Source organism: Phaethon aethereus, assembly GCF_964289735.1.
Source record: "Phaethon aethereus genome assembly, chromosome: 13".
Classification (NCBI taxonomy): Eukaryota; Metazoa; Chordata; class Aves; order Phaethontiformes; family Phaethontidae; genus Phaethon; species Phaethon aethereus.
The window spans coordinates 11,404,396-11,548,574 of record NC_138589.1 but is presented as its reverse complement, the minus strand read 5'-3'; the positions used below and the strand labels follow the sequence as shown (position 1 = coordinate 11,548,574).

Below are 144,179 nucleotides of genomic sequence, written 5' to 3'. Positions count from 1 at the left end.
CGTCTATTTATATGGTTAAAATATGAGAGAGAAGTATACTTAATTTGCCTGGGGTGCCATGCAGCTTAAAAATATTAATTAGAACTGTGATCCTCATTTGCCCATAAGCTCATGGGCGTTAATTTTAAACACAGAGCTCAGTTAAACAAATACTTTCAAACGTGTCTACAATAAAACCATTCCACAGAGCTACTCTCATGGCACCGTATCTTGTTTAAAATTAATCCACTCAGCAGAAAGTTTCAGAGTCAGATTTGGCCAACGAAATCGAGAAAAAGACCAAATTATAACACGGGGAGGGAAACACCAGACAAGAAAAAAAAGGCAGAAAAAGGATGAGAAAATGCAAGGCCAGGCTGAAACTATTTTAGGGCAACGGTGATGACAGATGCTGTCTGGAGCGTCTACGGGAAGCAGATCGCGTTGGATGTAGAAAGCACATTAAAGTCAAAGCACAGACTCAGATTCCCTCTTGCTGATTCTTATTTGATAGTGAAAAACTCTGGCAGAGTGGTGAAACAGAGGCTAAAGGCTTTAGTGCCTGGAAACACTACAGTTCACCAAAGGACATCTCTCAGCACACTGAGATACTGCTTTAGGCCTTTTTATTTCAACAATATGAAGTGTGGCTACAGTAACATCTTGGGGGTTCAGGTGATCCTTATCCTCGCTGAGCTGCAGACTTGTGCCTTATCTTAGCAGCCCTTTGATGGAATTATAATAATTGTAATTCACATTTGTCTATCACTCTGGATCTTAATGGACCCCTAATGGATGGTTGGCCTGAGGATCAATAGTATCATGTCTTGTCTACTTGGGATGAGAGAACTGGATGTTAAAATAAATACTTCTACCCTGCTAAAGATGCAGAAATAATAAGCGGGTCAATACAAAGTTCACCCGCAGGTGAGAAGGCCCCGCACGCAGCACAGAGGGGACCTGGCTGTTCTGCAGATGCAGCCTGCTTTAAAAGTACACGTGTGTGTGCGCTTTTTAAGTAGCATAATAAATCACACAACATTTTCCACAACTAAATTCTTCCTAATCTAACCAGACAATTCTTAAACCTTTAATGGGCCCATGACTGTAAAATCATTTCGTCTGGGTTTTTGAGCAGTAATCTTCAAATTACGGGTCTGTAACAGCAATAATGGAATGTGTCATAAAAGAATTTTTCCTCAGTGAGTCTACTGTAATAAAATAACCTAGTCATCTCTACATTCTGCATTAACCCTTTTTATGATAATTATGAGTCAAGTGCATCTCTCATTTCCATTAAATAATATCCTTACATCTCACTGAAACAGTAGACCATATAGAACTGAAAGCAAAGCGACAGATGCACATACTTTTTTAGCAGATTCTATCCATGCCACTAACTTGTTAAGATAAAACCCACTCGGTTTAGAATTGTTCTTATACTTTGGTGTTCATGTAAGACTAACCTAAAATTCTGAGTCCTGATCTTCTGTCACACACTTTTGTGTTCGCAGAAATATATGTACAAATTAGAAAATTGTACATGAAATTGCATATACATACACTCCAGCATCCACTGGCATAGCGGAATTCATGATCATATTACAACAGCCATACAAACACCTTGAAAACATAACCAGCAGAATCCATTCTAGGTGCTCTACTAGAGGATGATTTGCAGATCATTTTAAAATTTAAAAGAGTTGCACCAAGCTAAACCATTGTTGCAAGCTAAGTGTCAAGCCTTCATACGTCGTTTCAGAACAGGTGATATGAGATGGCTCTAGAAAATGTTATTAGTAGAAGTTATACATTCTGTATGCTGGAGCTATAGACACACTCATTCATGTTAATGCTTTTGACAGAACTGGATCACAAAAAAAGTCATGTAACACCACCAAAATAAAGTTCTGATAAAGTTTTACTGAGTGTAAGCAAAGGATATTACAAGTTATTTTTTAAAATATGCAGTAAAAAGATGAAGACATTGTAAAATGATACAGCAATGTTGACAAAGAGATTACGGATTTCATCAATGTTAGTACTAAAAATGTTAAAATAATTGGAACCTTATCCTGTCCATGTGAGTAATCTGTCTGACTACATAAAATTTTATTACATTTTCCGTATCGGTTCCCTCTGTATTTAATTTTTGTAACTCATAAAAGCTTACGCTTCTTTTACAAGCATCTCTTTCGTTGGATTAATTTGGTTGAGATTTCTTTAAACTATTATTTTACCTGTTCCACAAGTTCTTTCTACGCACTTCTCTCTTTTTCACCATAAATTGGTTTCAATGCACGTAGAGAGTTGTGTAGATAAGCAAGCCTGCAATCCCATATATTTTAATAACCACTGTTCTCTTGAAACCTGGAATTAAAGAAAAGTTGGTTAGAAAACATTAGGTGTGGTAACATGCATTATTTGTCTCAATCTCACATAGTTTACCGCTAGTTTTATTTTTACAAGGGTTCATATTGCTCCACCATACACCACTATCTGGCTGGATTTAATAAGGTTCACATTTAGTGAAAACTGCACTCTCCCTGAAAGGGAAGAAAATTCTCAAGGGTACTTTGCTGCACTGACTTTAACGCTATTCCTATCTTGATCCATTATAGATCATTACTAAACTCCACAGTGAACTATTTTCCTTACTCTTCTTTAGGAATTTGTTATTCATGTATTGTATGAAGAGCTGAAAAAAAACCCTTTGTAGTTCACATTCATTTTGTGAAATGTGATGGGAATAAATATAAGCAACTTGATATTACAGGAAAGCGAATCCAAATTGTTTGATGGAGAAATACTCTAATAAGATCACCAATGTATAGGCATTTCTCCAAAGAGAGTGCAAAGCTGTGATATTCCTCCATGACACTGAATGTTCAATGAAATCCTGAATTTGTATCAAGCAGACCAGATTATGAGTAGCAATTACATTAGGATAATTGCTTGAAAAATAAAATAAAATCATTCTCTCTTGAAAGCTTTCAGTTGACTTTGTAACTACTATGAGGGCAGCATTAATTGCATCTTAATTTTTTTTATACTTATAACTTAGCTCTCTTAACAAAATTGAAGGTCTACATAACCTGCTCCACTAAGTAAATTAGGTCTTGTTTTTATTTAACAGTGGGTTGTGGTTTAATCCCAGCCATCAACTAAGCACCACACAGCCACTCGCTCACTCCCCCACAGCAGGATGGGGGAGAAAATTGGAAGAGTAAAAGCGAGAAAACTCGTGGTTGAGATAAAGACAGTTTAATAGGCAAAGCAAAAGCCGCACACGCAAGCTAAGCAAAACAAGGAATTCATTCACCACTTCCCATGGGCAGGCCCGGGTTCAGCCATCTCCAGGACAGCAGGGCTCCATCACATAACAGTTACTTGGGAAGACAAACGCCATCACCCCGAACATCCCCCGCTTCCTTCTTCTTCCCCCAGCTTCATATGCTGAGCATGACGTATGGTATGGAATATCCCTTTGGTCAGTTGGGCTCAGCTGTCCCAGCCGTGTCCCCTCCCAGCTTCTTGTGCAGCCCCAGCCTACTCGCTGGTGGTGTGAGAAGCAGAAAAGGCCTTGACTCAGTGTCAGCACTGCTCAGCAATAACAGAAACATGCCTGTGTTATCAACACTGTTTTCAGCACAAATCCAAAACATAGCCCCATACCAGCTACTATGAATAAAATTAACTCTACCCCAGCCAAAACCAGCACACAGTGTTATTGAGATCAGAGTTTTGAAGCATGCAGCATAGTTACAGAAGAGATTTAGAATTGTCTTCATTTCCAATCCTTGCAGAAATAATTTGAGGAAGTTTATCAGGGTTCCTTACCAAAATCATTAAGCTGCACTGGCCAGCAAGTCATTCTGGACACCTGAAAGAGAAAAAGCCAGGCCAAGACCAGCACCTTTTCATTTCTCTCTTATTTTGGCCTTTAAATATTTTCAGCGTGATTCAGTTTTAAAAGTATAACCTCATGGCACTGTTTTATGCCAGCAGTTATGTCAATTGTTTCAGGAGGCTCTCGTCTATCACCTGCCAATATACACACCTCGCTGCCTGCAGCACGCTCCCCGGGATCCTTTGAGCACCTTCCCAGTCCTGCTACATTGCACAGTTTCTGCGGCTCACACAAGCACAATGAGTTCCTACAAATTTATTTCACTTGTGACTCCACAGTAGAAGGCTATTTCCACACCACACCTCCTACCTCCCCAGTGACTTTATCATTTAATAACTGTATTTGGATTGATCTAAACTGTAGTGATGCTAGTTTTTATTATCTGCGTACTGAAAAAGCACTGCAAGACAACAGCAAGTCCCCCGATCTACTAAGATGTTAAATTGATTTCTCTCTTCTGCCTATTGCTTCGTATCTATTGATGGGCTGAGGTTGAGGATTTAATTTCGTTTATGATAAATCCTTTTATGCTTTAGTTATGTTAGGGGCTTACTCTCTCTGGTAGCTGGAGTCATTAAAGGATTTACTATTCTCCCTGACATACAAAAATCTTTGGCAAATGAGGGCTAAAGTAACTCAGAAGTAAGTCTCTTCTGCTTGTAAATGATAGAAAAGCAATGCCAAAATAAGGCTGAATCACATTTCAGGTATATGAATGTGTTTTCAGATTCCCCTTCACATACAGAAATTCAGGGAAATAATGGGCTCAGTAAGCCCTGAATTTGTCTTTATTACTTCTTTTCTACACAAGAAAATGAAACAAACTATCAATACATTCTTAGCCAAATATACACTAGCTGCATGAATTACTATAGACTTATTTTAGAATTTAAGTAGGAGATCATACAGATTGGAATTGGAAACATGAAAGCCCCTCTAAGGATGAACACAGTGAATGTGCATTACAACTATCTCCTAGGGAGAGAACAAATACTTCTTTGCTTAGTATGCATATTGTTATCAGAGCAGATGAAAACAGCCACGAGGTTGCTCAGCAATGTGCTTCCAGTCTCCAAGTCTGTTTTAAATAAAAAAAAAGAATAGAAATTAAATAAGGTGTTGCATGCAATCAAGCGTATCTAAAATTGAGTGTGCATGGAAAAGCAAAACGTATAATTAGGACTCAACAAAATGAGTTCAGTGACTGGCTTTTGTACTGTGTGGAGAAGGGCTGGACACAACTGCAACACGCTACCCTGTAGTGCTCCGACTGCCAGCCTAGAAAATGCTCTCTGGTGTAACGTTACCCATTGCTTGGGAACACTAACAAATTTTAAAGCTGTCTTCCATCCATTCTTATGACTAGGAAACTTGTGCAAAGACTTAAGACTTATACAAATCAGCCAGAGCACGACGTTCAGCAAGCGTCGGAATGTCTGCGGAACGGTGCAGCAAGTAACTCGGAGCTGGTGCTCTGCCAGTGCCACCTGCAAGCGCTGGGGTAAAAATCGCTGCAATACCCACAGTACAGTTCTGAACTGGACTCAGCACTGCAGCAATTCCACTGTAACCCAAATACAGTCTATACTATCCAGTATACTTATTCTAGACTGCCATTTTACTTGCATCCAATTACCAGTTCAGCATGAAAAGCACAACAGAGGGTAAGGATAACCAGGCTTCTCATGTTTCCTTGACAAATAATTTTGCTCTTTTTTTCTACTACTCATTGTATTACCAATACCTAAAATGTAGCTGCTATGGTTACTCTTTTTCATTAAAATTTGGCCCAGACACTTCCTTAGAGGCTTTATTTGGTCCTAGAGAATGGTTGTGTTCCACCTATCCCAGGGGTTGTTGCTGACACTGATTTATGTCTTTATTTCCCTTATTTATCTACTACAGTTATATTTTTAAAGTTCCAGTGGCATGTTTTTGAGTATAAATTTCTGTTAAACCCATTCTGCACAAAGCATTGCACTACTTATTCACTGCAATACCTCACATAGTTTTAAAAGTCCTAATGATTTTATGGTCTGAGGGTGTCCTTGGAATCAGCTAAAATCATTATTACTAACAATTCTTCCACTTTTTTTTTCTCTTACGTTCGCAATACATATTCATAACAGTGATCTTTGGGTTCATAAAAGAGCAAATTACAGCTTATTTCCCAAATGATTCCAAAGCTCTTCTTAACATGCATAGGCAGAAAACACAGTAAAAATTTGGAACTATGCATCAGTGGGGCTGTTGCACAGAAAGAATGAGAAAGGATGTGAAGGAACACATGAGCTCACCTACAGAATTCTTTCTACTTTGCACAGGGTAATACAGCCAGACTTACAGTATGGTATGAACAAGAACATAAGGATTACAATGTATTGGCTCATCAGGACAATAATGTTTTCAGCTGATTTCACTAAAAGCCAAAGGAAGTTTAAAGCACCAGGAAACAGAAACACCAACGTGCTAACATGCGAATGTCAGATCGTTATGTAGATACAGGATGTGTCGAGTCCATCACCACTAAGTCATGAGGTATGTTTCCATGATACAAAAAGCTCTGCTCTCTTTGCTGTGTCACACTGGATAGACAAACACTGTCTATCTGGCACCTCAGTGATTCTACCAACTGTTAGCAGCAACAGCAATAATATGTATTTATTGTATAAACACTCAATGTCCCAAACTAAAAATGGAAGCATATAATCAGGGATGGTGGGCTAGTAGCAACAGATAGGAAATCATAGCTGCCCTGAAGGTGTAATGATTTCACCTCTGTTCCTTGCTGCTTAGGCTATTTTTGAGTATTGAACAGGGTACAAAATGTCTAAAAGGTAGAAGTTGTCTGAAGCATGCAAGAGAACTCCATCTGATTAACATAAAACTGAGTAATATTTTGTCAAATGAGCATGCTAATTCAGACCACATTACTGAAAGAGATAAAGAAAACAAAAAAAGAGGATAAGCATAAACCATGGAACAAAACTAATGTGAAGAGATTTGCAGAAGCAAAGCTGCTTCAACCTTCAGTGTAGCTTAAAACCACGAAAAGTCAGATTTTCTTTTGCATAAAGAAAACCCCATAATCCAATATACCCTTTAACTATGATTTAGTCTGTGCAGCAGAGCTACAGATGCCCTGACTAAAGCACGTAATGAAAGAACAGCCTGTGGTAAATGGGCTGAAGAATGTGAAGGAAAAATCATTACAACAATTGTGTAAGAACCACATCAGAATAAAGCAGCTGAATGAACAAGACAGCAGCCCCGTGAATTCATACACACATTATCTATACGTGTGCCTGCAGAGGAAAAAAAAAAAAAAAAAAAGAAAAATAGAGAAAGAGTATGAAGATACTTAGTGATTTAGAGGATCGAAACTGTTTTAAAAGAGCATAGATGCCTATTTTCACAAAGCTTTCTTGAAAGTTCTGAGAAATCCTTCACACGATTTAAGACCTGGACTATGTAACTGTACATGTTGTTATAATACAACATCATATGTAAATACAATGCCAAACAGAGGCAGTAAAATATTTGTCAAAAATTGAAAGACAAAGCCAATGAAAATATGAGAAAATTCCTGCCCTTGCACTTCCCTTTTTCTGAAGGTAGAGTCATCCGAGATCCTCTTTCATATGCATCAACCTCTCAAACAGGATCAATGGTACTCCCCTGACCTGACATATGTTTATTTATCCTTGCAGGCAACAATAGCATGGTCACATGCACTACTGCCCCAAGATGTCATCCCTTCCCAGAATATTTACATGGCTGTCAAAACATTCCAGTTATTCCCTTAACTGAGTGGGACATGAAGGTGCCAGATAGAGAAGCCAACTAAATTAAGAAGGGAGGAAAGGAAAAAAATTGCAATAGAACAACTTAAGATATTGTCCAGTCCACCAGTATCTGGAGTGGTAGGCAGATGAATGTGCATGTTACAAAATGGTACATACTTAAAATCACAATTATGTGAACATAATTTTACCTTTTCTAAATAAACATATAATTTCAGTACACAGTTCTCAGTTCTGGGAAATCTCAGAAATAAACAGATGTTCCAAACTGGCTGGGGCAGGGGGAGAGGGAGGAAGGAGAATACTGCAACAGGCAACAATAATAAAACCCAATTTATACATGGGGTTCTTTCTATTTATACATTACATGTTTATGAATTCTCTTAAACAGAAAGCAGTCAAGCTGGTAGACAGAACCAGCAGGGTCACAAATTCTAAATTAGAAGTAGCTAACAGAAAAGTACTTTGATCTTGTACAGATTTGAGAGGAGTTCAGACTAATGCAATATACATACCACAGAAATTCTCATGATGCCCAAATTGGCATATGCATTTACAGCTATCAATGTTCAAGTATCCTTCATTATAGCACTTTTTCCCATGGCAGCATATTCTTTCATTTGCCCATGTCTAGGGAGGTGCTGTGAAGATTAAACCAGTTTTAAAACCTATTTGAATAAAAGAATAAGTATTTATTTATACTTAAATTTGTATTCACTTTGTCAGAATCATTTATAGACAGGTTGTGTTGATTTTTCAGTTACTAACTCCACCAACCAGTTGCTTTGGGGGTTCACTGTCATTAGCTTTTATGAACCTGTCATTATTCACAGACCATCTTGAAACAAATGAACAAAAATATTTTTATGCATTCATGTTGTTGAGTACTAAAAATATGTCAGCTCACGTATAATTTTCATGGAACTTAGGAAAACCTATACAGTTTAAAATATTTTGCTACTATAACTTGTCAACTTTCATAAGTAAAAGTAATTATGCTAATTGTTATTTTTTTAATCTTACTTATGCAATGCTCTTCTGCTCTAACTACAGAAAAACAGTGGTAGTTAGGTCCATAAAAAAGGCATTATACTAGCTTGGAAAAAAACAGTGATCCAAACAGATAATATTTAATACCATTGATTCATTAGCCAACATGACATCGATCCATTTCCACAGCCACAGGTGTAGCAATCACAGATTCTTGTCTCTCCTATTGGAAAGAACATTTGTACTCTGATTAGTTCATTTGTTCTCAGTCCTACATTCACTGAACTTAATGGCAAAGCAGGGCCCATTGATTGCAATGATACAGAGGTATGAATCACAAAGGCTTCCTATTTCTCAAAAGCGAGGCACACTAGCAAATATTTAACTGCCAAGCAATTTTAAATATTTTATCCCATGTCTATAGATTTACTGAAAGGACAGTAATCCCAGCTGGAAACAATTACAATTACTCACTGCAGTGCCCACATTTAGCTCAGCACGAGTCTAGCTGTATTTGCAGGCAATTTAGTTGATGCATTCCAGCACAGAAGGGCTCGTTAGAACTTCTGCAAAGGTCTGTAACGTCCAGAGGACAAAATGCAAAAAACATTAGCAATACATAAATCTTGATGTGCAAGCATTCACAAGTTTAATATTACCAAAATATAACTTTGTTTCAGAAATATTTTTATTTACTGAATAAAGTATGCTCTCTTCCTTACGGGTAATTTTCAGTGGTTGTTACTGAATATTCCTCCTGAAGTTCTTCACAGGGAAAAACAGACACACAGCAAAGATCTGGATCAATTTCAGATTGTACAGTACCAACCAAGAGCTTTGCAGCCAAATTAGCTATGATCAGGGTCAGACAGGCCTAAAGCCAGTGGTGCCAAGACAGCCCCAAATCTATTTTTATGCTCTCCTGAGGGCCCCGCATTCAGAGTTGCTGAAATATGGAAACCAGCAGCAGCTGCATAATCAATTTATGTGAAATCATTATTACTTCAGAGATTCAACAAGACAGTATCAAAAGAAATTACTAAATCCTTCCTTAATTCCTAGTTGTGTATCACTGAATTTGGACCATTGCATCTGAATTAGTGTTATGGTCTAGCACCTTTTTAAGAGATGTGCTAACTCATAGCATCCTTGGGCTCTAATCATTCCAAATTTCTGTTTGCAATGACTAATTCATTAAATGTCCCCTAATCTTACAGGTTCTGTTTCCACAGACCGTAGCCAGAGAGACTGCCGGGAGAAATGGCAATTGATCTCATGGGAAACAATATTAAAGGAGGACGTGAAGTTCACTCTGTTCTGGCCGTCTTACAACAGGGGCAGAGTTTGGCCATGGCAACCAAGGCAGTATACTCATTTTGACCAAGTGCCCCAAGTTATCTATTCACCAAATGGTTTATTTCTCTGGGTAGTCAAAGAACTGCAGGAGAGAGACACCTGTGTATCTTTTCAGCTGGTTACAGTAGAGAAGTAAAAATCTTGAGCATTTTTTTTTTTCATTCAATAGGCAAACCTTACATACTCTAGTTTCATTTAAGGAATTTGCTAGAAATACCTTGGATACATTTTCTCAGGCAAAAGAAAAGGATGTCATGTGATAATGGTACCTGAACAGTCTGCATCAATACACATGTGTGCAGTCATAGTGATTAAGGACACACAGCTCTCACACTTTAAAGGACATTCCATTAGAAAACAAAAGAACAAACTTTACAACTCAGATAATATAGGTAATACTGTACAAGGATTGGGTTTGGGTTGCTTTAAAGGTAGGGAAATAATAGGATATTGGTACCCTGTTCAATTAAGATAATGCATCAATGTACCTTTATTATATAAAGATAACACAAATGACCATGAGAAGCACTGAATAGAAGAGCATAACCCGTAACAGATTAAAAACTGAGTGATCCTTTTTTGCCTGAAAATGACATGCAAATTAAAATGTTAATAATAAAAAAGGAAAGTCAGTCTAGTACTGAAAATGATAGCCACTTAGGGCTGGCCAAACAGAACTGATTTAACATGTTAGTTGATAATTTCTGTTACTGACAGTGAATATTTATTCTAACAGAAAAGTACTATATATAATATCATTCATCAGAAATAAACACACACAGTTAATCGAATCATTTATATCAGACATTTTTCCAAATATTAACCCAAATCCATAGTAACTAGGGACACTATAATTTATTATTTCTGTGCTATGACATTCTAGTATGTTCATTCAGCAAGGTATGTCAAATGACATTATAGGTATAAATGGTCATATTGTTTGCTCTTATGATAGTTTCAACTATTACATTTTGCTATTACGGGAGAAAAAGAGAGAAAATTTTTTTAATGTATTTAGTATACATACTAAAAAGCACATTTATTTAAAAAAAATCATCCAGCAACAATACCTCCTAATCAACCTTTATGTCATAAAAAAGCTGTAATTCAGGTAACAATTTCAAATTCTTGTGTTAAAATATTAACAAGAGATTTTCAGAAAAACCTCAGCATTCAGTTTCCATTGACAACAAGCAGAGCCCAACACATGCTTTAGCAGAAATAATGTGAGGGCTAATTGTCTTTAGTTGTATACAGGTAAAGAATAACCGTAAATACTACAGCAGCTAAGGACAGTTGTTGTTTTGATGGCACTGCACAGTTAATAACACAGGAAAAATTCTACCCACACAGCTTGGGTTGATTCATCTTTTCCTCCCTTCATTATGAATCAGATTCTTTATTATCTTTTTATTGAATGAAAACCTGACTACAGCACAGTCAGTGGGAGTTTTGCCATTGACGTCAGTGAGGTCAATTCTTGATTACCTCACCAACTAATATTAAAAATAATCTTGTATATATATTTAAACCTTAATCATAGCTTAACTACAGTTTTTTGAAGGAAAGAATAAGACCTGTTGCAAAAAGGAAAGACAGATACCTCTCCGTTTCATATACCTCAGGCGGCATCTTTCAAATGACTTAAAACAGAGATCTAAGCTGCTGGCTTTTGTGTTGTTGCTGCATGTATCGTAACTTTTACGCTGGCCCTTCCTACGCGTGAAACAGAAGTTTCCACAACCACGTTAGTAGCACGCGTGTGCTTATGCGATCTGTGCAATCTTACATCTCCGGGATTGGAAAGGCAGCATCCTGGAACAAGGTTAGTGCAGATGAACCCAGAGCAAAGCACTCACCGGCAGGGATTGTGCTGCAGGTTCCACAGGTCTGTCTGCAACGTCTGCACCTCGCTACTTCAATCATAATGAAAGAGATGTAGAAAGACTGAGCAGAGACCTCAGCCATTAATAAATGCCTTCAAAATATGCTACATTTGAACTCACTGACAACTGAAAGGCTCATCGATCAAAAAAGAGCGTTACGTGTAGGAGGCCTTAACGTTGTAGATTGTATTTCATAGGTGTTAACAACACTTGCCCTTTGCTCAAGGCAGTTGTTTTTAAAAGAGTTCTCGAAATGAACTATAAGGCTATATACATGTAGTAAGAGTTTTAGGCAACATTTTTACAGGCGCGTTATTTCTTACTGCAAAGTCCATCTTCGCATCACCTGGATCACACTTAGGACATGGGTCTCCTCTGACATCAGGCTGCATAGCTTTCAAATCTACACTACTCCTGCACAAAAACAAGATATGAAAATTAATTTTTATGTATACACATTCGTTAATCCATTTATATCCTATTGGAACAGAAATAGAAGGTTAAACTGAAAATAAACTGAATTGAAATGGCTTCACTATCTAATAGAACATGTTGCCAAGACAAGCAATGTACATTTAAAACATGAGAAGTGAAAACACCTTCAAGAAAGTAAACTTCTGAACATGAGCCAAGAGTAGCTATCAAAATAACATTTTTCAGAGCGGTCAAAGAACATTTCCAAAATTGCCTCACTTCTCCCCACTGGTCCCACAGAACCCCTGAATGAAAAACTCTGTTTTGCTGCAGGAAGGCACACAACTTGCAATTTTCTAGCTAACCTGTCTCCCTATTTGAAGAATCTTGGTTTTCATTCTGAACTGAAACACAGTCAAGCTTTCAAAAATTTTTTTCTGTTCAGGTGTACTTAAGAGCTAGGCTGACTAAAGGATGGAGCAACACACGTCCTAAATGGGAAGAAACTAAATTGCTCAGTGCCTGCCTCTTACTGTCTCTGCTGCTGCCCTCTGTTGTGTTTTCTGTCTTTTAAATGACACTCTACAGGATATCTGTCTCCAAGTTCACAGGCCAATTTTACCTCCATAAATGTCTGGACTGTAAGTATCAATAGCAAAATACACGAGGGACTGATCTGCTGGGTGATGGGGGCAAGTCACTTTCTTCTCCATAAGACACTTTAATGTCATTGCTTATTTTGTAAGAACAGACAATGAAAATCTTACAAGTAACAGGTATAATTTCTACAAGTTACTTACAAATTAAACCATCCATCCCAATATTTTCTACAAGCAGCAAAGCAGTAACTCCGTATTTTCTAATATGCAGACTACAGTATCGCGAACAGTTCCCCCCTCCGCCTGCAAAGTTCAGAGCTGACACACTACACTGGCAAATCCTTTCATGACACATACATCACATCACATTATACAGGCATGACACCGTGTAACTGGACATGCCTGTTGAAGCACGACACATCACAGAACAGTGTGTCAGGAAATACAAAAGGGCAGCCTTACAAACTGAGTTTAACAGGCAATGTGGCTTCTCTCAATGTTTTCATCAAATGCTTTCACCCAAATCTTTGTGAATAATGTGCAGGCAGCAATGCCAGCTCACAGGCAAACTGGAAAATATCTTCCCCTAAGCCTACAGTCACTGCTGCAATAAACAGCCACTAAACATTTGACTGCCTCTAATGTTTTCCTTCTTTAGGCAACTGTCCTCATGATAAAGATGTCTCCAATATGCACATCTGCCTGCAGGAGTCACTTCTTCCTATTCACAGACATGGAGAAATGAAAAATTAAATTTGATCACATCTATATGTGAGAGTTCAAGACCCTGAGCTAGAGATCACCAGAGGCTGGTAGCGTATTCTGGCAAAATATCACTCTGTGTTTGCCCTATGCTTATGTTCGGCCCCAGACATGTGCTACCGGCCACAGTTATAGAGAGGACACTGGGCTAGATGCACCTTTGGTCTGATTAAATTCGAGTATAGCTATTTTCTTATGTTTAGTGATACTTACCATACTCAACTTCACTGAGTCAGTAGCACAGAGTCACCATGATGGTGATAGGTTCTGGATACAAATTCACAGATAGGTTCTGGATTCACAAATTCATAAGCTTGTTATGAAACTCCTAGGAAAACCGTTAGTTATAATAGCACAGGAGTTAACGATCTTCTGGAGCAATTCCTGACACTTTGAGAATTCTTTAAAATGCCAGGCACTGACTCTTTATTTCACCATTTCACATTATTTTTACATAAATGTTAAGCTGTTGAGATATTACTTCACATGTTATTCTTATATAGCACCTTGATAGAATCTCAGCAGCTGATTCTCAATAACAGGTTAGTTTTGTGCTCCTAATTCAGTCCTAAGTTAATACCAGGTACAAATGATGGGAGTTTTTGCCAATTGTGTAGGTAAAAGCTTATTAAAAATATACTTACCTGGATAACGTATATCCTGGTTTCAGCTGGGATAGAGTTACCCATGTCACTTAAATTTTATTACCCTACAGCTCCTTAGAGGTACTGTATATGCTGTGGTTAAGTCAAAGTATGCCACTATATCATCTTCTTCCACCACTGGTGTACACCTTATACATGCAAGTCAAATATTAAGTGTTCAGATTAGGTCTGTTACACAGAATCTAAGCTGACACGTCTCAAAATGTAGTTCCTGGGCTTTAAAAGGCACTTGGCCCAATCCAGAGCTCTATAAAGCAGTGTTATTTCAATAGTTTAGCTTCCTATTTAAAAAAATAAATATCCTCTTTAGAACACATTTTCCAGTGATGTAGCTGCTGTTAGAAAACAAAAGGAAACATACTTTATTTGTAAATTTACAAGCAGTCAGATTCCTTGTTTCTCTCTTTCTCACCTCAGTGAGTTCACCACCACTGGGAGAAAGCATGAAAAGCTGCTAGAACACAAAGTTCATTTCCAATTACATACATACAAATATATTTTATTTATTCATCCAAAGTTAATTTTTAAGGCTTTCATAAAAGCCTGGAACTATGGTCTTTTCTATTCCAGATGGCAAATGTTTTATTAGATTAATTCAAGACAAGGCTTTACTTTCAACTCGTAACATACGAGAATGTCATGTGAAAACTATTAAGCAGGTTCAGGCCAGAGCACTAGTGTACCTGGTTCATGCTGGAGTCACCTGACAAAGTTCTTTTGGCATGTATTTTGCGTGTTTTGCATTTAAACCGCACAAGAGCAAGTCAAAGGCAGGTGTCACATAAACAGCCACTGAATATACAAAGGCAACATATTTAATTATAAAAACTCTGCATTTCTGAACTGAAAATGTTTTTGCCAAGATTGAGACTGCACTGTACTACTTACATGGGGCTTTGGTTACAGACTGCGCATGAACAATCCAGAGCCTCCTGACCTGTTCGTTGAATCCACATCCCACGCAGTTTGTTCTTGTCCACAGAAGCTAGAAAATTAAGGTAAAGATGCGTAATGATTAAAGAAACAGAGTGCATTTTAGGAACCATGAGAGAGAACCGTGGTTAAATTACCTATGTGTAATATCCACAGAGGGGACCCAAACAGTTACTGCTCAAGAACTTATACCATTTACTTCATCCCAAATTTTAAAAGGCAGGTGGATTTGCTCTCCCAGCTTAAATAATAAAACAGTATACTTACTATTGGCAATTAAATTATTTTTTGGTTCCACCTTAATAAGATTTCAGAGATTCATTACAGCTCTAAAAATGTTGAACACTGTATGCTTTGTGGCTAAGAGACCACAGCACAATTAATGATTCTAGGAATTAGTGTCTATTGCATTAATTGGTCAGAGTCATATGTGAGCTCCTATAATATGCTTTTACAAAAAGTTATAGTTTATCATACTTAACTTGCAAGGATTCCCTGTCTTTACCAAGTGTTAATTTGTTCCATTTGAAGGAGGCAGTCATGGTGGGAACATGCCGTAAAAAATATAGTATGCATCCTTCTTTCTTACAGATTGTGGCCATTTGGTTTGGGCTTGGCATCAAAAAATAGCCTTTTTTTACAATTAGAAAGATTTTGAAGTATTTTGTAAACACTTATCATAAGCCTCTTCTCCGGCCACGTCAATCATATATTGCTGTAATAATCACACGCCTTCATGTAAAATGTTGCAATATTTTAAGAGATTAAAAAAGGAAAAGTATCTTGACAGAAAAGTACTTGCCTGTAAAAACATGTATTACATGTATTTCTGTAGGTAAGCATAAAATAACCTGAATAGCTAATAAGCACCTTCAGCAAGAACACTAAAACAGTCCTACACACTAAATTTCCAAAGAATATCTTTATTTAAAGTTTTATTTTCAAGTTGATTTTCTACCCCATCGATGAGATGAAGTCAGTCAGGCCCCTTTTCCCAGAAACAGTCCAAATGCATCTGTGAATGTTGTCAGCACTATTGAAAAGGCTTAGTACCAGCATGACCTAACTGCAGAAAGACTGAGCTTACTGAGAAGAAAAATAAAAACTTGGCTTTAATAATATTGATATTATCCAAAAGCTCAGAGTGCTTCATACAACATTAATTAACTCTCCCAGCCATTCTGTGAGATCAGTGTTGCTACAATTTTGCAGATGGCAAAGAGATCAAAAGTTAACAGCAGTGTGTCCAGAGCCAAACAGCAGCTGAAGAGCAAAGAGCAGATCTCTCAATGCGCAAGGTCAGTCTGACCAGGCTCCCTCCGCTTGCTGGGAATTAAACAGATCACGCTTGATTGTATGTGTATTTTCAAATACAAAATTGCAAACACCAGTAGCGTAGGTGCCAGGGGGTCTATGAACACCACTTGCTGTGCTTTAGAGCAGTTGATGACATGATCATATACAAATTACAACTGCTTTACTTCACTAGTTATTGATGTGATGGGTGTGACATTTGGGTGGGGAGTGGGAGAATGAAGCTTATTCAGATCACATTAAAAATAAAAATCCAAATATTTATGCAAAGACAGCTGTTACTACCTGTTACCTGGCAAACCACATATAAGCTTTAGTGCCATTTTAACACTAGTGACAAATCTGTAACTACAATCTTATTTTAGATTTAAGTGGCCTTCATCTGGCCTGTTCCCACATTTAAATATAAAAGAAAAAAGCAAAACCAAAAACCATACACACTCAACATGCACATTTAGCTGAAGTGTTAGTGGTTTGTTTAGTAGTTCTAAACTACCTTGGAAACCTATCTTTCTAGAATTTCACATGATAAATAATATAGGATCTTTTTGGCATGACTAGTATTCTGACATTTTAAGGGAGGTTTGTTTTTTTATCACATCCATTACAATACTTTACATAACCCCACTGATGAGTACATTTCTTGGGTTTCTCACTCTAGCTCTCAGCTTAGGAATTAAATATTATCTGTAACAGAAGAACAGCTAAAGGCCTTAATCTTGCAAAAACTTTTGTATGGGAATAGTTTCACTGAAGTTAGCTGGACTGACTGAACAGTCCAGCTGACTACTCATGCAAGGAAAATCAGTGAGGTGATGTAGTGCTCAGCCAAAACTGAGACCAATTTCAACAGGCATTGGCACCGCTTCCATTTGTGAGCTGGAATCTACCCATTATTTCCTGTTTTGGAACACTCAAAAAACTCAACCTTTCTGGAGACAGTTGAATTTTGCATGCTCTGTAGACAGCACTTACTCCTCCTCCTTGCGATTGTACACAAAAGACAAATCATTGGAAAAAGTGAATGAGGAAAACAGATGGACTTACACCTTTTTAGGCTGATGTATTACAGTCTGAAAGTATCCAACACCCCTCTGCAAGGAGAAGGCTGGTGGCAAATCTTGGAAATAACTAAGACTGAGATATTGTTACTGTCAGCAGAATAGGCACATCAAGTGAATTTCACCTTGTTGAAATTAATGTTGTTACCTAAGTAAGAAGTATGGCAAATTGTCCAGCACAGCAGGCCCTTCACCCATACCCTCTGGGCAGTCAGCGGAAGCTCACTGCTCAGATGAAGGGATTTCCTGAATACATATTTAAAACACGCAAGTATAAGCAACCTATATGATGCATTTATTTTTCATTAAATCTATGCAAAAAAAGGCCACAATTCACTCAATTTTCTTAAATATTGGTTTAAAATATTGCTTCCCATGTAAGTATGAAGATCATCCTAGAAATCTGTTACAGAAGCTGGGGCTCCAGGTTTGTGACTAATATATAAAAATACAGAGCCACTCTTAGAGAATCCAGATGAATTGGGTCTGTGCTTGTGAAGAGATTCAGATTCCGATTTTGTCCTCCCTCCTCAAACATTTTGAGGCTTTTATTAGGGTGCCCATGTTGACCAGGCCACTCTGGTGCCATCTGGGCTGGCTCATCACGCCATTCCTGCTGGTGCATCAAAAAAAAAAAAAAAAAGTTCACAATTTTGATACAAACACCTAGATACTCATTAACATTGGTGGGTCTCATCTACAAGCTAAAGAACAGAAACAAGCTGGAATCTACCAGAGTAACCAGCACGTACACATATAAACATATATATACACACCACAATAAAGAACCCCTAAGTAATCTCTCTCTACCACACCAGGGCTAAGAACAAGTCTGTTTGGCTACAAACAGCCTGTGCAAAAACTACCAGAGTAATTGTTTTTCTTTGTTCTTCATTTCAGGCACTACTCTCCTAATGCACAAAAAAGCTGCAAGTGGAGGAAGCTGAGCCCTAACAGGAAAAGAAAGAGGTGCCCAGCAAGCACTATCCTAACAGCCAAATCCAGACGAGAGGCTGTGGGTCCACGTGTGGGGAGGCAGGGAGGATGTGGACATGCCTCTCCCGCGCACAGCACCCAGCGTAGTGCCAGGCACGCCAGCCAACACCTTCCTCCAGAGTGACGTTTGTTCCTGCGGTGTCACTGTTCACAGCTGCAGAATTTATTTGACACCAAACTGCGGGTTTTCTTGATACTAAAATTTCACAGGTCCATGGACTCTGCGCCTCATCTGCGGCTCAAAAGCAGTGCTAGAAGGTTATGTGATTTTCTACCAGCGGCAAAGGTCAGAGGAACAGAAACATCCTCCCGAGATTTTTATCTTCAAAATCCTTATCTCCTGCAGGATCCAAACTGCCGCTGGTTGAGGAGTAGCAGGGGACCTGGCTGACATTCACTGCAGCTTCTTTTTCCCACATCTTCCTTAATTTGCACTTTCCAATATTCTCAAGCTCTAGTTTTTGTTTCCTTTTAGATAACGCCGATCTTCGTGAGATTAATCCCCAAATACTCCTAATTTTTAAAAATCATATTGCAACTTGCAATTATGGTTTACTTTTTGATATTTATCACATATCAAATACTATCTATGTTGCATTTTTACAGAAAACACTACTTGAAGAAAGATTCCTGAAGGTAAATGTCCTTTACAAATAACCTAAGATGCTGATCCTAGACATTACACTTATACATTCCTGTTGGGGCTACTGACAGCTCCACCCCACCCACTGTGATTTGGCTGCAGAGCCAAGTCCTGAAAACCTGGCCCTCCAAACGTGCCTGTGAATCCATTGACTCCTGTCACTGCTGTGTGAACCCCAGAAAAATGCCCGAGGGTATGGCTGCTAGGCTGGGACTTGAATGAATGGATTTTAAGCCTTTTATCTTTAGATCTGAGGACAGATTCTGCATTTGTTTACAATAACACGAATTTGGAGTAATTTCACTGCAGCTAGTTCACTAGCCTAACGGGGCAGGATTTGGCCTTTGATTTTTACAGATGTCTAGAAAAACCTTCTGTCTCTCTGCTGTGTCTCTAATTACTGGGAGAACAGCACTGAGCTCTTACTACAACTTTAATTTGGAGAAGTCAGACTTTATGTAACACAAGCAAGTAAGACGAGGTGAAAGGCAGGTCTCGGCACTGATGAGTGCAAAAGCCCCAGCATCGGGCACCTAGCCAACGGGCACGCCAACCGTGAGAGGGAAAAGTTGGGAAAGAGTAGCTTCGCTTACCCAGCTGAGAGGCTATTGGAGATCCGGAGGCAAGAAAAAAAGCCATTTAGGGGGCACTTTCTCGAGGGCGGTGGGGGTGCGTTACCTCCGCGGTAACACCGCGCAGGGGGCTGCCCAGCCCGCGGCGGGCAGTAGGGGTGGCGCCCGCGCGCTGCCTGGATTTTCAGCTGTATAATGGGGTTTTTTCCTCCCAATTGCAGGGGACCCGCGGCCCGCCGTCCCCTCCCCCCGCGGCCACACGGGCTGCCCCGTCCCGCCGGCAAAAGGGCAAGTGCCGCCCTACGCAGGCACCGCTGGGATTCGAACCCAGGATCTCCTGTTTACTAGACAGGCGCTTTAACCAACTAAGCCACGGCGCCGGGCGATACGCGAGGGCTCCGCGCGGCCCCAATACACCGGCCAGCAGCGGCCCGGCTCCCCGCGCAGCGCCTGGTGCCCTGACGGTACCGCCGGGGCACCGCGGCCCGCACCGGCCCCGCGCCGCCCGGAGGGATCCAGCAGCGGGCTGGGTCCCGCCGCCAGCTCAGCGCCTGCCAAGGTGCCGACAGGCGAACGGCGCCGCGGGCTGCAGCTGGGAACAGCGGGGGAAGGACGGCTGCGGCCGCTGCTCTGCGAGACACACTTCTCTCTGCGTGACTGTAAACTGCACACACACGTGAGCGTGTGATTCGGCATAACGCGTGTGAAGACTGAAAGAAAATACATATATGTCAGCATTTAAAAAAAAAATATTTAGGGAAGACTGCTTACGGTTAGGCTCCAGTCCTGCCCTATCTTGGATTGCCCGAGGCTCACAGCAGAAGATACCAAGGGAAGATAAGGCCTCAATTGACATGCTGCAATCATCTATGGTGAGGCAAAAATTAAACTACATTATGCATACGCACACACTGCTTATGTGCTTTATGATCTGTGCACACACACAGCACTACAGTGCCCGACCGAACACGCACATGTTCATACAAGCTAAGTAATGAGAAAAAGTGATCCGGGTAGTTTTCTACAGAGCTAATTAGAATTCTTCACACAGAATTGGTGCTGCCACCAAAGGGCCTTCCCTCAGGGCCCAGGCCCCTAGCCCGTCCCCTGTGCAGGGCAGCAAACGAGGATGCACCACGCCAAGAAACGGATGGCCTTAGCAGATAGGAACGAGCCGTGCACGGACACGGAGCCTGGCCCTCAACCCAAGCTACTGGGAAAGGATCATCTTCATGAACAGATCCGATCACAGGCCTGGAGTGTCACCGGAATCTGCAAAGCGCAGAGATTGCTTTGGCATATTGACAGCCAAATTCTAAACGTCGTTCTTCAAATAACTCCTACAGAAGGGCAGCCACACTGACTTGGTCTAAAACAGTCTTACACCTTCCTCATCAGGTAAGAACAGGAACCAAGTGAATAGGCAAGCTAGAGGGGTACAAGAGCCAGCAAAAATGCAGACAAATCTCCAGCTTATGCATTGTCCATAATTACCACATTCTCTGCAAAACCTGTGCTGCATGCAAATACAAGCCCACTGTTGCAGGTGAGATCAGTTCAGGGCTGAAGACGAGCTGACTCACGTGGCACTCAAGCACTAAACAGGTGATGGTAACGGACAGAAAACAGTGGTAAGTAATAAAACTTACTGATTTTATTAAAGCCAGAATGTAAGAATGCATTTTTCAATGTTTTTCTCAACTTGGGAAATAGAGAATTCATTCAAAAGAAAATTTCCAACTTATTCACATTACTAATGCAAAATGAGCCAAGCCTCTATGAAGCAACTGCCTTTTTTTCCTATTTTGGCAGAAAAAATTGGAGCTTTGATTTTTCCAGCTGAAAAGGGTAAAGAAAGAAACAAAGAACACTTTCAATTCTAATAAAACATTAATTATTCTAGGACTGATCTTTTCTAACATACAGAAATTAGTTCAGTATTACTAACTACATTAAAACCAAATTAATTCAGCTACAAAACACGCATATTTTGTGATCTGTTTTCAAAAAAAAACATCAGGAGCACAGACAGCATTTTATTTTAGCCTCTGTAAAAAAACAGTAATATTTAATTAAGAAGTAAAAAGGCGAAAAGAGTGCTGGAAAATACTACAATCTATCACCTAATACTTATTCAAAGCCATAAATCTGTACAAAACATACTATTGCCTAGAAGTATTTTTCATTTAACATTGGATTCAACTGTAATTGTTGCTACACAATTCACATAATTTAAATGAGGGAGGGGGGAAAATCTACCTACTTAGATTTCTTTGTATTCCACAGCTTAACTGCGTTCCAGGCTGTCACATGCCCAGTTTCAAATATTTCCCCCACTTTAAGTTCCTTTTAGTAAGTAATGTTGAAAAGGTTGAAAACGCTGTTTTTAGGCATAAAGCTTCCAAACATTTTGAAACACTTAAATCTTTTATTAATTGACATTCTCACATATACTGAATAGATATAATCCTCTCAGGGCTGCTCCTAAGAAAGGGTAGAAAAAACACCATGCTGCTTGTTGGAGGGAGCCTTTATTACACAGAACTAATTTCTGCTGCACCATGTCAGACATGAGCCACAACTTACTCCCTGAATGCCTGAAAGCTCCTTTACAAAATTTCTGTAAGGGGCAAGGCAACAAGCAAGAAAAAAATTCATGGTCTTATTCATGGTTTTACTCACAAAACTCTTTCTGACATCCACTGACAGCAAAGATTCTTTGTTTGCCATAGCAAAGAAGAATGGTTTATCTAAAGAATGGAAGGAAACCTGTCAATAATTTACATAGCCACATATTTTCTTTAGTAATTTTAGTAATTTAGTAAGTTTATTCTCTAGTACCATGCAGCATAAATAAGACTTCTACTCCTAGGGATGTTATTCGTTACCTGATATGTCACAGCTATTTAATGGATTAGTACAATCCATTTTATTATCCTTCATACAGAATACTACAGTAGAGCAAGGTTAGAGGCAAGTCTTAGTTTTATATGTGCATTACATAAAGATGTAAAGACACACCACTTATACTTACATGTGTTAACACCTCAAGATGGCTAGATGAACTTAAAGATCAGGAGAAACAAAAGGTGGCAATGGCAAAATTTTTCTCACTGGAGAAGACAGACGACATAATACACACTTGGACACCATTTCAGAGTCATTACGTTGCAGGCATAAGAAAGGTTTTTCACATTCTTCACACTGGTGTAAATATAACAAAAAATGTCATGTAAATATAACAAAAAATGTCATTTTCAGTTAATCATCTGTGTCAGATGTGCATTATTTCACTCATGAAGGTACATACATATATGCTCTATATACACACACATATCTAGGCCTAATTTTTGAGACGCACTGAGTGCATACAGCTGTCATAAACTTGACCCATAGTGCTGCTCAAAATTCATTCCTGTGATGAAAGATTTGGAGGTTTTTTCCCTGAATAAAACTACATTTTGTGTGAACTCTGATTTTGTTTTTTCCAACTAATACAGTATCATACTTTACTTTTTGGGTGATTTGATGGGTATCCTGTTTTTAGCTGTTCTGTCTTGGTGATAGTCACTAGGTGGTTTGGGGCCTTTTTTGTTGACTTTTTTTACTTGACCATTATCTGACATGTAGGAAAAAAAAAAAGAAGAAAACTGATACTTAACAATAATTTTAGATGAAATATTAACCCACTGTAGTCAGTACAAAGAAGTTTTTCTGCTGACTACACACAGTCATGAAGTTTAATCCACTTCTATCAGAGTCAACATAACATTGATTCCCAATTCACTACTCCTGAAATTATTTACAAAACATTTGAGACATTTTTCTAATTGTTTGGTATGCTTTAAGTATTTGCTAAAATACACCAAAAAAATCCTTTCCTGTACCAATTTTAGCCATATTCTCAAATTTCTGTTAATTAATAAGTTTAGGAATGTACACATTTCCACTGCTGCCACATTTATAAAACTTACTTAAAAGCTTAAAAAGCTATACAATGCTTTTGAATACCTGCTATTCCACATGGAATTCTGATAAAAATATTACAGAAAACATAAAAAAAGTTATTCTTCATGCAGTCTTAATGGTTATTGTCAAGGAGAAAAACATACACAAGATCTTACAAATCCACTACCAAGACCAATTGAGGGATTGTAATAAACAGCATGTTTCAATAGCATTAATCTTGCTAATGTTCTTCTTTCCTAACGTCTATTTATAATTTTTTAACGTTTTACAAGTCAGAATACATACAGTCTCAGCTTTAAAAAGACACTCCTCAGAATTCGCATAAGCTGATTTATGTCCAAGAGCACATGAATATTACCTGCCCTGGTTTAGATAAGCCATCGATTACTCTGCAGAAGCATCAGGTGTAGAAAACCAAAATATGTTTATTTTTAAAAGTACACATATGTGGCTGTGGTTTTAGAAAACAAAAATGCACCTGTGTATGAAAACCAGTGTCCTTACAAAAATAATTTTTAAAAGGAACTGTTATTACTACATCCCACTCCCAAAAAAGGATTTGACAATCTTTGCAAATAGAGAACAAACACAATCAATTTGTGTTTTCAGCATAGAAATCTGACAGCTTTCCTTTAACATTCAAATTTTCTCTCAAATTTATTCAAAGTACGAGGTGTGGTTAAAAACCAAAGCAATAGAACCTGAGCAATTTTTGAGCCTCTTGCTTTTCTGCTTTCTATCACTGAAGGAATATGATCCATCTTTTCAATATTCCACAATCTCAAAGTAGAATCCTGAAAAAAAGATGCAGTTGTTTGGATGTATTTGCATATTACCAAAAGAGTGATTTACAGCATTTCCGTAAGGATGAAATCTCATCTCATCAGATGAACCCTCTCAATATAAGAGCTAAAATCTCTCACATTTAAATACTATGTTGTTGGAAACAATCTTTCGCAATCTTAAAATTGCCTGTACATTTTAAAATAACCAAAAATAAATGTACTTATCAAATTCTTTTAAAGATTTGCTGTAATTACTTGAGGTAAATACTGATTACAACTTAGCACTTTTAGGAATAACTTTATCATTGTTAAATTTCATCCCCAAAAAAGCTGAAAACAACATCCATTTATAAGTTAGCTCCTGAAACCACATCAGGAATTAGTGATTACCTTTGAGGCTGAAAGAATCCATTTCTTGGTTTTGCTAATTGCAACATCTGTCACCCAGTCCCAATGACCCTATAGTAAAGCAAAATTTAATTATAACACAAGGCAAAAAGCTTTATTATTTTCACTATAATAAAAACAACTATTTGTACCATAAATCCATTTTGAAATGCAGCGAGAAAATTCTTAATTAGACGGCCTCATGTCCAGTCAGGAAAAAATGCTGATATGAAGTTCATGCTTTTCTACACATAGCTGAAAACAGTGGCTGTTACCATCTCTGGTGACCAGACCACCAGTTGTAGCAGTCAGAAAAATTAGTTACCATGGATTTAAGCTCCACTGAAGCACAGGTCTTTTCTGTTTTTTAAACAGTTTAATAAAAAATTGTAAAGAGAGAGCTGACTTCTAATACTTATTACCTAAAAAAATCTTGAGGCTGTTTATCAGGGGGAAGAACTGTGGGAACAAACACCAGCTTCCCCCATTTTGCGGGAAGGAAACCAGTTCTGAAAGCAGGCCAAGCCAGGCAGCTGTTATCGGATATCCTCGTTCTGACAACAGCAGCACAGCTGATTTGAGGTTAACAGCATTGAGTTGGCATAAGAACAGAAACAGGTTAAAATCTAAAATTAATTATTTACTCCAGCTAGGGAGGTTATTCAAACATGAATGATGATAACAGATAAAATTCCTTGAGTTTTAGGAAGGCATGGTGTCATTTTGATAGACAAATGCCACACCTCAGAAATACAATAAAATATATTTTTTTTCCAGCACAGAGTAGTCAAACATGCATACGTAAAACGTGGTTTTCATAGCAGAATCTTTAATACATGTTTTTAAATTTAGTTATGAGCCCAGAATATAATTATATAATTATACCAAGGCACAGATACTAAACTGGAATTCTCCATAGTTACAAAGATATTAGCATTTAAACAGATGCCTTCTTTTTTTATGGGAAACTGAGCTACTTACAGTGATTGCTGTGAACTGGGAAATTTGCAGTAGCTGTATTACATAAAGCACCGACGCTGGTGGAGAACATGTACTGTTACTGCTCAAAAGGTTTTATCAGTACAGTTCCAATTCCAGAGGGCAGGTAAGCGCTTACATTTAAGGTAATGGGTGTGAGGCACAGGTTTATGAGCTCTCCTGTTTTAAGATGCTATCTTGAATGCTGACAGCAGTGGCAAGCTTTTTTTAAGGCCAAGGCTTTGAAGGAAAGTGGTCTTTTCTGAGGTGGCTTTGTTCATGAGTGTTTTAACTAAGGCTTGAATAGTGTATGCAGTAAGTACAAAAAAGTCCACTAAAATCATATTTTCATAAGATAGGGAAGAGCCAAGGTTGCACATCTGAACTTTGACATTGCTTGACTTTTGTGAAATTGGTATTTGCAAAATGCATGCACATAAATTTACGAATATTGTTAATCCTTTTCTTTGACCCACATCTGATCATTAGTTGAAGTCTTGTGGATTGCTTCCACTAAAATAAGAAACAAATAAAAGGTATCATAATACAATATGGTATGTTTGCAAAAAATAAAGTCATGACGGCACAAAGAACCCCTAATGAGAGTTTAGCTTTTTAAAATTTTATGCAGGTATTACTTACTGCCTCAAGTTTTGGGTAGACTTACCATGGATATGGAAGAAAAGAGCAGGCCTAGCTCTAAGCAGGGATAGCTAAATACTGAATAGCTACCTCATTTACAGAATTGTCCATGCTAAAAAGTACTGGAGCATGGTGGACCACATCCGCGTCACTATAAGCAGTAATGTAAACTATGTAACCAGGGGATTGAGTTAAGCTTGACAACCTCAACACCAATATTTATGGGGTTTTTTTAAACGCTTCTCTTTAAATGTAGTATTTTCTGTGGGCATAAGCAACGTCCATGTAAACATACAGATATCCAGAGTGTGGCATTTCAAAATTAATATATGTACTATCCAGGCTCTTGTTACTTGCTGGAAGAAACTCTCTCCTAGAACATAGGTACAACTACATTCAATATAATCCTTAAATGAGCTTGCTCATAAAAAGAGAAATGTAATAGCTTATTAACAACTAACTCGACAAAAGTAGTATCTTTGTAGCTAACTTTATAATAATATACTGTTCTAAGAAATTAAATCACACAAATCCAGGATATATTCCTGCCTGTATCTAAAAAGGACAGGCAAAGGTATTTATCAGATAATTAAACATACAATGCTTTTAAACCAGCAATACATTTTATACTTTCTCATCAAACTAGTAGTCAAGTAAGAGCTCGGTACCTTTAAGCTTAGCTTTTTATAGCCTGCATCTGTATCCCATACAGCTATAGTTTTGTCATATCCACCAGACACAACAAGTGATGCTGAAACATAAAATCACAAAACTCTTATTTTATCTTTGCTTTGTCATACAGACTAACAAAAGACACTTCTTCTAACAGCGAATCAGACTTTATCAAAGAATTTAAATAATGAGCTATTAGACATGCCTTAACAAGATACTAGAAGTTCCTTTCTGCTACTTGTTAATGTTCTTAATTTCGTAAATATTAATACATAAATTCAGCAAACATAACTGGATGGAAAAAAAATACATGAAAATTTTGTTGACTTAGAAAATTAAGGAGATACCTTGTTTAAAAATTAAAATACAGAGAATACTTTCAGAATTGTTCGGTCAACTGTGAATAAAAACAAAAAAGTAGAGTTTAGTGTGGAAAGCATGCTTTCAGATTTCAATATTCACAGGCCTATCTGCATTTTCATGTCTTCCAGTCACAGGTACATTTTTCCCCCCAGAGTTGCTCTTTACTTATCTGAGTTGCCTAACTCGGAAGGCACTGATTGGGTTTAACTCGCTGTCAGCAGTTCGAGTCCTCTTTACTGGAGTATTTAGATGTAAAGTTGCAAAAGAAAAGCCAATTGGATCACAATGTACAGAAATTCATCCATCCCAGTGAAAAGAAGCTGTTTCAGCACAGCAGCAGTTTGCAGTAACACTAATTTCATGTTGTGGAAGGACTAGGAATTGTATATGATCTAGTGAAAGTAATGGAACTAGGGCAGGAAGACAGCTCCCCACTACCTCCATTCAGATAAAGGGAAACTGGGGAGTCTGTTTCTTCCTCCTGTTTTCTTTCTATCCATCCAAGCATCAAGGAGATATCAAGTTCCAGGTGCCAAATTGTCTTTCTATAACTCATAAACATCACCTACTTTGAACAAGGTAGTTTACGTGCTCCATCAGCGTAGCTGAGAACCTACCATGAAGTTTTTCAGAATACAACACTAGCATATGTTGTTTGCGCTATGCAACATTACTAGCTCTAAGCAGGGATAGCTCAATACTGAATAGCTACCTCATTTACAGAATTGTCCATCCTAAAAAGTACTGGAGCATGGTGGACCACATGCGTGGTGGACCACATGTAATATTACTATTACATGTTTGGGCTAAGCAACATTACTTTTGAGGGTACTGACAGAGACATACACATTCTCCTAATTGTTACAGATCAGGACAGTATTTACTGAACATATTTTTTCAACTAACTAATGTTAGGAGAATATCCACAAATGCTAAGTTAGTCTTCTAAAATTGTATCGTTCTTTTACTCCACTATGATCTTTTTATTATACTTCTTGATGGGTATATCAATTTAAGCAAGTGTTCCAGCTGCCTGGTTAAGACAGAACACAGACCATCAACTTCAATTTACTTATTTACATGGACATAATTTTCTCCTAAGTAAACATGTTATCTTGGAAATGATGAATTAACTACCTACATGATTAGAGTGGTCACTTGTGGTTCATCTGAGATGTCCTATATGTAGGTATTGAGATACATCATGCACTAGTACTAAGATAACTCACCATCTTGGCTAAAAAGGCAGGAACTAACAGAACCTTCATGTCCTTGGTTCAAAGAAACAGGTTCATGACACTGAAATTCTCCTGTCTTTACATCCCATATTTTTAAGCTTTTGTCCCAGGATGCTGTGCACAAGTAATGACCATCGGAGGTAAAGCAGCAATCTGAGATAGCATTGCTGTGTCCCCTGAAACACAGATGAAAAATACAGGATGAGTGAGCTTCTGTAACCGTTAAAAATCTCTCAAAGGGCCTCCTGCAACACTGAGCACCCTGTCTCCATCCAGTAAAGTACCATGAGCTTATTCTGGACTTTAACCATATGAATAGTTCTGTAAGGTCTCTGAGCTGCTTACAACCTCACAGTCTGCAGGAGCTTAAATCCTTTATTGGATTAGGTCATTCTGCAGGATTGAACCCTACCTGTCAAGTGACAAGTGACCAGCTTTTTTTTCTTGTTGAACTCAGCTTAAGAAGAAATTGCTTAGCAGCTACAACACAATCACATTTTACTAAAAGCAAGTTATCAAGAAAGCCACCTGCTTTTTATTAGAGAAATAGCATGCACCTATCTCTACATTCTGTCTTGTTCAGAGGAAAAAGATTAATCAGTTCTAGATTAAAGTCTCATTTTGGAAGCAATGATGCCCATCAGAAAAGAAATCTGGGCGTTCCAGAACTGGGTGAGGACTGTAGTGCTTCCTGAAATCTACAGTGGAGAAAGGATTATGAGCATCTCTTATAGGAAACAATGCTGTACTCACTGCAATTTAAAAGAAACATTACAGTTTTCCAGATTGAATTTCTCATCCTAAGCAATTCCTAATCCTGCAAAGACAATTTTATTACGGTGTTTAAAGGCAGACTGTCTCTCTGATTATTAAGAATTCAAAGCTAAATTGGTTGAGTTTATTTAAAGCCATCGATATTTTTAACGGTTGATTTGACATCTCTGCTGTTGCATACTTCCTTCTTAAAATGATAACAATATCCTAAATTGACATGTTTTTACTGTATTACTGACTTCAGTGAGAGATGCAACTGTTTAGCTTGTGAAGGCTGAGGAGATCATACCGAGCAAGGCTTCTGGCACTGGGCATGACCTTCCCCAAAAGCACAGAGAAAAATGATCTGGAAAAATGATCCCTGTCCTCAGAGATCATGTACCAGATCTCTGTACTGGTTCACTGTGAAAATGAAAGTACATATTGAGCTGGGGTCCACAGCATCTGTCCTGAATCCAGTCCTATTTCATAATTCCATTAACAATGTAGATAATGAGATATAGAGTACAGATAAGAAATGAAGCCAAAGAGGGTCTGCAGTTATACAAGGGAGAATTCAAAATTATGTTCACATTGCAGAAATTATCAGGAAAAAAGAAGGGTAACAGTCTCCATAGGAAACAATGTTGTCGTCACTGCAATTTGTAGGACTGTTACAGTGTTTCATCAATTACCTAATACACATGCTGCCTAATCAGGTCATTTTTGTCAAGTGTGACATTCTGTAGTAACATACAAATAATCAACTACACAGATAAGGGGTGGGAACAATGGACTACATCACAGTTCTGCAAAAAAGGATGCAACAAATATTGACTCCTATTCACCATAATGCTGTCAAAAAAAGAGTAAATCTCATCCCAGGAAGTATGAACAGAGGCACATCCACAGAAAAGCATGTAATAATAATTAATTTCTATTTTTCTTCCAGTTAGAGGGAATACTGTTTACATTATGGGGCCATATAATCCAAGAAAAATGTGGGCCAACTGGAAAGATCTCACAGATCAACAACAAGAACGATTAGTAAAATAGGAAGTAATAATTACATATTAAATGAATAAGGATGGTTTAATCTACTGAAAAGATGACTCGGCACATGTAATAGAAGTTCTTGGATACAAATAAAAATGCAGAAGAAAACAAGGGAATAATCTGATCTCCATGTCTGAAGTGGATCTAAACACAAACATGTGAGCTTAAGCTGCAGCCAAAATAGTCCACCTTTGGAAAACCTTTCTAACAGTCACCAGAGTGAAGCAATGCAACAGATTGTTTGGCAGTCTGTGAGGCCTTCACTGGAGCTCATTAGGAGAAGGTTACTCATTAGGTTACTCTGAGGCCCATGAATTTTATGAAGGGCTAAACTGATCTGGTTGGAGTGCAAAACCTAATCATCACAAAATATTCTGTAAGAATTCATGATTAATTATCAATTCCCAACATCTAGCTATATTGTCCCCTTTTCCTCTCTATTATTTTTGCTTCACTCCCTAATGTTTTTAAAGACTTCACTGTTCTAAGTAATATTTTATCTCCTCATTCATCAATGATTATACGTTTTTTCTAATTAGTAGAAAATGGAACAAGAAGTTTACACTGCAGTACCATATTGCATATACTATATTCTGCCTCTATATATACCTGAGAACCTAGAAGCTCTAAAATAATAGCACTAGAAACGCTTAGTCATCTAAACACAATTTCAATTACTTACAGCAGGAAGCTTGAGTGGACCATTTTATTCACACTTTCTAGATATGTAATTTGCTTGTGTATTACTTTATTTACTTCAACAGTTATTGTTTATTTTCTCTGGTACAAATCTTAGCATAAATCTCACTAATAACTGTAAAAGATGCAAATAATGACATGCATAATTAACTACTGTATTGTTTCTTACTCATTAATTGTAATTGAGGTGGATCGTGTTACCATATCCCATAGCTTTATGGTCTTATCGTATGATACTGAAGCCACTCTTTGGTTATCAGGATCAAAACAACATCTCGTGATTGTACTTTTGTGATGACCTATACAAAAAACATCAAGTGAGACTATTAGTTATTTTGAATAATTACATCTGATCACAGAACACAGGTCTGAAAGTCAGAACTAGCTAGAAAGTCAGAAAGAAAGTCAGAATTGTCAGAAGACAGAACTTCTATGCATCAGTCTGTTTCCAACATACTGTAATTTCAAAATTGCTATTTCACTGGCTAGGACACCTCCTCACCTACCTCTCAATGAAAGAGAGGCCTCACAGTTACTGCAGATAGTATGAAATATGAACCTGTGCCCAGGCACTCAACATACACACACAGTTAGAATTCACATGCTGCCCTGTAGTAACTTACTTCTCTGCTCCATTCCTGAAAATAAGTCCTGAAGTGTGGCCCCATAATGCCAATGACAGTTAACTGGTCAGACTCTTACGGAGCACTTAAGCAGGTAATTCTACTTTAAGAATGCATACAGCTCCGTTATTATACTTTAAGAATGTGCATACACCTCCATTAAAATAATGTAAACAAAGTATGTCCTGATAGTGTCACCTAACAGAGACAGTTCTAATAAAGCTATTATGATCCATTTGCTGCACTTTTATTTTTAAACCCAATGATTTTACCCTCAGGCTTTGATTCACAGGAGCATGGTAACCATATGCTAATTTAACATTTGTAAGACTGCTCATATATTTAGAAGCTGATTCTGCAGGAATGGCAAACTCCCTGACCTGCAGTCCTGAGTAGAAGCCTCATCGGACTGAGGTCTCTACTAGTGAAATTACCTTCAAAGGAAAAATGATGCTTCAAAAAAGATTCACTGTTGGTCTAATTTTGGCCCATTATCTCATATATCATTATATAAGCCTATTCTGAAAAATACTGAGTTTAATGTCTTACAAATAAGTTTCTTTTGCCTTTCTCAAGTAAAGATATTTGAACTGAACTAATTAATTTTCTCATTTTTTTGTAAGAGATTAAAAAAAAAAAATCAAGAGCCGCATAACCAAGATGTAAAAGTCGTAAGTCTTACCTTGGACATGTGCCACTACTGTTGCACTTATTGCATCAAAAACGTAAATGGTATTTTCTTGGTCTGAACCAGATACCACACATCTACCATCACAAGAAATATTACATGAAGTTACAATGCCTTCATGTTTTACTGTCCACTAAAGAGAAAATAGAAGGTTTTAGAAACATCCTTGAGGGTTAGAGAGAGTTTTACAGTAGACTTTCTATAATCTGTAAGCTGGTTCAGAAAGAAGGCTTTTGATACTACTTTGTTTTGGTGAAGACTGATAGGTGTCTTTATAGCCATTTTTCTATTTTTACTTTAGCAATAAACTTAAAATTAGACAGTGCCACCCTGTTCAAATCCTAAACTGTTAATTTAATCCATTTTAAATGTATCTTCTGAGACAGGTTATTATTATCATACCCATTTGTATCTGAAATAACTGAGACGTTCATCAAGAGGCTTACCCGAGATCAGGCAATTATCAGTATAAAAACTAGGACTAAAAATCAAGCCTACCTACCCTAACTATACTGTATAGTACTAGCAGAGAATGTTTTGTTTATTTATCAGTAACAAAGCAATAAATCTGAACTTTACAGTTGTACCTTCTGCAAGATGCATTTGAAAGGATACATACAAGCATTTTTCCTGTTTCCATATCCCAAGCCTTGACAGTGTTATCATATGATGATGATACCACTCTAAAAATAATGTTAATGAAAACAGCAATCAACGTTTTCACTTAAAAGAAGGTATTTAAAAAATAAATGACAATATTTAATTCTGACAACAATTTGACATCCTCATATCCACTGATTTAAAACACATTTATAAAGGCTATGGTAAAAACTATTGCATCACTTAGGTGAAAAAAGGATTATTTCTATTTCAGATCTAAACTATTAATAAAAATGTCATGTATGTAATCTTCGGTGCAAGTAGTCAATTTAATTTTCTCTATTACAAGATACTTAATTATTTCTAACATTAGAATAATTTTAAAGCCATTGTGATGTCTTTTCTCTAATGAATGTGAAGTGTTCTTGTCAGGAGGGGTTTTTTTTGATTTTCAGTGGTTATGTTGCTGGGTAACCCTCTACCACAAACGCTCCTCTGCACAAACACAAAGCCACATTAGACAACAAAGCTATTCAATAAAGTTTACTAAAACTGGCAGGTTTCCATGAAATGGGGGGTCAAAATTTTTTCCCTCACATAGTTTTATTAAAATATTCAGAAATATCGGAATAATATTTATATTGAATGTCACTAGGCATGACAAATATTTTTAGTACCATTGTGGCTTTTTATTCTCATAAAGTTCATAAACTGTCACTTTTATATATTTTGCCCAAGAAAATCAAAGCATTAACATCCTAACAACTAAAAAGAAAAGTATTTTAATAATTGTATTTTCTCCATATGTGTATACTTCCTGCAACCAACACAATATCTACTCCTAAACAGAAACACATTGACACAAAAGACCACATGAAGTTTATAAACTGACAACTTTTCTGACTGTAAAGTGGTTTCCAGTGCCATACACAATGGCACTTTATTTGCTGTTTAGCAATTTTCAAAAATATACACAATTGCAATAGGCAGCATAGCATGTGTACTATTCAGTGATCAAAAAACTAATCAGTCAACCCTACAATCTGATAAAAATTGATTTACTATGACTTAATGATAAAACATGCCAGAAATAGTACCCCTGGAGGTACGGCATGACCTGCTTCACTGAATGTTAATATATGCTGCAGTTGTCTTAATTATTATGTCCACAGATTGACACTGGATTAAGATGCATTTCTTCTTTAATTGACAAGACAGGCTTAATGGAAAGGCTATAGAATATTAATAAGCAATACAGACAGAAGAGAACTTTTATGAAGGTATAAATCTCACTGACAGATGAACCCCTGAACCTTGGCTAACTCAATGTTCTTCTTTTATACAAGTGATATATATTTGCATACCCCTTTCAGATCATATTGCAAAGATAAGACTTCTAGCCCTGTGTAACTCAAAAACAAAATTAGACAAATCCTTCATCCTAAAGGAGGCCATAATCTATCAGACTATGCAAACACGCACTTACGACAATAAAAAGATTCCTGTTTAATTCAGCAGACCTCATATGCAAAACAGAAAAGATTTAAGATCTCCGGTACAAACTGTAGGCAAGAACAAGGTGAGATTTGTGGTAGTTCATGTGAACGAAGCAGTCTGGCAGTAAACAGTCTGCTAGCAGAGCATGGACAGCATAAATGGAAGTGCAAGGATGGAAAAAAGTAGGAGTGTATGGAGGAATGGAGGTGTAAGACAAAATTATAACAGAATGACATCATGGAGCTAAGCAAAAGAAGTTTGATGTAGTACAAGTTAGAAAACCATAGGATGGATTGAAAAAGTAACTTAAGTGTTCTACATTTTGTACTAAGTGTTTACACATGCACTGAACCTGAACCTTGAAATCGCAAACCCCATCTTTTTTTTTAATAAATTAATTAGAAAGTGGTCACCTTCTGTCATCAGGAGTCAAGCTGCACTCAGAAATTGGGGCAGTATGTTCTTCTTCAAAAATTTGAATAGGAAAACTTTTCTCAACATCCTTGAATAAATCCAAATGAGTTTGATTAGGAAGTGCTTTGCTAAATTGTAAAAAAATACAAAGCATCACAAAATAAGGGAAAACAAAAACTTGTGAAATCAGTAAAGTTAGTCTTACTTTAGTTATTCTTACAATCTCAGACTCTCTATTCCTTCTTTTCAAGACTGACTGAAACAAAGTTCATCATCACAACAGTTTTCACCAGAAATTTCTTGAAAAGATTTCTCCTTAGACTCTTACATCCATGTCCATACCTAAATCCTGGCAAGTCTTTCTTCATAAACTAATAAATGGCTTTCCATTTTCAGTCACATAGTTAAAACTCACACCCTCAAGGCCTGCCATCCCTGTATCAATTATTGCAACAACATTTTCTTCACCTTCACAAATGCAGTCTCCACTGCTTGTATCCATGTGCAATGCTCTTGCTGTCTGTATTATGTCATTCCCTGTCTGTGCTCCTTCGATTCTGTGTCCCCAGTCACAAATACAAGCCTCCTGTCTTCAAATACAAATCTTTGTGATTTATCCCCAGACATCATCTCCCTTCTGCCCTACCTTTGATGCCAGCCTTTGTCACCCACGTTAGATTTTCAAAATTTATGAGTTCCCTTTCGCTGTCCTTCATGTTTTGAAGAAGTCACCTATAAATAACTGGAAATCTCTCTTATAGTACAAAAACTGTCTTAAATTTCTGTCTTGTGATTCCCACAATAGCAATCAACAGATTGCTGAAGTGCTAAGACAATGACCCATTCTGCATTACTGGTTTATTTCTATTTCTCCATCATCTTCTATCTACTTAAGTCTGTTACACAGAGAGTTTTAAGGGATTTCAGGAAGGGACCATCTTTTTGTCATATATGTATAATATTCAAAGCATAGTGCAGTCCTAACCCATGAGTAAAGCCTTGAGGTTCTTTAGTAATACAAATAAAAATACGAATCAAGTTTTACAAATGGATCATGGTGCCTGACTGTAAACATCAACACAGAAAAACCAGGAGGACCACTGACATGCAGAGTAACTCGCAGACCCAAGTATCACAGGATCAGTCATCATACCTTCATCTAGGTAAATAATTTTCTATTTCTATGATTAACCCAATTATTTCCATTAGATTTTTGTTCGTGTTAAGTACCAAGAGGTTTCAGAATCAGTCTGGAAGCAAGCAACAAACTCCCTTCGTGGTGTACGTGTTCTTTCATTTATCTTCAATATGAGAGTAAGATCTTACACCCCTGACTACTCCTCCTTTTTAACATCAACTGTCAAGTCTCAGATCTACAGCTGCTTCGTGACAAGGACTTTCACTTGAAGGAGCTATCCTGCTAACTTGGCAGTGCTTGACAACAGACAAAACAGGAGTGAAACTAAATTTATTTTTCACTTTTTCCACTTATTTTCTGAATGTGTGTCAATGCACTATAGGCCCAACAACTGGCACTAGAATCATTAGGAATGTCTCTAAGATGAAAAAAAAAATAGATCAAAGTTAACATGTGTTCTTGTTCTATTTTTCTGAGTCAAAAAAGCCTTGCAGTCACAACTGCCCTTCTAGACTTATCTAGTCTGTCTGCTGTGCGCCCTATTAATCTTTGTTTTCCAAAAGATGTGTGGACTGTCCGTGAGATACTGTCTGTTCTCAAGAGGAACTTCAAATACTTTCTCAGTACACTCAATCATTTGTTATCTACCCTTTCAAAGGGGGAAAAAAAAAAAAATAGAGACAATTCCAAAGTGAAACTGTCACGGCTGGGCTAGTGCCCTGCAACCAAGTCCTCCATACTCTCCTGAATTCTAATTGCTTCAACTGTTCCTGCAGAGGGGGAAATTAGGATTGTCCAGACAAAATTAAGATTATCAAAATAAATGAACATAATCTTGCCTATACATTGCTATCAGAAAGTTCCTAATACTCAGGCAATTACTTTTAGATAGATTCTAAAAAGTAAGTATTGCTCAACAAGCATTCAATGAATCTTTCTCAGATAAAAATTATAAAGATAACATTTCTTATCGACAGATTAATCCTTCCACACTTCAGGCAAGTGGCACATTATAGCCTCGCCAGAAAAAAGAACATTCATGGATCTGCTGTGCTTAAAAAAAAAACCAACATATTGTCTTATTTTTGAGTCTTGATTTCAGTTTACTTACATGTAACACAGCAAAAAATACAAGTTCCAGTTCTGAGTTCAGACAATGCAGGCAAGTTTGGAACTATCAATCTGACAGCTATTAAACTGTAAATGTAATGACTAACATGCTGAGATATACTTGTTTTTATTTATCCTATCAACAGTATTTGCTTAAGATCTCCACGTTTACTTACTTTTGCAACTGATCATTAAAAGATGGAACTTTTTTAATTTTTAGACTTCCTGATTTCTTGGATCTAGCCATCCGCAACTCTTGGATAACACAATGGTGCTGACCTGAAAATTGCCTAGACTTTCTACACTTTTGGGGTTCTTGGGGGTTTTTCCATACATTTGAAAAAAAGGTTTGGATTATGGTAGAAACCTAGTAGTGCACTGGTAAGACATCGACACTTCAGATCATTTATAAAATTACTTCATCTGCATTCGTGTCATATTAAGGTATAACTTATTACTAATTCTTGAATCGAGTCACGACTGTTTAATATATGCCAGATCTCAATGCCTGCAATCTGTTTAGCACAGCTACATTGTCATTTGCTTGCATAAAATTCAAGAGCTTACATAACTCTATGTCTCCAAGCTACCTTTTAGACTACATTTAGATTTTATCACCCAGAATCTGTACACTTCCCCAGTTGAGATCTTGCTGTTGTCCTGCCCAGGGTGGCTGGAATTTTAAGGAAACCCCAGCTAACTACACAAAACTGGGAGAAGCAAGAAAATAAAGGGTGCAATCAAGATTTAAATGAAAGGGAAAAGCAAGCAATAAATATGAAAACACCATGGCCATGCTGATAACTGTGTGATCCCTAACTTCTACTCCTCCATGGCCACATACATGAACAAGTCAGAAAAGGTAAGTTTCAGGAGAAAAAGAGTATGCTTTGTGTATCAACTTAATTTTAAAATAGTAATAAACTAGAGCTCTGATTCAGTGTATGCTACGTATGCTTACAAGGGTCACCCTCTAGTGTAAAAGAATATGCTTGAAGTATGAAATAGGTATTTTACTATTTATCTGTGACTTCCAAGACATTTACAGTTGCTCTTTTTAAACTTCAATAAAGTATCTTCAGAAGGCTCCTTGGTGATTCAGTCACTCTTCATGCCTGTGTAACACTCCGTGTTTGATTTCAGCTTTAAGTGTTTTTTTTTAATTTGTTGTTGTTGCATTCATAACATACCCAGAGCTTCACTGTTCTATCGTAAGAGCATGACAGTATTTTTGTGTCTTCAAAACAAAAATGGCAGGAGCTCACGGTATCCCTGTGTCCTCTCAGAATTTTAAATTGGATCTGTAAAGGAACAGAGCAAAGTTTAGAAATATTTTTCCTTTGAATTATTTGACAGCTTACTCCAGGAGGGGGAGTATGAAAGCAAGAACCAGAGGAGAATATTTTAAGTTCCACCTGTCTGAGAAAGACTTCATATCCTTTCCTTGGTACCAGCTTGGAGCAGATTTACCAAATCTGGTTGAGAAACAAGGGTTGATGGATGTCAATTTTATTTTTATTTTTCTGGAAGGGAAGGAGGTTTGTTTTAGTTTGGTCTTGTTTCCCAATTCTTCTTCCTCTTATTAAAAGTAATATTTATCTTTAAATGTTGTGAAGTCTCTCTCAAGTCTTTCAAACAGTTGTCTCCTTGATTCTGGCCCATCAAAGGGCAGCACATGAAGCTGTTGGGCCCCACATTTTAGACAAGACTGTTACAAATTTTGTCAAAGATATTTGAAAAGGCTTTTCTTCAGTATTTTAGGAGTTTGCTCATCACTGTCCAGCATGCGTTTGTGTGAACAGAGCTAACAAAAGAAACAAACACACCACAAAAACGGCGGCCGTGAGCATTAACCACACACGAAGTGTCAGAGCGCTTTTCAACCCCCAGCCTTCAGCGGCCCCCGACCACCCCCGGGGGACGGAGCCCGGCCTGCCCCAGCCCTCCCCCCGCGGCCTACCTGCGCCGCGGGCTCATGGTCGCCCCAGCGACCCTCCGCCGGCGAAGGCTCCGGCGGCCCCAGGGCCAAGAGGTCCCCACGGCTGCTCCCCGCCGCCATTAGGCCCCGCGCGCTACCTCAGGCGGCAGCCGCCGCGCAGCGGGAGAGCGGCGCGCCCAGCGCCGGGCCCCGGCGGCGGCCGGCGCGGAAGGGCCGCGCGGAGGGGTTCGCTCCTACCGCGGCTGCACTTGTGAAGCTTTAGCAGGGAACACGCTCCGAGCAACTGCTGTGCAATGCAAGGGTCGGGTTTATTTTTTGTTCCTGTAACGGAGGCAGCCTCAAGGCCCAATTTCTTATGTTTCCTCGCAAGCACTCAGGTTTTCTTGTTGACTGTGCCTGTAAAACTGCACAATCTTGTGTGTCAACGCTAGACTATTGTATCGCCTTGCTCACATCAAGAGCTGTCACAAAGCTGTGGATGCTGAAAAATACATTAAATCAGGTCCCAGAGAACTGCCATCTACAGCACTGAATCTCAGTTTAAGGCTTTTGTTCATAACTCTAAGCAGGAATATTCTTTTGGTTTCCCTGCGCACCTGGAAAGAGAAGTCCTGTGGGTCTACTTTAACAGCCTCATCATTCAAAAAGCAGATCAGTATTATTTCATAGTTTATATTAAAAGAATTCTACAAGATGACAATTGTTTTTTAAATGTACTGCATGAAACAAAAAGAGGTATAAGCAGTTTCCATTGTAAGTACTAACCTTTTAGTGCATTAGCCTTAATAATTTGTGTCAAAATGACAGTTTATTGGTTTAGACCTGCTATGGTAAATACTATATGCAATTTGGAGATACAAAAATAACTCCAAGTACAGCCAGATACTGCAAAATTGCAAAGTGAAATTCTGCATTAGAAATATCTTGTTTCATGTTAATTAAAACAGAGCCTGCAATATTTCAGATTATGCTGCCCAGGAAGGAGTCTTTTCAACATTACATAATGAATACATTTTGAACATATGAAGCATCACAAAATAAACATATGCACATTTACTTTCAAACAAATTCAATATGAATACAGTATCTACAGTGCTTCAAAGTATACATGATTGATCTACCATCATGGAGGAGATCAAAAATTTGAGATCAAACTGAAGAAAGCAAGCTATCTCTTCAATACTGAAGTTGTTTTAATCTAAAAGGGAGAAAGAAAAAGAAAGCGGTCAGACTGAAAAGTAACAGGCAACTTGAAGAACATTTAATTACTTAAGCAGTTTCTTAATCCTTAGTTTAAGGGAGATAGGAGTTACACGAGATAAAACATTTTCTCCATGATGTAAATAGAGACATGCAAATGCAAAGACTTCCAAAATAACTGTTTGTCCAAAGAAGTCTGTTTTGTGCAAAATGCATAAATACATATTTTAGCCATTCAGGAATCAAAAGAGAAGTCATTTGTTTTTTAATAAGAAAACACCAATATATAACTGAAGCTCAGTTCCAAAGGAATGGAAGGCAGAGCCCTTTGGAATGCCAGCTTTTCCACTGGTACATGTGCGTTCCACTAAATACCCACACCCCAATCATTCTGTCATTAGGCCAGCTGGGTGTGGCATTTCAAAAAATATGTTGAGACCTCTCATTCAGCCAGTAAGAGACGCTAAGCAGAAGCCAATGCAGTGACCTGCCAATGCAGGGGATGCACTTAAAGTTGACTATGATCTGAACTAGACACAGTTACTTTTGTTTGTATTTTACTTCAAGTGTGCGAGCAAAATGAAATTGCAAACGGTTCTTTTTCAATTTTCACATTTGTTGGCACTATGTTCAAGTCTCTAGTTTATAAAAATGTAACAGCAGTGTCTCAATTTAGCAGACATGTACATGACTCAAGCATTGTTCTGCTTGCTTCACTGCTGCTTGCTCAAGCACAGAATTATCTTAGAGCATCAATGCCACACAATGGGTCTATTTGAATCAGATCTTTTGCTAATTATCAACAAACCCAAGCAGACTCAGAACATTCTGAAGCAGACAATGTTGCTTCCCATGTCTCCACGTAAAGAGAAGTCGACAAAGTAATGGAAATATGAATCACCACATGCACCCATTTTTTTTTTAACTTGTCAATTTTTAATTCCCATTCCAGATACCTTCCAAAAATATGAGTCATCTTTAACTAGAAACTCCATTCACTAGCAGAGTTGTGTGCTTAGTGCCCTTAAGATGCCTCTATCCTAAAATTAATTATCTTCTAGCTTAAGATGCCTAATATTTGTAATCTTTCCTCACTTTAAAAAAAAAAAAACCTGAGCAGTATTTTATATTCATAGAGACTTGCTGATCCATATTTACTGCAAATAGGTTCACTAGAATGACAACTTATAAATCGAGGTTTTGGTTTTCCACTGCAAAATTTGTGTTTAAGTAAACTTTTTGTTTACCTTCTTAGAAGTTCTTTGGGTGACAAGCCTGTGGTATCTATATCACTAAGGCTGTCACTGCTATCTGCAGTATCTGAGCTGCTGTCTTTTTCTGTTTTTTTATTCTTGTGTTTTCCTTTGTTTTTCTGCTTCTTATGTTTCTTTTTCTGTAAAAGAAGAGAAATAATCCCTTATTTCATTGTGAAAGACTTTTTTCTGAAAGGCAAAACCAGCAAAATGTTTACTTCAGTGCAGACTCCAAGTTTAACTGAAACACAACACCTGACAATGACTCTTTTCCACTACTCAGACTGAGCTAAAAAAAATACATACAAAATCACTCATTTCATCCCAAGTGCTCAACCCCGTCTAAAATAGAAATGTCATTACTATTATTTGTATACAAGCCACGAATTATATGCAGTTCTCAGAATATGCCTGAGATCTTCAGCATACAACATTAAACTACCCACAATATTGTATCTGTAGTGACATTGTATATATGGAAAAAGCAGCACCCTAGCTAGATAATTTTCTGAAGTTCAGGTTTCAAGTCATCTGAGAAACTCAGTTGCTTAAGTTCTAGTCCCAGTATGTCTATGTTCTACAACCTAACATAAATAATAAAAAATTTTGACTGGTGGATCAAAGAATCAATAAATTGTTTATTTAAATTAAATACCTTTTCCTTTTTGTGTTTGTGTTCTCTCTTAGTCTTGTGTTTCTCTCTGTTCTTTCTATGTTTTTCTTTCCTACTAGGCCCAGGAAAACTTGCTGGCACCATTGGTTCTTGTTGCCAAGTAGGGCCTAAAGCACAAAGCAAATGTGGAAACAAAAAAAGGACAAAAAAAGTAGTTTTATTATTAAATTTTATATTACTTTTAATCTAATAGGATAGTTCAAAAAATAATCTAAGCTTTCAAATGGAAACGAAATGTCTAAAACTCCTAACTGCAACCTTCCTACTGTAATTAAATGCCTTTGCAATCTGTTATTAAAAGAAATTGCAAGGCTGGTCCTATATTTTCACTACAATTTTTTACCATTGTAGCTCTATAGAGCTACAACAAAATTGGTACAGAGGAAAGAGGTTCCTGCTAGTGGATCACAGCATGGTAACAAAGCATTTCTTGATGCCAGTTTGACATCACACAGGCGTTTAAGAGGTGAAGTACCTACTTAAAATGTTTTTTTAAGAACAAATATTGTATATCTTACATACAACTTCAATGTGCGGAATTTAAACACTAGAGGTCTACAGAACCTACCAGAAGAAAAAGCTGGAGGTAACTTTGGTCCGAATTCCTCTGTTGCATCCAGTTCCTGCTTTGAAGTAGGCAATAAAGAAACGCCAGGATCAGCTGTAGCAGCCACATTCTCTACTGAAAAAACAAAAACTTTTTTATTTGAAAGGAAAATAAGGTAACACTTTTTCCAAGAAGTGCTGAAGAAATTTAAAGGAATCTTTCTAAAAACCTCTAAGAAAGCAAACTGAACAGCATCCTGTATCTCGGTGCACTGCTTTGGCCAACTGGATAGCTGACATTTCGAAACATGTCAACATACTGTTGGGGTTTTTTTCCGTTTTAATCAAAATTGACCTTTTACACTACACAATTACTAATTAAATTAACATCAGTGCATGTGTTTGCTTTCATTTAGCAAGTCAGTACTACTTTCCCATTACTTAGAATGAATAAAGGACTCGACAAGATGTGTAAGTTAAGAAACACCAGAAGTTAGATGTTAACGGAACCAACTGTAACAATAAGTGGACAAAGCATTTCCATTGTAAGCTAAGTATATTGTACATTTTGTTAATTTAGCGACATCCTGAAAATATGGGAACTTCTTACAGCTCGCTTACTAAATTTTACTAAGTAGTAGAGTAAAACATTGGTGTTCTCCCTCTCTTGTGGAAGTATTCTGGCAACTTTTATAACTAGAATACAAATAAAATGCAACTTTTTGATGTCTTAATAAAATTATAGCTATTAAAGGTTCCCTGTATTTCTCAGTGAAGTATGCCCTGAGATTAGATGTTTTGTTCCCCCTCACTGTTTAAACAAGCATATTCCATAGGGCAGTTTTCTTGTAAAATCTACACAACACACATGGCAACGTAAGTAACACTATAACATGCAAAGCCTTATTCAGTGCTGTATTATTCCTATTTTCTACATGCCCAGCTACACTAGCGCCAGATGATCTGCGCAAGAGCATAGCACTGTCCTAGCAGTCCTGCAGCATTTGATTCATAAATGAAGCTTTTACAAGGTATTTATAAAAATGAACATCCAATAAGTACTACCTTGTACATTAGATGAAGAACTGTCTGGAGGATCAACTTCCTTGGGTGTTTCTGAATCTACTACTGAAGTAGTTGGTTGTTGTTCTTCATCACTCTCTTCTTCAGAGGAAGATGATTTCTCATCTGAGGAGCTCACAAAGATGGCCTTAAATAAGTCCATAGATGGTCTGCTTTCTTCTTCCTGTTCCTTATCTTCATTAGCTACCTGCAAAACAGCATCATAACAAACTGTTTTTAAACACTAAAGAAACTAAGAATCTCTGTCTGGTAAGTGTAACTTCAAACATGCTGACATGTATTTACAACACTCAAGTACCACATGAGCCATGAAATACACAGTCTTAGGAACTGATAGTCCAAAACAGTAAAACTCTGAAACGCTGCTTAACCTAAGTAAATGTCCTGTAAAGGGTAGTGCAATTTGTGCTACACAGACAGTTGAAAAGAGATCCCAAGATATTATAAATTCTAATTCATTAATTCAAACTTGAATTATACACTACTAAATTTAAGCAAAAGGAAAACATCTTTCTTCCCGAAGTATGCACCCTCCTCCATTCAAAGCAGAAAAAAAACCAAACCCCAACATTCTGTGCCTGTGAGTAAATTGGGTGTAAGGGACTGAATTTAACTCCCAGACTGCTGAGCTACATTTTATCTTCTCTTAAGCTGCTACTTCAAGTATAGTCATATAGCATACAAGGACAGCAAGTAAATGTTTTATATCTCGGAGTTAGAACCTCAAAATTCTTCAAAGTATGATCTCACATCTTTGCTTACCCCGAGTTGGCTGTTCTGCTAACTGATCTATATTGTATCAATTCATATATTACCCAACCTTATTTCAGGGTTGTGAAAGTTTACAGCTATTCCCCTTTAAGTTCAAAGACCATTGTAAACTCACTTCAGTGGGAATTGTTTCACTTGGCACAGTTCCACATTCTTCTGTTGCTGGCACTGGTGGCTGCTGCTGAACATCAACTTTTGATCTAGCAAGACTAATGAATTCACTGATAGAATCTTTTTTCTCCTTCTCTTTATCTGACACATCCCATCGTGAAGGTTTCTTTGGTTCTACAAAAAAGTCCCAAACATTCAAATCAGTTGCATGCCAAGTTAGTCTGCATTTCATGGCCTACTTGATTTTAAATTACTCTGCTTCTTCAGCATAGTTTGACATTTTTTAAATATTTCTAATGAATATCTGACTTATAAAAGTCTTCTAGATGGAAGCAATAAGCGTAATATGACTGACTTCAGTTTTTATGTCACTGAATTTATTTTCACTTTCTTCATTTGTTTGTTGTTTTTTTTAATTAAAAAAAAAATCAGGTGGATAATTATGTTCTCCATGACAAAGATACACTTTTTCTATACTATTATTTCATTTATAGCTAAATCAATAAAAGTAACAACAAACTTACTGTTAAGATTGTTATTCTGTTGGGTTTTTTCATTTGTTACTTGAGTTACAGATGTGGTGGGCTCAGGTAGAGTCAAGAAATTAAACACAGAATACTTGTCTCGTTTCACTTTTGGTAACCCAACAATGGAAGAACTAGAGAGAAATAAAAATGTTTGTTCATTATTGTTTTCAATACAGAAAAGGCTTCAAATTATCTACAACACGCTGAAACACCTACAGTAGTCCTTAAAATGCATACTATTTTATCAGAGGTCACTATGTAAACGTGGTTTTTATTTGCCTCACATTAGGCAGTTCTGTATTACATCTATTATGACACAAAAAGAAAACATCAAGCCAGATTTTCCATAAAAATATCAGAATCAAACATCTTACTCAGGATATGGATCAGGAACATTAAATCTTTTACACAACAGCTTTTCAGGATGCCATTCAAACTTGTCTCTTGTGAGTTTGCCAAACATCTTCATCTTCACAGCAGTTTCCTTGTCATCAATATCATTCTGAAAAAGTCAAACATTTATAGCTGCTAAATAAGTAACAACTTACAGAATTGACTATTACTGTTGTAAGACTAAGAACAGGACAGAATCATAAATATTTAAGCATAGTTTAACAAATCACTACTTTGTATGCAGTGAGCATTTTTTCAAAAGTTTGCTAAACAGAAGGGCAACAAAACATTGACATTATATCTACAAAGGAGTCATATAAAGGATTGTATCAAACAAAAGACCCTTAAAAAGAAAGAATTTTGAAAATCAGGGTTAAGGCAGCAACTGCAGCTCCAATGTACTAAAAAGACTGTAAACAGCACATACTTCTTGGTCCCTAGGAACTTCAACTTTGTCAACATCGTCTTCGTATTTGGCCCGGGTAAACCTGGATGACAGTGTTGAATTTGAGGATTTGTAGAACATTGCTGCGCGGAAGAACTCCTCTTGTTCTCTTCCTCGCTCCCATTCTGTCATACTTGGGTCTAAATAATGCTCCAATGTATCTACTGTAAGATAAGGAGAGAAATGCTTAGCAGAGATTACTGCTTACTTAGGTCTGATGCTTTTCAAGCAAAAATAAGATAATAAGCAAATATCCTTGCAAGTATTTAATGAGTATTTACTTTAAGGATGGTATTAATCTTGATTAATTTTTGATAAGCGGAGGTAGTTTTTCAAGGTAACAAGAATGACAGCATTTGCCAAATGCAAGATAGATATTTTAAACAATTTTACTTGTAACTCTGACTTCTTACTCATTGCCCTCTAAGGAATGTTCAAAATACTTAATGTATTTAATAGGTACTTAAAACAAAAAGTATAATCTAATGCTTTATCAGTTAACTAAAACACAGAACAACAAAAATTAACCAGTGAGTAAGCCTGGCCAGGCTTTTGTAACTTCAAGGAGCTTTCTGGTATATAAAGTGCCCACTGATAAAGAATTTGGACACAGCTTTTTGTAAACAATACAGAACCTGTTTAAAGCAACGGGTTCACATTTTCTCCTAGAAAGAATGGGAAATAACACCAGCCAAGCAAAGACACTTAGAAACAGAATCTTAACCATTCAAGTTATTTAACTATTTCTGCATTTTCAGTGCTGTGACTAAAGGAGGCACTTACAGTCATAAGAGGATACTCAATTTTACACAGGGAAAACCCCAGTCCTGAACAAAGAAACAATGGGTTCAAAGCTCAAGTAGTCTGTCCCAATGCAGTAACCAGAAGAGGCTACTGACCAGAAAAATCTTTTTTCATATAATAAAAGAATTATTTAAAAAAAAAAAATCCTAAAACAACAAAATCAGGTTTTCTACCTGACACAGCAGGTACAAAAAGAGCAGATGAAAGGGATTGAGTTTCGTTGGTTTTGAGTAAAAGCTCTGCATGTGTGCTATGACTTTACAGCCACAAAATTTTGTGGAAAATGTAAGTGACAGTGGCAGTTTGAGTATCTAAAGAACACACAATACAAGCTTTGACAAGTGTGAACTACTTCATTTACTTTAGGGTTCTTATCTCTTCTGGAAGTTCAGGGTATGGGTTTTCTTTTGATTTTTCCTGTCTTGTGTGGGAAAAGACAAAAAATTGCCATTTTACTGTGACCTAATAATCTTTCTGCCTTTATAGGATGTGTCAGTCTTACTCCTCAGACAGAAACAAACTAAATGAAAATTCTTGTTCCATGCACAGTTTATGGTACTGGCCAAAGCTGAAGTCTACTTTGCCAAATGAAAAATGGGAAACCCAGAAATACAGGCAATTAAGTAGCACATCCTGGAGAACTTCACTTCTGCTACAGCATAAAAGCATGAAATGTAATGCCTAAAATTAAGTCTTGCTGACACTTAAAATACTGAGTTTTCCTGAAGTCAACACAATTAAGTATCAGGAAAAATTTCTTTTAATATTGACCCTAAAAAGAGGTAGAGGGAGAAATGCTGTGGAATTCAGGAAGAGAACTCATAGTGAAAATAAAATGCAACAGGATGAAAAAGGAGGGGGAAAAATATATATATAAAAAAAAATTCTTAAAAATTAAAATGTCAGAATTAATCTCTTCAGTTACCTTTTTCTCCTTGTTTAAGACTTTTCACAAAACTTTCGTATCTTTTTTGTTTTTCTGGATTTCTTGCGAATGGTTTGAAGTCACTCGAACCAGCATTTGCTAACTGCCCACCCAACAACATTTGCCATTTGTGAGAAGCAACATCTGGGGAGGCTGGCTGGAATCTGCTATTTCGTGACTGCTGAGGCAAGACTTTTGCTTTCATCTGCTGTTCAGATGCTTGTTTCACTTCTTTGAGTCTTTCTCTATCTTTCTCAGACAGATATTCCAAAACAGAAGGAGCCGGACCTAAAACCAAAAAAAGCAGTAAGAGATAGATAGAAATGAAAAACTACTACAACTATTTCTTTCTCTTACGCTATTTACCACATATTTACCCATTACTTTGTAAACTTTACTAACATAGATACAAATGCGAACCACATTTACAAATTACTTTTTAAGTGAATTTGCATGTATTTTAGTGAAATCTCATTCTACAGAGGGGAAAAAAAACAAACCAAAACACCCCCCCACACACAGCCTACTATATTCTGAATCCTTAATAAGGCCACAAAGAAAAAGAAAAAAAAAACAAAACACCCCCCACATATACTTTTTGTCTTTAAAATATTTAAGTGGGTGAAAATACAGGCAGGTATGTCAACAATTCATCTATTGAGGTGAAACTGAGCAACGACAAGGTATTCTAGCTAATCCAACTAGAATTAATATTTTTCTATTAGAAAATAGTGTTGAAGGCTAGACCAAATTTTTCCTGTTAAATAAAGAAACAGGGGACCTGAAACACAAAGCAAAGGTGTGGTCACATGTATCAATACCTTTTAAAGCAGTCTCTCCTAGTTGTTCCCTCCTCTGAGATGCATTCAAAGCATGCCTGCTTTGTTGTGGCGTATCACTCTGAAGTTTTCCAGTCGATTCCTCTAATGCCTTCTGTAAATGGTAGTTTTCATTCCCAGCTGCTATCACAGGTCGAAAGTAGTGGACTGGTCTGTAATTTCGTGGCAGGTCAGGTGGCGGATAAACCTTGGCAGGGGGACGACAAAACAAAAATCCACTAAGAGAGAGATACAACTTTGTATTTAACACTTACAAATGTGTTCCAAAAAAAGGTCACCTCAGTCTAAAAATTCCTCCATTTACATCTCAGCAATAGAAACAGATGTTACAAGCTACTGATTCTTTTAGACCCAGTCAGTAAATGACACTGTAATACAAACTTCAGGAACAAATTGTTAACATATTGTTAATATGTAAAGGTTATGAAAGATAGGAAAACACGCACATCAAGCTACTGCAAAATCAGCAGAAGTCTTAATAGGCATTGCTTTGAGAAAATGCTCTTAGCATTGCTTAATAATTATTTTTTTAAAAACAGAAGTCACATGATTTAATCAATTGGAATATTGAGTACTTCTGCGCTTACTGTATTTTAATGTCTTTCAAAAGCCCTTTTCCCCCCACTTTATTGATTCAAATTGTTACTTCAAAGGTTATCCCTGTGCGTCCTATACGATGCAATTTTACATACCACACAAATTTCCTTCCTTTTTCTTCATTAGAAAGAGGACCATGTCACACAATTCTGTTTGTCATTCTAATTTATGCATAGATGTGTGGCATAAATGATGCAAACCTGATAATAGGGCTAAAAGATTAACTTGTTAGCAAAATAGTGAAGTTGAAGCACGGGGCCTGATTTTTACAGAAAACTGAATTCTACATCTGAAAGATCTAGAAGCAAAAGACGTACATTTTTTTAAATTTCAAATTTACATCAAACCATTCTTCCAACTTTATGGCAAATAACAGTGGATAGTGTGGAAAGCATTTGCTCAAAGCCAAAACATAGTCATAAGTTTAAATTCATCCAGTAGCCTGACAAATTTTAGGTTTGTACTGAATTCCAACGCTGTAATTTTGCTCATTTAGCAATCTTTATTGCTGACCAGAACTTTTATTTCTAAGAACATAAAAAACATTAAGCAACAGTAAAGTCTACACAACTCACATGTTGATTTGCTGATGTTATTCTTAATTAAAAAAAAAAAAAATCTGCTTACCTTGCTTGGAGTTGATGATTTTGATGTCAAGGAAAAACCATCCAAGATTTTGCCTATGTATTTCACTTCTCTTTCAGACCCTACAAAATGACCACAACATTGGTCACTATTGAAAATGTGTCTATTTGGCAAAAAGCATTTTATCCAAATATATTCAATTTTGCAACATATTTATGAAGCATAATTGTGGTTCTTCGTCTTCACTGCCTTTCATTTAAAATTAAGGCTTCTGAATCTGGATTAGTATTATACAGCTAAAAAAACACTACCAGAGACATTATGGCAAGATGAACATGACTAACAGTGAGGCAACAGTATCACTACTGTGCATAGCTAACATCATGAGTGCCGTTAATTGTGTACAACTAACATCAACAGGTACTCTAGAAATCATTACAGTATTTAAAAGTTGCACTAAAAAATAAAGAGATATCAAGATAAATGTTATTTGAAAAAAAATTCTCTTTCCAAGTGTTGGGTCATATTTTGTAGCCAGGATTCACCATCACTTGCTTCCTTCAGTGGAGCGGAATGCTTATCTCACAAAGCAGCACATATTGTCCTTTTAAAAATATAATTTTGGGGTTTAATCTACATTGGCATTACTTCCAAATTTGGACACTTCAATACAGAAGGAAGAATAGATGAAGTTTCACATATCAGGGCTAGAAGGTACCAGACCATTAAAAATTAAAGTATTAGACTATACTTATGTCTTCCCACCCCCCCCAAATTACATCTTTTGATAGAGCTACAGTTCTTACTTTTTTTGGATTTATACTGCTTAGGTGCTGTCCAGCCATACAAGCCATCTCCAGGTTCCTCATCTTTGAGAACTGTATCATATTTTGACAGTGTTTCAGTTGCATAAATATCATCATCTTCCTCCTCTAAAGCTCCTACACCAAAAGCCTAAACCATATTTTAAATAAAAATAATGAGAATTCAAAAGTGCAAAAATAGTACTTTTAAGTCACGTCAAAACACATCTACATGTGTATCTATCCATCTATATTATCTAAGATGTCCATTATACATCTATATACTGGCGAAAATGTACAGCTTTAAAAATAAAAGTGCTACTAATTAGTGGGGGAAAAAAGAACAACAACCAAACCCTCACCAAAGACAGAAGCAAATATATTCCACTCCCTTGTCAGGGAGGGACAGTGAATTTGGTCTGTACAGGATGAGGACAGAAGCCTAATTCCACAAGGTAACGTTTGCAGTCTGACTAAGAGCAGGTTAAGTTCTCAAAAGGAAAAAAATTTAAGTTGGCATGAAAATTAATCAAGTATAATTCCCAGAAATATAATTTGACAGTGCTTCTACATAAGAACTGTAAATACCATGGTGGGAAGCAAAACCTCTCTAGATGACAGATTCAACATTACTGAAAGTAAAATTGACAAAAAATGTAAACTAAAAACATATTAACTTTCTCTAATCAAAGTCCCACAAGAATTTTCTCTACTCAGCTATTCAGAGTGAAGTATTTTATAGTTCTCTTTAACAATATCGATAAGTGAAGGCATTTAAGAGTTCCAAGGATTTGCCCACATCTTCCTATTAAGTAAAATAAAAAAAAAAATCCTGTTCTCAAACCACACTTAAGATTTCTTACAATAACCCTACAATGATAAGGTGCCTTCCACAGAAGAAAAAAAAAAATGTATTTAGATGTTACTGTGCTAATAAAATGCATTAAAAAATCACCTTACCTGACCTGTAATACCTAGTTTTCTTCCTTTACTGTGTCTCAGATCACCAAGTAAGTTGCTTGGGTCTTCAGAACCACCTGTGAAAAGATTCACATGTTCTCTTCCAGATACACCAAACAAAGCTTGTGAGGGGTCCAAACCCTTATAGCCAAGTCCATGGACATTCTCTTTTGGAGTCACATCTACAGGCATTACATCTTTTGGCGCAAATGTCACATTCTCTGGCTGGTATTCATCCTCTTCATCCTTGTACAAAATAAAAGTATATAGCAGCAAATATGACTAAAACTTTTGTATGTTGAGCTTTTACAACATTTAGTAAGCATGAGAGTAAGCAAGTTTGCATTTCCTAAATTACATGTGAAAATATGTATGAACTATACCTGCTTAGGTAGCAAAAGAATAAATTTAGTTACATGAAAACCTTTCTTCACAATAAGCATAATAAGTATTTATGAATACTTTTAACAAAACTTGGAACTGCGTGTTCAAATACTGTTCAAAGACATCAAAGAAGGTTTTTTTAAATGTGTTAGCACGCATTCCTACGTAAGTCAACAAACAACGTTTGCTGTTCAATACCTCAGAACCCTCAGACAGTCCAGGTGGTAATGCACAACCATATACTTTCACTGCAGGGTCTGTAAGAGACATAATAGCATCATGTTAAATCACAGTTCTTTATTAAATTTCTCTAAAATTAAAGAAAGATTAAAGGTCAAATAAAAGGAGGCTTTAAAATGAACTTTCTAATCAGTCCATGAATGCTAACTTTCTATTAATGAGTTCAGGAACATCACTGAACTTACCAGGTTTCTGCCTGCATGGCTTTCTTTTGACTCGCGGTCCAATTCCTTGTCCTTCTTTCCAGCCCATTTTTCGTAACAGTTCAACCCCAATTGTTATTCTAAGAAGAAAACAAAAGGGGAAAAAAATTACCTCAAACCATGTTTTTAATACGTCTTGAGAAATAATATACATACATATCATTTGAAATTATGTTTTTATACCCTACTTTAAAATAAAATCTGAATGTATCAACATTTGTATATACACTACATCTCAGTTTGTAAATGTTTACCTGACACAAGTCTGCACGTATGAAACAAAAATCCAGATGTAGGCCACTTAGAAAGTATAACACGGCAGATTGTCCAGTCTCTTTCATGGATTACTGTGGTCAAACATTACTTTTCTAACCAATATGACATTTCTAAGTGAAAGGAATTGTTTGGTTAAGTTTGGGTTTTTTTAAATTTACTTACTTCGATGGTCCTATTAAATCATCAAATGCAGTGGTTCCTGGAATGGCAGCAACTACTCCTGCTATCTGTCGAGCTTTCTCTTTTATTCTGTCTTTAGCTTTCGATGCAAAATCATCCGTAGTTGTAATATCTTTTGGTGCTATCCCAAATTCACTAAGATCCTGGGAAATATAGACAAAATGGAAAAATTTAGATTAAAAATAGGTTTCCCTCAAATGCTTACTTGCTCTAATAGTAAAAACAGGATATGACCCTCATATTGGCTAAATTTTTAAGCCGTTTATACAGTTGCTTTTTCAATAACTTGAATGGTCGTATTTCAAATGTCTTCAAAAGTATTTGTATTTTCTGATAGAGAAAGTTAAAGGGTTGACCTCTGGGTTTTTTTAAATATTGAGATTACAGGAGCTTCCTAAGTGAATCTGTGAAACATCCTATAGGACCTAGCGGTATAACACTATATACAAGAAGTAATTTTAAAGTTACTTCCATTTTCACTATTTAAGTTCTTTGAAAGATTTTATTGCCTGAAAAACCTGCTGTCATGGCAACTACTTCCTGTCCTGGTTTAACCTGGTGGGTAGCTAAAACAACCACACAGCTGTTTGCTCCAGCCGCGCCCCCTGCAGCAGGATTAGGGAAGAGAATTGGAAAAAGAGGTAGAATTGGTGGGTTGAGATAAAGACAGTTTAATAGGACAGAAAAAAAAATACTAATAATGACAATAATAGTGCTAAAAGAATATACAAAACAAGTGATGCACAGTGCAATTGCTCACCACCGGCTGACTGATGCCCAGTTAGTTCCCAAGCTGCGGTGCTTCCTTGGCCAACTCCCCCAGTTTATATAGTGAGCATGACGTCATATGGTATAGAATATCCCTCTGGACAGTTTGGGTCAGCTGTGCTGGCTGTGTCCCTTCCCAGCCTTCCTTGCACCCCCCACCTTCTCACTGGCAGGCCAGAGCATGGGAAGCTGAAAGTCCTTGACTGCTTAGCAACAACTAAAAATATCAGTATGTTATCAACATTATTTTCATCCCAAATCCTAAACACAGCACTATACCAGCTATCAGGAAGAAAATGAACTCTATCCCAGCTGAAACCAGGACAATAACAGAAGATTTGTATTGCTTTCAACATTTACCTCCTCGTCCATGAAGTCTTCTGGTCCAAGAACGGTTCTGTCTGCTCTCTTCTGCCGTGATGATACAAAAGCTGAAGGAGTCCATCCTTTAAAGAAAGTAAGTATCTACGTAAGGTACTGTAAACTGCAAAATAGTATTTGAAAACAATTCAGACATTTCAACCTTACACCTTAAGGATACATCAAGAGAACATCTATAAAACTGCAATCCAAAACCTCAAGGGGAAACAGCTTCAACAATACTATTTCAACTATTTACAGTGTAATGAATAGCAGAAAAAAAAAATGCTTAGTGACAGTTAATTTGTTTTCACTAACATTAAATTATGGTAATCAATTAACCCTTCCAAGATGACAGAAAAATATCTAACCTTCCTTTGTGCCAACAGTGTTAAAGTAACCAGCAGAGAAACCTCCAGTAAATGCTCCATGGAAACGCTGATATCGTCCCTTTGCATCTTTAACAGTCTGTTCTTGAAGAGGAACTGGCTTTTTAATTCGTTCACCTACAGTCAGATAAATCAGAAACTAAGTCACAATATTGCATTAAAGAATGGACACTTGTTCCAGACACCATTTCTTCCTTGCAATTAAGAGCTGGATCAAACAGTAGCCACCCTGAAGTGGAAAGTATTTATTATGTTTACATTTATTCCCACCCTACTTTAAATACTTCTATATATTGTTGATATACACCACTAAAGTAAAAGCCTGAAGTGTTCAAATAGAAATCCTAAATCCTAATGAGTTCTGAGACCATTTTTTTCTTCCTGTGAAAGGTCACTTTCAGTTGTTAAGACCACTGACAGGATTTCATCACTTCAATAATTGACTTGAGAAATTACATCACATCAGAAATATCCAAAACTGAAACAAAATACAAGAGCTGTCAACTTTGACATAAACACTTGCACCTTCTTAACAGTGTTTCTATGAATTAAGTGGCACAGACTCAGAAGTCACAGCTGTACAGAAGTCCTGAGACCACGCTGAGTCTCTCTCATGAATATACGTGTAGGATGTTCATGTTAGTATAATTCCATACACCTGACCAGTTATATTTGAACTCTACTTCTTTCTGAGACTTGGGGAACAGACAGAAAGACAGACACGGCCCCAGTTCCAACCAGAACAGTGCCACACAAATCCGGGGCTACCCCAGGCCCACACCTGCATGCCGGAAAGCCAGTGTAGTGCTGACAGGACCTTTTTACAACCCCGTCGCAGGAAGCCTGCCTTCGTGCCCAAGCTGTTTTACCCCGTGCGCCCTCGACCAGGGCCGGTGCCAGCACGGCTGCCAAGGTAGCACCTACGCACCGCAGGAGAAGGGAGAGGCAGATCTGCACTGGGCCCACACGCCTCAGCCTTCCCGAAGCAGCCCCCGACCGGATCCGACCCGACCGAACCGGGCGGCCGGGCCGCGACACGCCTTCGGGACACCCCCGCCCCAGGGCCGCGGCGCCTCACGACAGGCTCCCGGCCCGCGCTGCTCCCTAGCGCCCGCCGCAACGCATGACGGAGGTACCGAGAAGGAGCAGGCGAGCTCCCTGGCGGTCCCTTACCCTCCTGCAGGGGCTGCAGCGCAGTGCCATAGCTCACCAAATCCTCCTCCTCGCTGTCACTGGACTCCGCCGCCGCCATCTTGGCGCGACGGTGGCTCGCGCAGGACAATGCCGCGTCACGTGAGGGAGGCGGAGCGCCGCTGCCTGCGCGGGGCGGGCCCGGCCCTCGGTCGGCGGCTGAGGGGGGAGGGCGTCTGTCTTTCCCCCAGAGGCGGCGGCCTCTGCTCCCTGCCGGCGGCCCTGGCAGCCGGGCTCATAGTAGCAAGGGCCCCTCACGGTTCCCGTCCTCCTGCGGGGAGCTACGGTAAAGCGGGGCGGGCATGGCGGTGACCGGAGCGTGCCCTGGGCGCGCGGCGTCCCTCCGGTGCAACCGGCGTCGGTTGAAGAGGCCACAAAAAACCGGCATTTTCAGTGAGTCCGGCCAGCCCTCTTGGCCCGGAGAACTCTGACGAGATGTAGAAAACGCTACCGCATGCTGCTTCGAATTAACGGTCCGAAATGTTGCTTGATGTCTTCAGTAACACTAGAAAATGCGAAACCCTGCGTGACGTATAGCCATTCGGTCAGCAACCTCGAAACAGCTCATGCACCAGATCGGGCCCACTCGCAAAACGCCTCAGGAATGAGGGCTGGAAAAGGAAAGCAAAAACTGTGAAATAGATTCCATCTGAATCAAGGTGTAAAGCAAACTCCACCCTGACTGAATCAATATGGCCACGGGAGCTGTGGATTTAATTGAGTTAAAGTCTTTAGCAGGTAAATGGCAAAATTTGGTTAACCACATTTTACGAGGTATTCAGAAAGAATGTGCACAGGAATGAGTGCAGAAGCCTCTGCCTTCAAACCCTTACTAAAAGAGCTTTATCCCTCTACACTTCAAGGTATCTATATGTCTTTGGGGAGTCTTGTATCAAGAGAGAAACTTCAACTGAATATATTGTATACAAAGACCACGTAAGAACATACATAAGTATTCACCGGTAAGACCCAAGCATTCAAAATCTGGATTTTAATGTTGAGACTTTCCACAGTGTTTCAATTTTGATTAATTTGATTTCTCAAGCTCATATTGTACCTCAGTACTCAGAATCACTGCAAGCACAACATATTTTAAATTTAAAAAAATAAAAAAACCACAAAACAACCCTAATCCACTGCAAACCCAAACAAAAAACTCTTCTATTTTGAGCTGAAGATAGAATCTATCAAACCACAGCTTTTGTAAGCAAGTATCTTGAAATCCTTGAAAATAAATCACAACACAGTCTTGAGAGATTCCTGCCCTTAACAGATAAGACTTCTACAAGTTTAGTGGTGTATTCTCTAATCCAGTATTTGTGTGTGTTTGTATACACAGAACTGGTTTCTTTCCAAGTGAAACTACCTGAGTTTTATGTGGTTTCAGGTTTCCATAGGAAATATTTACATGGTTCCATGTAAATAGGGAGTACTCCATTTAGTTTAGGTCTCTAATTCACTTAAAAACAATATAGTAGAAGCCATTTATCTACATGCATTATCTTTTATCATCATTACTAATTAGTAAGCAGTTAGCTAAAACATATAGTGGCAAAATGAGTTGTTAGCACAATTGCTGTTTCTCTTTGTTTAGGAAATAATTGTGTCTGAATAGTCAATTCTATGTAACTTTGATTTAACACCCAGGCTTAAATAAATCTTTTTTGCACAATGTTAACAGAAAATCTTTTGGGTGTCCTATCTGTTATGTTCAAAGAGTTGGGGTAATCAAATATTGACTTTTTTTCCTTTTAAGGTTTTTATCAGATTAGAATTACTTTTGCATCCCTGTGGTATTTCCTTCTCCATGGTAAACTCTATCTCCTGTTTACAATTGTTAAATCAGGTGACAATTGCTTTTTCTAGCTCTTAAACAAGACAGTAATTCCAGTGTCTGTTGATAATTGTAATGAAACTAAATATTAGTAGGTCTGGATAGTTTACGTTTAAAATAATTTTTTTACAGTCATTTGTCTGGTGGGAAAAAAAAAAAAAAATCAACATTTTTGAATGAAAGGTGAACTCCTTGCCAGTACATATAAGGCTGAAATTGACTCCTTAAGCCATAGATGGACTTCAGGCTGCAGTTTTCCAATACATTTTCAACAACTATTTTTTAATTTGTTCATCAAGAAGGTCGACCATAAGTGTCTTCGTAGATCTTTTGTTATATTCTTTAAAACCAGTTCTTCAAATAGATAACTTCTTGTTGATAAGTTTTAAGTTTTATTGGAACGTCAGACTAAAAGCAGCATAATCGATAGGTAAAAGAATGAAGCAACATTCTGTTGGAGGGATGTTAAAAACATGTTAAAGAAAAAAGGAACACATAAGTACAGGGACTATAAAAATACAATATTAAATATGCTACCTTTTGATTTTTCAAAACACACCAAAAAGAGATAAACAGCTTAACTTCACCTCTGACTTATGTTGTATTCCATGGGAATATTCACCTGTATATTCTACCTGCCAACACATGGCTACTGTATCCGTTGCAGAAAGAGACACATGAAGTACAGACCCTGAGGCATTGTTTTAGCTTCTCCTAAATGCTAATTTTAATTTTTTAAAACAATGAACAAACAAACAAAAGAGATAACGAATACTGTCCTTAAGTACACAGATTTTTATCTATGGATCTCAGCTAAAGGCAAGGCATTATCTGGGAAAAGTGGTGATGATTTTGCCAATGTTTGACCTTACATTCTTTATTCCCACTGAAACAGTGTCTTGTTTCTAATATGATCTCACAGTAGAATAGGCAAACCATATTAGCTATTCAATAGTAAAAGGGACTTTTTTCGAGTAAGATAAAGCTGCAGTTAACATGTGCCTCACACTGTTAACTTGAAGAAGCAGGAGTGAAATGCTGCACCTATGCCAATCATATCATGGCCACCCAAAGCCCTTAGACTGAGTTTGTCTACCATTTTTATACCATTCTGCTATCACTCAGTAAATTCTTGGTAAGGCAACCTTCTGCTGGCACTTCTTACTTGCAGTTCCTGTCTGGTCACTTTTCAATTCATCTGTCATAAAACGCTGAAGAACAACTTTTGTTTGTGAGAACACCTTCCCATTCTTTACTCTAAAACTTTCTAACTTGAAAATCTCCTACATCTTGTAAAGTTGTAACATTCTCAAAGCAGATTCACATCACTATTGCTCCTGTGCCCCCATGCCCTGTTTTTGCCATTCTCAATCTCTTTTTTTTCCCCCAAAATACATATTTGAAAAGAGTTGAAGGAGGGTGGTGGTGGTGGTGGTGAACCTGCGATCCCTTTTCCTCTCTCATCTAAAACTTCCCTACAGTAGCCAGACATTTGCTCATTAAGAACTGCAATCTTCAGAAATAAAGGACAATACTAACTCGACTAATTGGCTGCAGTTGAATTAATTGACCGTAAAGCTACAGGCTGTCAAGGTTACTGATGGAATTTTTGTCTTTCCTTTCAGAAGTTTAATATTCAAAGCCACCAACAATACGAGGAGAAATATGTAACTGTGTGTCAGGTTCAGAGTTCAAGAATCTACCTTGAGAAACAGCAGGAGCTGATGCATACTTCTCCCTTCAAACAGTATGATTCTAATATGCTTTTGCTGCTAAGCCTCTGTGTCTTTCTGGGACAAAAGCTGTCTTTGAGGCACCTGTGACCATCCTGTAGCTGCAAGGTCTGTAAAATCACAAAAAGGAACATTCTTTTTCCAGAAAGCAGCACCCATCCTTACTAAGTCAAAGCAGATTCCTATGTATGTATGTATTCATATGTATGTATGTAACAGTGCATCAACGGATGTCCCAGCAGGAAGTTAATTTCCCAAACTGAGACCATTTCCTAGTGGCTGAAGAGAAGACTAAAGATGGAATTTCATATATTCACATATTTTTTCAAGGTAGGGAGGGGGAGAAGGACAAGTGGAGCAATAGAAACATAACAGAAATACAGCACATGATGTGCACGTGTACATATATATCATATATACTGTAGTGTGTGTGTGGTAAGGCTGTCCAAATTCTGGTCCCTCTTACCTTTACTATTGTGGGATAAAATCTGGGACAACTCAAGCTCTGCCATTCTGTGCCTGTCTTCAGCGTGGTCATTGTTTGGATCACCTGGCTGGTTTATCTGTGAAGATACACAAAGCCAGATAGCACAGAGTTCTGTAAAACAGAGAGAGAGATTTGATGCAGCGATAAGATTCATTGCTTCAATTTCAATACTTTAGGCACAACATCCTGATCTTTGGATGCAAATTTGTAAGCATTTGATGATTTGTCAGAGATAGTGCCACATCCAGTGCACCAGATCACTGAATTTACTCTCTTCTAATATTAAAGATAAGTATCAACCAAACATCTGCAGCTATATGCACGTTTTTCTGAGTTCCAGGTTCCTGTCCTGTTATTACTCAATCCTTACAATACAGCAAACCAAACCTCCTGATCCATAGAATTGTGAGAAACTGAGTAAGTCTGGGGTATGAAGCCACCTCTCTTTAGGAATTCTAATAGCAATCAAATAGCTGCTGGAGACAAGATATTTAACCAACTAGTGAGAAGAGCAGGGACATGGTTTTCTGAGAGTAAATCAGGTTTTGGAATGTTCTAAGCTGCAATTTACATTCCAGGGTCAGGGAGCACTCCTACCCAGTCATTACAGAGCTCAGCCTCAGCTACTGGGACCATTCAATCAACATATGCCTTTTGCAAAAAGCATATTCACCATATGCAGACAAAACGTACAATGACTTATTTAAGCAATATGATATCAGTCTTAATGCAGTCACAATGAAGTACCCTTTCTCCAAGTGAGGGGAAGGCACAGTCTAATCTGGCAGTTGTGAGAGTGTTGGGTGATATACCCAGGACACTAAAGATGAGGGAGGAAGCCTATAAGGGCTGTCTTGGACTCTTGAATTTGCTGTGGAAATTTGCTGTCTGTAGCACTGCTGACTTTGTTTTACTCAAAGAATCCACTAGCAATGAAGAAAGGCTGCATTTTGTCACCAAGGTATGTTAAAAGTTATCTTTGGTATTGTACAGTGCAGAAACTTGTGCAAATTTGTGTTTTACACATAACCATGATAATAGTCACTCATCCTCATCGTGTTGTTAACTATCTGACCCTGTGGCCTGGCTACAAACTCTTTGGACTTTATTTGGAATAATAGCTGTGGCCTTTCAATGACATCAGTTTTCAATAAATCCAGTGAAAGCAGTGCAAACTCCCAAGATGGTCACATTAATACTGTTTTAATTGCCAGATTGTATCAGCATGGCCTATGCTGGCAAATTACTAATTTATCTCTCATTTATATTAACTTAAACTCATTTATATGTATTGCACTGGAGTTTTACACTGATGTTGCAAGACATAAATTTAAAAATCCTTTTTAGTTTGGTAGGTAAGTACATTTTCTAATGGCATCCAAAAACAATTTAAAACATTTTTACACACTCTAAGTAGAAATTGGAGCAAGTTAAACTACTTTCCACTTTTGCCTATTTCTATTTAACATATAATTTGATACATTCATCCAACATCTTTACAATTATTGAAAAAAAAGGAAAAAGTACTAGGGCAAGAGTGAACAAAATCAGTAAGAGCAAAATTCAACTGCCTTCAAGAGAGACAGCAGCAGATCTTTGGATCCCAATTTCTGAGTTGCTGATTCTAGTCTTCTTCCTTAAAAACAGGCAGTAGACACACAGTTTAACCCGACCGCTCTGCATAACTCTCTGGAGACACCAGCATTTTCAAAGAAAGTTTCAGTTAAAGATGCAATTCCAAAGATATTTTCCCTTTGATAAGGAAACGTTGTCTCTGCAGATTTTTTCCTGACACAACTACACCACCTTCTAAGAAAGATGAAAAAAGAGAAAAGAGGGAGGGGGGAAGACAAGTTTGGTAAGTATTTTGCTGTATTGCATCTTTAAATGCTAAATGCCCACATAACTGTAGGTTAGGCCTGGCTAGTAACAGGAACCAATATTGGCAATTTCCTTACACGAGTGTCCAATAACATTTACAAAACCGGTTACACAACGGAATATTTCGAAGACAGGAGGTTTCAGTGTGAGCACTGCGGATTTTTGCAATGCTGAGGTTGATCCCACAGCAGTTTCCCAGAGCCGGGGCCAGCGCTGCCTTTCACCAAGATACTGCTGCCCTTATCAGGGGCCGGGACTGGAGCGCCTCCAGCACCCCGGGCTCTGGGATCTCTCCCGGGCTCCTGCCCTTCCCCAGATAAGGGTGCGGGAGCTCGAGCCCCCCGCAGGCCAGGTGAGAGGCCAGGCCTGCCAGCCGTGTCGGCAGTCCCATCGCTGAGGCGCGATGTGGCCGTGCGGGCCTTGGGCACCACCCCGATAGTCCTCCCCGCTGCGAGGGGCACCCCCCGCCGTTGGGGAGCACCCCCCGGAGGAACGGAGGAAGCGGAGCCCGCGCTTAAGGACAGCCACCCGCGGGAAAGCTTATCTCCGCGAGGCGGGCACTGGGGCCGGGGAAAACTGGCGGCGGCCCCACGGTGCCGGGGGCAGTCGCCAGGCATGGCGGCGGGGAAGCGGCAAGAGGCGAGCGGTCCCTGCGGGGCGGCCAGCCAGACTCCGCCACGTTTCCGCGGAGCACGAAGCACAGCTGCAGGGCCGGGGAGGAGCGGGCTGAGCCGCCGCCGCCGCGCCGGACCTCCAGTCAGTCACAGTCACCGCCTGCCCCGGAACGACGAGCACCTTGCCCGCCGGGATACCATGCAGAGCAGCCCGGGGGGGTCTCCACAAGGACCTAGCCAGGACAGCCGACAGCGAGGCCGGGGCGGCGGAGGGGCAGCGCTGCGGGGCGGGGCAGCTCCTCCCCGCCGCCAGCGGAGGTGGAGCCGGGCGGCGCCGTGGGGCAGCGCCGGCATTTCCCGCAGGGTCGCAGGTCCCCACAGCAGTTCTCGCCTCGCAGCAGCAGCGGAGGGACGGCTGGCGCGCCCGGAGATGACAGAGGCCCTGCCGCCCCGCGCCTGCCAGGCAGCGGAGCCGGCGGAGGATGGCTACTTTCGGAAGGTGGGAGGCTGTGCGGCCGGGGCAGCTCTCCCCGCGGGCACTTGGCGTTTGCCGTCCCCTGGCCGCCGCTCGCGGGCTGCTCTCTCCCGGTGTGAGCTTGGTCCCGCGGCAGCGCCGAGACTCTTCGGGTGCGCGGGGGAAAGGCGGCGAGGCGGGGACCTCGGCTGCGGCTGAGCGCGCTGCCTGGCCAGGGGTGAGGGAGAGCGCGGAGCCGGGCTCGGGCCGTAGGGTGTGCGCTGAGCTGGCGGGGCGCTCCGCAGGGTCCCGGGCGGCCGCCGCGACCCTCCGCCGTGCCTGGGCCGGGCTTCACCTTGAGGGACGGGAGCACTCGTACCTCTACAAAATGAGTGAAATTCCACCTTCTTTTATTTGTATTTTCCTGCGCTTTTCCCTGTTTGCTCGTCGCTGCGTCTCCTCGCTCGCTCTCTAGTAAATTGCCTTGTGTACCTGTAAGAAAGTTTACTGGAGTAAGGCAATGAAGTTAACAGACTCGTTAGGAAGTTTTTAATGAACATCTGCCCTAATTACTTTTCAGACTGAGTGGGCGGCTTATGCCATAACCTGCACCTGAGTTCTTTCTGCACAACAGTAATTATCGTTAAGTATCGCCTGTAATGTAGCCCCGTGGGCTTCTGTGAACTTCACTGGAGGTAAAGGGCAGTAAGTGCCGTTTTCGGGGAGCTGTGATTCAGCATTCCCTCGCTGCTTTTAAGTTCTCTGTGCCTGTAACTTTTGTTGATGGGCTTTAGATGGGAGTGTATGTACACGGGGGTTTCGGTGCAGATTCTGGATCTGAGACCATGAACTGTTTATTCCGTGGAGGAAAAAAAAAGCCTCACACATCAGGTTGTTGCTGCCCAGAAATATCCCTACGACGTAATCCTACGTGGATTACACGGTAGAGAGGCATGTATGCTTTACTCTGTTGCCCGCTGCACAGGCTGTCTGTTTTTTGCCCCCAGTAGTCACCAAATTCATAAGCCTGCAGGAGTTTAAGCAACAATATTGCCCTTTAGCAGAGGAACTGTTTGCAGCTAAAAAGAGTGAAGTTTTACCTGTGCCAGTCATGCTGCAAGGAATCAGTACTGCTGTATAAAAAAATAGACAGACTGAAAACAAAACTTTTACCAAATCTTGTTGAGTTTCTTAATTTGAGTAAACCTGCCATAATATTTGGTGAGTAATCACTTCTTTCTTAGTAGTCCACAGCGGGAAATCATGAAGTGCGGCAAACTTGTAATTTAGAATTTTCACAGCAATGTTTTCTATAGTATGCTTGCAGGCTGCCTTGAGGCGTGGTAGTAAAAAAGTTGACTTTTCATGAACTTGTCAAGTTCAATAAGTTAGATAAATCAACTCTTCCTATTTGTTTTTACAGATGGGGACTAACAAGTTTTAATAGCTAAGTTGTGCTTCATAAGTCATGAGAGGAGTATAATTCCTGCACTCAGACTTGCTAAAGGACTGAGTTTATTCTCAGTTAAGTTGCTGTATGTTGGGGATAAGTTCACTGAAACATTAGATTGGTGTAAACCCCATATCCTGGAAAGGAACGAAGTTTTTATAATGCAACATCAATTTTATACCTGATCATGAGCATCTTTCCCACTTCTTAAATACTTATGTCTTAAAGCAGTAGAAAATGGATATGAATCTGATATTAAATAAATCCAGGTGAGCCAGTGGTGCAGTGGAACATTTTTTCCCTCTGTTCACTCAGATCTCTGAAAGGTTCATCCAGCTCATAAGTGCCTTTAATAAAGTTGAAAACTTCAGATCAGGCTAGATGCTCAAAGCCTCCTGTCCCTGAGAGTTAAATGTAAGCAGGAAACCAGTATTCCTTGTTATACATTAGTTGAATGGTCTCAAAGATCAGAGATTTCATTCCAACTCAGTAGTTCTAAGAGAAGGGGGGAGGGGGAAAAAAACCCCAAACTAACCAATATCCAAACCAATACCACTCCTGGAATCTTGGAACAGATACCAACTGTGAACCCAAGGAGATACTTTGGACATAGTATCTTTAGGCCTTACATGTTCATCTGAATGGTATGCTCGGTGATTTCACTTAACTGAAACTAGTGATAGAGCTGTTCATGTGTGCCCATGGGTCTCCCCTCACCCTGAGATCCTTTGTATTGCTTTCCTTTCCCCTTTTAAATCACACTACTTGTTTTCCTGAAAGGATTTGAAGGTTGGTTTACCAGTTTTGTTGGTGCAGAGTCACGTCAATTTCCAAAGCCAGTCCTTGTGTTTTCAGATCAAAAGACATTTACTTAATTGACCTTTTCATTCTAGAAGAATAAATTCTGGAGCAAGGTGAAAACACTTGCTTTGTATCAGTCGCGTTCACAAAAGGGCTTCCAAGCACTGTTTACACAATGAGTTTAGCAATTGTGCACAGTGAAATTTTATAATTGAGGAAAAAACGAGCAGTTCATACAATATCCATTTGTTTTAGACTCCTGATACTTTTTTTGATGAACAAATTACTGTGGGAAGTATGCTCAAAGTATAGTGCCCTTTTGTGTATAATGCTTTTTGAAGTATTAAATACAGCATACCAGAAAACAACCCGCAGTATCCTGAAGATGCAATATGTAAAATAACTCATTTACTTAATTCTTGTTTAGTGCTTTTTTTTTTTTTTTACCCTGTAGGGAAGAGGCCCTGTAAAACTATGACTGGCTCTGTGTAAAGGGCTGTGACCAGAAATGGGGAAACGTGCACAATTCTGTTTCCTACTTTGACTTATGTTGCCACACTAGAAAGTTAGGCTTGCTGTGACACTGCTAGGTGAGTCTGGGATGGGTGGCACCTACTGTGGTCTGCTTGCATTGTTCCTCAGCTGCCTCTTTCCACTCCCTTCCAGTCATGTCAGAGCAGCTCTTGTAGAGACCTTTTCCTCTTTCCATTGCCCCATCTCTGGCCTTTATCTCCTTTTTCCCCATGGCAAAGGCCTGTTCTATTTATATAGGCAAAACTAAATTTTCCTTAAACCTACCAGATGCTTTGAGCTGGCATGGGTGTTTTTTTTTTTTTAATATCTAGTTTTAAGGAAATTCCTTGTACAGCCACACAGGGTATATGCAACTGTGTCAGTGTTGCCCCTATTCCCTTCCCCTTGTATCTCCCCTCCAAAACAACCCTCTTTAACAATTTGATGAGCTGCAACTGAATTTATGAGAAAGATTTTAGTTTTAAAAACAAACCAAACAAAACCAACAACAAATCCTTGCTGGTGTCCTGAAGAGGATATGGCAAAGTAGAAGAAGCACCTTACTTTCAATCAAAAAGAAGATGGAGCTTCTGTCTAGAACTTTTTATTTTCTGGGAAGATAACGCACCAGGAAACTGGTTCTGCTACTGTTTTGTTTACCTCAACCATCACATGCGGATAGCTTAATTCAGTATATTCCATGGTACATTGCCAGGGCAAACTGTACCTGTACTCCTGGGTGGTGTGAGTGCTCTTGGACCGTCAGCCTTGCGCCTGAACCTCCTCTGTGCGGAGTTCCACATTATTTTGCTATTACTGGCAGCAGCCTTGAATCAACCATGCATATCCTGCACGTCCATCTGAATTCTGCCCCCGGTCTTTCTCCCCCATGAAAGAGTCTGTGGTCAGGAGAAAATAATGACAAAACTAATCATGAGAGCAAAGAACAATTTGTTTTAAAAGTAGAGCAAGGCATTTAGACAGGAAGGAATTTTCAACCGATCGATAGTAATAAAAGCAGGTCTGTCCTCAGGTGCCGCTTTGCTTATGCGAGATGCGTCTCCCTCCTCTGGGGACATTATTCTTTAAGACTGCCATGATTCTGTGGACTGCTTGGCCTCTCTGACCCCTTCCTGGTTTTGTAGTTACTTTTGAATTCTTGTGGGAGAAACAGCTCTTTTAAGCTGCTCTCTCCTTCTTTTTTTCCTTTTTTCATTACAGCACACCACCCCGCTTAACCAGTAAGTTTTCACAAAGTAAATATCCCCAAAACATGTTGATATACAGAACTCAGGATATTTATAAAGTAGTACTTATCCAGTCACAGGATCCAACACTTGTGTGGTGATCTACTAGTAAAGCTATGCCTGCCCTATTTTTTTGTCCTTTTTTTTTTTTTTTAGGGTAGGTAGGAGCAGAGCAAGGAAGAGATATCTACCGAGCTCTTTCTACTATATCTTTCCTATCTTGGTTTCTTGGTTTACTGCTTTATAACACCTTATGCAGACTGTAACTTTTCAAATTCCGTAATCAGTCAGGAAGTTGCAATAAATGATAAGGAAAAAGCCATTTTCCAAGGTTACCTTTTCTGCAGCTCTCCAAGCATCTGCTGGTACAGCACTAAGCATCCAGTCTTCAACTTGGTTGTTTTGGATAGCAGTCCGTTGTGCTACATAGGGACAGCAGCAGGACAGCTAGCTTAATGAATCTTTAGATTCCAGTCAGTTTAAGGAAGATGCTTATTTTCTCTTCCTCTTCTTAAAACTTTGGTTTTATCTGTGAGGCTAGATACTTATTATATAGACCAAGCTGATGATTCAGAAAGAAACAGTATTAAGGACAGCATTGGTCCTCCCTGTCAGGGTGAGAGGCTAAAACCAGAAAACAAGCAGTGCCATAAATGAAGCACCAGGCTGAAAATGATGATAGGTATGGTAACCAGCTCGTGAATCAGTACTTTCCTAATTAACTCTCTCTCTCTCTCTTCCCCTCCTTAGCTTTTGGGGTTTCTTCTGCAGGGTTTCCCCCCCTAACTGTGGTAAATGAGTTTACCAACCTGCTACACCTGTGCTTCCACTGGGGTTTCGCTTATGTGGTTCTTCTTAGTCATTAGTAGCCAGGCAACCATCAACATTAGCATTGACACAGGAATATTTATTTGCCTATTTGTTCTCTTTCCACTTCTCTGGCGGGACAGAAACAATGTTGTGGTGATTCATACCCCCTGTCATGCCATATCCACTCATTATATACAAATTCATAAAACCTAAAACTGAAAATAGGCCTTCATGTGAAACTAAGAATAATCTGAAACTTGGTTAGTCAATAGTCAGATATCTCTGATGAAATATTAATTTTTGTTTTGCTTAGTGATTGGTGTGACAGGATGGAATATTGTATAGAAGATATGTATTTGGAATTCAATACAATAACTGGTTCTAAAACTTTATATTAATCTTTGGGGCCAGGCACTTAGAACTGGAAAATACTTGTTCATGGCACAAGTAGACCAGATCTTCCTTCCTCCCACCCCACCCCTCTTTTTTTTTAAACTCAAATAAAACTTCTACTATTGAAAGACTTGCAGCTAAGATTTCAAAATTGAACTAGTAGAAACATGCAAAGAGAAACTTCAATGATAGTAGTGGGAGAAGGTAAGGAAATAAACATAATAATTTAGCAGGACTTAGGATACTGGTGTGAATCATGCTGTTTCCTACAATTGCTGTTACAGCCAAAGAAGTTATGTGCAGAAGTTAAATTACATACACGTTTAAATATCTGGAGGATATGGCCATTTGTGTACCCTACTGGGCTTGACAAGCAGCACAGGTTGCACTGGCTGGAAAGGAATGTTTTATTTTAAGTAAGAAGGCACACCCAGTTTCAACTCTGTGTCACCTTCAGACAGTGTGTGGCGCATCTAAAAGTTCAAACCACTACTTCATAAATCATATTTATGTTAATTTCAAATGCTTACTGTGATTACTCATTGTTTGGCAAACAGTCATGATTTTTGTGTCCATCACAACTGGATTTCTGATATTAAAAAATACTTATGTCTTGAAGAAAGAACTTCCTGTCATCCAAATTAAATACAACTGCAGCTTTATTTGGGACCCATACTTTTGACAGCTATCTTCCATTGCGGTAGGCAGTTTCTCAAGGCCCAGAGCCTAAACTTTGAAAACCACAAAGATACTGCTTATACCCCTTAGACTGGGGAATTTTAAGGCCCCTTCAGATGGGAGGCAAGCACTGGTGCCTGTACAGAGGCAAGATACTATCCATCCATAGTTAACCAGGCATACCTGAGTACATGCTTACCTAACTACCTCTCTGCCCCCATCTAATCTATAGAATAAAATCTCCCCCAAAGCCCACGTGGGTCCTGAACAGTCAGTCAACTGCTTCCTAGCTCTGTTTGAGCTCCTGCTGCTGAGCTGGCTGTGCCCGGTCTGACAGAGACAGCGTCACACTGAGATCCCACAGGCATTTGTAATACAACTGTTTGCCAAATAAGTCTGTGTTGTATAATGTTTGCAAACTTAAAAATAAAACCCAGCGGGATATCCTGCCACCTAAGCTCAGGCATTAGCTCTAACAAGAGATGAGCAGCAATCCCATTGGAATCTGTCAGCACACCCCATTAATGAGTCGGAGGACTGCTATCAAACATGCAGGCCCTGCACAGGCCATTCTTCCTCAGGAGCTGCGTGTTTATTTGTCTGATATTAGTGTCTGTTTCTTTCAAGCTGTTACCTGACAAGTACATAAATAACGTATGGCAAGAATGTATAACTCTTGTGTAGATCTTGCCTCAGATAATGACACATTAAAAATGTATCAGCTTCCTAATTCTGCAGTTCAACAGTACTAGCCAACCAAGCAGGGAGAAATAAAGTAACTAGCTAACTGAACTTCAGGTTTTAAAAAGTTTTTATTGGTTCAGGAGCTAAGGATAATATTATTTAAGCACTTCAAAAATTTCTTTATGAAGTGCAGCTATGCTCTGAAGGGAAAAAAGGCTCTAAAACTGATAACTGAGTTTACTTTTTGAATTGTCTTCACAGCAAAGTTACTCAATTTACTTGTCTTTTCCTTTTTTCCCCCTAAAATGCACACAATGAAAGCTTAAATCATACTCCATTCTTGGTCATGTTTGCAACTTCCTGAGTAATAACCATTCTTTTGTTGCTATTTAATTAATAATTTTACTGATAGTGTATAAGCCAGGGTAAAATCCAGTTCACTCTCCCAGTTGTCTTGGCTCAGTAAAGAAATAAACAGTAATTAAATGAAGCACCTAGCATCCTGTTGACAAGAATGAAACAGTAGGTGTGGAAACCACTGGGAAGTTTGGCTACCAGATATTATAATGAACTGAACATTAACATTCTTGGGATTGTCCAAATGTGAACCAAGTACAAATGCTGTCTGGGAAAGGGATCTTCTACATGGAGGAAAACAAAATGAAGCACTTTCTTGGACCTGTCTGCTAAATAAATAAATAACTTTTTAGTATGCAGAATTTGTGCCTTATGCAAGGGGGAATCTTCCCCAGAGAGAGTGTTTCACTTTTTCCCTGCCCACCACCCCCCCCCCCCCCCCCCCCCCCGATATTGGGTTATTTTTCTCTGTCCTCTATGCAGACTTCTACCCATCAGTTTTCTGGTAGCCTGATTACAATAAAGAGTTTAAGCCTGCAAATGAACACAAACTAGCTGAATGTTCCCATCCCTTGTGCAGAAGATGTAAAATGCAATATTTTCCAAAACATAAAATAAGAGTTTCTTACAGGCCTTGAGAAGTAAATGGAAAGTATATGCTTGCAGCAGGTGAGCCTATCCTGAAAACAGACTCCTCTATCCACAAGAAGCCTTTCATCAAGGGACAGAAGTGCAGTAATTCCAGGCACACTGGAGGTGATATGGATACCTCAGTCTGTTGGTGCCTTGTCCTCTTAGGTCCCAGGGCTGTTTTTGCATTAAAGCTTCATATAGAGATTAGTAGCTGGTCCTGAAATGCAGGGAGACATCTTTGCTACTTTTTCTCTTTGCACAGAGTTTAAGATCATTGCAGTTTTGCACCCATCATTCAATGGGAGCTTGTTTGATTTCTGGGCTGTAGCTTGATCAAAGGTCCACTGAAATAAACACACCACTTTTACTGAGCTTCATGGGCTTGGGAATCAGCAAGTTGATCTTCCTGAAAAATCTCCCAGAAGTAGAGCTGTAAAGAAGTATTTGAATGATGTCATGCAACTTGTTTGGCACACAGGAAGGGCAGGGAGTTCTGGAAAGAAGCTGCAGCTTTACAGAGAAAATGAAGACAAGGGTAAGGCAAGGATATGTTTGGGAAGGATGCTTGGACTAAGTGGTCGAGAAAGAAGTTGGAAGAAAGCATCACAGACCACTCTATACAGCGATATAGAGATGGAAGGCCCAAGATGAGAATCGAGTATTCAAACTGAATGCAAAAAGCAAGAGCAAGTAATCGACACAGTAATCAAGTAATCAAATGAAAAATGGCATAGCTAGAATGGAAGGAGAGAAGACTTTGAATACCAGTAGTAGAGAAATATTATACAACACAAAGTGAAGAAAAAGCAAAGGAGGAAAACCAGTGGCAACCCAGGAAAAGAAACAGGCTAAGAGCAGAAAGCAACTTGTGGATACAAGACCATATTGTACCTTTAAGTGTGCCTTGCTTATATATAGTCTCTGTGGAGAGAGAAATGTGTGGAAAGGAGCATAAAGTATTTGGTAGTTAAAGGACTACTTTTAACCTGAGATGAATGGATGAGTTTGCTACATGTGCATGTCCTCTCCAGTAAGAAGTTCATCTTCTATGTATTGTGTATGCTGCCAGTGCTTTCTCAACAAAGAGAATATATACTGCGCTCCTAAGTTTTGGCCTTCTGCTGTAACTGGTATGTCAATGCAGAAACATTTCTGCAATAAGATTAATATAATGTGGCACGTTTTTTGAAGTTATCTGGCAAACGGTGCTTCTGAAGATGTTTGCACAAGCTTCCTGTCATTTTACCTATTTATTACAAGCTTTTCAAACTAGTGATTTAAAATTAACAGTATTAGGCTATGTGCTTTCTAAGACAAAAACTAGTTGAACTAGTTGTAATCTGGATTGATCAGCTCATTTCTCTATTGTCAAGTCAATTTGCCTTCACTTATCAACCCAAATAAGAACTGAACTTCAAATAGCTGATTAGAACTTCATGTTCTATTTAAATACTTGCTTTTGTTGTGCTGGTATGTCATTGCCTGACCACTCATAATTAGAGCTTGTTGAGAGACTTCTACGTGCTGTTATAACAAAACCAAATTTTTCTTGTCAAAACTAAGAGAAAGAGGTCAAAGTAGTGCATAATTTAGTGGCTGAAGTACTTGAGGGAAGATTTGTATCTGATGGATCTGAGCTGCCTTCTTGTGTAATGCATGATCCAGTAGGACTCTAAGTTTTGTAATGATACCCAGGAAGGCCACTCAAAAGGACATGCTTTTATGTAAGGGTAAGCCTTAAAACAGAGCGGTCATGTTTGCTTCAGAATCAGTAGCTAAGGCTGCAGGGATGTGCTGGTTGGCTATAAATTACTATTAATATTCAAATACATGTGATACTTGGGAAAAAAAAAAAAGTGGGGGCAAGGGCCAAGAATAAAAAAGTGGGATTGAGACTACTAACCTTTTTAACAAAAAGTGTTAAGACTGTGTTTCCCTTAAAAAAAAAAAAAAGGGGGGGGGGCACAAACATGCAGTCCTATTAATGTATAACAGTTTTAGCTTATCAGGGCTCACCAGAATACAACGGCTCAGTCCTGCTCAAATACAAGTTGCAGTAGTTTGAGTCTTGTGCTTGTGTAAGGTATGCACGTATACAAGAGCATTCTTGTGAATTCTGGATTTCATGCTTTACTTTTTAAGGGCTTAATTTGATGGGTATCTGAAGGTATAATCATCATCTTACGCTGTCAAGCTCTATTATTCCATGTCCCATCTTATCTTATCCTGTCTCATATTAGTCCATTTCCTGTCTTACTTGATACTGAGCTATCAGTATATAATCTTCATTTGACCAACAGGTATCAAGAAAAACTAATAGGCAGATAAATCACTGCACCTGGCACTATGAACATATACAGATGAAATAATTTATAAAGCTTATTCATATTTCACATTTTTGGTGCAGTATGCAAAGGTGCTGTTGGCTTAGGGCAGGATAGACTTAAAGATCCAAGAGCGTTTCCTGGGTGTGAAGAAGAGCTATGCAGATAAGCAGAATTGTGCCAGAAATAAAGTGTGGAGAGAAGAACGTAGGGAAGGAGGGTAGGAATTGTACTGAAGGTCTGAGCACCAGAAGAAACAAGAGCAGAGATCCTTAAAACGGTGAGCAGTGGTACCCCGGAAGCCTGTTTTCTGATAGAGTTGTATTTCAAAGCTGCATATATCCCAGTATGGAACTCTGATATTTTGAAAAGGTTAATCAGAAGCTTTGATAGGAGTTACTGCCTTGCCAGATACTATTTTTATGAAACCTGTAGAAGCTTAACAGTCTGTCAAATTTTGTTGTAGTTGGAAAATAGCTTCAAAAGATTTTTAGGGGAGAACATGCTCACACATGTGCATAAGCTTTAAAACGACTATTTTCTGCCTGGATTTTAATGTCAAATGCTTTGGTCCTGGTGTCTCTTCTGCTTTTAATGACCAAGTTTGAGAAAAGAAGCTCTGTCACTGATGTCAATGTAATTAATTTGTATTCATACAGAACACATGCCATTAAAGTTCATTCAAATTCAGTGTTACTCCATTTTTAGAGTCTCTTCCAACGGCAACAAAAACCCCTCTTTTCCTTAATTCTAGGGATGTAATCCTCTTGCTGAGACTGGTCGAAGCAAACTGCAAAATCAAAGAGCTGTCCTAAACCAACAGATCTTAAAAGCAGTAAGAATGAGAGCTGGTGCTGAAAATCTTTTAAGGTATGTGTCATGACTTCTTAGTTCTCTTGCCTGAACAACAAAATTGTATGTTAAAAGTCTCTTAGCTATTTCTTTTTCCCATTCTGCTTAATGACTCCCTTAGCATGCTGCATAAATTACTGCTGGATGCTTTGTGAATATCCCTGAAGTTTTTTTAGTTCTGTAGCTCTATAGTCATTACCTGCTATGAAGTGCACTTTCAAAGCTGCTATGTTGTAGCAAATGAGCTGAATGTTATACTATCTTATGTTGCTCTGTTTGATCAGCCTTATTGCTAGTGATAATGGCAAGTGAACCTTGCTGAATATTGTAATGAGTCTTTTTAACACCTTAAATCAAATAAAGGTATTATCACTATACTGTTGCTTTTTCCAAGATTCTTTAGATCTGTGCTCCACAGTGGCAAGGACCATGAGTTGCCTTATTTATTCCATGAGTAGTGATACAGGAGGAGCAGCATAGCACACATGTAATTTGAGCTGGGTTATAGTTCCCACCAAATTCTCCTACAGTCTGGGGTAACTGGAAGAGACTTTGTCCTTTATCTATTATATTTTGTCCACCTTTTTTTTTTTTTATGACACAGTTTCTTACATGGCTGTCCCAATAGGAATAGCCTTATGTTGACCCTGTCTTGAGGCTATTACATCCTGTGATTAACTGATTAGTAAACAGTCCTGTAGCTTTCCAACAATCTATCCCTCTGTTACACAGAAGAACTGAAAATTTCCCCAATACTCATCTGCAAGTGTCCTATAGTGTCTGTTTCTGTGCAACTGGATGAACAATGGGTCTCCGAGAACAAAAATCTAGCCAATATACTTCTCTTAGAGAAGTGAAAATGCTTGGATAAATTCACTTTTCTTAAACTTGCCATTAATTGAGAAGTTGCCCTTTGCCTGTCACCTGCCTTTATCCTGCCTACATCCTAAGCTTATGTAGTTTCAGCCCTTGTGACTGGCTACATTTTGCTTTGTTTTCTGGTAATTGACTTAAGGAGTAAGACTTAGGGTCTTGTGCTACCTTTGCATAGCAAAATTCCTTTTATCTGCTTTTGAAACTAAACAGTGTTCATTCAGTAGATGTTTCTGCATGCCAACTCAGGAGTGTTTTGGAAAGCCTAAAGAGACGAATAATACCTAATGTGAACACTGGTTACTCTAACATTGAACCTAAGTATGTCCTAAAGTTCGTCTCCTGATACCAACATTCACTGCTGAAATATGAAGTTGCTATTGACAAGAGTGGGAACTAAGCCTATTTGAAGAGTAGAGAATCAGACTTATTTTTAAGTTCTTAAAAATCTAAAATGAATTTACACCTGTTAGACTATTAAAACTTGATAGTTCTTTGAAAGAAGCAATTTTAAAAGTAACCTGACCACTGGATAGTTCACATGACTAGATGCATTTACAGTATCCTAAGGAAAAACGTAAATAAGCGTTATGTTTTCAGATTCTGTCTGCATTTCATCAAGTTCTAAAAGAAGCAAACCAATTGCTGTCCACAAGAAGCCTCCTGCAATAGGACTTGAGAAAAAAATGGAAATGCTTTTCTTTACTTTTGGCTGAAAGTGAATGCTAGGCTTGAAACAAATGATCCATATAGTGCAAAGACTTTTGTTTTTAGAACTTCTGAAAGTCACCCTCTCCTTTTCTTTTGTTCTGGAAGTTCTGAGTTAAAACTGAATTCAGAGTAGAGTTATGTGGCTCTCAAGGATATCACATTGTCCCTGGTGCTGTCTGTTGCTGTCTTTTGCTGTTTGTCACTATAAAGTATGTCTACAGTGCAACAACATGAAAAGGTAATCAAGTTAACTCTAAATTGGCATGGACATTGAGAGCAATACAGCCATAGTACAGAAGTTCACCTGCATGGAACGTTGGGGTTTCTGAGAAAGATATTAGAATCCCCGCTGTGGAGGTCAGTAAGCTAGACCAAATATGGAGCCTTAATAACACCGTAATTAAATTGCTGCTGGCATCAAAGCTCACCCAGTTGTCTATATGGTGCTGCCTGTATCAAGGAAGATCCACTCCACCCTATAATTTTGTCCAGTTTGGCTTATGCAGGCAGATGTTAACATTGCTTAATCTAAGCAATCTCAGGTATTCAATAAAGTACAGCATGGAAGATTCATAGATAACGCATATTTATAATATGAAGAACAAGCTTAGAATTTTAGCCTTGGAATAATTAGTTCTTCACCAAGGTGCTCCATAAAATTGGGGGATTGTTCCAAGTGGAGCCTAGATGTATGAGAGGGTTGTTCATAAATATTTATGGAGGTGAATTTTTTCTTAAAATAAAGGTAAACACAAAATGCTGCAAACTTAAGTTTGTTATTGTCTAATGATTTGGACTCCCTAATACACGGGTACAATATCTTAAGCCTGGATATGGATGAAGGCCTTTTATCTTAAACTTACACCTGTGGTTATAAATAACAGTTTAAGTCTCTTGAAAACAGTAATACCGTATGGAGAATCAGGTTAGAAACAGTGATATAATATCCTGAAATACAGACAGAAGAAATCCCACATAAATGCTCTGGGGGACTAAATACTAATATCCACTGTCCTAGCAGTTCCAAACATTGTCATGTAAATATATAAACAGCAAAGGAAAGAAGCAAACAAAAAAAATCCTATTTGCATCCAACAAAAATAAATATAGAGAAAATTTTATTGTATTAAAAAGAAATATCTTTCTACCTGTATATCTGGTTGTAAAACATTTTGTAGTAAGAATTTTATGGGAAAGTTGTTTACTTTTATTCTTAAGATCAGAAGTCTCAACAGATAATTACTGAATTTATAAAGTGGGAAAGTCTCTTTTGCAAAAAAAAAAATTTCCTGACTCTTCCCCACCTGCACCCTCATATCACATAATCCGAAAATAGGATAGTGATTCTGTTTTAAGATGCTTTAGTTTTGTTGATCTAATGTACCTGAAAATAAGTCTGACCCTTAATCACACACAAAAATTTAGCACATAGCAAACCTTCTGTGTGTCCGTGTGCTGTTATCTGGAAACTATCACAGGCCCTCTCTTGACAGAAAAACCTAATAAATTCTGAAACATGAGGCCTTAAGAGATGATCTCCATCTCTTAAGGGGGGGGGGGGGAATCTTAAAAATGCTTAGAATGTTAGCAAGGGGGTCAACCAAGCTTATTTACAAAACCTTTTCCTCAGCAATAAAAAATGTCTCTTTCTTTCTGCAGAGCAACCACCAACAACAAAGTACGAGAGCAGGTACTACTGGAACTAAGTTTTGTAAACTCAGATCTGCAGATCTTAAAAGAGGAATTGGAAGGACTTAATATTTCAGTAGAAGTTTATCAAAATACAGAGTAAGTGTAAAGCTGAGTTACGCAGTTATTAACAGATCTTCTCTTTACCCTTGTAAACAAAATTGTTTCTTGGTGAATGTGAATGCTGGGCAATAATTACGTGAAAGAACAGAGCGCTTGATAGGAAGAGAACATACTTGACGGTAGATTTGTTGACTAAGGGTTAGTCTGTGTATTTGTCTTTCACTTGGGAAAGGTATGTACCACTAATCCTTAGATATGGAGTTCCTTCATGGAGGAGAGTACTGTGAGAACTGAAAGCTCTTGGGGCTTTATTGGGGGACACATGGCACCTAGCAGAATTTCCAGTACTAGGATGGCTAATTGATTCAGTGCATTCTGCAGTGAGCAAACCTAGTGATAGAGTATCTGAAATGCAGTGCATACAACAGTCTTCTCTTTAGCTGGAGAATAAAAGCACAACGCTGATTTGGAGCTCAAAGCAGACTTGAGGTAGTCTTTAAGGTGTGCACTTCAGTGATAGAAATCCATAAATTAGCTGGCTAAACCAGAGAAGTCTTTAGTAGGTGAGGTTGGAATTGTTCCAAGATATTTTTCCAATTTTGAAGAGCATACTAAACTTCAAATTGCAACAGATTCCTCAAAGATAAAAGTCAATGATTATTCATTGCCTGAATACTGCAATGATTTCTGTACCAGTTAAATGTCTTGTTGCTTGTAGAACTAAATGTTTACTATTTCATTAACATTAGCAGCTCAAGATACAAATTGAAGCGCTTCATATGAGGCGAGTATAATTTTGGTTCTCTTGGCACTGTTCCGAGTTAGGTGTTAACTTCAGGTGGGCTACAAAGAATTCTTAACGTGGAGGGACTAAGCACATTTCTGGTGGGGTACCTTTCAACTGAATGCTGACCTGCAAAATATCTACATTTAGTTTTTCTCAAAAACAAACTTGTGCTAAAGTTCCTGCCCTCCACCCCCATGGCAAAATTTGACAACTATTTGATGCAAAAATGTTTCGTTCAAGATTTTATCAGTCTTCATAGAGGCATGTGACCATAGAGAACAGTATGAAAGTTATGGCTGTGGAAATGAGAGCAAGACTCCAGAAGTACTATTCCTTCTTCTAGCTGAAGAATATTTGAAATATTTGGATTCTCAATGAAGGGTGAGCAGTAGGTCAGGCCCCAAGGCAGATAGAAGCCTTGCAGCTGGACAGTAGTATGCTTTTTGTTCTCTCCTGATCCTGATCCCCAGTCTGTTTTGAATGGTGTTTTACCTTTCTGATGCTGTTCATTCTAAGCTCTAAATGCTTTTTAAGTTCCATCAACTAAAATAATTCACTCCCTCTGTAAGTGCTCTCCAGCCTTTAATAGCAAATAGCTGTTAATAGTTGCTCTCTGAATCTATTGTGCATTTAGTTATCAACATGAGGTCACACCCACATTACTAGGTTACACTGTATTGTGTTACACCAGTCTGAAGGGTTGGCCTTCCAAGTACTTGTACACATCTCAGTGGGAGAGAGAAGCATGACACTATTTCTACTCAGTTCTGGAAATCTAGGATCACCTCCCTAACTCTTTGGTGCCCTCATGATGTTGACTCCATGGGTGTGGCACCTTAGAAATGCAAAAAATAGAAATTCAGTTCCTTTGAATGACAAATGCTGATGTCTACAGGGACCGTGGGTGGTGCTAAAATTAATTAAATCAGTAAGTTAGGATTTCTTTTGCATGTCTCAATTCTGTTTGGGGAAAAAGTCTTGATATAATCTGTTGTAAAAGCACTGTGGTTTCTTCTAAAAGCCTCATCAGAAATCAGATCATTTGCGCTACCTGCAGTGGTGTTTTGGCTCTGTGTCCTGGAAGTCCTTTTCAAGGTAGCAGAGCCACTTTCTGGATCATGCCATCCAGTTTAAGGACTCTTCCTCAGCTGTGGAAGCTGCACTCCTACTCCCACCTTCCCAAGATGGAATTTTCACCAGTAAGAAAGTGATTTTGCTGGCATTGATAAGACCATAAATGAATCACACCCGTGAGATTTTGTAGTTGGTAATTAAATGCTCTAAACAATGCTTAGACAGTCAATCAGTTGTTTTCAGGGAAAATGAAAATATCAGATATACCTTATAATTGCCCAGTACTGCAATACTGATCTGCTAAACCTACTCAACAAAATACCTGGAAGCAATTCTGATGTTTCTTTTTTATAATTGGATAATATGCTTAGTGGAAGAGCAATATATGTACCTTTTGAGGGATGAATGGTGCTCTTCAGCTCATCATATTGTCTTATTAGCTAGCGTTGTTTACTAATATGATTTGGGTTTAAGTCCGTGATACCAATGTGTATTCTCTTGAGGATCAGGGGGTTTTTTTAAGTCACAGTTCTCATCCTTACTGCCTTTTGATATTTTAGAGGTTGACTTGTTTAGAGGTTAACACCTAGCATTGTCTAGAAACTAAGTAGTTCTCAGACTTCCTACTGCTATACCTTTCACTGTTAAAATTAGTATACTTTGTCCCTGCCTTTCCCTGTGTTACACACATCACTTCTACATATGAAACCATTGGTAGCATGTAAAATACTGATGATAACTATTGATAATTAGAGAGCTCTTACCATAGCAGATCTCCGAGCAGCTGTGGAGCTGTTTTCTGTCCATATGACTTGTGTGGGTGTACAAAGGTGGAGCTAAATTGCAGTAAGCCATCCTTTTAGAGTCTCCTTTTCTTTCCTTGAAGGAAAATAGGCTCAAAAAAAAAAAAAAAGAGCACAGGCAAGTAGCTTTCTTTACTCTCTTCTTGAGGAGTCACAGGCCATTAAGCAGACTTTCTTGGGCAGGAAGGAACTATCATAAACTATGTACCTTTTACCTGAAGACCCATCAGCATGCTAAATTTCTGTCATCAAATGAAGCAAAAGTAATTATCAACATACAAACAGAAAAGAAATATTTCTGAATATTTTTGTTTTTTTTCCATAGAGAGGCTTTCAGCATTCCCTTGGTACCTCTTGGCCTGAAGGAAACCAAAGAAGTAGACTTTACACTCCCTCTCAAGGTAAATTTCAGGGACACATTTCAGAATGGTTAACAGAAAGAACTTCCATTTCAGATTTGTTTAAAGAAGCCTAAGTAATTTATGTACAAATTATTTTTTGTTTTATTTGTCCTAAAACTGAGATCACAATGTGTTAAAAATTAACCACCAACTATTTGGGTCATTGCTTATATCTAACTAGGACAAGGAGTCAGAAGATGTCCCACTTTGGAGACAGTAGAGTTACACCAAAGAGAATAAAAATTACTTCTACAGCTTTTGGTTTCAGTAAGACTATTGATTACTACTCTGTGTGAAAGGAAGTAGTAATGAAGGTTTTACTCAGCATAATGCAGTGATACTACAACTTGCACTAACCAAGATAGCTCAGTTGGGAAGCAGTGCTGCAGCATTAACACTGCTTGTTTGCTGGCTAATATAACTTGCTGGCTATTTGAGCCACGTTCTGTATTTTTTTGACTACTGTGCATTGTTATCTCATGATAAACCATCTTATATCACCGTAGCATTTGTCTCTGCTTTTACTTCTGTAGGTTAATCTCCATGATCAGATTATGGTACTACTTCATGCCATTGCAGCCTTGTTAGTTTAAGTGGAATTGCACTAATATAGCTGACAAGAATTTGTCAGTCTTTCTGTTAACAAGTTTTTACGGTCATTTGATTCCCTTGTTATTTTAGCTAACAGGGTTCAAAACCATTAAGTGCTGTTGTTTTAAAACCCAATGGAGTTGATATAAGAGGTGTTCAGTCCCTTTACACCAAACTGAAATTTCTTGTCTTGGATATCAAATCAAATTATTAGTTCTATTGTCTTTTTGTAGTCTCATTGCTATATATTACTATACTATTGACTGGAGGGGAGTAGACAACATGCAAATCACAACTGAATCAATTTTGTACTGTTTGCCACTGCAGAAAAAAACGAATGAATAGTTTAGGTTAACTTTAGCTATCCCAATTTTTTACCTTTTTTTTTTTTTTTTTTAGGACTTTATTCTGGAACACTATAGTGAAGACAGTTCTGAGTATGAAGATGAAATAGCAGATCTCATGGATCTGAGACAAGTAAGTTCAAGTATGGCATACCATAAGGTCTTTTAATCCACAGTTATAAATAAGAACACTTGTATGGAATCAGAATATGCTGCTATTACTTATAACTTACCATATTCTTATTGACTTCACTTCTGAGATATGGAACGTAAATCTCCGTTGTGCAAGAGCTTTATTATCTAAGGAAAGAACAAGTAAAGAAAGGCATGAATTTATGCAAAGTGATCGAGCTGTTGACACAACTTTGTAAATCTACGATTTGTTTTATCTACTTTTTTTGAAGTATTTTAAATTTAGCAGGAAGAGTGTTGAAGTGAATGCATTTGGCAAAAGTTTGTAGTAGAATGGTCGTTATTTCTAACTATTGTTTGTTTCCTGTATTATACTGTAAACATAAAGTTTCTTTGTGTTTTTCATAAAATACCTACAATCTTTATTTAATTAACTCTGAGACTTGCTAAACAGATCCTCCTTGCTTCCCTTAAAGGTTATGTGCTACTTCTGTGCAGCTGAAAAATTCTTATTTGGAATGCATCCACATGGCCTTAAGCTTACTGTTCTCAGTTTCCACACATTTCTATGATATGCAGAAGTCCAAAGGAAGCAAAGCTTTGTCCTTGGTGTTTTGGTATTCATTCCGTAATGCAACAGAATACACTTTATTTTAATCTATTGTATTTTAAGGCATGCCGCACTCCTAGCCGAGATGAAGCTGGCATTGAGATGTTGATAAGCTATTTCCTTCAACTTGGTTATGTAGAGAACAGATTTTTTCCACCCAACAGGCACATGGGAGTTTTATTTACATGGTAAGTGTGTAGTTCATGTTTGTCTTTTTTTTTTTCAGAACACTGTTAATCATTAACTGTGTCTTCTCTTTAATTTGAAGCATGTCAGTGTTCCCCCCCAACTCCCTGCAGTGTGTGATGTCAAATTTTTTTTTATTGTTAAGAGTAAACCTGAGTACAATATACCCTTTTCAGTAAGGCCTTTGCCTAGGTTATGATTTGGGCTACAGGTAAGCACAAGGGAAAAAGAGAGAAAATAATCTTCATTTTGCACAACTGCCTATGTTTCCTGGACTCTCAATCTTAGTGCACGAACCAGATGAGGAATGGGTCAGACCTTAATTCCCTTCCTTCAATTTAATAGGAGCATTTGGGCCAGAAGGGAGAAGTGACTTAATTTATTATAGTGGAGTGTTTACTACATCTATGAGCAAAATTTGACTCTGAATTCAGATTTTTTTATTTTTATGATGAAAAAAAAATGGCTACCATGCAACCAGGAGGAACTGTTATATTTCTAGTCCTAAGTGCAAATAGAAACTTTAAAATACAAGCTATAGAGAATCTGACCATGCCAGTAGCTGATCTTTGGCAACATCTAAGTACAAGAACATAGCAGCACATATGGATACTTCCCCAGTATACTCTCAGCCTCTGTGATGTTTTATAGGCACTTTTGAGTTAGACATAATATGCTTATGGAGGCACTGCTGTAAAAACTGTCGAAAATTAAGCCTCAAAATAAAGCCGTCCTCTGGCTTGCAGTACCTATGCAGTACATAATTGTATTTTTATTCACCTTCATTTTCACTGTACCAGAACAATTATTAAGAATTACACTGCTCTTTTAGAAAAACAGAATGAAAATATCTGTTGTTTCTCTGGACTCTGCTAATGTTAACACTTCTTCTAATATTTGTTTCCCAAGGTATGATTCCTTCACAGGTGTCCCGGTATGTCAGCAAAATCTGTTGCTTGAAAAAGCTAGTATCTTATTCAACATTGGAGCCCTCTACACCCAGATTGGAACAAGATGCAATCGTCAGACCCAGGCTGGACTTGAAAATGCTGTTGATGCTTTTCAGAGAGCTGCAGGTAAAAATTTAAAAAATACTGGGACGGTCTTTATGCAAATGTTCCTAATCTCGTCCTGACATCCTGCAGATTTTTGCATTTCTCACTGACTCCATTACACAAGAAAGGAGGAATAGGGAAATTCAAGAAGCCTAGTGAAGAGCTGAGGTGAAGCTTTAATTCAAAACCTGTAACTGTAGTCTGAAATGTGCAGATAAAGGCAGTGAGTACTGTGGTTAATGATTAATGAACTGCTGTTCAAAGGTCTGAGTAATAGCTCTAACGTTAACTGCTTCATTGTTCATTCTTTGTTTCACCAACATAGCTGCTTTTGTCTCAGTGATATTACATTAGTGTAAAATCTGTACAAGAAAAAATTTAAAGGGTTGATAAAGGGTTTAAAACCTATTTTTCCATATGCTCTCTTCAAAATTAATCTTATATGTTCTCTGGTGAAATTTGCAATTCACTGGAAGTTGACTGCATATTTTCCATAGATTCCAAAGGCAAACAGGTCCAAAATACTCAATCAATCTCTGTCTGAAGTGAAGAAAAGTACAAATTCTAATAAAGGGAATCATATCCCTTAAACTAACATGTTATAGAAACTTTTGGTTTTGGTTTGGTTGTTTTTTTTTCCTAAGTAGATTTTTCTAATTCTTTTTGTAAACATCACCTGTACTACACATAATGCTTAGACATTAGCTATGTAATTAATATGTACTGTGAGATTTATTTCTGCACTAACAATCCATAGCTATTGGTTTCTACTGTATGGGTAGCTTTATCAGAGACAAACTGTGGGCCACGGAGCTGGTTTGTCATAAAAACGCTTTTAAATACACAGCTATAAAAAAAAATTTATAGTACCTCTTCATGCATTTATTAAATAAATTGCTTTTCAACCTTTGTATTTAATCTAAAAGAAATTTCAATACTTGAGAAATTTTTCCATTTTGCTGCTGCTCCTTCTATTTTGCAAGTAAAAAAATCACTGCTTTCCACTTCAACGTATTTGCAGAACAGAATTAATTCACAAATTGAAACGCATCATTTGCTACCACAGTACCTTTGCAGGGCCCCAAAGCAACATGCTCAGGAGGCATTTCATTGTACCTGTGCATGGCTCCGTAACACTGTTCATTATGTTGGTAGAGACATGATATAGAGCATGTATTAACTATTTCTCTGTGCTGAATGGAAAACGTTGCATGGAGTTTATCCTCAACAAAGCTCTCAGTGTGTATATGCTTACCACATAAGCAGAAATATAAAAAAATTTTTTTTTCTTCTCCTTCTACTTTCAGTTCCTTTCAGTAGGGTACGCCATCAGTACTTGGGATGTGCCTGGCAAGTTTGGGGTTGGTTTTTTTGGTGCAAAAAGGCAGAGATGGTCATAATTCAAGTTTGTGTAAGGGCATATTAATAACTTTAAAAGATACAAATGTAACATGGAAAATGAAAAATCTCAGAACCTGGTAGTAGGAAAATACAGCACAACATGGCCAGAACTGAATGTAGTGGCAGTAAGTAAGATTACAGAAGCTGGGACACTTAAAAAGCAGAGGTCTTATCATTATACTTCTGTAGCAATTAGCAGGCTAGTAGAACTCACTAAACCAGTTGGATGACATGCACGCTGAAGGTTACACTTATCCGTGAAACTGTTACTTAATATTTTCACTACAGTTAGTGTTTGTTTTTAATTTAATATATGATAGAAACAATTAATATTTTGGTAGAACCAAATGTCTAGAGCAGAATCTAATTTTATGCTATTAAATATACTGTTCTAGTTTACTTACTAGGATGGAACTGAGCTTTCATTGGGACACACAATGAACTTAGCAGCATCTGAAAAGAAGATTCATAATTAATTAAGTTTATATGTTTGTGGTTTTTGTGGGTTTTTTCTTCCATCCAACGGTTCTACGGTCACCTCCCTATAGTTGTATAGATTTCTTTTTCTTTCTTGTCCTATGTATAAGCCCTAGCCTACCATTTGCATATACGAGTCACACTCAGTTCAGCACAGCTTCAAGGTCAATCAAAAGAACTGTTATAAGCAATCTGAAGGTATTGCCCTTAAAACTTGCAGCTTCTCTTGCTCCTCTGGATTGTAATTTTGAGAACTGTGCCTGGAGATGTTTGATGGGAATGCAAAGCAAAACGTGTAGGTCAGTTTAATTTCATGTGTACTAAGAATCCCTTCAGATTGCTGTAGTGCCATACTAGAAAGTGTGCTTTCAGTCTTAATTATTATGATACATGCTAGGATTTAGTTCACTTGTTTCTCTCTTTGTAATGCTGACAAAACCATTTTGTAATTTCAGGAGTCCTAAGCTACTTAAAGGAGACCTTTACTCACACACCAAGTTATGATATGAGCCCAGCTATGCTGAACGTGCTAGTAAAGATGATGCTTGCACAAGCTCAAGAGTGTGTTTTTGAGCAGATTGGTCTTCCTGGAATACGCAATGAGTTTTTCACACTAGTGAAAATGACACAGGAAGTTGCCAAGGTAAAATATGAGACTTCAAATTTAGTCTTTAACTGTTTACACTGCTGTGTTACTAGTTACAGCCTCTAGTAATATTAACAGAATTTATTAAACCTAAATGTTAACAACCGTTACTGAAAACCAAAAGTAACAAGGGACAGCTCACAAACTACAATGAGAATCACTACTTTCAGAAGATTAAAATGTGAATAGCTGCAATCTAAATATTATTTCAGAACTGTTATGATTTTTTGTAAATTCATAATTCATTAAGTTTAGTAGAAACATGCTGGAACACTTGGGCAGTGAACTTGCCAAAGGTTTTTACAAGTTATTTATCATATTGCTCTTTCAAACAGTACAGATCTTGTCCACAGAGCAACATACAAAAGGACAGGGTTGTTTGTATCCTTTTAAATGTCTGTTAAGTATTGAACACAACCTGTCTGTTATTTCCCAGCATCTGGAGGTTATGCAAACCTAAAAAGCTTAAGTCCAAAAGAATAACTAAATTGTAACTGTGGGGAAGGACCCTGCCGAGCAGAGTCAGATGGGTAGCTGCAGAGCTGCCTTGGGACTTGCTTGAAAAATGGAGAGGCAGGCTGTGCCGGTTCATACTTGACATCAAAGACTGGGTATGCCAACAAGACATGAATACGGTTTCTGAGCCATTTCAGAGTAGCAGATCTATAATTGGTTCCATACTAGACAAATGGGCAAAGCCTTTTCTACCAACCTGGTAAAGCCACCCTGACTTATCTGTAGGATTGATCAGCTGCAGGGGAAAGATTTCTGGATTCTGTCAGGTGGAGTTGTTTGATCCATTAAAGCAGCATCCACTGCTTGAAAAGGTATTTTATTTCCTCTGCATAAAGGATAGTAGCTCAGTTTTAACTAGACCACACAAACATAAGACTAGATATGACTGCACAGTTTCAGAAGTGAAGCACAAACCTACTGTATAAGTAATATGCTTCACCTTTTTTCTCAGCTGAATTAACCCAATGAGATGTATTTGTAAATTAAAACCTGTTTATTATATGGTGTTTTTATTGAACTCTGAAGCCATACAGATTGACTGACTTAGTCCATCTGTTCTTGTACAAAATTGATTCACTTTTCTTTTAAGGGAAAAATCAGAAATTGAATTTCAAATTTTCTCAAAACTTATTTCCAACCCTTTCTAACCCTCCTTTTTTCCCCACGCTGTCTTTGATGTGATGTACATGAAATTATCTTAAGGCTGAATATAATATTCCTTACTTGAGCTCCAAATAACCAATGTTAAATTCTCATATTTCAATTCTGTGCTTTATTTTAGGTGGGAGAGGTTTACATGTTGGTTAACGCTGCAATGAATCAGGAACCAGTGAAAGAGAATATCCCCTACTCCTGGTCTAAACTGGCACAAATAAAGTCAGACCATTATAAGGCCCTGGCACATTACTTCATTGCCACCATTCTGTGTGACCATGAATGTAAGAATCATACGTTTTCTATATATTCATATGAATAACAAGAATAAAGACATAAATGGTTATAATTTAGTCTATGAATACGACTAGGAGCCAGGAACTTCAGGGCTTCAATATATGTTCATTTATGGCCATCTTCCCAGTCAGATATGAGGCCGTGCTTTTTTGTCCTTTACAGAAGAATGTGAAAGTTCAATAAACTAACTTTTTCAGAAAGAAAAGAAATATTGTATCTCTTATATGCTACTAAATTGTTCAATTCTTGTCAACATGTTCTGCCATAGGAGTATTACTTGCATACTACAGATGATAATAAGTCTTAAAAACTGGAAATTCTCATCAATATATATGTGTAAAACATATTTGACTGCATTTGGAGAGAAGGTAGTAATAATTACACAACAACACATCTAAAGAAACAGGGCCCCAAGAAGTGTGTAATGGTTAATGTTCTTTATCAATTATTATAGTGCAGTCTAGTGACGATGAAGACCAACAGGAGAAAGCCTTGTCCCAGTTGTATGACTGCATGCCTGAAGGACTGATGGTTCTCACCATTTTAAAGGACAAAGTTCAGAGAAAACAATTAGGTAACTGCCAGTTTCACCCCACTAGTAGGTACAATTTGAAAATTACCTTGTATTTACTGTCTGTGGAGGGCAACCAGCAGTTTCTAATTTTTTTCAGGGAAAGCACATTTACGCAAAGCTGTTGTTTACCATGAAGAAGCTCTAAGAGTCTGTGGCTTGTGCAAAAAGCTTCGAAATATTGATGTTCTTCAGGAGGTTCTGACAGCTGCACATAAGCGCTCACTTCTCAAATATGCTCAGCAAGAGACAGAAGATGACTTTCTCAGTCTAATCCAGGCTCCAGATATCCTTCGTAAGTATACATAGCTAGAAATAAAGGGTGTCTAACCATCCATGTATATGCTTTTATGGGGATATGCCTTTATTTTATACTTAGGTATACATATATTATGTGCATCCATACATAATATAAATGGTGTACAAGTTATATACTGTACACTTGAGTTCAGATTCCTTACATGTTTCCTCAACCACAGATAAATTAATTTTGTGACAGCTGCTTTACAGTGTTTCTTTCTCTGTTCACATAATTTTCTGGAGTAGATAACAATGGTTATTATTTAGAACTCAGCTTTTTTTTTTGGTGACTATCTTGTGAGTTAGAAAAAAATGGGGAAACTTTAAAAACTAAAATCATAAGAGGGAAAACTAATAACTGTTTCTTGTAGCACAACGCTGAGTGGTCTAAGTTGTTAACTCAATTTGACTGCTATTGGTTCTTCATATCTTAGTCCAGCTCACCAAACTCTTTCCTCTTTGGAAGCAGTGGGAAAGAATGAGTGCTGGTTTAATATATTTCTCAAAGAAAAACAAATTAAAGAGGAGAATAACATAGTTTTGTTTGGATGGATTATTTTAAGTTTTCTGTATTGATACTATGAGCTCTGAAGATATTTTTAAGGCAATTCAGATACTTACTTGTCTTACAAATTTCCAGAAAAATGAGTTTTTCTGCAGCCTGGTAAGAACTTTGGAGAATTTTCTATCTAGCTTGGAATGCAAGAAAAATACATATGTCTCTTAATACTTGAGAGAAAATTAATTTGTTTGTGTTTTTGTTTTAGCTAAAACAGAGCATAAAATAGAAACAATCACTCCTCAGTTTTCCAAGGTGAAAATTAAAGACTTTTTTCACAGACTGGTACGTAACATGCTAATGCCAACCAACCCCTGTCATTTTGCTAGCAAGTATAAATTCACTCTTAACGTGAAGGAAGGGACACAAGTATTTTAGCCTGAAAAAATGATCCTGTAGTAACTGGTTTTTTTTTGGAAGTTATTGGAAAGATAACTCCTAGCTTCAGAGGTATAAGTCAACTTGAGACTAGCAAAGAATAAAAGTGCCATTTGTATATGGCTTTGCACAACATTAATTCTTGATAACCTTCATAAAAGTCCCATGAAGTTTCAACAGATAATTGCATACAACTTAAAGGCCGGGAGAAACATGTAGTACTTGGAGATGGACATGCAGAATGTGTAATGTTGTGTGCTACAAAGCCAGTCTTTCAGGTGGCTCTGTGTGTATTGGTGGGCAAAGGGAACTGGGAGCTACAGTTAGGATCAGAATATGCAATCTTTCAGGAATCAATTTATCTCCTCCAAAATGGAGTAATATAGGACCTTAGAGCCTGCTGCAGCCAAAAGATTCTGCACACCTTAACAGAGACCTCAGAACAATTTGGCATTTGCTCTCATCTCACTCTGTTTTGAAGTATCACCTGAACAGTTGTGAAGTAGGGCTGAGCAATTCAGGGGACATCTTAAATTTCTGGGATAAATCTCATTGTTTAATTTCAATGGAAGTAGCTGGAAGTTCACCTGAGTGAAACCTACGTAAGATGAGCTTAAAGCATTGTACCTTGAAAAAATAGAAATGCTTACTTACGAATGACAGTAAATGATAATGTGCCTGCTGCTATGTTATCTCCAGGGCCCACTGACAGTGTTCTCAGCCAAGCAGAGATGGACGGCTCCACGTACCATTCGCATCCACCATGAAGAAGGAGAGCTAGGATTCAGTCTTAAAGGAGGTTCACCAGTACAGATTTATTGTCTTGATCCAGTTTGTTCTGCAGCAGTAAGCACATTGGTGTAATATTAACAATTTATCTCCAGACTTTAGCATTACAATCTTTTAAATGTAACTTTAGCTTGCTCATACTGATGTATGGAGTATTTATTGAGTCCTACTATACATCAGTATAGTCAATTCAAATAATGTGAATGTGTATTCAGTGCTATATACACCTAAGATGTTAGAGTATCAGTATCCTTGACATCACACTAAACTAGAGTTGATTGATTTCTTCCTCTGTTTGCACTTAGTAGATGAAAAGTCCTAAATAATAAAAGCAAATGTTATTCCCCATCTAATTCAGGAAGTTAGAAGGGATAAAGGCTTTAGAAAGTTGCAACAACAATAAGGATGAGGATCAGGAAGGGAAGGCAAGGTAGTGTGTGCCCAAGCAGAAAGAAGGGAAAGAACATATTATTGGTTTCTAATATGCTTAATATGTTGTTCTTTTGGAAGGAAAAAACAAAGGGATAAAGCAGCATGCAGTGATGAGCACAGTTTAGCTATAGGAAAGGCAGAAGCAACCAGAGAAGTACAAATAAAAATACTGAAGAAATAGAAGTAAAAACTAGAGAAAACCTCTCATGGGGGATGATAGGGTAGTGAAAAACAGGTTGCATTTACTTAAGGAGAAAAGTGAAAAGGACATAAAAAGAGTTTGAGTATAAAAAGTATTTGAGTATGCCAGGATCACATTTATCAACGGTAACTCAAATAGGTAATTTGTGTACTTGAAAAAGTTGCATGTTCCTATGTTATGTATACATTTACCTTCCACATGTCTGCTGGGCAATGGTTTTATAGCATCTAAGAGGGAAGTGCCTTTAGGGCAGATACTGTATGATGACAAAAACATTTTACACATCGTTCTAATTCCAGATAATAACCTGTGCAAAATTTTTTGACAGTTGATGGGCCTAAAAGAAGGTGACTACATTGTTTCAGTTGGTGACATGGATTGCAAGTGGCTTGGAGTGAATGAGGTGCTAGAAAAATTCAAAAGCATGGGAGAGCAGCCCATTGAGATTGAGGTTATCAGTTGCCAGGATACAGCAGCATCTATGGTATGTAATGAAGCAAATATGTTTTGCAGATTGGATATGTGAGAGGTTTTTAAACTTTCCTGGCTTCAGTCCCTGATTAATGTTTACTTTCATGTAGTCAGATATCCCACTCCACCAGTGAATATATAAAGCATTCAGGCATGTGTTCAGTTTCAAACAGTCTGTTTAAATTATCGTGACTTAGCAAGCTAAAGAACAGTCTGTGTGCATATGAATGTTTGGGTGGTGAGGTTTTTTTGTAGCGGAGCTACTTAGATTAATTGCATTATAAATTCCAGGGCATATTTTATTTTCCCCTAACTTAACCCAGAGGATGAAAATATTACCCTGTTCAGCATTGGAAAAGCCACAATGAAACAATAGAACATGCAAGACCACATGCTTATTTTCTACGCACTGTTAACACAAATGATCCATAACTTTTGTATTAGAACATGTATTAATGTATGTATTTTTAATTTTGGTGGACTTTAACTGTCTAGTCAGTTACTAAGCTGCTGTAGAAGCTTTAGACTAAGGAAAAATGATCACAAGATTAAAAAATGTTAAGCTCTAAATAACTTAAACTTATTTGTAGTGTGAGAGAACCTGTAGTTCAGTTAAATCCTCTGCTACATGCTTCTAACATTCCCTGGCAAGCTTAGGCACTGAAGTATTGTTGCCTTAGAAGTTAGCAAGGTACTTTTACTGTTGTTAGGTTTTCTTGTTTTGTTTAAGAAGTTGATTTTTCCTTATTGAAAATAAGGAATTTCACACCTGCCATTCCAAACTGTTACTGGAAACAAAAGGCTAGAATATAACGAAACTGCTTCAGGGCACAGCTAAGTCGCACAGCCTTCTGTCTTCTCTCAAGTATCCCAAAAGAATGTCCTTACAGTAGCTCTTGTCATATTTGCAATCAACATGGAACCTGTCCAAAGACAGCAAAAAGACTCCCCTTCAGAGATTTGCGCAAGAGCTACATACTTAAGCTTTGTAGAGAGCTTAGTGTATATGTCATATAGTTAGGCTAGAAGCCAGTAACTACTAACTATAACACAGCCCATGGAAAAGATTTGTAAGTCCCTTTACACTTTGCATGGTAGACTCCAGGGTATACATGGGCAAAATATCAGAATCACAGCATGCTGAAGGGCCTTGTGTTCAGTTAGTATGTCATTAGCACAGAAAGCTTGCTGTAGTCTGCTTTGGAAAACTATTTGCACAGTAACCTTTTGTTATCTTCAAAATTTTGACCCATTTTGCATGACTGATTCTTATAATGTTTCTCTTTGTTCTACAGCATAGTAAGAGTGCAACTTATTCTGTGGGAATGCAGAAGACATACTCCTTAATCTGTTTAGCAATGGAAGATGATAAGATTGATCAGACCAAGAAAGCCCCACTGAAACTGCCTTTTCTAAGTTGGGGAACTAAAAATAGACAGAAAGCTGCAAGCACCCTCTGCCTGCCTTCAGCTGTGGCTGGAAGTTCTCAGATTAAGAAGAAGCTTTCTCCCTTCACACTTTTGAATACAGAAAGTTCATTGTACTGAGTCTTTCAGAAGGATTGGTTAACATGACATTTTTCTTTAAAATGTATATAAAAATATTAATCATGTATCTTTTTATATACATGTGTATAAATTCAGACAAATGCCACTGACTTAATTTACTGTGTATTGAGACATTGAAGGTCAGAGGCTGGCAAAAACTGTAAAACTTAAGCATTTGAAGGTTAGAATGAAGTGGCTGGGGAGGTATGCAATAACAAGATGTAGATGATGAAATTGCTTACATGAGGACTGGATTCCTTTGGAATTTCAAAATACAGTATGATGACTAATTTTTTTAACTATGATAGATGGGATTTATTTATTACAAACTTGATGCTGCATGCAAAACAACAGGGGACACATTTAAAGCGTAATTGTGCTGTAAAAGTTTAGAGTCAATAAATCATCACTTAACTCTATTTTAAAGAATTATCTTAACAAACCACAAGCAAGAGAATAAAGTTATTCAGAGAAACTAGCCTTGTGCTCAGGGGCAGTGTCATATAATTGTGGTTTCTATGCGTAGACATTCTCTTTCTGAGAGTACTAGGTACATTCTACTGAATAGTTAATTCTGGAAGAGAATTTGGAGGCTTAGAAGTCAAAAGATCTTTTGAACTACAAAAGGCTTTTACTCTGGCCTTTTTCTGATCGAGGTTACACTTTAAATGCCTGCTGATTCAATTGTTAAAAACAGGCTTTATTCCAAACTTGAAATCATTTAACCTACTTACCATAAGACTTGTATCTCGTTAGTCTTGATAAAATTGATAGCTGTGGAACAAGTCTCAAAACTGACATAGTCCAGTGTATTGATCAAGAGTATGTAAATTGTGGTGATGCTTTAAAATATGAAAAAAATAAGTGCTTGCAAGTCTAAGTGGCAGACTATTTATTTGCTCTCACACCAAGTAAAAAAAAAGATATAAAATCATCTTCCTCCCTTGGAACAATTAAAGAGCAAGTATTTGCTATAAATACTAGAGGGAGAATAAAAAATAACTGAGCATTTCTTTGAAATTCTATTTTCTGAAAGTCAAAATAATTGAAAATTGCTAACACTGTAGTGTTAGTTAACATTGCCATCTACAGAGTAGATATATGCTGTTTGATACTCAAAACTTAAAATAAGGGGAAAGTTTGTGTCTGGATGTAAACTTTAAAGTTGTCATTTATTTTTAGTTTCTTATGTAATAGGTGTATATATGTTGATGACTTATTTAAGAATAAAAATCAGATGCTGCCATTTAGTAGTAGCTTTTTGCTTCTGCCAGAGCTTAGATGATGCAGCATAATTTACAGGTTTTCACTATTTACTGCTGGCATACCTCTTGCCTGTTTCTGTAATGTTGCTTACAAAAATCTAAAACGATCTTTCTTAAAAGTTTATATTGTATAATACAGGAGCTTATAAATTATATTCTAAAACTTGCTTCCTTACAAAGAGTGTTAGCATATTTCTAGAGTTTCTTTATAAAGGTTACATAAAAAAATGGTAAATTACTCAACTCACCTATCCTTAGTAGTTATTCTTCATGTGTATTTGTAGTAGCACTTCTTTTACCCACACAAGCAGCAGCAGTCATATACTGATATGTAAGACCCTGCCATACAATATTCCATGTAGAAGAGATTTACTTTGCATGTATGGCTAAAATTACTATCCAGCTAATGAAATCTTTAGCAAAGTCACATGAATCACCCTTTCAGCTCTTAATTTCTCTTTGTCCACTCTGATGGTCTTCCTGCAAATATCTTCTGCCTTAGCTGCATGATTATCTGCCCTTCCTTCCCATCATTACACTCACTAGTACTTGAGGAAAGCGTGGGGTGGGGTTCTCTCTTTATTTAAACCTCCAGCCCCCAACTGAAGTCAAAATTTGGGCTTCTCAAGTGCCATACAAATACATACTCACTATTTTCTGTCAGCTAACTAAAGACTCACTCTATGCTGAGCAGTAGCCAACAGCTAACTTAAGGCAAATACTAACTTCACAGCCAGTGAAATTCTTGCTCAGACCGCAGAAATAGTTGTAACAAGTTTCTATCCCCAAGGATGTATAGGGCTACTAGAGAGCCCTAAAAATAAAAGTTTGCAATGGATTAGTAGTTTAGCCTATAACCCCATTAGTACTAATTGTTACTACTTTAATTGAACTTTATTTAATGTACTGAACAGATGGCTATCTGAAGTAGTAAAAAGATGTTTGCCTTGCAACATTGATAGCCACATACCTTTAGATGTGAAATCCAGTCTCCATAGCAAAGTGCAAAGTCTGGCAGAGGGAATAAAATCTAAACAGATTTAGAAAGAAGCTTAAGCATTCCCTAGTTGTAAAAAAGTAGTATCTTGTTCTGTAGTTTTGGGAATTCTTGTGTTCATTATTCAGTAAATTAAATAGTTAGGCCCAAATTAGAAGTGCATTTTCATCCCAAGTAAGGAATCAATAAATAACAGGTCTAGCTGCTGTCCATGCTAACTGGTGGATGAGAGTGGTTACAGAGTTGCCAAGGTTCTATTATTCACTTCTCTCCACTTTACAAAACTGAGTTGAAAATCCTGCTCAACTGCCTTCCTGCTGTGATCCAAAACTCAAGTAGTATGAAAGAAGCTTTTTGCACACCTCCTTAATGGGTACATAAGGCAAAAGGCAACTTTACCCTTACTAAATAGGATAAGAACATAGTTTAAAATAAAATGGTGTTGGGTTGATGGTTTGACTTGATGATCTTAGAGGTCTTTTCCAACCTTAATGATTCTATGATTCTATATCAGGAAAGCCAATCCTCTTCTTTACAAATACCTTTTTCAAAGGATTAATACTGGAAGAACAGGATGAATTATGAATTTTGATAAAAGCTTCCCCTATTATTTTCTTCATAGAATACATTATTGTATAATTTATAAAACAATACATTATAATTCATAGTATGCCAAAATACACTGTAATTGATTATAATTATCCCAACCTATATTCAAAAGTGCAACATGAACTAACCAAGATTTTGTCTGTTAGACTCAAGGGAATAAATTTTATAACACCCTGTGAACTGAAAAAGGAGCCAGAGTAATAAGTCAGTTTAGATGTATTCCAGTAGAACTAGGACTTCCCAAAGGAATGCCAAGAAGTTATAAATCAATGTGTGCAAACTTTTTTAAAGCACTGTAACTCACATTTCCAGTTATGGATAATATAACACCGCCCATTATTTCTGGAAGACAAAAGCAAGCAAATTGTTTTTCCAATTTTTTTCCTGTGGATACTTAAAAAGACAGCTTTCTCAGTTTTTGCACAAGATAGATGCAGAACACTTTACAGCCCTCTTTCCAAAGTAATTTTCACAGCTCAATCTACATGAGCAGAACAGCTGTAAAGAAGCAGTGGCAGAGTAATATCCAGACAATTAGTCAACACCCTCTAGTTGTTAGGAGGTTTATAGAAAGTACCATAATGTGATTATTAAAAACAAAACTTTATAATTCACAAGAAACAAACAAAAAGTCTTTGTTTTCCAAAACAGCACTACATATGCATGTCAGGAACATAAAAAAGTGTAAATTTGTTGTGCTACCGTTTGTCCAACTATTAGCTCAAGCTCTTTGACAGATGCGTTACAAAGCCGGTGGATACTTCCAAACTGTTGCAGTAAAAGCAGAGCTTTTGTTTTCCCAACTCCTGGAATTTGCTGCACCGTCCGAAACACTGATGGCTCTGCTAGCTGAGAACACTGTTTACGAAGAAAGGGGTTACTGTTGTGATCCTTACTTTGTTCACGGACCTGAAGCAAAACAAAACCGTAAATGACACTGAGTGCCCTCTGCTGGAGCTCTGCTTTTAGTTTTTAAAATAGTTTTCTTTCATCTCAAAAGAGTTCAATGCAATCACTAGGTAGTTTTAAAACCAAGCTCCCTCCCTAAGTGTGCGACCTTATTAAGGGTTTTGATGTAGATCCACAAAGTCTCACTAGGAAACCAACAGTTTCTTAATACCACCATTTATTAAAACGATGATTTTGTCATCTTTTTTATGCAATCAGGAAAACAGAAACAATATAAGAACACAGTTTCCCCAGCCTGAGACAAAGCAAAATCTCAAGTCAATTTTGACAGAGAACTTAACTGAGTATTGCCTAACGCTATCCAGTGGCATCTCAGTGCAAGATCGCATTAAAAAAAATCCAGTATCACATTCAACTTTTTTTCCTTTGTTCCCAGATGAGCCCTCTTTTCCGCTGAACTATACTACCATATTAGTGTTGCAAGATATTTATTCCCTACATTCAAACAACAAAATACGTTGTGTTCCTTTAAGATCACAGGTATTCTTTCTGAAAAGAGTGATGATTGTGGGAAAACGGGTAATTCTCCTGGTGTCCTATACTTTAATAAACGTTTGTCCACTAGACATAGAAACTTACTAGCTGAGTAATAAGTTGAGAAGCTTCTCCTTGATTTGCCACAGGAAGCAACACCATTCCAAGTTCTAGCACAACAAGCTTTTGTACTGCTAAGAAGTACTGATCACTTATTTGGGTTCTCTCCACAATTACAATTCCCCCAAGACTGTTGGCCTGTATTGAAAGGAAAAAAGAAGAAAAGACCTTGTTAATGACATGCTGATGTAATACAACAGAGCGAAAACTTCTGTCAAGTATGAGCTCCCTGAAAGAAGTTCAGAGGAAGAAACAGAAGTTGTAGGAACAGTACTGAGGTTTAACACTCTATTATTACACAGCTGTGTAATTTTCCAGTTGTCAGGTGGAAATTATCACAAAAGTTTAGCTCCACTAGAATTTAAAGATAACACAGGAAGAATATTTTCAGAAGCATGGAATAAACAAATATCAATTGAAAACATTTCCTTTTCTCTTTACATAGTACTTACATTTCTAAACCGAACCAATCTTCGTTTGAATTCATCCCCTGCAACCAAATCTGCTTCAGAAATATATAAAATGCAAGTTCTGTTTGAAAGATGAAAATCCACAAGTCCCAAGCCATCTTCAAAGATGAGTCTAATTTTTCCTTAAGGCAAGATTGTTAAAAGAAAAAATACAGTGGTTTAAAAAAACCCAAACTAATAATTACTTCACAGCACAACATTCTGATGTGTCAATAATCGGAGTGACTTGGCAATCAACTTCATATTGTTTCAAAGCCTTTCTTTTCCTTGAGAAAAAATGGTGCATGCAATCCAAAGTACTGTGTGATGCCTTTAGTAATGCCAATTAATAGCACTTTCAAAATACAGATTTGAAAGTGCTATAGCTTCACAGTAAACTCTGGACTTGAACAAAAACGTCACATGCTACTCTGGAAGGACCATCTTAATTTAGTTTGCTGTGCCAACAGATGATAGCACAGTCGCCATATCCATGTAAATTCAAGGAACTTCAGTGGAGGTGCATGTTCATAATAGTCCCACTGCTGCGGTTCTGCTGCTTCTGTGCAGTGCTCAGCAGCTACGCAAATATGACAGAACTGATCACGTCACTACAGGATGGACAAATAGGATTTTCAGCCTGCTAACATAGGCTGTACCACAAATATGGGACGTCAGGCACAGAATAAAGCATATTCCAGCCAAACTTAACAATACTGGCTGATAGAGAGGAATGCTTTGCCTGAATTGTTTTTCCTCTTCCAATTTGTTTGTGCTTACCTTGTAGTCTTTGGGCTATCTCTGACCCTCTCCATTTTTCATTTCCAATCACATGCCCATAAGGGACAACTATAGATCCTGTTGTCACAGGAAAGTTTGCTTTTGTTGTCATCAGACCTCCTTTAAATCTTTACTTCAGTAGCAGTTACACCCTAAAAAGAAAGGTGGAAGAGATACTAACACATTTTATAAACCTGTTCCAAACTTAATTTTATGATTAAAGTTTCTAAGATGCAATATGCTGGAAGAGATGCTATCTCCTCCCCAAAGCTACCTTAGTTATGGTTAACATATCAAAACCGGTAAGCAACTGTGTTTACTTGAATAGAGGTTGCTGGCTTGCAACTTCCACTCCCAACTTTGCCAGTCAATCTGAAAAACACCTGAATTAAGACACACAGATGCTAAAAAAAAACCCCACCAAATCACACAGCCTTTTCTATGCCTTCATCCACCCTTGCTGGGAGAAAGTCTGCTTCAATTACAAAGCTGACTCCAGAGGCATCTTCAGCCCTCAGCTGGTAGGAGTCTCCAGACAGATTATTAGAAGGTAGTTGCTGGGAGAAATTATTTTCAGGTTTGCCAGCTTTATACTGTGCCCTGCCTTTAGAGGGAAACGGGAGCCTTTGATGATAACGCACGATTTAAGGAGAAGAGCCGAAGACGAGCCCGTACGACCGCAAAAAACACCACCCTGAGCTACATCCTGCACCCCGGCCTACAAGGGAGCTCTCACCGGGGGCCCGCTCTGAGAGGAGCGGGGGACGGCCCCAAGGGCAGCCGCCGGCCCACCGCTAACCTGCCCAGAAAAGGCAGAGCTGCGTCCCGGGCGCCCCGACCTTTCGGAGTCGCGGCCCCTCCTGCCGAGGCCGCACAGAAGGCAGCGGAGAAAAGCCAGGAAGGAGACCCCTACCACCCCCTCGGGAGAGACGCCACCTCACAACTGCCAGACGAACAGCCCGCCTCAGAGTGCGCACCTAGCTGACAGCGGCGGCCGCAAATAGGAAGCGACAGCTCGCGTCCCCTGAGCGAATGAGAAGGCGAGGTAGGGCGGGCCTTGCCACTGGTAGGTTGCTAAGGAGGGTGGAGGAGTGAGCAAGGCGTGTGCTGATTGGGGGAGCGCAAACCCGCAGCAAATCCACCGCGCCGTTGTTACCAGGCGGGTCGCGATGGGGGAAGCGTCCGAACCGGGGAAAAAGTAGTCAGGAGGCGGTGGTAGAGACACGTCACCTGCCCGGTCCTCATGGCGTTTAGTTTCAGGAGAGGCCGGAAGGGCCCCTTCGTGAGTATCGCCCTGGGCAGAGCGGGTCTCTCTCCCTGTGAAGCAGGGCCAAGGGGGGAGGTGGGGGGCCATGTCCGGGCGGAACGAGCGGAAGCCTCCAGGGTAGGCGGCCGCGTCCTGCGGTTGACACCGGTGGTTGTTGAAACTAAAGTGAAAAAACGGGGAGAAAAATAAATCCTAGGCAAAGAAATTTAAGGCGTCCAGAGGTCGGGTGCTGGTGCTCTCCTTTCAGTCCCGGGCCTGCTTGTCTTCTCCAGAAACACCTGGCTTTGGCGGGACGGGGAGGTGTTCCCTTCCCTCCAGGGAGGCCTCTAGGTGCTGCGGGGCTGGAGCCGCTGGGGTGGAAGTGCAGCTCGTTGGCTTCCAACGGTTGCTGAGGTGATCGTCGAAGCACACCTTCACTGCCGTAAAGTGAACTGGAAAAAGTTCATAGCGAAAGCATAGAGCAGCCAGGGGTTGTAGGATTGTCAGCAAAGGTACAGGTATTACCTTTTAACCTACCTGAAGTAATTGAAGTTTTTTTTTAATATTAGATTGAAAATAAAGTATTGAACTTCTGTTGTTGTCTTACTTTTTACTGTGGGATGACAGCATCCTTTTACCTCCTCTGTATTCCCTGGTAATTATAGTAAGACATCTACAGTCAACAGCCTTTAGTAAACAAAATGAGGCATGCCAGGCTGCCAGAATTGGGGAGGGGTGGATTTACAAGGTAAGACTGACAATCTTTGTCATGCACCATTTAGTTATTTGCTGCAGCTTCCTGTAAGGATAGTATTTCCCAATTCACCTGTTCATTATTCTGTTAAAGATGACAATTAAAGAAAAATTGAAAGAAAAAAAAAAAATCTCTAGCAGAGGCATAGTATTTTTGGATGCCTAGAGAGAGGCAATGGGTACAAATTCCACCACAGAGAATTCCTCTTATAATAATAATAAAAAAAATATTGTGAGGGTGGTCCAACACTGGAACAGGTTGCCCAGGGAGGTTGTGGAGTATCTACCGTTGGAGATGCTCAAAACCTGACTGTACAGGATCCCAAGCAACCCCCTCTAGCTGACTCCACTTTGAGCAGGGACTTGGACTAGATAATCTCCAGTGCTCCCTTCCAACCTCAACCATTATGTGATTCCATTCAAAATACTCTTTGTAGGGTAGTCTGGTCCCAGTTTTTCTGACCTGCTATTTAATGTTACCCTTTTAAAAAAATTGTTGGGATGGCTGATAAAAATGCATTAGGATTTTTTTTTTATTCAGGCTGAACCTTTGACTGCAAGACTTGTTTAGTGATAGTTTTTTCTTCCATGTTGTACTGCTATGACTGAAGATTACTTCTGACTGACAGACTTAAAGGGACTAATATTGTTACTCTGAAGCAGGGTTCAAATATTTTGAAAAAAGTTAATTTCTGGTTCTTCATTTTTCTTGTATATAAACAAGAAAAAACCTTGAATTGAGTAAATTAAAATTCTGTTTTTGCAAATTATGATATAGCGGGTGGAGAACCTACAATCATGGGTCTTATGTAAATTACATTTCTAACCTTCATTAGCAGCTGTTCATACATGTTAAAAAGTTAAACTTGGAACCATTTCAAGTCTTTTATTTATATTAATTTCATGTAATTGTTCTTCCTTTTTATATTATTTTGCATTGTTAGTTTTTGTACATGTTCAATTATATGTTTTTTTCATTGTGATCCTTAAAGTCACTGTCAACTAATTTTATTTTAAATTGTTTAGAAGCATATAGCTCATGGCCTGGTCCCTGCTGCTACCATAGCTCCTAAACCTGCAGTTCCCCGCACCCCTCCCCCTCGTAGTCCAAACCCTTCTCCAGAAAGGCCCAGGTAGGTTTTGATTTTTTTGTTTGTTTGTTTCATCAACTACAATAGCATACTAGAAAAGCATGATTAGAAGAATTGCATGTCCTTGCTGCAGTATTTACGTAAACCTTTTCGTAAATAGAATATATTTTTAATTGGGGCTGTTCCCTTCTTTGAGCTTTAAAGATACCTATTTTTCTCCCACTCCTAAGTGTGCTAAATAATTAGGACAATGACCATTACGAATATGTAACTTACTATAAATCTGAGTCAATTAAAGACAAACGGACCATTTAAAATTAGGGCCATTTTTAATTTGGCTGCTAAAGTGTAGGACTGTAGCAGTCAGGAAATTTTAACTCATTAGAAAAGCATAAATTAAACTTTACTAACATGCCATTTTGTTGCATATTAAAAAAAGCAGGAACTTAAAGGCTGGCATGAAAACCACATTGGATTAGATTTGAATTAGCTATATAGGCAGGTTGCATAAAGAGAAAATACAAATTTATTTTTCTTTTCATTTGTAGTTTCTTACAGTTTTTTCTTTTATGTCTTCTCTATGTTTAGTTTAATTATGGTTGTTTTCTGTAGTCTTTCTTGTGTCTGTAACGTTCCTCCTTAATCCTAGTTCATTTCTTCTTACTTGTTCACCTCCAGTTGTTGTAATTCCTGTTACGGTTCTCACCATTTCTCTCCTTTAATCTTTATTCCTACTTGTTTTTTCGTCTTCATCTTACCCTTCTCAATACTCTGTAGCATCCCATAGATAGGCACTTCTATCTACTTACGCTTACCCTAGTTTGCAATGTACCAGCATTTATTAACAGCTTCAGAGTAATCAGTAAAAGGTTCAGAGTAGGGAATGATGGAAACTAGGAAAGAAAATAGCAGAACATGAAATACTTTTTCAACACAGCACTAAGTGTGTTGAAAACTTAAGTGTTCAGCTTAAAGCTAAGTAGGTGCTAAGTACTGTAAATTATCAATGTCACTTTTGGGAATGTAACTCAATATATTCCATGATTTTTATGCCTGTGATTTGGGAAAACCAATAGGTATTGTTCTTTACTCTTAGATAGCTGCGTTACAATAGCTTGCTCAGTTTTGTGCTTTACTTTGGGAGTTAATAGTTTACAAGCAGTGCCTTAGCACTTCCAGTGGTGTTTATACTCATTAACTGTGAACTTTTTGCTTTGCTTAAATAGTGAAGACATTTTGTGATTGGAAAAAAAGTATTAAATGTGTAGCACAGAGAAGACATCAGTGTTGTTGCATTGCTTTATTCTGTTTTCTTCCAGATCTGCTCTAGCAGCAGCTATCCTTGCAACAACACTAACAGGGCGCACTGTTGCTATTCCTCAGCCTCGGCAGCGATCGCTTTCTGAAAGTGATTCCACTTATGTGGAACAAGAATGCTTTGAACCATACGTGACAGTCACAGAGCTCAGAATGGGGTAGCGTATACTTTCTGTGTTGATATCTTATGTTAGAAATAGAATCTGTCAATGATACAGTTTTACCAAAGAGTTACAGCAAACTAATTCAACTCCTGGTGTTATAGCCACTTACTTTTTCCTCACTGCCTCATAAATCGGGTCTGAAGTGTCTACAATCCTTATTCCTTTTGTCATAAAGTGATGCAACACATACAGTCTTCAGAGAGGGATATTTGGATTGTACAGCAGTCACAAATATAAACATGTATTATTTCTGCCAAATGATGATCAATTATACAAACAATCACTGAGGAATCATCTGAATTAAATGTCTGCTATTTCCTTTGTGCTAAATAATTACTTCAGGCTCTTCTTTTGGTAGAATTAACAACCTTCTATCTCTAATCTGGCATTTTCTTTAAGATGGAGAAGAAAATGTAGCTCCAGTGTTAATTGTCTATTTTGAAGGCTAGATTCCTTGTTTGCAGTTAACAATCTTAGATATCTGTCTGTGTCGGCTGTTTAGACTTGTTGTGTATATTCTAAGGCTGGTGGTTCTACTTTAGTAGAGTGTATTTTTTTGGAAGAGTAAGCAACACTGAAATGGGCTTTAAACTGCTTTCTATTTGCAGGCCCAACTGGAAACTTCATGGTAGTGACAGATCTCCTGTACGGTCCCTGGAGATATCAGGCAATTATTGTGAGGATGAGGACATGGATACCTATCTTTCAGATGCTGATAAAGAGGCAGAGTCCAGCTGTCAGAGTAATGAGAAACGGGGAGAAAGCTTTAGCACCGATGCTATTTATGCTGTTCCCTGCAAAAATAAAAAGGTAGTATTTTAAAATGCATTCATTCCTTTACTGTGTTTTAATATAGTAATGCAAATATTAAGTATTTTGAAGGCTTTTCATTCTCTTTTTAATCTTTAGACATTTATTCAGTTTTTATTTCACATGTTTCTTTTTGTGGTTCGTTTATTCCTACATGAGTTAAGTTTGTTTGTTGATCCTCAGAGATTCCATATCTCTGATTATTAGGAGCCTTTCCTTATTAGGAAAACACTGGTATTATGTATAATTATTGTGCATACTTTAGCCTTGTAAAACATCTGATATTTTATGTTGAGCGTGATACTTACATAGTAGATTATTTGTTAAAAGCACTAGGAGCTTTACTTTTACAAATGGTGAAAGTTTAGTTACTGATTCAGTATTGTGCTAATGAGCAGAGACTTGTGTAGAGACAGGGAGAATCACAATAAAACAAAATAAATTTCAAATTGTCTTGAGGACCAGGGGATTTTTTTGTGTTATAGGTTTGGATTGTCTGAACCAGCAATGAACAAGTTAATATTCCTAAGACGCACTTAAAGTTCAGTTTGCATCTCTGTCCAAAATGATATGAAAATTCAACAAATAGCAAGAAGTAACTGAGTAGTAAAGAGGCAATAAAATGCTATGTATGTGAAAGAAATTGGAAAACATCCCTAGGTGAAGAGAGAGTAGTCAGTAAGAGGAGAGGAGGAAAAAAAAGGGAGTGAGTGGAATATGTGGGACGGGTATGTGATCAACAGGAGACAAACAGCAGAGACAATGTAAAAAATTATTCATGAATCCCTCAGTGCTGTGATATAGTAGATAAATGATTGATCTTTTATTAAAAGCAAGTTTAGATACAACACAGAACAAGCAAACATAGGGTAATTTCACAGACTCTTGTGACTGAATAAGGTGACAGGGAGTAGTTGCCCCATGAATTAAATGACTATCATAGCTTCCTACATCCTGTTGATCATTGTAAGGTTTAGATTTTATTTACATAGAGACCTAAACCAGAAAAAGTATGCCTTATCATTTATTATCTTAAAATATTGGAGTACAATTCCAAATGTGAATGGGACATTAGTACACTAAAGGTTTCATACAGATATCAAGACACATGGGCTATTTTAATAGTGTTATCATGATTTAGATAGGCTTGTCTTATTTTTACATAGGAAGGGTTTCCACTGTCTCCTAGTACTCATGCTGACAAGAAGGAGGTGCCTTCTGATGAAACTGAATTTCAGGTGCTGGTGGAGGAGTCAAACGTGCGAATAGAAGGTAAACAAGCTTACTTTAATCAAAATGCCGTATCTTTTAATACCATGGGGAAAAATATTTTTTTAGTAAAATAAATCTAATACTATATGATAACGATATATATTTTTTTAAAGTGCAATGGAAGAAATGCTGCTAAATACTTAGGCATTTCTAGTAGTTACAGAAAATTAAAAATCTGCATAAGGAGGGAAGATTGGTCTATATTCACTATATAACTGAAACTCCTAAACATCCATTATCAGCCAGTGTAAAAAGAGGCGGGGTGTGTGTGTGTGAAGTTTTGTGAACTCTTTGTCTTGTCTAGTACAGTCATTCTCTACTATGTTTCAGTTGATATATGTGCCAGAATCAATCCAGTTTATACTTTGGAAACTATTGGAGTGTTACTATGCTCAAAAAAAAGGAAAAAAAGTAGAAACTACCAATGTTATTAAAAAAAAAGCTAAAGAGAGAGAATAAAACACTTGTAGTAAGTCATTTTTCTTGGATAAAAAAGTCATGTCTGAAAATTGGCAGTAAGAACTTTTTTTTAAATAATCAAATGGCATGATACTAGGATTGTTTATCCTTTCTACAAAAGTAGTATCATTCTTGTTGTCTTTTAAGGTCTGGGCCTTAAAATTGTACATCAAGTCACAAAGGAAGGTTCTGACAGACTAGAGAGCTGAACATGATCATTAGTCTCAGCTCTGAACTGTTAAGCTTCCCAAATAATTTTTTTTGCAATAAGAAGTTTCATTATATCAGGGACATTTGGTTCATAACTGGACCTGTCATTAAGCTATTTTCTTGTAAAAATAGAATATTGTGGAGAAAAAAATATTACAAGAGAGCAAGACCAATGTACCTGCATAGGAGTTTTATTGTATAATTATCTTGTCCATTAATTTAAAATCAGAAAATTTGAATTTGTTCCAGAGCTGCGAAACACAGTTTTACAGAGGGTGGTAACACTCTAGTAGCTATTGGGTAGGAAAGAGAAACGAGAACTGAGTCCATTTTGAGAAATCTTTGTCTTTCTAAGTTTTATTCATGTTGGATGCCAGTGTTGTTTCAATATTATTTCAGTGGAGTTATTTAAAAAGCTTTATAGAGAACAATATGCAGAAAGAATGGGTTACTTCAATAAAACCATTTGGGAAGTGGATTCATTAAACTGAAAAGAATAGGATATATAAACTGTTTCTAATCCCCCTTCTACATAGTAAATGCTGCAAATTTTGGAAGCTATCAAATTTGCACTTCCCTTGTTCAGGGATGCAGTAGGATTCAAGCCCAGTAAAATCAATGAAAATTTCATTTGTCCTTTAGTCAAATGCTGAAGAATAGTGGAAGACAACAATACAAATTCATTTCTTCCACAGTTGCATCTATACAGTGTGAGGTAAAGTAAGGTCTCACATCAGTATCCTGATACACCATGAAGGAGATAATGGAAAGTTAGTGACCTAATTTGTGATTTTGGGAGGACTTTCATACATTTATTTGCAGTATGTATGTACTTACACGTTCATGTGAACACTTACAATTTATGGACTTACAAATACTTTTGTTTTTAATTGACTGAAAGATCTGTTTTTCTTTAACAGAAGACCAACATCTGGGCTTGAATTTAAAGGTGAGACTTACATGAAGGTTACTTTGTGATGCATTTTGGAAAAAAGGGTGTTATAAAGAGCTGATAGTTTACAGTCACTTAAAAGAAAACTAATTTATTGCCACTAGGGAATCTTTTTCTTTTGGGGTACAAAAATGGCTAATATAGGTAAGCCAGCCATACAAAACTTGGTATTCATTATGTATTTGTTTTTTAATGTATCTTCTGTTGTTCCTCACGCAAAAGAAAGAAACTGAGAGTGGAAGACATCATGTTATAGCAAGATAGCTCTTACTGATAATTTTCAAATTCTGAGTCTGGCTTCACCAGATTTTTGTCTAGTTTTCCAGCTGGGCCCATCTGACTGCTTTCATAAGCTTGAAAAAGAATACCCGAAAGTTTAGTTACTTAGATCAACTTGCTAGAATATTACTTAGAAAAATGGTCAGTTCTTCCATTGTTAACATCACTTTTTTTCTTCTTGATCACATATACTTTCTTTTGAAATTGTTTTTGAGTTTTGACTTATTTAGTCATCAGTGTCTCAGTATGTTAAATTACATGGCATCAGATCCTTACAGAACTTCACTGCTGTTTCATAAAAAACGTGGAGAAAATTTGTATATTGGTCATGTTAACCTCAAGTAAATACATTAGTTATACTAATTCAGCCTGCAGTTCTTTCCCGATGAAGGAACCGTCTGAAAATGTAAAATTACGTACTTTTTTTTTTTTACCAGCAAAGGGAAAACAGAGTTCAGCTTTGTTGAAGAACATTTTACATCTTAATTTCTTTGCTGATTCCAAATTAGGGACTGACAGTTCACATCATAATTGAGTATCCTAAAGTCACATTTTATACAAACTAACAAGTGGGGCAATATCTATCCTGTTTGGTCAAGAAGCTTTATGTTCGTGTAACTTTTATGTCAGCCATAAAATTGTTTTGATAACTGTACATTTCTCACAACTAAAGAAAATATTAACAGTTTCAAGTGTCTACAAGTGACTGATGGCAGTGGTAAGTGACAAAATGATGTCAAGATGGGTAAATGACATATTGTACATTGATAGTAGCGAATCCAACCTTAAATTTTGTTAATATAAAAGAAACGGCTTCAAAAGTTCTGTTTAAGTTCTCCAGCAGTGATGGTGTTCAGAGTACTTCAGAAAGGATAACTGTTAAAGCAAATTTTCTCATTTTTTATTTCTCTGCTAGGAAGAAAAATCATTAACTGAAAATCTGGTATGTGAAAAGCCTCCGCCACTCCCAGGTACTTCTGATAAAAATACATTTCCTGCTTGTATTCTCTGAGCCTAATTCATGGCGGGTGGGAGGTGTGTCAGGGGGAGTATTTGTCCTGTACAGGAGATGAGAAAGTGTTGCGTACCCTATGATCTGTATAAAAACAATAGTTTCAGGCTTTTTAGGTGTTTTAGACTTGTTTTTATTTTCCAATCTGAGTGACTTTTGAAATTGTAAGGAAATGATTGTGAAATGATGTAATGAAATTAAAGTCATACTGGAACTCTTCAATCCCTTAAGTTTCCTCTACACTAGAGGATGCCGCCATTATTAAGTATTCCATTGCAACTGAAGTGGTAAACCTACAATGATTGAGATACAGGGTATACCTTCAGCTAGGGCCTTATTTGTATGTTATTGCATCCATGTAACAATTCCAGGCACAGCACTTCCAAGTTTTGTGTGTTGCATGGGTGGGATATGCGGTCTATCATAAGTTTATGAGTTTCTGTGTATTTCTGTGCTGTCCAAGTGTCTTATGCCTTCTCACAGGGAGTTAACAGTAACCGTAAGTGCCTGAAACACTTCTAAACACACAAAATTGTTATATGTCATCAATAACAGATAGCTCTGTATTTCAAAACCAGTTCTTGGGTTTCACCTATATCCTATACTAAGGAACTGTTCTGTACTAAGTTATATTCACACTTGTATGTTAGTAGATTATGCTGGCTCTTTAATGTCTGACAGTAAGGGTAAAATCTCAACCTTCATTTTAATAGGTAAACTGTTTAGCCCATACAAATGAAAAGAAAAATTTGAAAGTGTGATCCTTTATTACTGATGCAACAATATAGCCACAATTTTGCAGATGATGTAAAACTTTACTTTTGTAAGGACTGTTAAGTAATTTCTATTCAGTAAAAGGTCATTGAAGCATATTTACTGGGAAAGTGGGTAAAGCTTTCGTTACATAGGTAATTAAAATAAGAAGGGGGCAAGAGGACTGACTAGTCCATGCTGGGCACATACACTTTGCTTACTGCAGTGCATATTTCTGTCTCAGCTCTAAGTCACTCATGCTAGGGAGAGGGAGATTTGCTGACACTGTCTTTGCCCTTTAAGGAAGGAATGTTTTCAGTGTCTGAGAGAAAAGACGGGAACTTGCAGCCACTCCACTATATAGCTCTCTTTCCAGATGAACTTTTTTCACTCTCTCAGGCCTTATCTTCTGGGACCCATGAACTGATTTATATCTTACAAAAACCAGTTGTACATAATGCTTAAATTAGAAAAAATGGGTTATAATTTGCTGAAACTTGTATTCAAGTCTGAATACTGCTTAAATACATTGTACCATGGCATTACAGATGTGTCTATTCGGGCAAGGCAAGCACGGGAAAATCTGACTAAAGAAAAGATCAGAGAACTAAAACAAGAAAACTGGTCTTTGAACAAGGCGTACCAGGCTATCGTCCAACAGTTTGAGGGAACAAAACAGCAAATGGAAGAACAGCAATTAAAGTTGAAAAGACTAGAACAAGAGAACAGAAAACTTAAAGAAGCTGCAGAGAAGTCACATAGAGAAGGTGGGAGAAACAGTCTTTCAATATAAGCTATTCTGTAGTTATCTTGTTCGATTTTTCTAATTTCTTACAACCTATTCCTGCAGAAGTAGGTTTCCACTCATTGATTTCAGCAAGTATCTATGCAGAAGTAGTTTCTGACAGTATTTTCTACGTTTGTAGAAATTTTGTCAAGAAATACTTACATGATCATGAAAAAAAATTACTTGGTTGTTTGAGATGTAATGGCTTTTTGTTAGTAATTTTTAATTGGCTTATTCCATTACAGTAATTTGAGAGAAGTTCTCTTATTCTAGCATATGGAGTTTTTTTTTTTTCCTTACAATTAACAAATTATTGTGAATGTTTCTTGAATTTTGATTGAACTTTCTTGTTGGATATTTGTTTTAATAGAGGAGGCTACAGAATTACTCTCTCTCAGACAACAAGCACAAGAACTGGTAGATGAAAATGATGCTTTGAAACTGATGGTCCATCGTTTAAATGTAGAATTAAGTCGCTATCAAACGAAATTCAGGCCATTGTCCCAAGAAGAGGTGAGAATCTTGGTTATAAAGGCAGTTTTTACTGAAATGCCCCATTGTCTTTTCATTCATCTTCGAGTTTTTAAGACTATTTTCTCCAGATTTTCCCTAAAGTCTACAAATGGCATAGGCTTTTTCTGAAATTTAAAGTGAGCATTTATTGTTAAGTCTAACTTTAAGAAGTTAAACTTTCTTCTATATTAGTAAAATATTGGAACTTCCAGTTTTGTTGACTTTGAGTGTGTGTTACATATGCACCACATGTAGTTAGAAACATAAGCTTGTTTGGGGTAATAGTTGTGACTGTAATGGACAGAGGCTGGCACTTCAAATAGCAGGAAATAATTTCAGTATCTTCTTAAAAATCTATTTTAGCATCTAAAACTGAAAAGTTTACCCATGAAAGGACCACCACCACCATGGCTGGTAAGTAAAATAATTTTTTCACTCATCTGTTCATTCCTTTCTGAGTAAAGTAGTAGAATTTCTTTACTGGAACCAAAATATTCAGGATATTATTTAGTGACTCTGCTGAATTATCATATACTAGTAGAATATTATAAACATTTATGTTTGTTGCATAGAAGGATGTAGGGCAGAACTGTGCAATGAATGTGTGCAGCTCTGGTTGGATTTACAGTAAACTACAGACTGCATACAATCACTGACTTTCAACTTCTGAATGCAAGTTAAGTAGAAATACTGTTACCCTGAGAGTTATAAATACCATCTTCACTTAGTATTGTCTAGCATAGTTTGCTTCAAGATCTATTGCTTAATTGTTAACTTTCTTAACTGTCAATCTTCTGTTGTGATTATTTTTAAGGTTACACTAAAAGAAAATAGCATATTTCAGTGATCCTGATCGTAGGAATGGTCATGGGTCAACTAGTAGCCTATCAGCTTCTGGCAAGTAGAAGGCAAATTGAATGCATTTGTAATATGTGAAACAATTTCTCCTTGAAATGCTAATCAGATCTTAAATTTTCCTTCCTCATTGTTATTCAGAACTATACAGAAATAGGAAAGTCCTACTTTTGTTCTAACTATAATATTCAAGAATCACATAAGTATGTATTTAGTTTTAAAGATGCAGGTTTGAGAGTGTAAAAATTCCTTTCCCACTTACTGATGAATCTGGGCTAAGTTTGATTATTATTAACTGTATTCACGGTAGTGTTTCAGTTTGGTTTCGTATTCATTTGCATACATGTTCTGTTGTGTTACATACTGATAAGTCATAGATGCTTTTTAGTGAAGTGTGCAAGTATAGCATCCAGGTTTGTCCTTTCCGAAGCTTGCTCCTAAAGCAGTGCTATTAAGTGCTTCCGTGGCATCATTTTGCATACGGTGGTCTGCGTGCTTGTGGAAGTCCTGCACTTTTGTCTGCAAGGCATATACAAAAACCCTTAATAGGTTTTAAAACTAGCAATATATTGCAGGAGGATGAGTAGTAAAAAATATCGATGAGATAAGGGTTTGTAATTGATTTATACTGATTGATTTTTTTAACTTTTTTTTAAAGTTGGATATGAAGTATTTGTCACCTCTTCTGTTGGCATATGAAGATAGAATAAGAGAAAAGGAAGACTTAAATCTTGAACATGAGGCAAGTTGCCATTTAAAGAAAATGTACTTTTACACTAAAGCAGAAATAAATCTACTGATATTTTTTAAAGGGATTTGTCAAAGCTGTTTTCTGCCTCAAATTAAAAGTGATTTTGTTTTACTTTTGCATGCATAGTTACTGTGCTGTCCTACCCTGCTTGGCTTGCTTGCTTTTGTCAACCTCTTCAGATGTAGAAGCAGGCACTATGCTGAGATGTACAAGAATTGTGCTCTCTGAATAGAGTAAACCATAAACACAGTCAGTGGCAGAAAGAATTTACTATTGTCATTCATAATGGGGATGCAGTGCCCTGTATAGCTGCTCTTCCAGTTACAGACCTGTGGATTTTGTGGTAGAAGAATATTTATTTCTAGTAATTTAAGGAATGGGTACTCTTTTTGCTCTTTAGAAGTATTTTTTTTGTCACCAAATCTTTCAAAAATGGTAATTTGCTTCAGAGCAGAACTGCCATAACTTTTTGAAGGAAATAAGTTATTTTGAAAAGCTAAGCCATAAAATGAGCAGAAGACACCAAGGGTTTTATATTACTGTAAATTCACTGTATTGTCCTGCCGTATTCAAATTCATGTCATTCATACTGAAAATATATAGTATCATCTAGTAATTTCCAGAATTCATTTTTTTAAATCCATGTTTTAAGGATCTACAACCTCCTTAATTCAAATTACACTTGGCAAAAATGTATCATAATTCAAATATCTATGTTATTTTTAATCAAATATTACTGGAGTGATGAAGCAGTTTAGAAGTTAAGTATGCACATCTGAATTGAAGATGAGTGAGTGGTGACATAATATACTGCTAACACAAAAATTAGAAGACACCCAGGCATGTATATTTATAGAAGTTTTTGTTGATGTAAAAATTAAATACTTACTGCTAAAGAATTTTATGTGGAATCCTCTGTCTTCCAGGAGGATATGAAGAATTTTAAAGTGCGAGTTGAAGAGTTGGTGAAGGAGAATGAAGACCTGCATGAACAATTAAATAAAAATAACTTTATTACCCCTACAGAATGGCAAGTTATATTACTAGAAAATTAATTTAAAAGCTATTAATTACTTTGCTTGTTGCATGCAAACTTTTAAGATTACAAATCTTAATGAAAATTTTTTTTTCTCCTCAAGCAAATTAAATTTTGCTGAAGAGTTAATAGGGTCATGATTATGTCTTGTTGCAACAATGCTGATCTGCAATGCCTGAAATAATTTTGGAGTAAAGATTAAATAGCGAATGTGCAGTTTTGCACCTGAAGCCCATGTATTTCTGTCCCAGACTTTGCAGGTTACATGCTTAGCTTTCCTACTAGTACTAGGAGTGTAAATGTGTCATCAGTTTTTCATTACTATAAAAAGGTATGAAATACTGCATTAGAAGAATTTAATGGTTTGAGAAGTGAAAATATAATGCAATTAAATGGTATAAAATACATATGAGGCTTCATAACAATTTAGTTAAGTCAGGCATTCATCAATTGGTAACTGAGATGGAGAAGAGACAGGTTGTACTGGTTCATTGCAAGATGATTGTGAGCTTTGTAGGGCAACAGCTTTAAAGGGGGAAAAAAAAGGCAGCATAGTCCTGGGGTGTGTTAGAATAGGTTCTTTTAGTAGAGGTTGGGCAATAACAACACAATTATATCAATCTCTGGAGAGTCCCAATCATCCATATTTAAGTACAGAGCAACAAAGGTGAAAGGGTTTGTGGTGGAGCCAAGGAAATGGAGGACCTCTTTTATTTGGTTTCAGACAGATTGGCCTTTCTCATTTAGCAAAACAAAGGCTGAGAAGGGACAATATTATTTTCTCTAAGCACATCAGGAATAGGAGTCATGGAATATACAAAGAACTACTTAAGCTGCATTTATAGAACTGAGGACAGTGTTAGTAGAAGAACAACTGGGTATTCGTTCACCATAAACAACTTAAAGGGGAAACTGGAAAATGATTCCTAATCAGTGTAACAGGTTTTGGAACAGCATCCACTGTGAGTAGTGAACATAAAAATTCTTACTGTACTCAAGACACAAGTAATAATTGTATGGAAGGGATCATACGGCACAGTGTCTACATTAGGAGGACTTTATGACTCAAGCTCTCTTGCAATCTTAAGTCTCTTTGTAGATTTAACCAATAACATCGGCTGACCTTCGATAAGAGGCTCCTCAAGGCAGAATTACATACCTTTATAACAAGCTACTTGGAAAGTAAACAGTTATCTGAGTGGTTTATGGGTGCTTTAATAAAATTCTCTGGATATTTTATGTATCCTTGCATGCTTATATACTGTCCACAAATTCCAAAACTCTCTTCATAGAGGTGTTTCAGCATCTTACATCAGCACTGACCTTCCTGTGACAAATAACGAATGTATTTTGTCATTCAGCTTTCATTTCGTATTTATCCATTCAGATGAAGACTTGGCAGAGTCTTAATTGGTTAAACAATATGAACTCTCTCTTAGCTATTAACCTATTTCTAAGTGGCTGATGTGCATTTGCTTCCTTCTCCTATGCCCGCTGCAGTAAATTTCACAGTAAATTAAGTAATTCGGCTAAACTTGCAAGAACCTGTGTGCAGAGGTTTTCACAGATGTAAGTGTAAGCTGACTTCCATTTCTGTATTTGCAAAAATCTTCAGAATAGACTGCTTAAGACAATATTTTTCAGCTGCCAGGTAACAATTGTTAGCTGTATGGTTCAGCTTGAATTTTAGTCAGAATATCATTTGATGGTAGAGAAAATTGTCCCTATCTAGATCTGTACGCAATAGGGTGCATTTTTATCTAGGTCAGGCCACACATGAACAAAGCAGATAGATGTTTTGTTAGTTACTGTCATCAAAAATCCTTGGTAACAGTCTATTTTGCTACACTTTTTGGCGGGTTAGGCTACTCTTGCTGAACGATTGACGACAACTAGAGTTTAAATTCATGTGATATCATCTGACACTTATACTATATTTCTAGTATAAGAAATGCCTTATACTTCTCAATTTTTTAAGCTATTACTAGAACAGCAAATAATTTCTTAAGCTTTTGTTAACATTAGGAAGACTGCTATTGGTTTTCTTGAAAGCAAAATTAATACTAGTTATAAAGTGGAGAGTTAAGTTCTCTGCTCAGGATACTTCAGTTTAAACACCCATCTTCTTTACAGGCCCATAAAACACACTGGTAGTATTTTTCCAGAGGTCAAAGCCAAGTAGGTCCGAATACTATCCAATAATTTATAGCATGTTTTGAGAACAAATTTGGTTAAGTTACCAGTTACATAGCTGTCTCCAAGTCATCTGGCGCCATTATGTACCTTTAATTCTCTCAGATGAGAAAAGTCAGAGCGCTGGGATTGTTTCGCCTAGAGAAGGCTCAATGCAGATCTTATCCATGTATATAAATGCCTGAAGGGAAAGGTGTAAAGAAAGAGCCAGGCTCTTTTGTCCTGTTACAGGGCACTACTGAAGAGTCGATGGGCACCAACTGAAACACAGGAGGTTCCCTCTGAACATAAGGAAACAGTTTTTCACTATGAGCACTGCAATAAGCTGTCCAAGAGAGGTTGTGGGGTCTCAATCTCTAAAGATGTTCAGAAGCCGTCAGGAGATGGTCCTGGGCAGCTGGCTGTAGGTGCTCCTGCTTGAGCCAGGGGGGTTGGAGCAGAGGTCCCTTCCAACCTCACTCATTCTATGATGCTACAATTCTAATTCACACGTACATATTTTTCCTTCTTTCTATAGGGACTTTTTGCTTTAGTTAGTCAAAGATTTTAAACATTATTTACATATTGAGGGTTGTGAGTTCACGTGTCTAATAAGCTTATCTTGGGTTCTGACATTGCTTTCAATGAGGGTTTCCTTATTTGTTTTTTTAAAGAGGTTCAAAAATTGCTTTATAAGCAAGCTTACACTGTTGGAAGTCAGTTGTGTTTTTAATTTGGACATAAGTTAATATTTGAATTACATTTTATTCATAAGCTGGTTGTCATTGCAGGCAGCAGCTGCAAACTCAGGCCAAGCTGGTCTTGGAAGAAAATGGATTGTTGATGGAGCAACTTGAAATTCAACAAGCTAAAGCAAAAGACAGTCACAGACAACACGTTCAAGAAGGTAAAAAGAGTTGCTAGTCATTTGAACTGCACCAAAGATGATACTGGAGGTTTGCATTTTTGTTTGTGAGGGTTGTGGGTTTTTTTTGTTTTGGTGGGTTTTTGGTTTTGGGGGATTTTTTGCAACTTCATATATGCCTACAAAGCATCACTGAATGCATGTAACACTACTATGAGATCAAGCTCTGGCTGTCAACTGATCTTGAAAAGAAGTGTCAGTATCACCTATTGGCACTATACAGCATACTCCATTTTTGCTTCCTCTGAAGAAGTGACAAAAACTTTTAAACAGCAATACACTCATTTTTGTAATTTAAAAGCACTTTAAACTTTACAGGTTGGTATTTGTGAGGTATTATTTGCTTATTTAAATGTTCAATTTAGAATTTGTAGGGTTTTTTCATTTTCTGCTTTGTAACCAATGTTTATCATTTAATCAAATACAGATAATTGTATCATGAGTAGCAGTATTTGATTTTACACTTTTATAATTTGATACTGCTTAAGTTTACATGCATCTTCAAGCAATAATCTGTTATCTATTGCTGTTTTATCAGAGGTTTATATTTGTGTGAATTCAGAACACTTGATATTTCTTGTCTTGCTTGTAAATATTATTTCTTGACCAATATTAATTTTTATGCTGATAGTTATTTTTTGCATTGGCAGATTTCTTTGGATAGTTCTTGTTAATAGCCTTCTGACTGGATATTAGAAAGAGAACAAGCATATTTTAGTTTAAAATCCCCAAACTGAAAGTGAGATTTCTTAGTGAGGTTTAAAAAGCAAGATTGAATCTTAATTCGCAGATCAGGATGTTCTGAAAAACATTTAATTATGTGCAATTAACATAATTTGCTGATGAGAATAGTTTCCTCAAGTGAACTTATACAGCAAAACTCCAATTCTGAAATTTTTTGTTCACCTGCCAGCTAATTCCATAAATACTTTCTTTTCTGCTTTTAAAGTTTGAATTTCTTGTTTAGAGTTCTATCTCTCTAAATCCATCTGTGTTTAGAAGATAACAACTCATCATGTACCAGGCCAAAGGCCAAACAATACCCCAAGATCAGGTGTTCCTCTTTCCAAATCTCAAAATAGCTTGATCTGTTACGAGTTATCAGAACATCACTAGTAAGCACTGGCAGATTTTGTTATCTATTGCTGGAGTTCTCAGATGGAAACAAGAGCCCTGATCTTCCACTCAGTTCCTACAGCTGTTTTGGCAGTACCTCTAGTGATTGAAATACATATTACAGGAGAAACTCAGAGATCAGTGAATAGAAATTAGGCAATCTCTGGATGTGTGCCCTATCTACTAGGCTACAAAAGTCATGTTCCATTTTAGGTTCTTTTCCTGAATTAGTAAAATCTGAATATGAGGATTTTTCAGAGTAAAATGATATTTCAATGAGGAAATAGCTTATAGCCCTGAAAAGTAGTAGTCTTGAGGTTTTGGCATGTTTCAAAAAAGACAGACAGCAAAAAAAGACAACATCAAAAAAAATCCAAACTGTTAAAATACAAAACAAACTGACAAATCCAGTGTTACATAATGCTGTGAGCAACTAGGAATTAACATATTACTAGTTTAGTTGGAGTTTCACTAGGTTATTGAATTAGTTCTGCTGTACTCAGTTGTTTTTTTCCTCCCAAAAGCTTCAAAATTGACCAAACAGATAATCATCTTAGAAGATAAGAAACGAAGTCAAGAAGAAGAGATGGCAGAGTACCAGAAGCAGTTGGAAGCTTTGCGTTCTACTTGCGAAGAGCTGAAAGCCAAACTGGATAGCAGAATAGCAGCAGAGGAGCACTTCGCTTTGGTGAATGATTTAAAAAGGTATGAGTTTATATATGGCGCACAGAGAAACAATTCTGCAAAGCATTCACACGAACAGATCTGCATAAACATCACTGTAGGTAGAAGGCAAGTGGAAACTTATGCTGGTAATTTATGAAGGTAACTACCAAAGTACAAAGAAAGTTAAATATTTAAAAAATATTGTCTCGCTTTTTATAGACAATTAAAATCACAGAAGGAAATCTCAGCTCTAGAGACATTGGTAGAAGCATTGCTACCATAGAGTACGTACTGCTAAGTGTACCTTTTAAATAGAAGAGAATGCATTAAAAATATAATTTTTGTCAAATCTAATTAATTCTATCAACACCGTATATAAAATGTTCTCATTCTTTTGTTCCTGTCTTTGGGAAAAAGTCTGGAGGATCCTGAAATTCTAAACTAAAAATACTGAGAAGTTTCTCCAGTCTTTACAATACGGGAATAACACAAACAACACAACATGGAAGTGCTGTCATGCAGCATAGTCTGTTAAGTCATGTTTTTCTAAAGATATTCTATAAATTTGTTTGCTTTCAAGAATATAGGATAGTGCAAGTTACTGTTTCTTGGTACAGTGCCTTCCTGAGAAGTTCTCAGACATTTTTTGGCATTGCTACTAATTGTGGGAAAAAAAAATTAGGAAGGGAATATATTTGGACTACATAGGATATTTTTATTATTTAAATTCTATTTCAAGTGCAGTCAGTATGAATTATTTGAATAATTCTGTTTGTATTATGCTTCATTCATGATTTGATATGTCATGTGATTGTAATACCTCTCTGATGTCACCGCTGAACATTAAGCATTCTCAATGTGTCTTTCTTCATATTTTCAAAATGGTTAATCCTACTGTAACTTAGCTTTTTAGTGAAGTAGGTCTATATATGACGCGTGTTTTACGCTGTTGTTTTTTGCAGCCATTTGCAACAGGAGCAGGAGAAAAAGCGCTGCGAGGTGGAAGATCTAATGGGAAAGATAGCATCACTGCAAGCTCAAAACAAGAAACTGCTTTTGGAGAAAAATAACTTCATGGCTGACAACAAGATCCTGGAAACTGAGACGGAGATAACACGGAAGTCAAACAGGTCATATCACATTCTCATTTTCTGATATGGAAATACTTATATTTCTGCAAATAACAGCAGAAATATCTGTAAAAATATTGTCTGACATGCCAGAGTATGTAATTTCTACCTATTACAGAAAAAACATGTTTCCCTAAAGGATGTGTAAACACATCTTTGTCACATCTAAAAGCCTAGTTGTCAAGTAACTTTGCTAAGCTTTATACGTTTTCATGCACGCTTTTCTATGTCTGTATGCAAATTAAGAATGTATCTTTAATGCTAATAGTTAGCTATAGCTATTAATCATTTGTGTACTCACCTGAAAAATAGAGTATTACACTATTTGCAGACTTTCTCATGCACCCGAGTGGTTCAGAGTTGGGTTTACAATAATTTAAACAGTAAACACAATATTATTGTTACATTTCTTAAGAAATACGAGCTTGTAGCCATTGCACAAATTGTTCTTTTGAATCATTGTTCCTGTTGTTATTCACACAACATATTGTAAAGAAAAACAGCCCTAAAAAGTGGGAAATGATACTTTCAACATTGCAAATATTTTGAGCTAATGCATCTTTAACAGTATATTTGACTGTTTGAGACTTGTACACGTTGATTTGCAAATGCAAGTTCTTTTAATGCCATTATTAATTCCCAGTGTGAAGATTTTCCTTTTTCTGTTTATTTTATAGGCGATTAAAGAAGAAAATAGGTCTTTTGAAACTGCAGTTTGAGGAAGCAATGGAAAAAGAAGATGCAGCCCATCACTATCTAACAAACCTTATTGGTTTGGTAGAGAAGATAGCTCAGGAACGGGATCATCTTATTTTTTTTGTAATTATCTTTAATTAATATTACTTAATTGATACTTCACAGAGTTATCATCCTACTAGCACAACTTGCTGTTAATTTGAATTATCAAAAAAGAAAGCTATAATTTCTGTTTAAGGATTTAGCTATTTAAATAGCCTTTTGCAAATAGGACAGGAGCAGCAAAAGATTATTTTCTAGAAGAGTGGTTAAAAGCCACTACCCTAATTTCTGGAGGTAACATAATTAAGCTTTAACTCACATCAGCATTAGGATCTACAATGGTGTGTGTGTATCTATCTATCTATCTATCTATCAAGTTTAAAAGAATTTTTCAACCTGATTGTAGAGATTGGCTTCAATTGTTGCAGTTACTTGTATTGAAAGAAAGCACACAATCATAAATTTTTTTATATGCATTTCTGAATCTAAAGGTAAACTATTATCCTCTAAGTGATCTGCATGGACCTTCTACTGTGGATGTACATGCATGTTATTGCTCCTCTTTGGTGAGCAGTCATTTTGACAGGCAGGTTGAGAGTTTTGGAACAGCTTCTGCTTAGTGGAAGTGTCTGGCCCAGAGGTTACTGGGCTTTTTATAGGCACACGTTGTTTGCTTTAGCATATCTTGGACACAATTTCAGTTGTACTCTGTCTTCAAATTGGTCCTGGAAACCATTCCACAAAACTTGGTTAAAATAAAGCTGCTTTTGCATCTGTTCAAGTAGTACACAAAGGTTGCTTATCAGTTTTGGGTAAAAAGATTCTATAGTGGTTAATTCCTAATTCTGGAAGAGGAACGATGGTGACCCAACTCAAATCCTTGTCCACTGCAAACTGGTCTTGAGGATTGTGAAACTAGGCACAATAGATGTCCCCTAGGAAATAGGGGAACTAGTCCTTATTTCTCAATCTCTGGTATATCTACTTTCAAATATTCAGCATACCACATTAGAAGTATCACAGAGATCCAGAATTACCTGTAAGTACAAGGTATGCCATTTAGGCTTAATACCCTAGCAGATGTTCATAATGCTTTTAGCAGTAAAATCCTGTTTCAGAAGGAAAGATGTCTTAACACAACGTTAATCACCATAAAGTAGTGTAAACCCTATTTTCGCAAGTGTGCAGTATTTGGCATCATATTCTTCCCTTATGAAACCTGTACCTGAAAGTACATGCTAGAAAATTAAGTTTTGTGCATGTGCAAAAACCTTGGAGTAGGTCCGTGGAAAGCAGGCCAAAATACAGTCAAATATAGCCTTTCTTTAGACAGATGTAAACTGATCCAGCAATTAGAAGCCAGTCCTGTCACGCAAAACAGAATTTTATCTCTTCCTTTTGGATGACATGCTCTTGTGCATGCATATGATGATGATACATACTTACTTGCTGTCGATTATTTCCCCATTTTGTGCCTTAGATGCTACACAGCACACAAGTCTTTGTTTTTATGAATTCACTATGGGCTGACAGCAGAGGTACTCTGAGACAAACTTTTCTAGTAAAATAGTCTAGTATCAGTAAAACCTTTAAATATCCAGTTTACTTTGCAGCCTGGTAGAGCTGAATCAGAACAACTTGTTCCTACTTTTAATCACTGAACTTAAAACCTACCTTGGCAGAAAGTTAGACTGCAAGTATATCTTGTAGTCAGGTACTCTGATAAGGTTGTCTAATGGGAAGGCCTAGAAAACAAAAAAAAATTAATTAGAGCCAGACCCCAATGATTATGAAGAACCACTACTGAGCATGATGTATAATTAAAAATGTATTGTCATTCCCCTACTTCGAAATTCAGTAATGTCAGATTTATTTGCTCAGTTCAGCTAAGGCTATTACCCTAGCCTTATTCTTTTTTAATTCACTATTTGAACTGAAGTGTTGAAATTTATTTTATGCAGATTTAATCCAGAGAGCAGAAAGGGTACAGCACTGTAAGAAATTAACCTATATTCTTACTTAGTGAAGATTTAAAAAAATCCATAGTAACCACATATCTCCAAAAATAAATGGATAGTCTTAAACTTACTATTTGGAGGAACAGTGACAACCTACTGATAAATCCAGTAAGATTAAACAGAGCAGCAACAAATTTATTTAAAACAATTTTGATAGTGCAACAGTACTGATGAACTGTAATCCTGAATTAGCAGCTGTCAGAATGATTCTTTTATTGTATTGTACGATTCAGCTTCCAGACAGTAAATCAAAATGTCACTGACTGAGCACAAAGCTCACAGACTCCACCAATACTAGTTAATTATGACTTCTGTGAAAGGAGATGTGTCTCTGGAGTGATACGGTATTGCAAGGTGGTCAGACGCTGCTGATTCTGAAACCTGGTTATTTCTCTGTTGAACACTTTTGGTGGATTTAACAGTTGCAGCCTCTTACAGTTTTAAAATAATTTCATTGTTTACAGCTTATGCAGTTTTTGTTTGGTTTGCTTTTTGTATCTGAGAGAGAAGATAGTGCTTATTAAATGATGGAAACAGTCATAAGACAGAAGCATTTCATAAGCCACATGTCAGATTCCTTGCCTGAATCCCTGCCAATTATAAGGGCTCTTGAGAGCAGACTACTAAATCTGACCCAGAAGGATGAGTCTCATGCATACAAATGGGATCCCTACACATACATACATACATCTGTAGAAAAATATGCCGAATTGGTTGAGTTTACAGTATCCATAGCTATGATCCTTTCAGAATAAAACTGCTTTAAGGTATTCTTTTGTTAGCGAGATAGTATTCGCAGTCAGTTGACAAATTACTAATTAACCATTATTAGAATAATTTTCAGGATTCTTTTTCCATCTTAGTTCTTCAGACTATTGGAGCTCAAAACAGTAACTTTGTCTTCCTCAGTGTATGTATTTTGTCTGCCATGTCTGAAGTAATGATTACATTTAGTTATGTATACTATATGTTTGCAGGCCAAATGTTTGGAAAACGAGAATCATGGTGTTCTCAACAAAATCGTAGAAGGTAGTCTACGCTTAGGAAGATTGGAAGAAAGAGTTAAGGTAAGCAGCATTTCTCATCTAAATATTATGTAGAATATTTTTTTTTTAATTGAGAAAAGCCAGTAGTTAATCCGTCTCAGTCTTTTTATGAAAGATGGATTATTTTATGAAGAGTTTTTAAGAAGCTAAATAGATCATTATTATAGTTTTCACAAATACCTTTTTCCATTATATTTGTACATTGCATGTCTGCCAGGTCATCGCATTTACATCATTACCTGGAGAATTACAACTAGTTGTAAAAATAATTTAAAATGGTACTTCATTTGTATTTCATTTTTGCTCTGTAGTGTAACCCAATTATTCTCTCTCTGACTTTTTTGAGGCTGTACTAATGCTTCAACTTGAAATCCATTACAGTTAGATAGGAAGAATGAAAAACATATCCCATGTGTACAGTTATCATCAAGTACTTTCATATGGCCATAGGGCAGGAGGTATAGAAACTCATCTAGCCTAATTAGAGAATACATAATAGATTATCTTTACAGCTGTGTAAACAAATAAGAAAGCATAGTGTATAATTGCAGTATAACAGCATATAGTGTGAAATACACTTGAAACTTCCATGTTTTAATATCTTTGGTGCTACAGTAATTGTTTTTGTAAACTCAAAAAAGGAAGAAGGCTATCTGGTATATTGATTTCTATATATAGAAAGTAATATATATTACTTTGAAAAGCTGTTTTGTACTAGGTCAAGTTTGTGCAGTTTACCCTAAAGCGGAGAGTGTCCTTATGTTGTTGCGCTTTTCCAGTCAAGACCTACACTGCTATTCCTGTGTCAAATGACACAAGTGTGCACCACTATGTTAATGGAGACCAGCTCCTTCTGCACTTTCCTTGTAAGGTTCAATGCAACCCAAGACTTAGCAACAAAAAAAATAAACCAAATCATAGATATAAAGAGAGAGCAGTAAGATGAAAAGTAGCTAGAACTTGTAAGGAACCCTTCATAAAATACTTAAATGCATGAAACACTACCATAAAATAATTCTCTAATTATACTAATACAGTTTTAAAATGTTGTTAGCCATTTTTCACCCTCATTCGTGTCTACCTAAATTTAGAAAACATCTCCCCTACCAAGACGGTGCCTTGTATTCTTATCTACAGATTTGCTGCAGTTTAATAGATCTATGACTACTATAAGGGATAGAGAAGAGACTTCCATAAAAATTAGTATATTTATGTGCAGTACATGCTTGAATTTTAAATGCAAAGCCAAATAAAAGAAAAAAATCCTTCTTAACCCATCAATGGTTCATGGAAATTAGAAACAGCAATATTTAAGAACTTTATTTACAGGTTGTATTTTCTATTTAATGAAAGTAAGACTAATCTACTTGCAAAGCTTTTTTTGTTTTTCATTTTTGTCAGTAAAGGGCTTAAACAGTCATAAAACACTTTAAAATATCATATACTACTTGGTTATCATATTAACTGAACTTTGCTTAAAAACCAGTATCACTTATTTCTTTGCTGAAAACACCTTAGTTTCTTAAACACCTCCAGTCAGGTAATCCACTTCTCTAAATAGAACTTTTATTAATTTGTTCTCTTCAGTGATTTATGGAGAGTAATGGGGATTCTTTTGTTTTACATGTAAAAAATATTTTCATAAGTCTAAATGCATTGTCAAGTTTTTAGTTTGGTTCTTTTTAGTAACAAGACCTTTTTAATCCCAATACGTAATGCAGTTCCTCAGACAGGACAGGCCATATTGCACAGACTGCTTTTTCACTGCTGCTGATAAAAATCCAGGTGAATGTGAGAAGGCAAAAGAATTTTTCACTTGTAAGATACATTTGCCTCCACAGTTCATGCATAGTTCTAACAACCATGAAACTTGAACAGCAGCTTACTTTGAGACTACATACTTCCTATTTAGTTGAATGAGAGAGGTTGGAGATCTCATTAATCTGATTATGTCAGCTGGAGGAATACTACTATCAGCTGCTTCAAGAAATCACAAGTTGGGTAACAGCCCTGTATGTTGAGTTACAGGATAAACCTCTTATGAGGTATTTAGGTGTAATCTGTCTCCAGTGATAATAGTATTTAAAATGCATTCATTTTTCTGAAACAGTAATACAACTATTGGTCATGTGAGTGTTACGCTATTTCTTATCTTAGAAAAGGGTGCTTTGCATTGGCTTTTAGACAATTTCAGTGAGATACAAGATAAGAAATACAAATTATATCATAGGAATTAAAGCATAGAGGCATCAGGTTATGATGAGAGAAAAGCTTCTAGCCTACATGTTTGAATTACCTAAAAGTGCCTACAATGCAAGTCTGTATTTTCTATTTTTTAGACATAACCAGCTATCTTGCATTTACCTTTTGGTGAACTTGTTGCCTTATATATCAGCAGGCACAGGCTGCTCATCCAAAACTATGTTACAGGTCAGATGCTCTGTGTGTGTGCCAAAAGATTCTTCGGGGCTTCTTTCACATCACTGCAAATGTTATTTGAGAGGAGGAAAGAAGAAACATTAGGTGGTTCCAGCTGTTCTTCACTGGAAACACATGGCACATACACTACGCACAGTGGTCATTCAAAAAGCTGGCAGTTCCATTCCCTTTAGATCACTTCCCTCTGAAGTCGGGTCATTTGTGCTTTGCACATAGAAGTGGATCTGGTCTTCTGGTCCAGAGTTCTTCCTTTTAATGAATTCTTTCAGATAAAGCAAGTGAACAAAAATCCTGCGGTTTTTGTTTTTCATTGAGAAGTCTCAAAAAAGATCTGTTGGCAGATCTGTTATTAAATACAGATTCACTGTTAAAGTCTTTAAAGCTAAATAACAGGTTATTGCTAAAATAAAACCTAAAACTATGTAATATTTATATGCACATTTTTATTACATATTTTAAACTGTGTATGCATAAGGTAGTGAATTAAAAGTGATTCTCTTTATAAATACCCATTTTTAGTTCAAGTTTTAGCAAATACTGTAAACAAACTTTATACTGGGCAAAGTGTCTTTTAGGTTATCAGTACAACCATACAAAATTTAGAAAGTAACATTAGAGCAGTATCAATAGGTTGAATACAAATATTCAGAAAAATAAATAACTTTTTTACAGGAACTATGTTAAGGAAACAATTTACTCTGGTATTTTAATTCAGAAAACAAATTAGGTTCATTTCTACTTTTGTATACTTTGGCTTATATCAGATAATTTTTCAGGCATATTGAATCATGAAAAATACTAAAGCTTACTTTACTTACTTAAAAAGTGTTCTTTAGTTGGCCCTTTAAGATTCAACTACAAGCTTCTTTGTCATCATTCTTAACGCAAAACTTTTCTGAAAAATCTGATTGTAGACCAGACTATTCCATGCACCTTTATTTCCCCTTGACATCAGAAAAGACTTGACTCAAATCTGAACTAGCTTGTAGTGGGACTTCTGGTTTTTTTTAAACAGGTGATACACAGAACATTTCTGATCTCCATCTGTTTTTAAAAACACTGACAATGGATTTGATAAAAACAGGATGGGGTTTTTTTAAAGAAAAACCTTCAAATATCTGTTCTATTCACAGTTAATGAGATGGTGGTCTAAAACCATTTGTAACTTCAGGACCTGGTGATAGTAACCATCTTTTTAGTGTTGTTGTATTTTTTCTTTTACTATGTTGTCATTTTGCTAATGTTCACACAAGTCATTGTGCTTTAACAAAAATACATATATGTCATACTGTATGCATTTTTGACAGTCCATGAAGGTTAAAGTTTGCACTTAAGTTGTTTTATGGTCCAGTTAAAAATTTACCAATTGATAAAATACTGCATATCAGCTTCCTGAAGAGCAGTCACAAATTCCATGGCAAAGGCACTGGCAGATGCCGCATACGAGACAGACTGGAGGGAACAAAACTCACACACACAATGCCTAGGGTCACTTTCTGCATCACTAGATGCAAGGATGCATCAATAGATCCCAAGAGGGAGGGAACCAAAGTAAAGAAATCCAAGCAGCCTGTACCAGTATTCTGGGTACATGCTTGCACAGCTTTGAAAAGACATTTTGGTCCAGCTGACTCGGAGAACTTTGAGATATTGACTTAGTGCCATGGTCAGCATAATAATCTGAGGCAGTACTTTGACTGGGAGTCCTCAGGGAGTTCCTTTGTACTTCCATGATTGTAATCACTAAGCAGTTTGATGATCCGTGTGAAGAACTTGAGGAAGCCAAGTTTTTCAGTGTTAAAACTACTTCTTTACAGTCAGAATTCCATGCTGTTTTGTCTTTTAATATGAGCTTGGACATAACATTTATATCACTGGGGAGTTCTTCATCTTCATGCAACTCTGTCTCATGGCAGCAAAAAGGACAGCTAATGCAGGGAGATCCATCTCCTACATGAAGTATTTTGGTCAAACATCTAGCACAAATTCTGTGAAGACAATCCAAGATTTTGGGCTTATGACTGTGAACAGTAAATCTCTGATGACAACTTTTGCACTCCAGGTTATCATCAGGCACCTTTTCTTTTCCTTCAGTGCAAGTGTAATTCATCTTTAAATTAGACATGCTGTCAAAAAGAAGTAGTCAGGTTATAACAAGTTTTTTTCATGGATTCTGAGTCTCTATTTGATAATTATTTTGTCATTCATAAGGTTTTAGTAAAAACAGGTAGCAACAACCTTTATACTGAAGATACCTAGCATCTCCCACTGTAACTCCCCACATTGCATGTAAATTTAGCAAACAAACAGGCTCATCACCCTCTGTATTCCTGTAAACCAGTTGCGCACACCAACTTGAATGAAACAAGGTGGCTTCATGAAACATGAACATGAAACATGAAACCATGTTCCTATCAACATTAATCTGGACTTGGGGAAAGGTGCGGCTTGTTTGGAGCATACGGGGTAGTATCATAAACTTCTCTACTAAAAGCTACTGCCTGCTAACCTACTTCACTGTATTAATTTTAGAGGTATTTTCTAATATGCTTCAGTTAGCAACAGACACTGTCTATCACAGCAGATGTTTTTCCTTGCTTCATCTAAATCACTGTGCTTAACACTTGAGTGATGTCTGTGAGGATGACCAGCAGCTCGAAGTCACCTTTAGTCTCTAGAGAAACATGCTTTCATCTCTGGCAAGTGGCTTTTGTCTCAGCCAATACTATGTAAGTGGTGGACAGGAAATGGAGGAGTGCATTATTTCAGTGCATTGTCCAAAGAAACAACAGAAAGAGCATAGTTTGCCCTTTCCCTCTCCGTGACAGTCAGAACAGACCTCAGGTTTTCCAGACATAATCCTGGCATATAACTGCAGAACAGAGTCATACAATGATGAAATCCCAAAAGTTGACAAACATCTAAAGTTGCAAAAAAGTTAACACCTCTAAGACCTTTAAGAATTCCCCTACCATTTCCAGAGTTGAGCAAAGGCATGAGCCCTTTAAAAAAAAAAAGTATAGAAATATACTTTTTTTTTCCTGTATGCTATTCTTCAAGAATGGTTATTCTACTTTAAGTTTCATCTGTTGGTTACTTAAACCTTCTAAAAAGAACAGCAACTCACAAGTAAAGATCCTAAAGGAACCTTTTTTAAACACAGGCAGCAGTTTTGTGAACTCAAAGGTGGTTCTTTAAAAAAAGTAGTGCTAGGTTCCTGCTAGAATGTTTTGGGGGGTTTCAAAGCCAAATAAATAATAAATTTAGATTGACAATTTCTGAATAAAAACAAATGACCATGCCAAGCCCCTCTAACATACACTTGGTAGCCAAAATAGATTGCAGAGAAACTACCATCACTTTAACATTGTACGTAGAAATGTAGAGAATTCCAAATTAGAAACTAAATACCAAAGTGATGAACTAGATTAAAGCCTCAAATTTGTCACAACAGCAAACTAAAAAGGTCCCATTTTCTACAGCAGGTTTTTCTGTAATTACAGGATTCTGTAATTACAATTCCTAGCAGGAATGGAATTGGTTTGGGGGTGGGGTTTTTTGTGTGTTTGTTTTTTGTTTGTTTTTTTTTTTTAACAACTGTTCAGTTGTACAATAACAACTACAGAAATTTTATTTGCTGGCTGCTATCAATGTGTAATCTCTGAAATGAGAGATTGCACGACAGCAGGTCACTAAATTTATGGATTTTTAATGGATTTTTTTTTTCCTCAGTAGTATTTTTTTTTTTCAGTATTATTAACCTACTACATCTGAGATCTACTTGTACCTCTTTGAGGTAGAAGAAACTGCATATATCAGTGTAGTAAGTTACTTTGTTATTAGAGCTTGAGGAGGAGGAGGCTAGAAAATCTCTGCCAGGAGAGTGGTGGCATGTTATAAAGCAATGGAATTAATAGTAGACACTTGGCTTTAGCACATTTAAGTACCTTTTAAAACCTCAGGTTAAGTCTTTTGAACCTCTTAGGAAAAACGTGCAATGTAACAAGAGCAAATGTTTCCTAAGTGTTGCCTTGATGCTACAAGTCAAATATTTGAGTTATTCATCTGTCCTACTACTGCAGGAGTGCTGTGTTTCATAAAGTTAATAAAACAAAGTAATTTTCTGTGTTGCTCAGAAAATGGAGATTCAGTACTGCCAAATCTTCCCTCAGGCCTCAAAAGCTTGCTATTACCAGGAAAAAAATCCCAATTTATTAAAAAGGTGTTTCTAGGCTTCCTGGTTATAGAGGTCTTTAAAGTTTGGCAAGTTCAAAAACCAAGGGGAAGATTAAACAAGTAAACTCAAGGCTTCTCCTGTATGCAAGTTCTGTTCTATTTGGGAATAGAATACTTCATCATACTGCTCTTTAGGGGAGGAGAAGAGAATTAAGGTAGAAATAGGTTAAAGATAAGTAGGTTAAAGAAATAGATAAGAATAGATTAAAGAATAGAGGAAGATAAGAATAAGGAAGTATCCTTCATAAAGTTATTTCACTAGTGAGCTATTCAATTTTCAGATAATTTGAGCTTTAAAATTTCATAATTTAGTTTGCAAAGTGTTTTATGTTCATGGTGCTCATGAGTAAAGTGAGACTCAAGTAATAGAAATATCAATTTCCTTTTCTTGTGCCAGTTTTATCTTATGTCTCAAATACAAAGTCAATTCAGTTTATTTAATACTAGATTATTTTTTGTTAAAGAAGGTCATGCACACACACAACTGTCTCATACTTTTGGACACATAGTTTTAAAGTTTCTCCAGCATAAACAGCTTTTCCCTTTTTAATTGATGTCCTAACTGTTTACCCTTCATCTATGTGCCAATATCAATCTGCAAATAAGGAGGCTTATTTACTGTGGCACATATCACTACAACTGCCGCTGAACATTTTCTTCATTTTGTTGGCTTTTGAATTTAAAAGTTTCTATGTTTTACCCACATTCTTTTCACAGAGACTGAATAAAGACTTTAAGAAACAGAAACAAACCTTCAACAGATCAGAAATCAAGTATTTGTGAGGAAGTGTTTTTTCTATTAACACCACAATACTGTCTGACAAAAGCAATATTTCACTAAAACTTACGAATATATAGGCTATCACTTGTCATCTGCCAGATCTGGTTTTACTGGGAAGGTTATAGGTATAAAAGTTGACCTTGCCTACTGCTAAAGAGGGACTTCTCCTCCCCCCTGGCCCCACTCCCCCCAATATATGACTTTTTATACAGACCAGAAGATAATTGCCTGTGATCTTAATTAATGTATTGTAGAAGTTTTTAGTTGCCATGGGAGACAACTGGCAGTGCTTCATAGCACCCAGTAAAAATTCTATCAGGGTTCCCATTACAGGTCTACTCTGTCAGGATCAGAATTAATAACACTTTTTATAGAGACAATGAGACAATTTTGTTCAGACAGTACTTCGATTGATCTCTTTTGGAAGGGACAATACTCATTTTTACTGGTAAAGGATAGGAGAAAAACAATACATGATTGACAGAAGATAGCTTTGTTGCCTCAACAAGGATCTTAGGACCAGATCATTACATGCACCATGGCTGGCAGCCTACGTTTGTAGAAATAACGTTTTGCTGGCTCTCCATCCAGAATTCTCCAATTTCCATTTTGTAGTTCAGTACACGAGGTGTAAAGGAATTACAGTGCCCAGGAGTGTACCTTCCCAAAACTACTTCAGAAGAGTGTAAATTATGTCCTCTTCAGTGCCAGCTGCTACACCCTTGATCATTTTTTATCTTGGTTGCTTACTATATACCTGTGATGCCGTGGCCTTGGGCAGGCTACCCTTTTCAGTGCTGGAGGGAAATATTACCACTTCCAGCTACGTGTTACCACCCTCTTGCTGAGAATTGTCATCTCTACCAGTCTGTTTACTGCTACCTGCATCACTTCAAAGAAAATTAATGGGAAGTTTTCTTGAACAATTCAAAGGTAGTAGCTCTGAAGGGTCTTTAAGTGCCAGCAGTGACACCCATCAGTGTGCCCAGAGCCACCCTGAGCTGGCCTGGCTCCCGCAGGCAAGTATGGAGCAGTCTTCACCCACCCTGCTGAAGTTCTGCCAAGATAGCTTATGCATTTTAAATAGACTTAGCTATAATCAGTCATAGGAGCAAGATCAGAACTATGTATCCCTCATATCTAGTTTCATGCCCTGATCATTAGGTCAGAAAATGGTGCACTTTTGCCCTTTGTGCCCCACTGATTTTGCAACCATTCTGCACATGTGAGACAGCTTCAGCTGGCAAATGAAGAGCAGATGTGCCAAGCCAAGAGCAGCAGCTGTGGCATATATAGGAGCCACAGGCTTGAACCATCTCAGCCAGAATTGGGCTTAAAACACAGACCTCCCACTAGCTGGATGATCAATGACCATTAGATAAAAAATGGATTTCACCAATACTATTAGCTGCTTTCTTTATCAGCCTTTTCTGTGTTAAAAGAGAGAGGAGGTTCTCTCTAGTTCTCTGAAATAATTATAGGTACCTGCCCTAAAGAGAACATTTCAGGTCCAGAGCTGGAGGAGGCACTTACTGACAGAGGTGGAAGTTCAGCTGTTCTCCTGTGCTCTGCACTTCCTCTAGGCGAGCTCTAAGCAACCCTCTGCTCAGAAGGAGCATGTTTACCTTGGTCCTCCCATAGCATTAAAGCACAAGCATCTAACTCTGTGTTTTGAAGACTTCTCTGGGAATCTAAAAAGTTGAGTGATGTGACTGGTTAACTTGCAAGTTTCTAACACTTTTTTTAGAGCTGACAGGGAAAAACTATGGAAGTCAGCCTTAAACAGTGAATGACCAAGGTTCCATATTATTATTTACCACTATCCTATTACCTCCAGAAAATGAAACTCCAACAGGTCAGATTTTACAAGGAAACAGTTTGTTGAAAGGATTTGGTAGCTTGCAGCACATACATACCTAAAAACACGTTTGGTTTTTTTTTTCCTTTCTCCAAAAGACGTAGCTCAAACTTTCTGCTCTGATTCCAATGAAGATAAAACCTTAGTGGTTAACACCTTAGATGAAACTTCATATTAGCAAGACATAACTAGCAGTATTTTCAAAGCTTCATTAATTAGTTTGCAGTTTTATTAACAGAGGTGATTCCCTCACAAACCCTGTCCTGTAGCCTGTATCAAACATCACATTCTGCAGATACAATAACGTTTTAAACATTCTGTTTGTAGTAATGAGAAAAATAGCTAATATTGGACAATACCTGTTGTTTTTGTGGAGAGCAGCAGCATGTAGACAGAAGCTGTATTTTTCAATTCCTTGTGTGCTTAGCTAATTTAATGGGGAAGTTCTTGGAAAGCAAAATCACTTTGTACAAAAAGGTTTTCTTGTTTTTGCGATTAGACCAATATGTTTGGTTATTATTGCCAACAAGCAAAAAATCACTTGCGCTTCACTGGACAGAAGGAACTATTATGTGAAGCAGCAGGACATTTTAACACATGAAGCCACTCTTTTCTTCCTCTTTGTAATAAGATTAAACAAGTAACATAACACAAACACTTTTTCATGGCATGCATGGATGAATAGGACTGTTGGACAAGTGATAAGCGACATGCGCTATAAAGTGTAGCTTTGCATCTTGGAAAACAAGCCTTTTTTTGCAGCTTAGTGTTTTCACTCATGCGACAAACGTACGGTATGGTATCCACTGTACACACTGGTTTTATATGCAGAACAAAGTACAAGTGTAGTACCTTCAAAGTAATAAATAGGTTAAAAACTGTAATGCAACCTACCTGCCACATTTAAGCAAGGCAGCACTGATGTAAAGATTATACTGTAGATGAGTATTTCTAGCAATTTCTTTCATTGGTAGCAAGGTGTCCTTATTTCTCCTATAATCACATTTTTCCTGTTATCTTTAACCCTTACAGGTATATAAAAAGAAAGCAGCTGGGAAGCTTGGAGATCTCAGCCTCAAAATGACTAAGCAGGAGAAAGAATTTGCGGGGAAGACTGCTCAGTACCAACAAGAAATGAAGCACCTCCAGCGTCTGCTGCAAGACAAACAGGAAACCCTCGATGAGGTGCTGCAGCAGAAAAGGTGGGTCAGTCATGGGCAGAGGTAATCCTGTTAGATCTGGCTGGCAAAAGTTGAGGGGAGGCAACTGCACACAGCTGCAAGCCCTTGCTTTTCCTCAGAGCCTCATACGGTATCTTCCAGGTGATTTTTCTCACTCATGCTGTGGCTATACTGAAAATGCTGAAACGCTCCTCAATTCCCAGCTCCAGGAAAGACCTTTTGAAAGAGGAATTTATTCTGGATAACTCCTACTATTCTTACGCCAACGTCTTAAGAATATCAATCTGAGCCTAGTCTTTGATGATTTGGGGAGGTGTCTCTAAATCATAAAGATAGATGTTAATTATTTAATAGCATTTTCTACTAAAGGCTGGACGCTTTCCCTTCCACAACCCTCAAGATCTTTCAGAATAGTAGGAAATTAAAGGAATCTAACAGATATGCATATGATGGGTTTCCCTTTGAATCTACCTTACTGTTAATAAGTGGCTTAGACTGGCTACATGCAGAATAAAAAGATGAAAAGATAATTTAACAGATTTATACAAGATTATGATTATCAGTGTTGAAATATCCTTTTAATATAGAGTTTTTAAAGGTATTTTTCCCCTCTGGTATTGGGAAGCTTCATAGCATGTTCGTGTTATCAGCATACAGGAAAAATTTTTTACAGCCAAAGAGAGGTAATTAAGCAGTCATTTTACAAGTCATCTCTGCTATTGTGAAATAATATATTTAAAAGACAATAGAAAAACAGGGCTTGGTATCATTGGCATTCTGTCAGCACAGTTCCTCTCAATTACTTTATACAGTCCTGTTAAACAGGTGTGAGTAGCTGGGGGTTGTACAGCGAACAGCCCCACCTTACTAATCAGAACAGGATTGTAACAAACCTGACCGACAGCAGGTCGGGACCCTCTTACCACTGCACATTTACGCAGCACCAAGGTGCCCAGAGGTGGAGTTACTGCAGGTCACAGCACCTTCAAAAGTAGCGTTTGTGTAGACACGGTAGTGATATTCTTGTGCTTCCTCTTGTTTCTTCACTCATCATTCTGTTTTTAACAAGTCTACATCCAAACTAACATGGGCTTCATAAATCATAACAAAGGTGACTTTCCTTTGAATTTTTCTCCCCTCCTGCATCATCTTTCACCCGATGACAAAAATCAGGGGTTGCACTACTTACCCATTGTGTCCAAACGAACAGAATCTTTCCACTTGGTCTTCAAAAAGACATGCATATAGATGTAATTGTTCTTTTGATAAGTAAAAAACTTCTAAAGCTTTTAAAGATACGCAAATTTTACCTTCCTAGAAGCTGCTCTGTAGAGCCTTCTCAATAATTACAGCCTTTGCTAGAGAATATTGGAAATTCAGAGCAACCTTCCTCCTAAAGCAGCTGACAAGAAAGCAGTATCATTTTCTGTTTCAGGCAGCTGATAAACATGATGACATTTTGATTGTTTACAGAATAATCTTATGAGTCATCATTATCACATACCTTTTCTTAAGAGGAAACACATTGCATGTTTCAGATAGAAACAAAGTTGTTAATGTGGTTCTAGGGTAGAAAACCAGGTTCCTAAATGCCTCAAGTCTTATTTCACAGGACACTTACCTTTATGAGTCTTCTAGGTCACAATTATTTCATAAGTCTTCTGCAGAGGAACAGCCCTTTGAGATTGTTACAGCTGCTGTACTTTGGATGTTAAACACAGGTTTGAAAGCCTTAGTAATGAAGCTGCCTTAGACTGTCCTCACAAGAGGGTCAACAGTAGGAAAGCTGTCTTACCTCTAAGGTTACATGTAGAATTGTAACCATGATAAAAATTGTTGATCTTTGTGATAAGGACTATTACAGGATAGATAGAAAATTCTTGAGCCAGCAGTCCAACTAAGATTTTCAGAGATTAAGGTTGAATGAATTTAGTTCAGTGAGGGCAGAAAGCTCTGTCTTTTTGTAAAGACTAATCTGCTCTCAGACCTCCTTCTGTTAACTTTTTTATCCTCAAACATCAGTACAGCATTGGCATTTTGCTTACTGTCAACAAGGTACAAAACCTTACATTTTGGCTAGGTTAGGGGTTGAATGGAATTTTAACTCTTACTCATTTAAGTAACAACAGCCTACATTTATGAAGAACAAACTTAATGTGTTTTGCCTAAACGCAGGCAGGACACATTTACTATGGAGTACGTATCTAATTTTAAATGCCAAGTGACAAAGGCTTGTGTTTGAAGAGGTGACCCAGCTGCTCTGGGCAGAGCTGAATAGCAAGGGTTACCTCCTAGGCTGTGATCTGTATTGGGTAACATCAGTGGGCACCGTCACTGATAGCAACGCTTCGCAGAGCTTGAGGGAATTTCTGGTGAGATACAGAAAAATGTAAGAGAAGGGTAGTGAGGGCCATCGCCCAGTGAAGTAGGAACAAGAAATTTTGGTATTCAGAAAAAAAGTACAGACCATCAGCAGCTATGGTGACCAAGCTGCTATGTAATCCAAGTTCCTTAAGACAGCAAAGAGGTTGACTAGTAAGAATAAAGACATCCTTGCTCCAGCCTATTCTGCTGAACGTATTTTTAGAGTTTGATCAGGTCAGAATTTAAAAAAAAAAAAATCCTGCAGAGACAAAAAACTCTTGTCTAACTACAGCTGGGTTGTAACTGCTACTTTGTAGATGCTGAAAAAACAGCTGAACTATAAAAGCAATATGTTCTGCCACACTGAAAAGACTTACCCATGACCGCAGTGTAGTGTGTGCAAAGCCAGGGGCAGTGGCAATGTGCTTCCTTGACAGCAACGTGCTTCGCTCATCCCAAAGCAAAGGCAGCCAGCACTTTTGGATTCTGCATCTCAGCTCTGTTTAAAAATTAATGCTCCAAGAAGAGTTCAGATACACCACTACCTCTGAAGGCATCTGTTTCATTGTTACTGAAGTAATTTTTTGATACTTTTAAAACTAATCTCTTTGAACTGTTTTTTCTAAAATCGATGCAGTTGCCATTGAACTGAACATACAGACAGAAAAGGAGCATCCCATTTGTCAGGCATGCTGACAGCATTAAACTACAATTCAGAATTCAGCGATCATTAGTTTCATCTTCAAATTTTCTCTGCCTCAGGCTCATACAAACATTAACAATGAAACAATCTTTAAAAAAAAAGTCTTGGTTTTAGAAATTCGCAGGTGAAATAAAGCGTTTGTGATGTTCTGCACTACAATAAGGCTAAACCAGATTAAGCTCTTGTGTATTGATGGTAGAACCTAAGAGCACAGTACACCTGCATGCAGACTCCAGTTGGAGAGAAGTAGCAACAGAGAAAAGGAGCTTGTCCTTTTCAAGATATAAAAGTTCATTTAAAAACAAAATAAGGTGCTGAAAGTGTTCCAAGATCATCATACAAAGGGCCAAAGTCAACCAGTGGGTGAAAATCAGGACTGCTTGTTAGGGGAGTTCAATCATGTAATTTTACTCTTTGTGCCTCACATCCACCAAAATGTAAGCTGCGGATAACAGTAATTACCTTTGTAAAGCATTTTGAAGCATATACTGAGTATCTGGTAGTATTGGACACTTACTGCTGGCTCAAAACAAAGAGAGAACAAAGTCATCTACAGTTTTGGTGTTTCAAAATGAGAGGTTGCTCCTCAGTAGCTTTTCAGAGACTTGGCAGAAATAGGAAGGTCCAGCTCATTAATGTGGCTTCTGTTCTTGAGCAGAGTCTTGGGCTACTCTTAGCAACTGTACAGCTTTCACCTTCTTTTGCTTCAGTTCCATTCTTAATGGTTAACAATCTCTTCACTACCAAAGTTCATTCCAAGCAATATATACAAGGATAACCTTCAGGCCTTTTCAGTAAGGTTTTTTCTCACCTTCCATCTATATATCCAGTCATAAGGTAGAACACAAAATGAGCCAGTAATATGTCTGGGCCACTTCTCACCACTTCATTCTTCATGTTGCTGACCACAGAGGGCTCTGTAAGAAGTACTGATCGGGTATTTTCTAGCATATGCCTTTTGCCAGAAATGTAGCCTGACAGCATTTAATCTCAACACATTTATGTTTTGCATTGATGTGCTTCTCATTTTTAGAGCCTGGTATTCAGGAGAACTGGTGTAAAAGGCTAGCTCTATCAAGTGCTCAGCTCAGGGCTTGAAGTGACAGTGTTAGAGAAGTCTGTACCATTAAGATTTGTGTCAATAGCAATAGCTTTCCTTTCCACTTCAAGTGATCTTGATTTTCTGATTATCTTGTATTTTGACATACACTAGAAGTGAGAGGAAGCCCAAGAGCTTAACCTTGACCAAATATAACTTACTAAAAAGTCTGTGGTTGGAATACACTGCATTATTAAACAATGTTAGCTGCCATGTTTGAAAAATAGCCTTTTTTTTGAGAAAAAAACCATTTAATAATTCATTTATGCTTGGGCATTCAGAGAAATCAGGCCATAAGGGTATAATGCTTTAAGGGCGGTCCTTCACTGTCTTTGCCTTCCCCTGAAAAGAAGAAAAAAAAAAAAGTGTTTACACCGCTTCTGTTTGAGCTCCACATCAAGGCATTAGCTGACGGAGTCTGACACCCAGTTTGACGAGACCTTTTCAGCCTCTGAGTGGAGCAATGCAGAACTCCCGGCAGCTGGCAGAAGGGGCACGCGTTAGAGACACACCTGTTGCAGGAAGCAGAACCGCTATCACAACAGAGCCCACGTCAGTGGACAGCGACAGTCACGATACTTGGATCTCACATGCACTGCTCTTTTGTGTGGATGTAACCCAACTTACTATATGGGTCCAGGTCTTTTCTGATCATATCCTTTCCAGCATTACGTTTAATGGGCTTTTTAAAAACCAAAATAAGAATGAATTTCAGTCAGATAATTTCAAGCATCTAAATACATGCAGTTTATAATTGGCTTATCCACATATTGTAATTATGTACTGCTGAAAAGTTCTTTTAAAATTAGGATGTCTCTTCATCTTTTTCCAGGAAAGTGGAAGGGGAACTTGAAATCATTTGGGAATCTACATCCAAAGAGAACAGGAGAATGAGAGAACTCTTACATAAATCCCTGGGGAAGAACAACATGTGGAATACTGTCACAGTTCATGAGCCATACTTAGATGAAAGCTCTCAGAAGGACCTAGTTTACAGAAATGATTTTAGCTATTGTGATGTGAAACCTTCATCCCCTCCTAAAAATGAAATTCAACAAGAATCTCAGTGATAAGAATAAAAATGCCTTATGCATCTCATCCAAGAAAGAGAACTCGGTGCCTGACTTGGACTTTTTCGCCACCACAAGATTGAATGGAGCATTTACCTTCAAGATTACTGTATTTTTTAGCATCAAAGTGACAACAGCATATTCTCCAGTTGTACCATCAATAGTGTAAATCTAGCCTAAAACAGAACTTTGTTTTTGAAGAAGAGGCTATTCCTTGTTAAGGCAAAATTTGGTACAGCTCTAAATTAACATAAAAAGGCAAGTATCCAGTTAAGAAGATAAACAACTGGTAAGCTTGGCGTTCTAGCAGAGACACGTACCTTGCCACAAAGCAAGTGAACAGCAAGACAGAAAGCCTCCAGTATGCTAAATAATGTGTCTCTGGTATATATGTTCTAATTAAGAGGTCAAATTTCAATAAATCCTCCCCAAATCACAAAGTACAGATGGAGTATGATCAAAGTTGAAAAAAATGCGGTCCTTTCTCGTTGCTGGTGATGAAGCATCCTGACCCCCCGAGATGTCCTTGCACCACATTTTCTGCCAAAAATTTTGTCACCTCAAGGACAGAGGAAGACGTGCCTGTGAAGCTGGCAGGATTGACACATCCTCACAGTGACTGGGGGCACCTGAACGCACAACTGTCCACTAGGCAGATTTACAGGCATCGCCAAGTTGCTACCATAGTTTTGCCAAGGGGACAAGTTGCCAGCAGAGGCTGCAGCCCTCCTCCAGCTTGTCTTGTTTAACCTCTTCACATTCAGTGTCTTCAGAAGCCCTTTCCCCGCCCCCGAGGCATTCTCTGCCACAGTGACAGCCTTTAGATTATTATGACATGTATTTGTCTTAGCTTTTGTAATTGTTGATTTTTCACAATATCACAGATCAGCATTGTTGTAGTATGTATTGGTATGAAGTCACTTGATTTTGGATTTACACATAACTTGTTGTATCAGCTTTTTGCTTTTGCTTCATTTCCATAACAAAACCTAAATGGTACCAGAAAACTGTCACAATGCAAAAACCCTGTAACTATCGTAGTTGTACAATATTAGAAATAACAAAGAATCTCATTGGCTTTGATCAAAGCTAACAAAGAGTAGAAAACCAAGTTAAATACCAAAAAGAATACATACTGTGAGCGTCCAGAAACTTTCATGCTTTCCCGAGTCGTCTTCCTGCAGGATGAGCCCATGGCTCAGCGAAGAGGGTTACTCAGGAGAAGGTGGGGAGAGCAGCTCCTATCACACCCCTCTCCTCCGTGCCGTGCGTACGTGCCGTTCCTAAAGCCAGCTTCCGCAGTACAGTGGGAAGTCAAAGACCCTCCAAACTCCCAAAGCACTTGCAAAAATCTTAGTGCACTCAGCTGTTACCCTGATGAGAGGCAAACCACCAAGGTAGCTAAGTCCTAAATATATGAGTCCTATAATCAGTGGGATTTTGATATGTACTTTAATTACTTTTCTGGGAATAAAAGGAGTGCAACAACCTTACCAGCTCATCAAGATAAAACTTCAACATGCCACAGCAAGACTGACTAACAAAACTAGCACTACTATGTTAGTCTTCTCCCAGAGACTTAACAAGGTGTACATCATCACTTTCGTTCTGGCTTTTTCAACTTGATTATTTTAGGACGATAACAACAAAACAAACTATTTTTAAACACAGTCTTAAATAACCTAACTTAACATGTGAAGTTGTGGGGGAGTGGAGGGGTTGCTGGGGTTTTGGGGGTGGTCTGTTGCTAAACTAGTCCTGTCTCTGGTCTTCCTTGAATCTCACAGAATCATTAAGGTTGGAAAAGACCTCTACGATCATCAAGTCTGTCAACCCAACACCACCATGCCCATTAAACCATGTCCCAAAGTACCACGTCTACATGTTTTTTTGAACACCTCAAGTGATGGTGACTCTACCACCTCCCCGGGCAGCCTGTTCCAATGCTTGACCACTCTGTCAAGACATTTTTCCTAAAAGCCAATCTAAACCTCCCCTGGCACAACTTGAGGCCATTTCCTCTCATCACTAGTTACTTGGGAGAAGAGACCGACACCCACCTCACCACAGCCCCCCTTCAGGTAGCTGTAGAGAGCCATAAGGTCTCCCCTCAGCCCCCTCTTCTCCAGACTGAACAACCCCAGTTCCCTCAGCTGCTCCTCTTAAGACATGTTCTCCAGACCCCTCACCAGCTTCACTGCCCTTAACTTGAGAAAATTTGAGTTTGAGAAAACTCATTTGAAATGGAAGGTGTGAAACGCCTACTCAGACAAACTGTAGAGACTACAGAGACATGCACACCCCCCACACAGGCGCCAGTCTGCATCTGTGCTTACAATAATCCTGACAGAACATCAAGGGCCCACACTGTTCTTTGTGTTTTTGAAGGCAGGTTTTAAAAATGAAGTTTTTTATGTCATGTTTGCAAGATCAGCATCTCCCAGTATGCAAATGCAGCCTTGGAACTGCCTGCATACGGAAGTGATTTACTGTAATTCTCGTGTGTTTTTAATTGCCCTTTTGAATATGTCTCAAGATTTTGTAAAAATAAACACCTTCAGAGGGAAAAAACCCACCATGTTGGTAATTCCTTAGAAATAAAGTGAGATTTTGAAAACTCTCTCCATACTGGCTTAACTCTTCTTCCACTGAATTAAGCTGGAATGCCTTAGAGCTACACTTCTGCCACATCTGCTTCTCCTTTTCACAGCCCTCAGCTTGGAGCAGGTTTTAATACATGGTTCAAAGGACAGCACCTCAACAATGACACTCTAACACTATGTTCAGCAATGCTACACTTGCTTTCTCATTTGCATAGCATTAAAATGTTACCTTAAACTTTAAGTGAGCTAACATTTAATCAAATCCCCAGGCGATTATCCATCCTCAGTTTCCACAACATTTGCAAGAGAACTGAGAAAACACAATGCCCCGTGGATGAAAAGGTCCTTTTGTGGCTCAGGATCACTGGCGTCCCAAAAAATCCTATTAAAAGATACTTCAAATACACATGTGCATATCACCCGCTTAGCATTCTTGGACGGGAAAATCCTGGAATTGTTTCAGATTAACAAAAGCAAACACAACTGCAAGAGTGTCAAGTATTGTACAAAAGAGAATTAATGATTAGACAGGGGCTTCTCTCCAATTCCTTCTGACAGTTTGGAAAGAGACTGATTTTCTGCTTTACGAACAGCTAAAAGAATTGGTTTTCCCTTAAGACTCTTTTCAGATGAAAGATAAATCTTAAAACTCCAGATGGTTTTCATCTTGCGTTAAAACATTTGTTTTAGTATGTTCCTACAGCACAAAAAGTACACGAAATAATTCTTCTTGCAGACCACCAATTTTAGGACTAGAAAAAAACACAAAAGACAGGCATTACACATACAAATACTCTTTTGAGAAAAAATGCATTTTTTTTTTATTAAAACTCAGAACATTTAAACACGAAGTAAAAAACCCCACTGAAATTACTAACAAAGTTGGTAATTTTAAGAATTAAGATTGCCTAGCAGGCAATACCACTACTTACAAGAATCAAACAGAAATCCAGCATCTCAAAAGCTAACTAGAAGAAATAACTTAAAGAGCTTAAAGGATGATCACCATCACTTCTGTGCTTAAGCAGCAGCTAAAAATTAAACAAAAAATAATTTTCTTTGAGCACTGGAAAAAAATCCCAAACGAGCCACTAGAAACCAACCCAGTTAGAGACATTTTGTGTATTTTGGGAGTTACTGACTCTTTCCAGCTTCAGAATATTGAAAACTGAGGTAGTTTTAGGAGGTGCAATTACGGAGAATGTAAATGCATTATTTGATAACCAAACGCCACAAGGAATCACTACTGGGAGTCAGTAGATTTTATTTTTTAAAAAAATCTTTTAAAATTACAAGCATTTTTAATTCATAACATACAATATTGTCTGTGTATGTTCGGGGGGAGTGAAGTCAACTGCTTGAACACGCCACCCAGGGAAGGTGCTGACAGTGAGCCACTGCTGCTTTCTGCCTAAGTTTTTCAATTTTAGTTCTTCATCTAGTCTATGAAGGATTTTTTTTTTTTAATATATTTTTTAGACCTTCCCTCTGCAGTTTGCTGGTGAGAATATAGAGTCACCAATAAAAGCCCTTCCAAAACTGAAACACATGTATATATTTTACTGTTTCCTGCCTATCCACTTGGCTTATTACTTTGAGAAAAAACAGTTTATTTTGACAGGATTACTGATAAATTCATACTCACTGCAACTCATTCTTTTCTAGCCCAGTACTACAGCTATTAGTGCTAAGCACTATAGTACTACAAAGAAACAAACATAATACTCTTCCTCTTTGCACAGGTAACAACTTTTATGCATCTTTAAAGTGCTGAAATGAAGAATTAACTATCCTGTTCTGAGTAAATCATCACCTTGTATTTAGAAACAAGTTCCAAACACACAAGTGTGAATGTGTTGGAATTTTGCATAATCAGGTAAATGAACTTGGTTAGTACACAGGTATTGAAGAAAACTGTACCTAGAAAACCCCAAAACTTACTGAGAGATTTTAAATCATAGAGTCATAGAAGCTTTGGGTTGAGACCTGCAAGGTTACCTAGTCCAACCCCCCTTCAATGAGCAGGGACATCTTCAGTTACTTCACCTTGTTTCATAGATACTATACTAAGCAAATGATTTGGCCATTTTTTCTACTACAAAAACTTTATCCCTGCCAATTCATCTTTTGTCTGTTACCCACCTGGCACTGGCAACTCGCTATTATACCAAGTCTGATATGCTGCACCTTCCTTCCATTTACTGCACCTTCTCATTGTAAATTGAGCCAATGAAGTAGTTTCAGCTTTGTTTCAGAAAACAACATAAAGACACAGAGTTCCTCAATCCCTATCAAAACACTGAGAAAACAATTCAGAATTTGTGGAACTGTAGTAATGTTAGCTTTATTGCTGAATTTACAGAGCATATTCTGTCCAAAATGTAATTTTCCCTAGAAAAGCATTTGGATTAAATAATATGATTATAAATTAAAAAAGCAAACACTGCCACCACCTTTCCAAAACAAAAACAAACCACTGGAGAGTACTGGCATTAATTCTTACTCAGCTGTCAGAACAGAGTATCACATACTCTGTGCTTCTGTTGTCGTGTAAATACCAGGGAGATTCTGTTACTTAACAGACACATTAAGATAAGGAAGCCCTAACGTCCTGTGAACTGAGCATCATTAATTTTCTAATTTCTAACCTATTAGACTCCCTCCCGCCCATTTAGAAGTCATTTAAACCCAGCTGTTTTCTCTTTCCCTTCCTCTATTTTTACACCAGAAAGATGCTGTCATCTTTCTAGCCCGTAACTTTGCTAACAGCTTGGCAGAGAGAACCTCCTAAAATTTTTCACCATGAAAAATTCATGTCACTATACTGGCACGCTGACATCAGGAGTTCTAAGAGCTTTTCCTCTGGGACTACAAATCCCTGGCTGGCCAGGCACAGCTCTTCCATGTCGGCGAGCTCTAAGCACTCATCCTACTCTGCACATCTAATGTAAAGAAATACAGTAAAAATTCTCGTGTCAGCTTAGAAGAGCAGATGCACTTTGAAGGCTTCTTTACCTCTAAAACCATGGTTCCTCTGAGAGATCTCCAGAACTTTTTTCCTGTGCTAAATTAATTTCAACGTTTCTATATGCACACACATTCAGAATATGGTATCGGGAGAGATAATTCTGTAGTACTTCAAAGTTGTTTTATGTATCAAATGTTTGGCTTTGGTAAATACAATATTAAACTGAGACTTCAAAAGTAGGTAGCACAGAGCATCATAAGCACAGAGTGCCTCAGTATTCACTGTTTTCTTCCTCAGCTAGAAATGGGCACACTAAAGATACCATCTTCCAAGGCCAACATTATCTGGTTATCCCTCCTTGATGAAACACCAGTGGAACGCAACCTGAATTTCAGACTCGAAAAGGAGATCAAAGTGAAGCTCTGGTTCCTAAACAGAAGAAGAAAAGGAGCTGGCTGTGTATTAGGGAAGTCATTAATTCTGATCATGCTGTGAGTCACCATTAAAAACTTCGGCTCCTGAATGCTCTGAAAAAACTAATTCAATATAGTCAAGCTAACTTCTTCAGAAGCCATCAAAATTCCTTTTGAATATTCTGGAGAAAAGACTCTGATTTTTTTGTGATTTTTGCATACAACAACATAGCCAGCATTTATGAAAAGTCTCTGAACAGCTGTGCTTAAAAAATGTAATAAATAAAAAAGTATCTTTGTCTTACTAAAAGATGTGCACTATTTAGGCAGGTCTACTGCAAAACCTTTTCAGCAGCCTTATTTGTCACAGGGGTAAAAACAACTACACTGTAACAAAGAACTAAGTAGGGAAAAAACGGCAGGTATTTAAAAACCATGTATACTATGGGCATCAGGAACTACAAAGTCATCTAATCTTTCCTATCA

General features: G+C 37.6%; 6 protein-coding genes across 6 annotated transcripts; 2 read left to right on the top strand and 4 right to left on the bottom strand.

The window, feature by feature from the left end:
* Window positions 1-22,949: 22,949 nt before the first annotated feature.
* On the bottom strand, window positions 22,950-39,554 carry WDR88 (WD repeat domain 88; the record flags this gene model as incomplete). The annotated part of the gene is made up of 11 exons (XM_082005471.1): window positions 22,950-23,087; window positions 24,554-24,646; window positions 25,028-25,096; window positions 27,313-27,395; window positions 28,909-29,093; window positions 31,595-31,724; window positions 32,731-32,869; window positions 33,356-33,419; window positions 35,247-35,335; window positions 38,686-38,796; window positions 39,456-39,554. 11 exons carry the CDS (start codon window positions 39,552-39,554, stop codon window positions 22,950-22,952), a joined length of 1,200 nt encoding a protein of 399 aa, XP_081861597.1.
* A 1,002-nt stretch (window positions 39,555-40,556) lies between these two features.
* GPATCH1 (G-patch domain containing 1) lies at window positions 40,557-56,001 on the bottom strand (the record flags this gene model as incomplete). The annotated part of the gene is made up of 20 exons (XM_082005891.1): window positions 40,557-40,632; window positions 41,882-42,027; window positions 42,543-42,667; window positions 43,129-43,239; window positions 44,172-44,376; window positions 45,076-45,245; window positions 45,596-45,729; window positions 45,973-46,100; window positions 46,419-46,600; window positions 48,166-48,453; window positions 48,987-49,191; window positions 50,229-50,308; window positions 50,993-51,140; window positions 51,950-52,195; window positions 52,532-52,590; window positions 52,759-52,856; window positions 53,215-53,375; window positions 54,361-54,446; window positions 54,732-54,866; window positions 55,923-56,001. 20 exons carry the CDS (start codon window positions 55,999-56,001, stop codon window positions 40,611-40,613), a joined length of 2,808 nt encoding a protein of 935 aa, XP_081862017.1. The 3' UTR covers window positions 40,557-40,610.
* A 6,805-nt stretch (window positions 56,002-62,806) lies between these two features.
* RHPN2 (rhophilin Rho GTPase binding protein 2) lies at window positions 62,807-92,244 on the top strand (the record flags this gene model as incomplete). The annotated part of the gene is made up of 15 exons (XM_082005675.1): window positions 62,807-62,988; window positions 73,588-73,703; window positions 76,929-77,057; window positions 80,011-80,086; window positions 81,077-81,154; window positions 81,827-81,951; window positions 82,859-83,025; window positions 85,338-85,525; window positions 86,826-86,982; window positions 87,450-87,569; window positions 87,667-87,861; window positions 88,634-88,710; window positions 89,503-89,649; window positions 90,555-90,710; window positions 91,993-92,244. The coding sequence occupies exons 1-15, from the start codon at window positions 62,920-62,922 to the stop codon at window positions 92,242-92,244; spliced, it is 2,052 nt and encodes a 683-aa protein (XP_081861801.1). The 5' UTR covers window positions 62,807-62,919.
* Window positions 92,245-95,781: 3,537 nt separating this feature from the next.
* Window positions 95,782-98,019, bottom strand: FAAP24 (FA core complex associated protein 24; the record flags this gene model as incomplete). Its single annotated transcript, XM_082005931.1, has 4 exons — window positions 95,782-96,024; window positions 96,664-96,816; window positions 97,131-97,270; window positions 97,908-98,019. The coding sequence occupies 4 exons, from the start codon at window positions 98,017-98,019 to the stop codon at window positions 95,782-95,784; spliced, it is 648 nt and encodes a 215-aa protein (XP_081862057.1).
* A 1,131-nt stretch (window positions 98,020-99,150) lies between these two features.
* On the top strand, window positions 99,151-137,709 carry CEP89 (centrosomal protein 89; the record flags this gene model as incomplete). Its single annotated transcript, XM_082005808.1, has 19 exons — window positions 99,151-99,189; window positions 100,933-101,039; window positions 102,317-102,472; window positions 103,087-103,288; window positions 104,455-104,560; window positions 106,150-106,178; window positions 107,377-107,431; window positions 108,774-108,992; window positions 109,383-109,525; window positions 109,889-109,939; window positions 111,039-111,122; window positions 112,058-112,165; window positions 115,135-115,246; window positions 116,905-117,085; window positions 118,009-118,176; window positions 118,854-118,995; window positions 121,910-121,999; window positions 132,325-132,494; window positions 137,472-137,709. 19 exons carry the CDS (start codon window positions 99,151-99,153, stop codon window positions 137,707-137,709), a joined length of 2,400 nt encoding a protein of 799 aa, XP_081861934.1.
* On the bottom strand, window positions 125,802-126,530 carry LOC309409629 (E3 ubiquitin-protein ligase RNF182-like; the record flags this gene model as incomplete). Its single annotated transcript, XM_082005811.1, is given in 4 exon segments — window positions 125,802-125,861; window positions 125,863-125,941; window positions 125,943-125,986; window positions 125,988-126,530. Coding segments are annotated over 4 exon segments (723 nt in total). The 5' UTR covers window positions 126,528-126,530.
* Window positions 137,710-144,179: the final 6,470 nt, after the last annotated feature.